Consider the following 135,782-nt stretch of genomic DNA (forward strand, 5'->3'; position numbering starts at 1 on the left):
ATGTTCAGTATGGCCGCTGCAATGAATGCGGATAAGAAGTGCAGACTCAGGGTCTTAGAATTGCCAGGGGAAGCGTTCTTTCTTTCTTTGCATTTATTCCCTCACACACCAAAGGCTGGATTTTCTCAGTGGTCTCAGTGAACTCTGTAACCTCTCCAATCACCATTTCCAAATATACATGAATTCCCTATTCCTGTGCCATTCTCGAGAGGTGTGTGAGCATAAAACACAGAAGCTATCTATTTCCGCACCGTGCTTCCACAGTTTGGATCCCCTCCAGACACCATTCTGAATATGATGATCGGATGCAGGGCGCTAAAAATGGTTCCTGCCGCCGCACAGAACCTTTAAAGATCCCTTAGTAGCTATCCGGAGACTGGAATTCAATTTCAGTTCTCCACCCTCTGGCCAGCTGTGGATTCCGAATGCTTACAGAAAACACCAGCAGCACGCACTTCACGGCAAATTCCATTTTTCTTCTGCAGTAGAAATGCAAGGCACAGTCACAACAGTCGTATTTTTGCTTAGCAATACAAAAGGCAATAATGGGCCTCGTCAAGGGGGAGCAGGTCCTTTTAAATTTTTATTTTATAGGTAGCTTTAACATAAGCTTTGGGTACATTCACCTACTGCAGCAAGCATAAAAACCTCTAAGCCTTCTAATTAAAATGCTTTATATTTTAGTCCATTATATGTCAAAGCATGACTTCTTAAATTCTTTTATTACAAGTAGTTTGTGCACATGAATGTCATATCACAATAGCAAAAAAAAAAGAGAAAGAAGGCATGTAAACTTGTACAAACTACATAAATACTATAGTACCTGCCTTGAAGCTATTCTTTCTTTAAGTCGGCATAGTCTCTAAACATCTTACACAGAAGATGTTGGTAGGTACCCTATGTGTGTGGAACACTATTTCTGTTTTTGACTGATCTGTCTTTCATTGGTCTTTGAAGGAGAGAAATAAAACATCAAAATTCAGTCCATAAGGAAGATAAAGTATACTGGCAGATTTGGGCAAACTACTAGCTATGCAATTACCTTGCACACTGAGTCCAGCAAGCCTAGCGGTGGTGTCCAGATAGCCCAAATGGAGGCTCTGGTCATGCTCATACTCCATGTTATTTGGAAGAGGTCCAGCCTGCTTGTCAATACTATCATTCTCTCTGCAAGACGGTTGCCCGTTTAGAAGTGAACACCTTTTCTCTTCTTGTTTAGAACACAAAGTTCTTTCTAAGGCCACTAGCTCGGACTGGAAACTCTAGGAGACTGTGAATTCAGCTCACCATCACTGACTTGACTCTTTACAAAGCAGCTGAATTGCACACCCACACAGAGCACATGGCCTCATGTACCTAGAGGACAAAAGACTCTTTACACCCCAGAAAAACGTCAATATTTCCATATTTTCAGTGTTCTTTTCAATAAATGTTTTTCCTCAGAAAGTTCATCTGGTTGTAAATCAAGTTTACTCCAGAGCCTGTACTGGCTTTTCCCAGATTCCTACAGTACATCGAGCTTCTGGCCAAGGATTCTTTGGGGAAAACAAAGTCCACTGCTAAAGCATTTTCAGACATCTTAAATGCAAGCAGAAACAGCTACCTAGTGTCTAGCAGCTCCACAAGGAGGCTGAAGTATGACTATTTATTATTTCTTTTGACCTACACCCTTCATCGTCTTTGAAAACATGAAGGTAATGGTGGCAAGATGGCGGCAGAGCCCAGAGCTGGAGGATGACTTGAGATGTTCACAGACAGCAAGCAGGAGTCCACTGTTTCTGTCTCCCTTTCCTGTGAACTTTCACTAAAGGCAGTATCTTATCTTCCTTGAAAACGAAAACTTTGTAACCCCAGCGTGGAGACCTCAGACAACACTGTCTGCACATGGGCTTTGTTAGACAGCCAAGCATCCTTAGCAGCTCTTTCCCCAGAGGAAGCGGGCAGAGACGTCCTTGGCTTAGGAGCCGTGGCCGACGCTGTCCTCCAGGTACTGGCTGCCGGTGTCGCTCCTGCTGTGGATGGTGGAGGGGATGCGGGAGGGGCGCCTCTCGGCGTTGCTGTCCTGCGGGGCGCAGCAGATCATCTTCCTCATGGTGCTGTACATGTCCTCGTCCTTGTACGAGTAGATGATGGGGTTCATGACCGAGTTGAGCAGCGCCAGCAGCAGGAACCAGCGTTTCACGTACTGCACGTTGCACTGCCTGCAGTTCAGGCCGTCCAGCAGCAGCAGCACCAGCCCTGGGGTCCAGCACACCACGAAGGCACCTGCCGGGAGAAGTCAGGAAGAAGTGAGGGCTGCTCAGACCTGGGGATGCTGTTTCAGGGTTTCTGTTCCAGCCCTCGGTGTTTCCTCACCCGCTGGGAGAAATGACAGCCTTCAGAAGAGGGTTAGCATTGGATGGCTGGGACCCCCTCTGACCATCCCTTGGGTTCCGCCTCGCTGTCATATGCTCACCCAGATTTATTTTTATATCTTTATTAACAAAAGCTAATCTTCAGAAAGTAATTATAAAGTGCTCTACGAATGTGAGCCCCAGAGGTTTTTCCAGAGCCCATCAGAAGGCTGCTGCAGCTGCTCATATTTGATAGAAGGGAAACTGAGGCTCCGCTCTTAGCGTCTGTGTGCAGGGATCCAGCACTCCTATTCCTACCCTTTCTGTTGTTCCGGACTTCAGATTTCCTAATCACTTTCTTGAAAACGGTAGGAATGACTAACACACCCCACACAGCTCCCCCACCCACCCCACCCACACCAAGTCACACTGTACAATGGGCTTTGTGAGGGGCAGCCACGGCTCCTAGGGCATTTTCTTTCGACTTTGATCAAGTCAAACGCTCCATCCATCACTCACACACACTGGGGCTTCCTAAGCCGTCTGTTCTCGGTGACATATTCGTAGGCTGTTTAATCGTTTGCCGTGATCTCCACCGCCTTTGTAAGAAACCATTCTCTCGTGGTACGATGGCTAGAAATGTGTTTCGTAGACCATGCTGGAACATGAGCACCATCTGTTAGTGCCTGGATCACCCTGACCTTCCCGCTCAGCTCAGTGATGTTGAAAGAAGTACAGTAGTCTACTGTTTAATTAGCATAACCTCAGGCAACAGACAACAGCTAACGTCTTATGCTTGTTATGAGCCAAACCTGGTGGGAGAAATGTTTTTCTTGATGAACTCATAGGGTCATGCTATGAGACAGGCTGCAGAGAGGTTATGTGTCTTGCCCATAATAAATTGCTCTTAGGAGACACCTGATTTCGAATGCATCCTCTCCTTCCACGGACGGCATCTTCACTGTGGTGTGACCCATCTCCTTATCATGGTATAGTTCTTTTCTCTGGGTGCCCTTATAATGCACTGCCTACAAGTCAATAAATATTCACATCAAGCTTACCATATGCTTGGGGCTGCGCCAGACAGTGCTAGGGAGCAGAAAGTTAATGTGGAAAACAGAATAGGCAAGTCAACCAACTACTAGTGACTTCGATGGGTTAGAACACTCTCCGGGCAGATTTCTCCTCGTTGTTCACATAAGTCTGGCCACACGTGAGTGTCAGAACTGATGAGAAATGGTCCCCAGTACTCCGTTAGAGCCTCTGAGCTGTGGCTTTGCTTCAACCCAAATTGGATGTGTAAGAGATAACAGAAGAGGTCAGCTCTCTGTTTTATAACGATACATTACCAAACCAATTTTTTCCCCATCACACAAAGTGTTTTTTTCTTATCTGACTAATGTGTGCAAAGAACTGGATGGGAGGTCAGAAAGAATAACTAGGTCCTCGGGCACTTATTGTACAACTCCTGGAGATCCACATCATGGCAGAGAGGCTGGGCTTCCTTGGCTGTAAACCAGGGACTTTAGGGTACATCTGGATCTCCAAAATCTTTTGGTGGGTGTGCAATCAGTTTAGTGGATTTTGACCATTTTTAAAAAATAGGAGTAAAATAGGATGGAATAACTCGCAGTTACACAAACCAAGGGAATTATGGTTTTACTGAAATTTTATATGTTACACGTGGGTGCAATGCTGATGGAGCAGTGTAGCTATGCTTTTAAAAGAGATATACTTTTTATTACTTTTAGTGAGGTGCATTTACGTAGGTATGTGCACTTGAGTGCAGGGGTCCAAAGGCCAGAGGCATCAGATCTTCTGGAGCTGGAGTCAGGTGACTGAGAACTGCCTGACGTGGGTGCCGGGAACTGAACTCGTGTCCTCTCAAGAGCAGCATGGACTCTTCATACTGAGCCATCTCTCTACCCCCCAGGGTGCTACTTCTCATTGCTGAGGTTGGTGGAATTTTTGAAAAGCACCAGTGTGAACCAGCTTTGAGGCCCTCTTTGGCTCCAGTGGTCTGGAGTTTCCACAGCAGCAAACCTCTCTTCCTGCTGGTGTTTCTGCAGCGGGCTGCAGGGTTGCCAAGGCACCAGAGCTGAACCAAGCTGGGCACCAAATGCAGAGACTCCTGGCTCTGATGCGGAGAGTCTTTTCTGTATGAGATCGCCTAATTGCAAAGAAACCCCAGTGGAAATGTTCCAAGGTTCTCGGGAAGAAAGGAAAAGCAGTGTCTGATTTAGACTTCGTTAAGCACACAGCAAAATTTGTAAACATGTAGCTTCCAGACCAATGAGAGGGGGTGATGGAACTGAAGGAGGGGGAAAGCTCTCAGTATGAAAACAGGGAGTTTTCTCTCTGTGTGTGTGTGTGTGTGTGTGTGTGTTTAAATCTTAAAAGCTTTATTCCCCACTCAGCACATTGATTTATATTGGTCAACAGGTGACTAAACACTACAAATAAACCTTTAAGTTGGTGTCTCTAACGTGGTAGTTCTCTCTCTCTCTCTCTCTCTCTCTCTCTCTCTCTCTATGTCTCTTTTTCAAATAGTGTATTCAATAATAATGTGACACTTTTTTTGTACCCCAATTAGATGTCAGAAGCTGCTTTAATAACTGTAGATGAGTTAACTACTTAAGTTTCAGTTAATTTCTTAGAAATAAGCACTAACACACTTTTCATCTTAGCCCTGAGGCCCAGTGCCAGCTGATATGCTCAGAGGCGTCCAGGTGGTAATGGCAAGGCCGGGATTTCAAGCCAGGGAACCTGTGCTAGGCTGGGTGCCTGACCCTTCTAAAGGAAAGGAAGTGGAAGGGTCGCTCCTGAACTTCTAAGGTTCCCACGTTCAGTCTGTCACATCTGACTGGGGAACAGCTTCCAAGTCCATTTCTGAGGTACATCAGGAAGGAAAGGGAGAAAAGAGACCAGAAGGCGAAGGGAGACGAGGCAGACAGCAGGAGAAGAGAAGCTGGCCACGCTGATCTTCTGTTGATGTGGTTTCTGACGAGAAACCAGGCACATCTTCTTTGAAGGAACAGCCTAACCTTGGAGGCTGAGAACCTAAGGAACAGGTGTTTCATGCTGAGGCCCACGTCCTAGGCAGGAACTGGAATAATGTAAGACTCCGCCCCCTGGAGGCCAGGTTCTCACAGGAATGTGTAACAGAATGCAGGTATGCTGATCTAACAGCCCATTTCCTAGAGGTTTCTACCATATGCCAGCTGTCAGGTATGAAACCACTCTCTCGAAATATTTTAAATGATTTGTCAAGAATTGCTTGAGCCCTGGGGACCCGTAATGTAGAAACCTCTTGAAGGATAAGGGAAATAGTGGATAGGTACAGGTAACTGTGTTAACCCTTAAAAATGGGAGGAAAGGGTTGAGATCCAGCCGGTAGAGTGCTTGTCTAGCATATATGACGCCCCGGGTCCTATCCACCGCCACCGAATACATCAAATGGCAGTGCACTCGGAGGGGTAGAAGATTAGAAGCTTAAGTTCATCCCTAGTTGCATAGCGACTTAAGGACAAAATGGGACGCACAAGACTCTGAGTCAAGTGAGGTGGGGTGGAGCGTGGGGAGAGGAAAGATATCCTGGGAGGTTCAGACCAGTTACTCCCTCCCAGTCGTCTGTAAACTCTAGAAGAAAAGAAAACCTTAAAGGAATGTGCTTTGTGTTTCTTTGACTCGATGCACCGCAATTATTGCTAGGAACTAACTACCAGGGTTGAAAGAAGCTCTGATAAGATCAAGTTTGCACCTAACAAAGGAATCACCATTAACCAACAGGCATGGGTCCATTGCAGCCTCACTGGGGATGGGGGACGGGGGGGGGGTGCATGGAATTAGGAGTGCTTTTCTTGGAGAAGAGCAGACAAGGGAAGACGTGGGTCAGTTGTCTTCTCCAGCCTGCGTGTTGGTCATACAAGAGACAGGCGCGGGCTTGACCCAAGCTGCTCCAGAAGGGCACGTAAAACAAATGGAGGCGTCCAAAGAGCTAAGATGTGGATGTGAGACCTGGAGTAGACCGAGGGATTTAAGAGAAGCCTGCTCTTCTGCAGGCCAAGTCCTGCTGGGACAAGGGTTTCCTTTGCATCCTTCTAAGACACATACAGAGGAGAGATTTTTAGGTTAAAATGGAAGGTATGCTGAGTTTCTGCTGAGCTTTATTTCGTGTAGGAAATCGCCAAATTCCATGTAATTATTAGATTCAACTCATTGTAAAATTCAGACAAATTTGACTTTCAGGACATATGCAAAGCCTTGGTTAAAAACTGATCAAGGTGATTTCTCTAAACTGGGGGTTCCCCAAGTTAGCTAGCCAGCTGAGTTACAAGGAAGTGCATGTGTGTATGTGTTCCTGTGTGCGTGTATGTGTGTATGTGCAGGTACACGCGTGTGAGTGCACATTCACATCTGTGCAGAGGTTAGAAGACAAACTTGGAGTCTATGTCTTACATGCTTTCCACTTTATTTTTGAGATAGCCACCCATCAAATGGTTCAGTCCTGCTGGCCAGAAAGTGGCAGAGCGGCGCCTGTCTCCATCCACCCTTCACGGAGATTACAATCATATATGGCTGCATTCAGGTTCTTTTTGATATAGGTTCTGATGCTCAAACTCAGGTTCTCATGCTAGCACAGAGTATACTTTACCCACTAAGCAATCTCTCCAGCCCAACAAGAGAATATTCTAATACTCTACCTTCTGATCCCCGTGGACCTAATATCAGCATCTCTGGGAGGATGTGGAAGTGTGAAGGATTCACTAATTGATTCCCTGGGTGAGTGTAAGATACAGCCCATTTTGTGAACTATCTCTGAACTGACCCAAAATGATCCAAACAATCTGACTCTGATAACAAAATTAGACTTCATAAATATATTAAAAAAATACAGAAAAGGGAAAAGACAGACATCCTTAAAATGAGAAAAAACCGTATCTCTAGTGTTTAATATATTCCCCCCAAATTTGAAAAAAATGTTCATGAACACGTGTATAAATCAATGTATAAACCCTAGCCTCAAAACTAGTCTGCAGGCAAGACACACATGTTCCTCCCTGAGTGCCATCAGCCTTCGGTTCTGTGTTGCCAGAAATGCCTCTCACACCCTAACCTGAGGTCTACTCTTCTTTCCAAACTTGGTTCAAAAGCTTCTTGCTCCACTGGACTGCTCCCATCTCTCACCAAAGGGATCCGTCCTTCCTTTTGGCCCTTCCAGCACCTTCTACTGCAATACTGGCATGTCTCTGGGCCCCTGCCTGCTTCATCCCATGTTATCATACCCCCAGAGCCCTTGGCCAGGCGGAACATTCAGAGATTTAGATGTACTTGCCACTTAAACCACACCCATATAAGATTGCTACCTTAGTCTCTCAGGTGAAACTTTGACGTTTAGAACAGCTGAGACTGAAGCCAGGGTTTAAGGCCCCTTTTCCCTATGCTGGCTCCTTAGCATTGTGTATTATTCTCAGTGATTTTTAATGCTAAGGTCTTGTCTCCCAGGCCTTTCATAAGTCCTGTAAGCAAACAAGCTTTATCTTTATCGTAGACATGTTTCTAGTCCTTAGTATGAACCCCTACATTCATCAACAAGGGAGATTAACTCAGATGACCCAGACTGGAGGCTCCCAAGAGCCGTGTGGGCCAGGCACTGTGCTAGCTAGCTGAGCCATCAACTGTCATTATGGACGGCGTACTACCCTACTTCTCAGAGCTTGGCAGGAGTGGAAACCAGGCCCAATGACCCCAGCAGCTTGCAGAGAAGAGCTCAGAGGAAGTAACATTCTGTTGAGCTGGGTACTGAGGGTCAAGAACGACTTTCAGAAGGGTCAGAAACAGCTCGAGGCACCTGGGGAATCCCAAACAGCCCAGGATGGTTTTAAAGCAAGTGAGTGATTAAGGAACTCAGATGGAGCCTGAGAACTGAAATCTAGGCAAGCTCGCGCACACTGCTCAGGAGTTTGGTTTGGCGTAGCTCAGACTCAAGATGCCTTCTCCAATGACTCCAGAGAAGTAAGCTCGGATGCTCGTGGACATCCACTCCAGGTGATGAAATAACTTGTCTTCCAAGCATCCGACATGGTATGAGTTATGAATCTTTTTGAGAGAATTAAGAAAACATTTCTTTGTATGGCCCATAAAGGAACTCCAATAAGGAAGACTAGGTCAAAGGTTTCTCAGATTTTAGCTGCTCAATGGATCATAAAATCAATTTACTATTTCACAGCTGGCATGGAGAAGAAGAAAAAAACACACTGAGCAAAAAGCGTCATCGTATATAAAGTGGAGTAAATGTGTATTTGTTTCATAAAACATGTGGCAGTCACATGCACGAGCATGTGTGTGCTGGGCTGGGGTTTGGAAGCTATGCTGTCTCTTACTGCAGATCCCAAGTGGAAGTGGAAATTAAACTTAAAACTCCACTCCTATGCATCAACGGTTTTCAAATCACTTTTTAAAAGTGGATGAAGATTTCTCTCAAAGGAACTTTCTCATCAGAAATTTTAGGCAGGTTTTTCTGACTAAGGAAAGCAGGGGAGAGAGGAGTTTTGGTTGAGCCCCATACAGCAAATCCACTTTTATTTTTCCCCATGAGTTTTTCTTCCCCATCATATACTGCTGTGGTTTGAATTCACCCCCCTCCATAGCTTCATGTTTTTGAACACTTTTCCCCCCTGCTGATGGAAGTGTCCTGCCAGGCTGGGGAAGCTCTGGGGGTGAGGCCTCATTTGGAGGAAGTGGGTCACTTGGGAGATGGATGCTTGGAGTATGATAGGTCTGCCTCCTTCCTCTCCCACCCCTGCTTCTTATCGGCCCCATGCTCTCAACAACGCGGGCTAAGCAACTTCTGTTGTCCTACCCTCCTTACTGTGATGGACTTGAGCCTTCTCTATGGACCCCTTCATGTTGCTTCTGCCTGGTAGTTGGTCATACACATGTCAAGTCCTTGGCAGTCTCACTGGCCACGTTCTGGAAACTACCACTATACAAGGTAGTTTGCTGATACTGTTGAATCTTACATCTATAAGTCTTAGATTTCAGAGCCAAGCTTTATCCAGACTCTCAGATGGACAGGAATAGGTGGAAAGGGAAGTCTGCTCCCATCTGCATCAGGATTGCCCCAGGAGCTCACTTACTGTTCCAGTTACCAACTGAGAATGAGGTGTGCGCTAGGCGTCTCCCTGTTTAACCCGTTCCCTTGGAAGTGCTCTTGCTTGGTTAACAATGAGAACCTGGCCTAGCCAAGGCCTCTGAAGACTGGCAGAAATCCACATGAAACACTGACCAGGATCTGAAAAGGCCGTGGTGTAAATGGGCAGAATTAGATTAATTTGAGGGCGAGAAAGGAGGGCAGAACTTGAAGGCATCACATACTTGGATCATATTGGCAGTGAGGACAGAGAAAGAGCGGAGAATAGCTCGAAGCATGTGTCTGTGCTTACCAAGCATAGGAGACAGAGGGGCCCTGTCTGGGAGGAGGAGGCAGTTGTCCCTCTATAGGACTGGACATAGACTACCTGCGGCTTTTCTACGGTAGAGAGCAGCTGGCAACAAGGCTATGAGTCTGAGAGCGATGGGTAGAGGTGCTGATTTGGGAGCCATCAGCTGTAGGCTGCAACTGAAGCCATATGCCCTTCGGTTAGTAAATATTTACTGAGTAAGTGCCCAGCATGCCAGATATTGTCTTCGTGATGATGTCATCTGAGAGAAGTCTAGTTCCCTTCATTTCCAAGTGACAGGTCAGTTGTAATAATCACACACGTTGTTTCTTTTTCAAAATTAAAAAAAATTATTTATTTGTTTATTTATTTATTATGTATACAGTGTTCTGCCTGTATATATACCTGCATGCCAGAAGAGGGCACCAAATCTCATTATAGAAGGTTGTGAGGCACCATGTGGTTGCTGGGAATTGGACTCAGGACCTCTGGAAGAACAGCTAGTGCTGTTAACCTCTGAGCCATCTCTCCAGCCCCACTATTATTTCTTTCTTCTTTCTTTCTTTCTTTCTTTCTTTCTTTCTTTCTTTCTTTTTCTCTTCTTCTTCTTCTTCTTCTTCTTCTTCTTCTTCTTCTTCTCCTCCTCCTCCTCCTCCTCCTCCTCCTCCTCCTCCTCCAACCCCTCCTCCTCCACCTCCTTCTCCTCCACCTCCTTCTCCTCCACCTCCTTCTCCTCCTCCTTCTTCTTTAGGTTTTTAGGTTTTTTGAGACAGGGTTTCTCTGTGTGGAACTAGCTCTGTAGACCACACTAGCCTTGAACTCACAGAGATCCGCCTGCCTCTGTCTCCCAAGTGTTGGGATTAAAGGCGTGCACCACCACCACCTCTTAATGGTGTTTTCTGTTCTTTTGGTAACTGTTTTAGAAACTCACTAGCAGTATAATTAGACTATAAATGAACTTTCTTCTCATAACCAAATAAACTAGTTTGAGTGCCATACTTGGAATAAAAAACATGAGCTGTCTTAGTTAGTTTTTAAAGTCTAGTGGATTGGGTATTAGAATATTCGAGTCTAGCACCGAGCTGACAATGTGGCGACAGCAGTTTAAGGTTATTGGAAGCATTCAATTAAAATATCTCACATGCACATTAAAGGTCATGACAGGGACGGTGATGCTCCAGAGGGCCAATATACCCTCAACCATGTGTTTAAGATGGTTTAGCACTTTTTTTAAATTTATTTATTTATTAAAGATTTCTGTCTCTTCCCCGCCACCGCCTCCCATTTCCCTCCCCCTCCCCCAATCAAGTCCCCCTCCCTCATCAGCCCAAAGAGCAATCAGGGTTCCCTGCCCTGTGGGAAGTCCAAGGAACCCCAATCCAGGTCTTGTAAGTTGAGCATCCAAACTGCCTAGGCTCCCCCAAAGCCAGTATGTGCAGTAGGATCAGAAACCCATTGCCATTGTTCTTGAGTTCTCAGTACTCCTCATTGTCCACTATGTCAGCTAGTCCGGTTTTATCCCAGGCTTTTTCAGACCCAGGCCAGCTGGCCTTGGTGAGTTCCCAGTAGAACATCCCCATTGTCTCAGTGTGTGGGTGCACCCCTCGCGGTCCTGAGTTCCTTGCTTGTGCTCTCTCTCCTTCTGCTCCTGATTTGGACCTTGAAATTTCTGTCCGGTGCTCCATTGTGGGTCTCTGTCTGGTTTAGCACTTGTGGGGGTGAGGTGACTCTCACAGTTAGCTTCAACTGTCAGCTTGACACAAACCTGGAGTCGTGTAGGAAGAGGGAACCTCAACTGAAGAACCGCCCAGATAAGAAAGGCCTATGTCTTTGTGACATTCTCTACATTGGTAACTAATGTAGAAGAGTCAAGGCCACTGTGGACAGTGTGATCTTGGGGCAGGTGTCCTGCGTTATATAAGAAGGTAGCTGAGGGAGCAAGTCATGGGAGCAAGCCAGTCAGCAGTGTCTCCTGTCTTTGCTTCAGTTCCTGCTCTTAGTGTCCCTTGCTGGTGGGCTACAAGCTGTAAGATGTGTATCCATATTTTTATCAAAAATTCACACATGCAACCAGAAAGAAACTTTGACACGAGAGTAGCTCACAAAACACCCATAGCGACAAAAGCAGCCACCCAGACTGGTCTCTGGCACATGGACTACTAATTTCATCAAACAGGAGGATATATTTTAAATCTGTTCACTCTGTCATTCTTTGTTTTTAGCCCAGGAGAAAGCCACAGAGCACAAGCAATAATACTAACCTAGGATCCGCAGGGCTGTCTGATTTACCAAAATAGAAAATTACAGCCCCACAGAAAAGTCAGGAGGTGGACAGAATTCTGGTGAAGCAGTCTTCGTGTTTGAAAAAAGTCAAAGAAAATCAAAGCAAAAATGCAAAAATAAATAGGTGTTTGGGGTTGAAGCTTTATAATATATATGTCATATATTAACATAATATTTAGGGGGAAATGTTCTTACAACATTAAATAATTTGTTCCATGATTTAAAAATAATGCTTCCAGATGTAGTTCGTATTCTAATTCATATTTATTTGCTCATGGGGTTTTAAAAGTTGCTTGTCTAAAAGGAGTGAAAATATATAGTTTAGTAAATCTAAACAGTTTGAAATAGACACTGCACAGTGAAACTGCCCATAAATATTCATCCAATGCTGTTGTTCCTGCTGTCAGAAAGCCTGACTCGAACAAATAGTTTTCAGACACTTGTTTAAAATTTGTAGCCAGCTTCAGAAAGTTGGAATTTTTCCTGCCAAGCAGCTCTAAAACACAGTCTGCAGCAAAGGCATGCCAGCTGCAGCCACAGCCCAGACCTAATTCTAGTCTTTAACTTGGGACAAGAGCTGGAAACCGTAAACCCAGCAAGCGGACGCTGCTCCTACCTCTAGATCCCACTTCAAGCAGCTTGCGTGTGGACCCTCACTGTGTTAGTCTTACCAACTGTTCTCTCAAGGATCTCCCTCTGAGGAAGGGAGGAAGGTCAGTGGCGAGCATGATCAGAGAGGGAGCTGTTTGGTATAATATAAATGCTGACAGACACCAATTAGTCACCCAAGGATCTAAAGCTCTTCCCACTGGTCCTCTACCCAGAATGCTATCTTTTCAACTGTAGACATGAAGCATTTTATGACATCTCTGAGCACAGAATGGGATCCTGGGGGAGATAGAAAAAGTCTATCTTTGCTGGTTTGACATTTGCAAATAGCATAGAAAGTTGGCCCAGGAAGGTACCACTGAGAGCCCGGTGGAAGCAACAGGAAGTAGTAGGTACTGGGGAAAGGATGGAAACCACACTTCCTTACAGAGGCTAGAAACTGGAGAAGTAAGCCTGTATCACAGAGGCACCAGCACTGGGGCTAATCAAGCATGATGTTACTTGCCTAGGAGGCCGGATATGTAGCAGAGTGTTACTAGCAGTTGTAGCAATCAAATGGAATTTGTTCTTGAGAAAAACACTGTTTCCATTCTCATGATAAGAAAACAAAAGCTTGAAATCCAACAGGCTCTGAGTTGAAATCCTGTCTATGACTAAGGGCAAATCAGCCAAGATTCCCCAGCCAATTAGCTAGAGAATGAGCAGATTATATGATGCAATGGGGGTTTCTTGAGAATTTAATATGATAATATGTGGAGAGTGTGTGACACAGAAAACACTTTGAACATGTTGGCTCTGACTGTCCAGATAAAACTGGTCCTTCTCCTGCTGTGCCGCTTAGATAACCTGTAAGACCTGACAGTGTGCTTTGCCTGCTATAACATGCTCACATGTACACACACACACACACACACACACACACACACACACACTCACCACTTTCTGCCACTATAACAGAGTGCCACACAGCAGGTAAATTATCAACAACAGAAGTTTAGTTAGTTTATATGCTAGGGAAACTAAACATAGTGCCTGTATCTGATGACCGCTTCATGCTATGTCATACATAACATGGCAGAGGAGCAAGTGAGCATCCATGAAACTGGGGCAAGAGAGTGTGATCTTGTCACAAACCTCCTGTTGACATAATTAACCCATTCCGGGGATATTGGCATTCGTTCTGCCCTCATGGTCCAACAACCTCTTAAATGTCCTACTTCATAATACTGCTATCATAATGACTAAATCTCAGCATGAATTTAGAGGAGATGGCCAACTGTTAGCGAGCATACACGCTCGAGTGTGCAGTTTCTCACATCCCACCCTGTTTCCTGCACTATCTGGGAGCCGTGTTAGGCCGACAACTCAGGAGAGATCATTTAATGAATTGATCCATTCACTTCAGCATAATATATTCATACTATGAATAAAGTTTTATGGTTTATTTTTATTTAAAAAGTAATAAATTATAGGCATGTGTCATATCCATATTAATATGGCTATTGACAGTTTATGTCACTGTTTGGCTAAATCATTTATTTGGTAAATCTTCACTGGTGTTATGTTATACATTTTATTTAATTTTATTTTTAAAAATATTATTAATTTGTTATTTGATAATTTCATAATCCATCAATGCACCTTGATCATATTCAACCCAAATCCAACCTCTCATTATGACCTATTTTTTAGACATTGATTTAGGTCAGGGTGCTTATTAGCTGAATTATAAAGTTCTTTGATTTTCAAGGGTTTTTTTATTTTAAATTTTAAAAAAAAGTTTTTTAAAATTATTCTATACAAACCTCAATCAGGAAAGAAAAAGAAGCCTGGAAACTTAAGATGCTCACAGAATGTTTTTGGCCTCAAGAGTAACTTACCTTCTAAGTGAAATTCCCTAAGAAATGTTTTTTTGGAAATAACACATCTTAGCTTGATAGATGAGGTAGTAGATACTCGTGGGGAGTCTATGAATTCATACCTATGGATTTAGTTATAGACATTGGGAAGTACTCAGTTATGTATATATTTTACATACATATTAGGATATATATATATATATATATATATATATATATATAAAATATTTGTATGCAAAATGTACATTAAGCTATTGAGGAGGAACATGCTAGCACAAGGCCCTCCTATTGTACAGCTCCAGAGGTCACCACTCTGATAAAACATTTCTGTGAGCATCATTTACTTGGGTAATGTGATACCCATATGATAAGTATACACAGGGCTGCACGCAGATACTCATCATGGGCATCACATCACCTAAACGTAGTCTTTCCAGGAATGCACTGTATTATTTCAGGAAATGCCATGAGCCAGTAAGAATATGGAACTTTTAGGACGTGGAGCTTTGCTAAAGGAACTACATCTTTGGGACAGACTTTGGGCATAAATAGCATCACTCAACTTCCTGGCCGCTCTCCCTGATTTTCCGAAGTAGTTGAAGAGTCGGTCTTTCATCTCTCTGCGCTGTCCATGTTCTGGCAGACCTCTCCTGCCATGGTGGATTCTCCCACTGAAACTGCAAGCCCAAATAAACTCTTTTCCCCTTAGTTGTCTTTGGTCATGGTGTTTCATTACAGCAACAAATTATTAGTTATAAGAGCTGCGAGGAAATGGTTAATCCAACGACGCACTAAAGAATGATGCAGGAATAAGCCACACTGAAAGACTTTAGGCAAACATTTTCTGTTTGCAGGCCATTTTCCACCACAGGCACAGCCATTGGTGGTGACAGACACTAAGGAGACAAGTCATTGCTACGTGGCCAGCGTAAGGAGTTAGGGCTAATGTGTATTTAAAGACTCACAAGAAAGATGGGAAAAAGAATTCATCGTCATCATCACTACTTAAAATCAAAACAAAGCAAAACCAACTCTCCTTCTTAGCTCAGCTCCAGAATTTGTCCTGAGTTCTAGACACTGGCTCTAAGACAGAGGAAAAGCATAGTCACCCTCTTCTCTATGACAAGTCACTTGGTCAAAGTAGGCTCGAGAGCCCCTGGACACACAGACACAGGCACAGGGTCATCTGCTAAATCTTAAATCACCAGCGTCCCCAATAACTCATCCTGCTGTTTCTGTGTTTTAATGTTTCTGTTGCTAAGAGTCCAAATGACAAACATTTATGGTTTTTATTTGGCAAGGGCAACATTCAAAGGACCATTCAAATTGTATTGAATACCTTCCTCTATTACTTTTGATCATATCTGAATTTCCCCAAAGCCAATTAGAATCAGTATTTACCAGAATTTGCTTCAAGGAAGTGTAATGCGACACCGTCTTTCCCTTTTAAAGATTTTTATTTAAAGTTTACTTTGCAATCAACACAGCAATGAGAGGAAGAGCAGCCGGTTCCATCCTAAGAATGCAGCTGCAGTGACTGGCTGGTGTTGGAACGGACTGTACCCTAGAGGCACAAATGTGGGCTCGTTATCTTAATCTCCTCGTCCCTCCCCTCCTCACAGGTTCTATTGCCTCTGTGGTCCTTACTTCTCATGCGCATTTAGCTATCAATTTTATTTATTCTCTCATTAAGAATTCTGATTATTTTCTATTTGGGAGAGCAATGTCAGTTAACTAGGTAACTTGCAAATTACAAAACAATTGCTTGGGCTGGAGGTCTAGCGTGTGATGGCAGAGTTGAGGTCTTGGGTCCATTTCTCAGCCCTTGCCCCGCCCCCTGCAATTCCATTATTCAGGTTCAGTCCTTGGAAAAACATTGCTGTCTGAGGACTTAGGTGTCATTTAATAAATATTTATCGAGCCCTTATTGAACCCTTATCAAACCCTTATAAGGAACCAACATTAGTGTTAATTGCTCAGGATTCAAGTAAACAAGAAAGACACAAGAGCATTTTCTCTCTCCCTCTCCCTTCCTCCTCCCCTCCCTCTCTTCCCAATCAGTTCTTTACTCAATACAGCTTTTCGCAGTTTAATCCCAAAGTCACCTCCATTGCAGAGGCCCCTCCTTTGTTCCAGAGAAAGCAGCGGCCACCCTGGTCAGTCCCTTCAATATTATTCTGACCAGGTTCCTTCTGTTGCTCTCTGCAATTATTTTTTATGGGTTGGCTGATTAACTGATTAATAGCCATTACTCAGCTTGGAAAGTAAACTTGAAAGTAGGGACTTTGCCTCTTTAACTCACCGACAGGCACCAGCTGTGCGGTGACGCTTGATTCCATGAGTCAGGAACGAGGTCAAGAGTCAAGGGATCTGACAAACATTCAAGGGCTCCCCATGTGAAGGGTGGGCCTTCCACTAACCAGGATCTTTATTCTCAGCTGCCAACCCGAATTCTAGCGACCACCTCAGCCTCCATGAAATGGGGAACATGTCTTCTGGGTAGCCATTCTACGGGAAAGAAGGGAGCCTTCAACTCTGGCCTCGAGGTTTGTATGAAATGCATTGGGTGCTAATGAGCAGCATGGATCCACAGGAACCTGGAAAAACACGGTGAGTTCGGCTCATGTTCAGGCTAAAGGGAATTAAGAAGATGACTCAGCGGGTAAAGAAGTTACTGTACAAACATGGGGACCCAAGCTCAATTCCCAAAAACTACTTTAAAGAGAGTGCATCCTGCAATCCCAGTGCCAGGGAGGCAGAGGAGGCAACTCCGGGACTGGCTGGCCGGTGGCTCTAGCCCACCTGATCAGTTCCAGACTGTTAGGAGTCCCAGTCTCAAAAAAGCAAGGTTTTAAACGGTGCCTTATGAACTGTGCCTGAGGTTGTTGTCTGGCCTTCACAGTCATGCACAGATGTATGCATACCTGCACACACACATGCGTACACACACGCATGTACACATACATACACACACGCACACACACACATGCACACATACATACACACACGCACACACACACACACGCACACATACATACGCGCGCACACACACACAAGACAAGGAGGGCCAAAGGGAAGAGCAAGGCTGAGCTTTGACCCCATTCCTCTTTCCCACGCATCCCTCTGAACTGCTGCTATCTGCTGAACCCCGTCCTGTTGTCTTTGCTTGCTTCGGTTTATTTTTGAGGCAGAGTCTCGTTCTGGAGCCAGAGCCGGACTGGAATTCACAGTGACCCTTATACCTTGGCATCGCGGCTGGGAGTCACCACTCCTGACTACCCTCCAAGTCCTTTACAGCTTTTTTTTTTTTTCAGGATTTTTCACCATAGCTTTTCCTATTCTGTCCCGGGTTGAGTCAAATGTTCCCCTTTCCCACATCTGTACATACTTATTGAGCTGAACACCAACGGATCTTCTCCCACGTGATTGACTAGATTGAGGCAGTGTCAAGAGTAGAAACATAGCCACAGGCACTGTGATACCTAACTTGGCACGGAGTTCCATAGAGACACCATTCCTACTAAAAACTGGGCTGGGCTAAGCTCCTATTCCTGTACTGGAAAGCAGAGCACAAGCTTCCATATGAAGAGCGCTGCACTTTACTGGACTGTCGAGCCTTTATGGCATCTAATGGAACATTCTAGTCTGTGTAGCCAACCACAGACCCTTCCTGACCTCGGAACAGACACAAGAAAGCAAGCTGTGTGCTTCCCCGTCTTGTCTCTTCCCACAACCGCCAACATGATTCCTGAGTCTCTACAAGTAAGTGTCAGGAGGTCAAGGTGATCTGAACAGGACCTGGCCTCCAAGGGTTTGTCTCTAGCTGGGAATAAAAATAACTGTTGCAAGGTAACAAAGGGCAAACATCAAGTGAACAGAATGGGCAGCAAGACCGGAACTCAGAGTGGTAATGGCGAAGGAAAATGGAGGGGAAGATAATACTTGGGGGCTTGTGAAGAGAACAAAAAGAATGAGATTGTTGGAAAGGAGGAATAGTCATAATTTGTTCCTGTGCTGTTGATCAAACTTATGCCATCGAAACACAGCAAACGCCTTCAATCAGGACAATGTATAGTATACTATACTATAGTATGTATAGTAATGACAAGCTGAGACAGGGGTCACAGCAAAAGGAATCTTGACACCTGTTATCTCAGGAACCTGATACACCAAGGCTCCCCCTCTCATGGTAAAGGGTTGTTATCATATGAAACATGAGAACCAGAGGCTCTTATTACAGCCCTGTTTCCCCACATTTGGGCAGTCAAACATGTTGGTTCTTTGCTTGTTTTTTGAGAGGAGGTCTTGTTATACTACCCAGACTGACCTTGAACTTCTGGTCTCTGGCCTTAAATGATGCTCATGTTTTGACCCCTGGAGCAAGCACCAGGACTGTACTGCACCCCCACATTCAGCTGTGAATAGAGAAAACACACTTATGCTATGCTACACCCTGATTAAGAAATTCTCCTTCTAAGGGTTACTTTTATTAGTAACTGACTTGCTAGCTTTTGATTGCTAGTAATAAATAAGATTAGCAAGATAGAACATACAAACAGCTGTAAAATTTTTGTAAGTTGTTAATTAAGGAAGCAAAACTTCCAAATCATGTAAGTACAGATTCAAAGGCAGATAGGCCCAGGTTTAAAGGAGTCTCTGATTGAGCCGGTGCTCACCAGGCTACTGGGGTGGCTCGTAAGCTAACGGTGCTTGTGGCCAAGTCCAACTACCTGAGCTTGATCCCAGGGATCCACATGATGGGAAAAGATCATTGACGCCCACAAGCTGACCTCTGACCTCCACACAAATCATACCAAGTGCTCTCCCCGAAATAAACAAGTAACTGTAATGCGTTAGAGGTTGCCCACCTTGGTCCGGAATACAGAAAACACATCCACTCTGTCTTTATAAAGGGGGTGTGGGGTGGGATCTCATTTACTCTGTGGAGTGAGGACATCTTGACCAGATTGTCCTCTTGCTCTGTAGGTGCCTTTCCCTCAGCAGCAGAGCACTACAATTTCCTCTTTAAACACACGCTTCTTTGATTGCTTAAACACCTGTGTTTACTATCGTGCACAATGACTAATTTATTTTACTGATACAGACATTTTTACTGGTTAGGCAAACGCCAGTAAGACTTGCCAAGCCTGCTTCCTCATTTGTGTAACAGAAGATAAATTCCTCTCTGGGGCTGGTGGACACATGGGGGAGGATGGAGAGAGAGAGAGACTTTCCCTTTGGCACGAGGTTTTGAGTCAAGCCTCTCTGGATGGTGATAAACTCTTTTTCTATTTCAGGAAAGATCTATTGTGGTGCGATAGGCTGAAACGGTTGATAGAGGGGTAAGGTAGCATCACACATCAATAGCTTGGCCTTTACAGACAGACCACTGGGTTCAAATCCCAGGTCCACTTGTGCCAACCATTATTTAATCTAGTAACCAGCCTGTGCATCAGCTAACATGGATGCCTACCTGCTTCACAGGTTGTAGGGGTAGACTTACTTCTTGTGTGAAGCCCAATTTATAAAGGCTCCTGGTCGGCTTTAAAGATGTCCAGAATGAAACATGTCTCAGGGAAAGACCGGAGAAATACTAAGAAACTAGAGCCATCTGGGTTACAGAAAGTAGCAATGAGAAATCACGGGTGTGTGTGTGTGTGTGTGTGTGTGTGTGAGAGAGAGAGAGAGAGAGAGAGAGAGAGAGAGAGAGAGAGGCCATTACCCGGCCTGAAGGATAGTGTCTTCTTAAAGATAAATTTAGCCACTTAAAGCTAGGTGAATGGAACAGAATCAGAGACCTATGAAGCAGAAGGACCCTGCTGAAACATATCAATTTGAAACCTTTTGTATTGACTCCAAAATACCGTAAGTATTTGGTTTTATTGTTGTTACTTCTGTCCTTTTTCATGTCTATTTTCTCAACTAGATCAGGTATATATCAAGAAGTGAGGCCATATAGAGAAAATTTACATTCATATCCCCAGGTTTTTTCTTTGCAGAGTGGGAACTGGATCAATATCTATTCATGAGTCAATGATCAAATTACTGAATAAATAAATGGGCTTGCTGATACTTGTAGACACTTGCCCAAGTGTAAGATGACATCCGAATACTAAGAGACCAGCAGTTTACAACCCGCAGAGAGAAGAGCCAGGCAGGAGCCCTTGGCAGTCTAGAGACGCAGAGAGCCATTCCTCCGACCTGGGGCATCAGTCTTTTTTCCTGAACAGCAGTTGCGTTATGAATCATCCTGTCTGCTCAGCAGTTCTAATTACTCCTGCCAGAACAAAGGTATTTCATGGGCCTTTTGCAAGAGTGTTTTGCTTTTGGCAGATGATGCGCTTTTAGGCAATTAAAGTGCTTAACGCTATGCCTGCATCTCAGATGAGATGGAGTCCTTGGTGCCCCTGAGAGAGAGCTCTGAGACACTAATGGTAAAGAGACAGGCGGTGGGAAGTCTGGAAGAGCTCGTGCAGATCGTTAGCTAGCTTTACTTTCCTTTGTATCACCTGTTATCTGGGCCACTGTAAAAATCAAATGGGATATGATTCCTACCGTTGCATATAAACTTATGTTCTTGTTTGGAAAAGAATGGAATTTGGATCTGGAATTAAATGATGCTGACTGCTCTTACAGAAGACCCGGTCACTACTCTCTGTAAGTCCAGTTCCAGGGCATCAGCATGGTCTTCTGCCCTCCATGGGCACCAGATACAAAAGTAGTGCACAGACATATGTGCAGACAAAACACCCGTGCACATAATAAACAAAATAATTTTAAATTATTTGGTTGGGGAATGTTTAGAACATGCATACATAATTCAGTTTTATGACATCTACTTGTAAAATATCCTCCTTGATATAATCAAGGCACATTATATGCACATGTGAAAATCTCATAATGATAGCCATTATTATGTGTAATTATCTGTATTAATAAAAACATTCAAAAATGCAAATACACATGCAAATAAACAGCTTCTTTGGTTGGCTGGACTACACCTACTGATACAATGAAGTTTGATCTGAAAAGCTAACTGGGAAAATGGAATTTTGGAAAATAAGGTCTTAGTTTGGATTTGGGGCAGAAAGAGTATTGGACCAACAGCCTGGGAACTAGCCAGGCCCTTGGGAGTAGGGGACAAGCAGAGGAATGTCAACAGCCCAGTGCCAACAGTCTTGTGACTGTGATTAACACCTCAAATGAACCCTAATAAAGCTGTCTTGGCTGGGACTGACACCTGGGTCCATGACGGATGACTTCACAGCTCAACCTCTTGCCCTGAACCGTCCACCACCTGTGTTCTCACGCTCCTGTACTCAGGTGGGGTGAAATGTCCTGAGCTATAGTAAACAACCTTCCCATCTGCCCAGATGTCCAGACATCTAGGTGTCATCCTTTATACAGCACTCCACTTTATATGAGAAAAATCACCAGGTACCAATGGTCCTGCATCCTTAATTTCTCCCTAGTCTATCTGTCTCTCTGAGGGTGGTTATATCAGACCCCATCAATTCTATATATTAACCTAGGAGTCTCTCAAATGACCTCCGGCCTCAGTGTTACCCACTTCAATGCATTCCCTTATATGGTCAGCCATTTTTAAATAATGCAAGTCTAACCAGCTATCTTGTAGCTTAAAAGTCCTCTGGATACAACCCAAAGTCCACCGCCAGAAGCGCAGGCAGGTTTCACGCCTCACCCAACTGACTAGCCAGCTTCCTCTCTGCTCTGAGTAAGTCCTCTTCAGGTGACTGCCTCCTGCCTTCCGTCTTCCACTTTGGGGACTTGGTCCCTGAGCATCCTTCTGCGTTCAATGTACTTCACAGAGTCCCAAGTCAGGGCCTCTGCCAACTGCACAACTCACAGCACTCAGGTTCATAAAAATGACCCTTTACACTGTGTGCCATTATTTAATGCTCACATGTATCCTTTATGGCCATTTTCCCCTTTTGTAGAATAAGGAAGCTGCCTCAGAAAAACCGAGAAAACATCATCTGGTCTAGAAAACTTGCAGATGCTCCCAAGATCCCATGCTGGTACAGAATTTATAGTGATTTACCTTCTCAATTGTCAGTACCATAGGCTAGGTCTCATAAAGGATGCTTAATAAAGATTTATGGATTCAATAAATAACAACAACCTCATGGTACACGTAGTTCAAATCTCAGCTCTTCCCATGACTGACCATGTGACCTTGAGCATGTGACCTTCTCTGCCTAGAGTGGGGATGACGACAACCCACACCTGAGAGAAGAACAAAATGAACAAATTGTAGAGTGCTTCAAAGGGTACCTGGCACCCAGTGAGGATCGCGAGTGTTTGCTTTGAGGCTAGCAGCATTTAACAGCAAAGAAGAATCCACGGGCACTTGTAGAATGGAATGCATGTCACTCACAGGGTTCTACAGGAAAGAGCAACAGCAGAGACGACACGGCAATCCCTAAACACATTCTGGACCTAGAACCAAATAGCGTCACTCCAAGACTGGCTTTACATCACTCTGGTAAGGATTCCTATCGAGCTGCACTCTAAAAGGGGCAGCCAGAAGTTCTGCTGAGCAAGCACACCGCTAGATTGCACGAAGGATGCATTCCTATACATTCCTACACACAAGGAGCAGCTCACACGAAAACTGAAAGAAGAGGTCTCCTTACACCTGTGAGAGTGCTCGGGATGGAAGACCTTCCCTCGACAAGCATTTTTTTCTGAACAGTTTACTAAGGATGGGAATAATTGCACCCTCAGTCAGGGGAGCGGGCTTAGCTGTGTATAATCTTCAGAGCAGGGGAGGTGTCTCATTAAAACAATAACGTGGCTAAAAGAAAAAAAAACACACAACCAAGGAGTTGGCAGTGTGGCAAGAGTTTGTGCAGTGGTTAAACATCGCGTCCCTGGCTGGGAGCAGCGTCTCTTGTGCAAAGGTTATTGGAAGAGAGACCCTGCTTCCAGAAAACACTGGATGGTTTCCACCTAGAACTTTAGTCAGAGCAGACTCTCTGCAGACCTTCATCCTCATAACTGTGACATATCTAAGTCATCACCAGAGTTTTTAGATGAACGGGGTCCAGGCCCTCAGTTATAAGCAACTATAATTCCTTTGTCAGTACTTGGTCTTAAAAATGGCAGCATTTTCATTTGGCTCCATATTTTTCTTCTCTAGATCATAGGCCATAACTGATTTCCTGAAGCCTCTTATCCCATTTTCGTGTACTATATTTTAAATGCCACTTAAAACACAAGCATGACCATAAAAATATTTATCTAAGAGATCTGCAAAGATAACCAGTAATTTCTTATGACACATAGTGTTTGATTTGCTCATTAACTTAATCAAAACATTTAAAATCAACAATAGCTCATTACAACAAAAATTATCATCTATAATGTCAACATTGATGGAAGCAAGAAGATAGTGAGGTCAGTCTGGCTGCCCAGGTAGGAAGGACCCTTCCAAACAGACAAAACAAAAAAGACACGAAAAAAAGGAAAGGAAAGAAAAAGAAATGAAGCAAAAGAAAAAATTTACAACAAAAAGACACAAAGGAAAGGAAAGGAAAGAAAACATTAACAACAAAAAGTCCCATCTGGGGTGTTTTTTCACTGAGGGGGAAATTTCCTTTAGAAAGGAAACCATAGATAATGGTTCCGAATGGAAGTCTACAAAATTTCACTGGCTCCTCTGCTAGTCTAGACACTTCCTGCTCTGCAGTTTCGAGCCACTTCATGTATTCAGTTTCACGTTCTAAGACTAAAAAGGACAGACACAAATCAAAGATTCCACTCTATAGCGGAGTTATAACCACTGTTCTGTGCATATTCCTCTCATAGTCTCTCTCTCTCTCTCTCTCTCTCTCTCTCTCTCTCTCTCACACACACACACACACACACACACACACACACACACACACACACAGCCCTCCTCAGTCAAGCATCCTCACATGGTTACACAGATGATGTCCATGGCAAACATGATTCCCCTGTTGATCAAAATTAGTTTCTTTCAAGTACCCGACCTTGACTATCTGGACCAACTAGAATCCCTTTCCTAGATCCCAGCTTCCAGACAGACAGAATAGTCATAGGTATCAAGGGATGGGGGTCAGAACTCTAGCTCCGGGTTGGATAAGCTGAGTTACTTAAAGGGAATATGTAAGAGGGGGGCATTGTGATACAAGCACCCAGCTGCAGGCTTCCATGTTTCACACAAACAGGACCAGGAAGACATGAATGAGCATCAGGAGAGAAGCTCAGATGAGAACCGGACAGGAAGAAGCCCCAGTATGCCCGGGGCTTCCCAGTCTTACCCCTGGCTGCCCTAGTACATGTCCACACCCTGGCATCATCTAAGACTGCTTCTCTCTTTTCACTTAAGTAAATGTGAGTCTGTCCCTGTTTCTGCAAGCAGGAGGACAGCTAGTGTGTACAATGGGACGCTGCATTTACACAGAGCTTCCAAAGCGGAAATCGGTCCTCTACCAGGTGCTACCCTTTAAGGGTCTCAAGCCAAAAACCAACCAACTAAACACACACCTTGATGCACTCACCAAAGCCCAAAAGTTCCCAGAAAGTGAGAAAGCCCTCACGTGGTACAGCGATGCCAGAGGCTCTGCCGATTCAAATGAACTCGCAAACGACATGCTGTTGACACTTTTCACTTCCTGGAGTAGAGCTCTGAAGACATGCTCTAAGTGAAACCCACTTAAGGAGATTCATTTTTCCTCTGATAAAAATGAGTGTTATTAGAGCAAATGACAAACCTCCCCAGCGCCTGCTCATCATGCTCCCGGAACTGTCCTCTTTAAAAAGGTCTCCTCTGGGAAAGTACTCGTGAGCAAGCAAATTCTCTTCCTCTACGCAGGTGGATGAGGGTAGAACTGGACAGTCTCTTTAGGAAGAGAAGATAATACTAATAGTCCTGTGTTTGAATTCCAGGCTTAAGATCACACTTGGCATGGATTTCAAAGTCTTCCAGGGTGCTGTTTTGTTCACAAGGAGGTTTTTCTTGTTTGAGCCTTCTTGCATAAGACTCTTGGAAGAGAGCAATAAAAAAGAAGATTTCCTTACATGTTGAGACACAGCAGAGTCTAATGTAGAGAGAAAAAAAAAAACCACCCAGTAAGCAACGCCTCAGTCTCCCTGAGCTTTCTCCCAGGCAGTTTCATTCTCTCTGTAAGACAGGGTAGAATAATGATGACATCCAAGTGCTATAGAGACATGACAGTCGATGACTTGGTCTTCACATGTAAAAGCCGAGGTGGGGGTGGCAGGGTTGAGACCCATGCATGTCGAGAGCTGCGAAAGCTCTGGTCCGGGGTGAACCCTGCACCCCCGTGTGGAAACTCCTCTTTTGCTTTCTCACCCCCTCCTCTTTACCCCACACAGCCCCTCAGGCTGACTTCAACCGGGGCCAGAATCTCTAGGCAGGGATGGGGCTGTCCTTAGACACAGCTAGCAAGCGGAAGTTTTTCTCTGGGTCCTCCTTCCAAGTGTGATGTACTATCTTGAGTAGCGTTCAAACACATCAATCCATGGGGTTTGTACAAGGCAAAGGGGCATGAGGAAGAAGCCTGATGCCACAGACATTTCTATAGTGGCGAGGCAATGAGCCTGTTTCATCCCTATTTAAATGTCACAATCCATAGTCTTTTGCTAGGGACAGACGTTGTACAAACTGTGGGACATTGCAGGATTCCCTGACAGGCGTAAACAGTAACAACCCTGCTCTTCCAACAGCCTTTTCTAGAGACTTGAACAGTTGGCAAGGTCCTTCCAAACACAACGGATGTTGCCCAATTTTTCTTTTCTGGCAAATCAAGTCAGGGTAACAGTAGAGCTATTTCTGGAACTTTCCCAACTGGCTCCCTTCTCAAGCTTCTGCACTTGCTGGTGCCAGCTCTGCCTGGACATTGCTCTCTATCCCAGGTAATCAGTAGACTCAGCCTTTGTGAGGTTAGGCTTCTATTCAAGCAGAGGAGAAGCCTTTCAGGGCCTCCTCCTCACCAGCCCTACCAACCCATCAACCCCATTCTGTGTTTTCTTTGTCTTCACAAAGCGTGAAGTTATGTTCTATTGTGTTCGTTTATGGATCACCCACGCTGGAATCCATGAAAGCGGGAACTGGTTCTCGGTTCTAAATAGGCAAGCAATAGCCATTCTCAGAAAATATCATCTGAATGAATGGATGGATGGGAAGGGACATTGAATCTCAGTTCCTTGAATAGTATGTGCCCTTTCAAATATCTTGTACCAAAGCAGAACTGTTACCTTCAAAGGTCTATGCATTATAACAGCCTGGCGTTGATGAAGAGTTATTATATTGTTTGTGAAAGTGCATTCGGACACAAGCCATTGGAGGGCAATTTAGAAGCATCTAACAAAATTTTAGAACATATATTTCTCAATCTACAAATTTTCAAATCATGTAGCTGATCAAAGCTAGCTTGAAAGTGTGCAGCATTAGAAGGAGGACCACTACCTCACTTTCATGATGAAAAATTAGAAAAAGCTCATGAACTATCAAAGACTCGGTGTAGAACGGAAATGTAATCTTGGAGCCATTGACAAGACTAGCTATATAGACATCTATAAGGACATAGGAGACCTCACCACCAGTATACACAGTCAAACAATGAAAGCAAGGTGGGAAAGAATTCTGAACAGTCTACATTGCCGTGACAGAATGTGATTCCTCTGTGGGTATCAGATACACAGGCGGTATTAAAATGCTGTGTCAGCATCTGCAGAGATTCCAAGGTCAGAGAGGTGGAAAAGACTTCTACTTTCTAACCCACAGTCTTTGTAAAATGAACATTTTTAGCAGCAAGCACACTGCAATCATAAGAACGAAACTTATAATGCTGTTAAAGTTTAAATCCCGGAGCCAAAGCAATTCAACATTTATGAAACTAAGGTCTGGGCTCATATATTTACGTTAACTACTTCTGTTGGTTCTATGGGTTTTATTTACAAATTTCTCAGAACTTGTCCCATCTATGGCTCACAGTTACGGAGTGGCTAAAACAAATTGATGGAAAACATTTTGAAATCACCAAATGACAAGAGACCATTGTGTGTTTTGTTTAAACTTCTTATTGGCATTGTCTTCCATTTACTCCCAAGAACACATTCTGTGTGGTACGTCTTTCACAGATGAGGAAAACGCTGTGAAAACTCAAACTCCTCCCTGGGACCCAGAACTTTCTACCTTGGTCCCATCTCCTCACTCCCACAGCTTGAACAGGAATGGTCTGCCTCAGGCTCACGCTTTTGAGCGCTTGGTCCCCAACTGGTGGCATTGTTTTGGAAGGTGTGGAAGTTCAGGAGCTGGAGCCCTCCAGAGGAAGTGGGTCAGGTGGGAGCAGACCCTGAGGTTTGATAGCTTTACCCCACTGCTGTTCTCTGTTATCTGAATTCAGAAACATTGTGGCCAGTGGCCTCAGGCTCCTGCCCTAGGCCGTTCACACCATGAGGGCCTGTATCCTTTCAAACTACAAATCAAAATAGATCCTTCCTTCACTGAGTTGCTTCTTATCCGGAGTCACAACATGGCAGGTTAACACTGCACACACACTATCCAGAGAGCAAATGAAAACACCTCCAAGGTACAAATCTGCCAACGACAAAAGGCATGAGGATGGCAGGGTCAGGGGAAGTAAAACACACCCTTTGAACTGTAAAATAACACAACCACAATGAAAATTCATGTCTCTCATGTTGCAGAGGCTGCTGGTCTATTCGTACCAAGAACTAAGATCATTCATTTAAATTAAATGCTGATGATATGCTAGTAGGCACTGAAATAGCACATTTTATTGAGAAAAAAAAAAGTGAGACTTAGAAAAAACGCAGGGGCATGGAGTTCACCCATCTGTAGAAAGGATGCTGGTAGCCCTGGGGAGAGTCTAAAGGTGTGCTTGCTACACAATGCCATGGCTGCATACTTAGAATGTATATAAACAGACACAGGAAAACACACTCTGCCAGTCTTACTTGCCACAGCCCTGAAGAGTTGCTCCTGCTAAGGCTTCACACCGGGGAGCTCATTTCTACGTGGCAGGGGGAGCTTCCGCTTGGGGAAGGCAGCTTCCTATATTCCAGTGTTACCCAGTGGATCAGTGGGGCGTAGGCAATGAGGACAATGATGGAGCTGAATGTAGTCAAAATACATTGTGTGTGTGTGTGTGTGTGTGTGTGTGTGTGTGTGTGTGAGAGAGAGAGAGAGAGAGAGAGAGAGAGAGAGAGAGAGAGAGAAATGTCATAATGGAACCTGTTACTATGTGTCACTAATAAATGCCAATTTAACAGAAATCCAAGAAAAATGTTTATAAATTGCTAAGAAGACTACCCAGAGTTTCCTAAGAATTAACAGAGGTATCTTAAAGCCGTTCCTGCTCTATATCAGGCCAGTAAAGACCCCCGCCACACTGTGCTAGTCAATGTCAGAAATGCCCAGCCTCCATTTCATCCACTCAGACATTCCAGTCCCCACCAACAGTCACAGCAGACTTAATGGCAGAACCTGACATCATTTTCTTTTTTAAATTTTTATTATGTTTCACTGGTAGCTCCTTTGCCCAATTCAAATATCATGGTGACCATTTAAAACTAGTAAATCCTGCCACCGGATTAATTTTGGAAGACCCTTCTCGCCTCTCATTTACAGGGAACCTCTCTGCTTTTCTTTATGACTTCCCACATTCCCTAAAATGTTTAGAGGCTGCTCTCCATGTTTCCTCAGGAGTGCAGTAATAGGGGCAGCACAGTCTGCAGGCCACTGGGCGACGTCAGTGAGGAGAGTCCCCTGGTGTTAATGGCTATAGTGATGGTGCTTCCTTCTTCAGACCACGCCATTAAATTGCTTTCAGCGCCCACGAAGGAGTTGTTTGTGCTATGTAGATGAGACTGGATACAAGCAAACTTAACAAAACCGTTCATTCCTCATAACTAAAAGAGCAAGACAATGACAAGACACTGTAAAGTTGTAAATGATATACAGACAGAAGAAATGAATTTTAAGATGGAAGCCGCTAGATCAAAATGGAGTCACTTTGGGGGCTTATTGTAGTTTACTCTCCTAGAGATCAGGGCTGAAGGGTATTTCCTGGGGTTTTACAAGATGGTATATCAGTATATCATGTTCTATATGAAGGTAGGGGATTTCACTTAGGGACACTATTTTTTTTAATTGGACTTCCTCTGTTTCTAAACCACTATTTTGTTGTTTTGTTTTTCCACCAGTCAAACTGAATTCTTCTGCCACTCCCCCCACACCACCTCTATCATCATCTCCTGGGGTGCCTGGTGTTTTCATGTCTTTTTCCCTGCTCACACAAATGCTGCACCTCTTGCCTGTGAGAATGCACCCCCTTCTCCCCCCGGGTGATGTGGGATGTCCATCTGTATATGTGTGGCTTTTATTGGTTAATGAATAAAGCTGTTTTGGTCGATAGCAAGGCAGACTATAGCCAGGTGGAAGAGATAGAGAGAGAGAGTAAGCGGATCCAAGGAGATGCTATGTGGCTGCTGAAGGAGACAGATGCCAGAACCTTACTGATAGGCCACAGCCTCATGGTGATACATAGACTACTAGAAATGGGTTAATTTATTTTATTATTTTTTTTGTTTGTTTTTTTCGAGACAGGGTTTCTTTGTGGTTTTGGAGCCTGTCCTGGAACCAGCTCTTGTAGACCAGGCTGGTCTCGAACTCACTGAGATCCGCCTGCCTCTGCCTCCCGAGTGCTGGGATTAAAGGCGTGCACCACCACCGCCCGGCTGAAATGGGTTAATTTAAAATGTAAGAATCAGTTAATAAGAAGCCTGGGCTAATAGGCGAAGCAGTGATGTAATTAATACAGTTTCTGTGTGATTGTTGGGGGCTGGGTGGCCAGGAAATGAACAAGCAGTCTCTCCTTACACCAAGATAAGAGTATCCAGAATGCCCCAGCTATTTCTCCAAAATCCATGTTGGGGCTAGATCATTGAATTAGAAACACACATACACACACACGTGTGTGTGTGTGTGTGTGTGTGTGTGTGTGTGCGCATGCGCGTGTGCAAGCATGTGCCGCATGCACAGGAGGGAACAGAGAATTTATGTACAAGCTGAAAATGCCTCTTGACACAAGGGCCATAGCACCTCCTTAGACCACGTGTCTATAGGAATTGTGTAGTTTGAAGAGCCCTCTAAACAGCTGTCCGGGAAACCGAATTCTGTTGCACAACATCTGTGTGAAGAGGGGTCACTGTGATTGACTTAAAATCTGGATGGGCAATAGCTAGGCAGAACTTCCAGGGAGAGGGAGGAAGAAGAGGAGAAATGAAGTAATAAGGGCGGCAGCGGGGCTGCGTCCCCAACACCCCGGCCGCCTGCCCAGCTAGCTTATGCCCCGAAATAATTACACGGACACTGTATTCTTTTAAACACTGCTTGGCCCATTCTCTTCTAGGCTAATTCTCACATATTAATTTAGCCCATCTCTAATCATCTGTGTGTAGCACCCCAAGGTGCGCTTACCGGGGAGATTCTAGCCTATGTCCATCCTGGGTCGGAGCTTCATCCCAGGAGCGGGGCATGGCGTCTCTCTCAGGCGTCTGCTCCTGAGAGGAAAGCTGTCGAGACTGAGCTCACTTCCTCTTCCTCCCAGCGTCTTGTTCTGCCTACTCCTCCCACCTATCCTCTAACCAATAAAATGGGCCAAGGCAGTTCCTTTATTAGCCAATGACCTTCCTCCATCAGAGAAATTTAGGTGTACAAACTATGCCAAGAAGATGCCAGGAGATGCTGAATAAGTCAGAAGTACAGAAATGGAGAAGAGGTTTTAAAAAGCCACATAGTAGAATATAGATTAATAGGAAAAGATTGATTTAAGTTATAAGAGCTAGTTAGGGGTAAACCTAAGCTAAAGGCCAAGCGTTCATAATTCATAAGAAGTCTTCCTGTCATCATTTGGGAGCTGGCTGTGGGACAGAAAAAGGCTCATTACAAATTTCCCCTCTATCTCTAGGTGTCTATGTGCCTGTCCTGAGAAAGAGAAGAGGGAAGTCTTCAGGAAACTCAGTCGAGCCCAGAGATGCTGATGAACCTATTGATGGTGAGGAATATGTCGTGCCACAGTGATCTTAGCATCTTACTTCATGAAAGGGTGCCACAGCCCACTGATTCATTCAAGACATCTAGCATGTTCAGTATGTCCTCAAGGGGCCACATAAGAATGAAGCCTCTCTTGTAGAACTCAAACGGCAGCCACCTCCCCCTCTTACTGTTACTACAGCATTGTCAGACCCCAGACTCTTAAGTCTCTGACTGACACTCATTCAATCATGTAAGACACTGGTAAGGTTTTCCTTAAAATTTATTTCTTTTCTTTTTTGAAATTATAAGATAAATTATATCACTTCTCCCTTTCCTTCCTCCAAACTTTCTGACTCAGTCAGAAAAGTGCTTTCTGTGCAAGCATGAGGACCTGGGTCCAGTCTCTGGAATCCACATGAAAAGCCAACGACAGTGGCATGCACTTGCGATCCGAGTGCTGGGCAGAAGGAGACAGAGGAGCCCTGGGGCTTGCTGGCCCATCAGCCTCGCCTCATCAGGGAATTCCTGGGAAAAGTCAGGAGCTGACTCAAAACAAACACAAATGAAAACAAAATCCCCCTCCCTCCCGAGATTGACACCTGGCCTCCATACACCTGTATACAACATGCACACACACGACCACACAAACACGAATGCACACATGTGCACCAAGGAAGGAAGGAAGGCAGGCAGATAGATACTAGTTTGCCATGTATGTCTGGAGTCACAGGGGGACATCCAAGAAGTCAAATCAATCCCAGGACTACAGCAAAACAAACAAACACAGCACAGGGACTCTGGAGCTCAGAGCGTTTGTGAGGACACCAGGCCCAACTGTAGGAAGCCCCAGGAACAAGGAGCTTGGGACATTTCCTGGGGAGGAAGGCACCAAACCTCCGAGAGTCAAGCTGTACACCAAGTCCTGAACTTTGGTCGCAGGCTCACCTGTGGGGTTCTTGGGGTGACCTCAGTCCTGAGGGGTGCTGTTCTGGACATGATAAGCATTCATCAGCCTTGTCTTGGGCCTATAAATAGGCAGGTTGAAAACATGACAGGGATGCTCTGTCCCTGACTCCTGGGTGAGTCCAGTTTGGAGATGCTAGGAATCTGGAAACACTGAGGGAGCCCCTGGGGCTCCCTAGCTGCCAAGATAACAGGCAGGAGTTCTCAGCAACACTGAGGCACTGTCCTGTTGTCGGTGTTCCGGCTTGATAAGGAAAAGATGATACAAGCGTGAGAGAAGAAAAGACTTCAAAATCAAGGAGATTAAACACCAACCAACATACACAGCGAGTCCTGATCCTGAGGGAGCGTTTAATGAGCTCTAAGTCTCCTGGCTCCTGGTAGGGTTAGCACTGTCTATCTAAGGTTAAGAGGTCAATCTTGTGACCAAGCCATTGTGAGCTGGTCACAGAGGGCTTTACATAAAGGGACCACATTTGCTTTAAAATGCTGCTGTAGCATCTTAAATATCTTCATTACTTTTATCTCGATTTGCTCTGCATAAGGGAACAATGGAGCATGAGGGAGATCTGGGGAAACAGGAAGAGAAAAGAAACAGCTCTGTGTTTTTTAGAGCCTTCACTGTACTGTTGCCATTTGAAGAGAGACTCCCACACTGTGGCCCTGATACAACCCCACTCCACATGACCAGCTGCCCTGAGGAGGAAATTGCATGAGACAGCATTCAGGGTCCTGGAGATCTTTCAACCTCTAGGCCCAACTCTCCCAAAGAAATCTCATGCCATGCCTTATGGTCAGTGAGAAAGGTCAGATCCTCGTCTAGATTAAGCAAGCTCTTCCTCAAAGACAGAGACAGATCTTACTGAGAAGCAAGCATTTCCCACAAGGGGCTGGATGTTATTGGTGGGAACCAAAAAGGAAGCAATCAGGTCACAGCATAGCATGACAGGTCTCTAGTGACACAAACCAGACTCCACATCATTGGGACTGAGGCTGAGGAAGCTGCTTCTGCAGAAGAGCCCGAAGAGGGGGGACCACCGGGTAGTCAGGCACACCCCAGGCAGAGTAGGTAGCCACTGCTGGTGCCCTCTGAGGGCTCACAGATTGGGTGGAGGGATGAAGTTTAAACGAAGTCTTCTTTGCCTTTTTGGCTTGTGACTTGGGCAGGTTTCCACCTTTTTCAGACTATGTCTTCATGCTGAAAAATGGAGACAGCATGGCTTTCCCTGCAGCTTTGCACAAGGGTTAGACAGAACAATGTGGTACTTGTTTAAATAAATTCTGGTTTTTTTTTTTTTTTTTGCATGGCGTTGGTATTAGAAATGAAACAATCAGGGCTGGGAAGGTGGCTCATTGGGTAACGTGTTTGCTGGACCTGAGTTCAGAGGCTGGGAAACCATGTAAAGCCACACACAGCTCCTGCAGTGAGATGGGGGCGTTGCGTGTCATTACATAACACACGGTCTGCGCAGGCAGCCACAGGAGAGGCACTCTGTACAGCATCACACCCACCTCAGGCCCAGCTCACGCTTTCACTCCTGCCTGGTCTCTGCGGCACACGGGACAACAGTATACCATCTAAGGATACAAGCCCTGTGCTCTGGCCGCAGCATGCCTTACAAGCAGGGCGTCATCACCAATTAAAACTTTATTCCATAAGCAGTCTGCCCTGCTCCCTCCCTTCCCACACGTATCCCTGCAATGGCTTCCTGGCCATAGGAAACCTGGCTCATATGCTACCTCCAAGGGAAGCCTTCAGGCCCCATCCAAATCCACAGGGCTCCCCTGCTTGGTTCTTTGGCTAATTTCCTTTAGTTACATTTTCTGGGTAGGCGTCTCGTTTCCTCAGATAAACCCACCGTTCAGGTTCCTGTGAGTCATACATGGGGCAGCCACACAGAACAGCTTTGACTTAACATGATTTCCACATGACACATTGCTGACTCATAAGCCTTGGTCATCTCCTGACAACCATAAAACACTAGAGCCAGGCACATGCGGCGTGTCTTTGGAGTAGAGGCCAGGTCGTAGCAGGCAGTAGAGAAAGGTTTAGGATTAGACCTAAAAAAGCGGAAATCTCTACTCATTGAGAAAACATGAAGAGTAAGATAGGCCCACGATTGTATAGTAAGCCCTCGGATTAGACCACAGTAGATGACCCCTATGCATTGCTGCCGCTCGGCACACTAGACAGGTAACCCGCTACGGGGTATGAGATCAGCACCTGCTAGAACAAGAAGGAACCAGGAAGTCCTGAGCTCAGCCACAGCACTAGCAATGATTTACAAGATAAATTTAGTCAGCACTTTCAAATGACAGTACTCCTTTAAGGCCATTTTTTCTGACACACTACAGGGCTCCCAGGGACGGGAAGCATGGAGGAGGGATTTCACTTGGGGTGTCTCCAACTAGGACATCTTATTTTGGACACCTCGTTGGTCCCTCAGTCTGTGATTCCAGAAATCATCCTTTTTCCTTGACTCCCATCCAATATACCTGCCTTGACTTCCTGTTGAAGACAGCAGTCTCCTGTTGAAATTTCCAGCAGGTACAATGCGGAGGTGAATTTGATAAAATTCTACCACGGGCCAGCACGCATGCATTATAACACTATAGCTGCTAAGTTAGATTGGGGGGTTAGCAGAAATCAAAGCCCCAGAGACGGCATTACAGGATTGTGCAACTCTGCACCCCCAGGAGGCTTGATGCAGGATCTTTCACTAGAACCCCCTCCTCAGAAGATCAAATATAAAAAGTGCTTCTGTCCTTCACTCTCAGAAAATAAACAATGATTATTCAATCCAGCTGAAGCCTCCTTGGGTTTTGAAAAACAAGATAAGCCAGAAGGAAATCCAGGGAAGGGAGTGAGAACAGGGATTTTCAATGCTGGCTTCATTTAATACAATAGTACTCATGGGAAGCTGTGGGAGGAAACCGGAATTGACCGGCTGTGATGGGCCTAGGAAGAAGGGTGCTGGTTTGGACAAATGAGAGTTGAGCTGACTGCAAAAAGAGGCACCTGGAACAGTGAGATGGGAAACAGCAGAAAGGAATGAGATGGCAAAGGCTAGGTGTGGAGAAGCAGAAGACTGACAAGGCTGTGGAGAGGTATCAAGGAGAGAGGACATGCAGTCCCCATGCATTCCCCAAGAAGAGGGAGTGGGTGATTCATTTGCATCGCCATCTTGATTATATTAAGAATCCCCAGTGGCATCAATGAGGCTCACCTTTGGGTCTGTGAGGGCATTTCTAAAGAGGATCAGTAGAGGGGAAAGGAGTTCCTGAAGGATAAGACCAATACTAAATCTGTTGGCACCAACCCATGACCCGGGGACCCTGACTGAATCAAAACAGAAAAAGGAGAAAGATGGTTGAGTGCCAGCATCTCCCTTTCTCTTTTCTAATCCTCTGAGATGTGAATGAGCAACTCTATTTACACTCCTGCCACCATGGTTTGTCACGCCATGGAACTGCCTGCTGTCCCACCATGGAGTCGTCCCACCTTGGAGCTACCTGCTACACATCTTCCCCACAATGATGTACTCTCTCCTCTCAAAGGTCAGAATAAATCCTTCCCCTTAATTACCTTTTGTCAGGTGTTTGGTCCACACTCATAAGAAAACGAATACAAGAGGGAGCAAGTCCAGCAACATAGTTGGGGCAGCAGCTAAGGGGCACCTGGATCTTGGCACTTATTCATTTTCAGCCTGCCTGAGGACAACAGTCTCCCTCAGCCCACAGAGTCCCATTGCATATCATGAAGCATACAGATCACTTGTTCTTAGAGACTTCAAGACTCAGTCTAAACACCCCTAAACTCTGTACTAAGCGTTGGTGCCTTAATGGCTCCACTCTGAACAGGTTTAGTCATGTGCCGTCTGATACGATTCCCTGCACACCGATAAGAGAGAAAAGGCCCTGAAAGGCAGTGATCTGCTCATTCCACAAGGCAATGCTGTAGCATGTTTCATTTGGGGTTTTATTCATGAATTTCACAATGAAATGAAGTATTAATGCAAACGTCCTCTGTCAGAGGTAGGAGTCATGGCAGAATCTGGTCTAGGGGACGAAAGTAATCACAGAAATCAATAAAGTAAGAGCAGAGATTTTCAGTTTGTGGTGACCACAGCAGAAGCTCCATCTCCAGAGACAGAGATGGTGCCACTTACCAGCTGCCAGGCACCCTCTGTAAAGGAGCCCAAGTCAGCTTCCTTGTCACTGCCTGTCCACACGGCGGAATCTCACAGACCACTAGCCTCTGTCTCTAGGGTGGCATTTCTAGGGCTAAGAGAGCATTCTGCTTGAATATGGGATGAAACCCTCCTGAGTTAAACTAAGGTCTAGGAAGCAGAGCTAACGTTTCCTTGGTCCTTACTATGTGTCCAGCATTAACCTAGAGGTGTGATAACCAGCATCTCTTTAACCTTTAAACCCTTGCCATATCAAAGGCGCTATCTCTGTCATACAGATCTGAACTCCAAGTTACAGAGAGATTAGGTAAACTGCCCAGGGCCACACAGCTTGAAAGACACAAAGCCAGGATTTACGTCTGATTTCCCCCCTACAGGCTCCTAAATCCTTCCTTACCATCTGCTCGGATAAGTTGGAAAACTATGGATCAGTTAGATCCCAGCAGGGGGTCAGAGCCATTCCTGTGACACTTGTTCCAAGTCTGGTTGGAGCTCTACACTGAGTTTTGAGAGTAAATGAATTAGTATCTTAAGAGCTTAGAGCACAGGGATCCCATTGGGGGAGGCCTCCCATTGGGGGAGACCATCAATCACTGCTTTTTTCTCTCCTTCCTGGGATGCAACCCTCCCTCACTAGGTTTGCCTTCAGCTCCTTCATCCTGTTGGAATTAACTGTGAAATGGCCTCCACAGGCTCAGATGTTTAAACATCTGTGCTTCAGTGGGTGGCACAAACTCAGGAGGTTTGGTGCTCTAGGGAAGTGGAGCCTTGCTTCAGGTAGTGGCTGTCTAGGGGTGGGGGCGCAGGCTTTGAGGCCTACAGCCTGCCTGCTGTCTTCGGTCTGTGCCCTTGCTCCTCAGAGCAAGCAGCCTGGCACTTCTGCCACCACAGCCCCACGCCCCTCCTGCCACCATGTCTCCCTCGCCATAGCAGACTGCACCCCACCCCAAACCACGAATCCTTCCTCATGCCACTCCTTCTCAGGTATGTGGTCGCACCCACAAGAAAACTGAGACTGCTCCCCTCTTGGCTGCTGCCCAGTTTGAGGTGCATCTTGGCCACAGCCACTGGAGGCCAAGCTGGATCTGAGCAAACCTGGTCGTTTCTTTGAGGTCCAGGTTTTCAAAAGCCACTCAACTTCCCCAAAGCTAGATTTCCCCATTTGTTCATTCTGTCAAAATCTAAACTAGTGTCTCCCCAGAAACAAAGAAGGGTCTAGCACCAATCTATGTAAGGTGGTTGGAAGAAAGAAGAAAATGTATAGCTCCATGTTGTAATTACCACAGGCCTTTGCAATTATTTATATAAATAATTTATATATATATACATATATATATATACATATATATTATATCAATGCTTGTTGGCAGAGAGAGACAAAGAGAGAAGAAGTGGGGGGAGAGAAAGTGAGAAAAACAATCTCTTTGATCTTAAGACCTTGGCTTTTGAAATATTCCTGACCATAACCCAAGGAATGGATGCATATAAGACTCCAGCACACGTAATACACACAAAATAAAGATTAGCACATGACAATTAAACCTGTTCAGTACAATAGGTGTGTGATGATGTTTCTTTTTATTGGACATTGGTTTTTTTTTTTTTTTAATGTATTGATTTGAGCTTTCACCACAGTATCTCCCTCTTCCTTTAGTGTCTGATAACCAATCATCTGTGGTCTGGAAATAAGAAAAAGAACACTACAGCAGAATCCGTAAACTTGGTTTGCACTCCGCTCTGCTTAGCGTGATGAGGTTTCACCCCTGCCACACACGGGACACAGATGTCCGGCAGACTCACACTGCGTACGTCTACCGTCCGTTAGTTACTTGGCAGGGAGCTTGAGGACCACCCCAGCTGTCCTGGTGTCACCGTAGCCCTAGCTGATTAATCCTTATATTGCTCAGCAATGACTCCAAAGGGCAAGGGTGCTTTCTCTGGAAATTTGGATATGACAAAAAGAAGCCATAAAAAAGGTTATTTTAAGGAAAAAAGGGAAAAAGAAAATCCTATATGTTGAAGTTGCTGAGTTTTGATTGGTTGCCGCTGTCAATCTAATTTACAAATTTGGTACTATTAAGTTTGGTATATACTGACTTGGAATACCCTCATGGGTAACTGGAAAGTACATTAATGGATTACAACCCACAGTTTAATCACTCCACAGAACAGGAAGCCTCGCAGAGGACTTTAAAATCATAGTTCACAAATCCCCTTCACCTTTGTTTTGTAAGACATTGCAAAATAGAAGAAATTCAGCTGGCTTCTGATCCCTGTGTCCACAGATCACATGATACATTGTCGGACAATAAACATGGTTTTGTGCGTACATTCAGTGACAGCAGCAGATTAGGTTTATTGAGAAGTAGGATTTCAAAATTGCATCTTAGGCAGGGTGTGGTGCTCTTTGGAAGGAGAGATCATATGTCTCCCATGTCTCTTTAGTGAGTACCCACAAGCGACTTCCGCCACAGACATGTCCTTTGCCACAGGGCCGCTGAGATGTGAACAGGATGCTGCATGCCTCTCCAATCATGAGGCTTCAGAGCTCCCAGCACCATCACCCTCGAAAGCGGTCTACCCTCAGTCCTGCTCCGTGTGCTTTTCATGGCCAACTGAGGGGACAGCCGACTTTTCTGGCTCAGCGTGGAACTCTTTCTATGATAGGAAAGCAAGCATCTGTGGTGCGGGCCTTCCTTGTGTGCTAGGTTTTGGGTGTTTCTAGCATCACTTAAAAAATTATTTTTTTTAGATCTATTTACTTATTTTTATGTGCATTGAATGTTTCGCCTGCATGCATTTATGAGCACTATGCTGGCACCTGGTGACTTTGGCATTCAGAAGAGGGCATCTGATCCCTGAACTGGAGTTGTGGACGGTTGTGAGCCACCATGTGGGTAATGGGAATCAAGCCTTGGTCCTCTGTAAGAACAAGGGTGCTCAACCATTCAGCCAACTCTTCAGCATCCTCAGCACCCTCGACCATCACTTTTGATTGTGCTGTTTCTCACCCCTAGGACGTCTTCTTCCACCCACACGAATTCTTCCTTCCCTTCTAGACTATATCCCAGGTTTTCTAAGACCCTCCTCCTCCGAGTTTTCCTCCCTGGAAGTGAGACAAAGTTCACTGAATTCGTTCAGCCACTTGCCTCCTTGAAACTGTTTATGAATATTTATGGACTTTCTAACATTTCTAAGAAACTTTGGAGCTTAATCCCACATAGTTAATATTCCCTCTTTAAGAAGGTTGAGCAATTTTTTTATTGCAATACCCAAATCACATAGCTACTTGTCTGATCTTCTGAGAACCAGTGGTTGCAATGACAGCAGGCCCCAGAAGTGCTGATTCTCCTAATAGTCCACCATTTGAGAGATATTTGTTTTGGACAACGGAATTCGTACATGAGGAGAGTAACTGGATGCTTCCTCTCTAAGATACTGGGAGATGCTCTTATGGGGAAAAGAATCTGCATTTTGACACAGTTAATCTACAGAAGTCTGTGTTGGCTACTGCCCTACAGGGGTCTCATTCATTTATTGTTCCAGCACGCGCGCGCGCGCGCGCACACACACACACACACACACACACACACACACACACACACACACACGTTGCTTTCCCTTTTCTTTGGCTACTTAGATATTGGAAAAAAATTTAAAGACAATCTATTCAATACCGGATGGGGAGATTTTACTTCCCCAAAAGATGAACCAGTATGCTTCAGATCACTCTACAGAAAACTTTCAAAACACGTGGGGTCAAACCCCAAATCTCTGTCACTACAGACATTGGAAGGCAAACATCTTAAAACATCACCTTCACCACCTACCTCTTCAGTTTCATTTCCCCTTCTCAGACTTCCTGTCTTCCACCAAATCCCTCTGTCTCACCGCCAGAGAATTTCCCCAGATCCTCAGCACCAAAATCTCTCCTGGTCCCTAACCAGTTCCCCAGTGCTGCTGCCTCTGAATCCCACGACTTCTCTTATCTTTCTGGGCGATTTCACTGATTATTCTGGTTTTTCTCTTAGCCCACACCACACCTGTCAAAACCACACACACCTTTATTTTAAACTCTCCCGTAATTGTAGCAAACGCATGCAGGAGAATGAAGCTTGTGATGGTAACTAATGCAAAGACTTGCTTTTTTCCACCTGGGGGAACAGGATCCCTTTCTACCTCTTGCTGTGTGCTACAGAGGATGTGCTGAGGGAGAAGGTATTGGTTCCTGCCGATGAGTAATTCCTTAAGACACATGGCCAAGCAGATAATTATCGCTACAAACTGAGCAGGAGGAGCAGCCCAGCTCATTGGGCACCTTCAGTCTTTACTGGAAGGATCAAGAACCCATATAGGTCCAGGGGGAGATAACCATGGATGCAGGCTTGTCCTTGTAGCCTGCTAAGGGGACAGTGAGGTGGTCAAGGAGAAGGCTGGATACACACACACACACGTCGGGCTTGGGAGTTTGTTTTGTGGGTAAATGCTTGCCTTGCACGATTGAAGACTTGAGTTTGAGCCACAGAATTTATGTTAAAAGTAGGACATGGTGAAATACATTTATAACCCTAGTGCTCATGAGACAGAAATAACTGGATTCCTAAGGCTTGTTGGTCAGTCACTTAACCTAACTGGTGAGCACCAGGCCAGTGAAAGATTTGTCACACAAAACAAAATCAGCATTATTTGTCATAGCCAGAACCTGGAAACAACCTAAATGCCCCTTGATTGAAGAATGGATAGAGAAAATGTGGTACATTTATACAATGGAGTATTATACAGTACAAATTTTACAGACAAATGAATGGATCTAGATAACATTATATTGAGTAAGGTAGCCCAGATCCAGAAAGACAAATACAATATATACTTACTCATAAGTGACTTTTAGACATAAAGCAAAGAAAAGCCAGCCTACAATTCACAACCCCAGAGAACCTAGGCAATAATGAGGACCCTAAGAGAAACACACATGGATCTAATTTACATGGGAAGTAGAAAAAGACAAGATCTCCTGAGTAAATTGGAAGTGTGGGGATCATGGGAGAGGGTAGAAAGGGGGTGTGGAGGAAGGGAGGAGAGTGGAGAAAAATATATAGCTCAATAGGAACAATAAAAATAAATAGATAAATAAATAAATATCTAAAAAAAAACCAGAAAGCATCTAAGGAATATCACCTGAGGTTAGTCTCTGACTACACACACACACACACACACACACACACACACACACACACACAAAATCTCTTTTTCTCTCTAAACAAATCAAAACTAATTATCATAGACCCTGACAGCAAGTATGTACATTCTCAAGACTTGGTTTGCTACCAACAAATAAATGATCTAGGGCACATTGCTCAAACCCTATACTTGGTTTCTCTACCTGGTCATGGAAGGATAATTGAAGCATCAGATAATCCTCATTTAAAAAAAAAAGCTAGAGCAATATTTGGTGTATATTGGGCACTATACAAATTTTATTTTTTTATGTTTTAGTTTTTTGAGACAGGGTTTCTCTGTAGCTTTGCAGCCTGTCCTGGAACTAGCTCTTGTAGACCAGACTGGCCTCGAACTCACAGAGGTCGGCCTGCCTCTGCCTCCTGAGTTCTGTAATTAAAGACGTGCGCCACCACCTGGCTATAAACATTTGTTAAATAGGCTCTTGGTTTGAACCATCTTGCTTGGTGTCTGCTGACCCCCAAGTCCTAGAGACAAGGTGGTGGTGTGGCTTCCATACACACCACATACACTGTTTCCCAACACAGATGTTCCAAAATCTGAAATAATTTTCATTTACAGTGTAAAGCACAGGGAGTTTGAAACCCTTCTGTTCCTACGTGTTTTGGATTAAGGAACCTCCATCCCTTTCCTTGGCTGTCTTCTCTTGCCCTCCAGGCTGCCTGCATTGCTCAGGTCCTTTCTGGGACCCCTCCTGGCCATTCCTTGCGGAGGTGCCTCCCCTAATCCTCTTCTCCACCACATCACGTCCACTCTCATGGTGGAGTGGTCAGGTGGCTTTAGGACCATTTCTTCCTGTAGAGGTTCTCAACTGTCTACAAGACCAGAACAAAAGCTCTAATCCCTGATTCCGGCATTGTCCTGTGAGCGCAGGACCTCTGCTCTACTGATATCTGCAAGGATCTTAAACTGAGCTTGTCCGACTCCGCCCTCCTGACGCTCCCCACAGCACCTCCTCTTTGGTCTTCCTTGTCTCCACCACCCTCTCCCTGCTCCTGTCATCAACATCAACACAAATTTTATCATTTCCTCTTACACGGCTCGGTTTCAAGAAAGGGCATCACTCTCTGCTCAGGCTGGGACTGAACTCAATGTTATCCTCCTGCCTCAGTCACCCAACTGGTAGGTTTCTAGTTCCAAGCCTGGAAAGTCGCCTCAACTCTATCTTTAAGGCGCATTGAGGATTCGGCCATCACTTCCAACTGTACTCTGGCTCCTGTGGATGCTCCCAAATCCCAGAACGCCCACTTACACCGCTTCCACCTCTGCTCTCATCCCACACCAGCATCCTCAGGCAGCAGTGGGGCAGAAGCATCAGTATCTGGCCCAGACCCTTCCAGTCGCTTGTCACCTCACTCAGAAACACCAACATCCTTACAATTGCATAGCCCTCCATAACCTGAGTGGGCCGCCTCGTCTGCTGGCTATCTGACCTCATGTCCTCCCACCGCCCCTCTTCATTGTCTGGTGACATGTTACAGATATCCAAGCTGTCCCTTCCTTACCTTCACAACTCTGCTCCAAAGCACATGCCTTTTAAAACTACAAGTTATACCTGCGTGCCATCTATTCTGCTTCCTTGCAACATTTTTTTAGTGAAAGCATGGTCTTCTAGGTCCTGCTGGTGCTGTTTGCCCTATCAGAACACGCACTTTCTCACTGTATTTAAGCTCTGTGAGTGGGAATTTACATCTTAACTCTGCTGCCTTCTGGTTACACAGGGAGTACCTTGCACACAGGGGGCACTCAGCAGCCGTTTGCGGCTTGAATGGGAGGGAACACTGGCTCATTTGGCTCCTCTTACCTAAGACAGTCATCACCGTCTTCATGAGCTTCATGGGAGCCCTTCGGCGGCTCATGGAGCCACTCATGTGTGGAGACAACACGTTGGTTTTCCTCTTGACGTACATGTAAATGCGCACATATACCACCACCATGATGAAGAAGGCCAGGAGGTTTGACACGGCCCAGAAAATGAGGTAACTCCTGCTGTAAATGGGGGCCAGAGAAGAGCAGGCAGAGATGTTGCAGAGGCAATTCCAGCCCAAGGTGGGGACCGCCCCCATGAAGATGGCAATGGCCCACACCAGCAGGATGAGCAGGGTCACCCTCTTTTTGGTTAAGTTGCTGTGTACCCGCATCCTCATGATTGACATGTGCCTTTCCACCGCTATCACCAGCAGATTGGCCAGAGAGGCGGTCAGGCTGGCGTCCAGGAGCCCCTGGCGGAGAAACCAGCGGTTGACAGTCAGGGTTTTCGACACTGGGCCCGTGTTGAACATCAGGAACACATAGGCGATGCCCGCGAAGAAGTCCGCAGCAGCTAAGTTAGCCAGCAGGTAGTAGAAGGGAAAGTGGAACTTCCTGTTCGTGATCACGGCTGCAATGACCAGGGAGTTAGAGAAAAATATGAAGAGGCAGAAAAATGTCCCGACACACAGGACGATGAGAAGCCTTGTCCCTGTCCACTCGTCCACAGTGTCCGTGTTGCTCCTGTTGTAGAAGAACTCCATCCGTTTGTCATAGTGACACTCATTCATGGTGGAGAGGAGCTGCACATCCTAGAAGGGACGAAAAGAAGACAAGCATCACTCTCGGTGAAACCTCCTGCTAAGCCACCAGCTGACACCATGGCACCCCTCCTCCTCCGGGTGCCCCTGTATCAGTCCAGTCACTCCTGGCCTCCCACCACAGGGCACTGCTTGCATGCAAATTACTTCCCAGGATCAGCCGAAAGTTCAGGGAGGGAGTGCCTTTTGTTGTCTTTTATTCCCACCCGCATCCAGAGGCTCTGCCTGCTCACAACAGGTGAGCTGTTCATGGCTGGCTCATAAGGGAATGGGCGAGGGCGTCAATACGTCAAATGTGCCATCATACAGTTTCCACTCTACTAGCGACAACAGCAACACAGCACGAATCATCAATGAATGTTTCCTGCTGGTAGTGTCCAGGCCATTTCTTATTTATGAGTTCTGTTCAGTAATCAAAAGCAGGCTTATAGTGCCAGGCATACTCTTGCCAAGGTAGTAGTATTGAATTACTTGGTCAGGGCCAGATGCTTTCTCCAAGAGATCAATTTCCACACCTCCAACTCCTCCAGTCTTGATCGAACAGCGTCATTTAGTTCCGGGCTACAGTTACCATCACTTATTAAGCATATGGTGTAGGGAGGAAGACTTTGGTCTGAACACTCCCCCTCCTCCTCTCGTTCACTTCCTCCTCCTAGTCACCCATTCTGATGGCACCTATGTAATTATGTGTGCTGGGTTTTCCATCCCAACCCCTTCAAGTCACTCTCCCAGGAGACTCTCCAACCCACAGGTGATCGAGGATAAGGCCTTTACAGGCCATTGGCCTCCAGTGTCTGTGTGCAGAAATTCAGCCCAATGCTAAGTGAAGGCAAGTCCTCAGGATTTGTGTGAAAGGGGACTCCATACTGTGGCACCAGGCTTGCGGGGATGACACTGGTCCCTCTCAATATAAGACTGAGAATAAAACTCGAAAAGCAGTGGAGTTGAAGCCAAGATTCTAACTTCTGGCTGGAAGGGCTGTCCGATTCCTCATAAGAAAACAAGGCTGGGATTTCTTTTCATTGGAGCACAGGCTAATAGACGTAAGAGTCCAGCTGCCCACCTTTCGGGAAGAAGTCTGTGTTACAGGGAAAGATAGAGAAGGAATCCCAAGCTTTAATACTTCCTGTGGACGCTGAATCTGATACCACACCAGAGTAGAGCGATTTTAAGTAGTATAAAGCACTTATTCTTACTTATCTTAGTCTGCTTCTCAATTTATATTTCAATTGTAGAAAGATATCTTAAAGTGAATTAAATATTGTTCTGTCATTGTTGAGATAGAATGTTCATTTGATGTACTGAAACCAATCTTATAATTTTAACAGCTTTTTAACATCCTGTTATATGTCCTACTTTTAACTAGTTCCTAGATTTGGACACTGAGGTTCTTTACAGGGTTTGACTTTTATAAGCATTAATCTTTATATACACAGCCAGCTATAGGAATAATTCGTGGTTTTCAGAATAAGGCAGAGGATACCAATGTGTCAGGTTTCTGATGGATCCTGTCAAACTCCTTGAAAGTGACTGTATGTCTAAGTCTACCATCGCCACAGGAAGGCTTAATAGAAAATATTAATTAGTGGAATTCACTTCAATACCCAAGGAGAAAATTAAGTGTTCAACGATGCTAAAATTATGTAAAGATTCGAGACAACCATGGTCTGCTTGCGTCATTCCAAACCAGTCTGGACCCTCACTGTGGAGGCAGTATTACTCTGCCTCACCACCAGACCTCCACCCCGGGAAAGATCATCTTGGGTTCTCCTTAGTCACTCCACCATGTGAGGAGACCACAGCGGAGCTCCATGTTTAAAGCAGGGATTCAGCCTTCCCCAGACGCTGAATCTGATGGGGCCTCAATCTCGGGTCTTGGACTTGCCAGCTCCAGAACTACAAGAGATAAACCCTGTGAATACACATGTAGTTCAAGTTCCTTTGGCCATAGCCACAGGAATTGGCCCAAATGCCATATGAGAAGTTTTAATGATACAATTAAACTGTTTCCTTTCACTAATTAAGAACGATTTGCATATTTTGTTTGGCTAATATACTCTAGATAGCTAAGAAAGACATTTTTCTAATTGAAATGTAATATTACTCCTGAGTGATTTATTAGAAATATTATGTAGAATGTTAGAGTTCAGATGTTTTTGAAGTTTGTTTCTTATTCTTTAAAGAGATGTTAAGATTTTTAGTTTGGGTTGTTACATTTGGTCGACTCTGAGGTTCTGTGAGGCCTTCATGATTGGTACTGCAAAATCTTAAAATTCTACTTTCCTTCCATAAAAACTAAGTTGTATATTCCTGTTTTTTTTTTTGAAAAATCATTATGAGAGCAGAAGTTGTTTTGTCTTGAAAATGCTGAGCTGTCAAGGGAAAACTATGATTAGCAGAACTTATATCATGTAGTCCTCTTTGCCCTTGCACAAGATTCTACAACTGTGAGAAACAGAACGAGAGGAACACAGTTCCTTCTGGGAATTAGTTTAAAGCAAGCAAACAAACAACAACAATAAAACACGAGATGGACTATTAAGCAGTAAGTGCAAATCATGCCATGAAGTTGTGCAGCCCTGGCTGTCCTGGAACTCACGCTGTAGACCAGGCTGACCTCAGACTCAGATCTGCCTGCCTCTGCCTCCCAAGTGCTATGATTAAGGTGTGCCCCACCACTGCCCAGAATTTAAAGACAACACAGGTTCACAAATTCTGTCTCCATTCTGCTTTCCATTGTACATCCATCGCTCTGAAAAATCAGCTTAAGGCTCAAAGGTAAAGCCTGGGAGACCTGCGTATGCTCAGCTGACCCTCGCCAGCTCAGCTCACTTGAGGGTTTTCCATGGAGGACAAAGATTAGGTGATTTTTTTCTTTTATTTTATTGTTTTTATTGAGCTATATATTTTTCTCTCTTTTCTCCCTTCCTCTCCTCTCCCCTTCTGCCCTCTCCCATGGTCCCCATGCTCCCAATTTCCTCAGGAGATCTTGTCTTTTTTTCTACTTCCCATGTAGATTACATCCATGTATGTCTCTCTTGGGGTCCTTTTTGTTGTCTTAGTTTTCTGAGATTGTGAATTGTATGTTGGTTTTCTTTGTTTTATGTCTAAAAGCCACTACTTATAAGTGAGTACATAAGATATTTGACTTTCTACATCTGGGTTACCTTGCTCAATGTGATGTTTGCCTAAAAACTTTATCATCCCCCTAAGACTTTCCATACTGACAGCTGATGCAGCTGGACGCAACCTTCATTAATTTGCCCATGAGACTTCCTGCCACCTCACCCTGTCTTCTGAATTTGCTGCCAAGCATACTGATGGTTCCCAGGGTAGACCGACCATATGTTATTGTACTTTCTAAGCTGGAAATCACCAAAAATCCTAGCCAGTTTTATAACTAACGACAAAGGCTGCATTTCTTGATCTCTCTCAGCCCTTACCACATAATTCTCTGATTTCAAAAAAAATTATTAAGTCATTTCACACCTAGCCTAAAGTGTTCTCTGCAAGATACCACTGACCTTAGTTTAACTTGCCATCACTTTGTTTCTGCACTTACACAGATACCCTGTAGCCCAGTCAATGCCTGGCTTCTCTTCCATGTTGATGCAGAAACCCTGGCCTCCAGCGGAGCAGGGACCTGTCTCTCATCCTCATCCCGAGAGTGGTGGATCTGGTAAATGAACGAGTGATCTTTGGTGATCTTTGTCCTCTGCCATGCCCCACTCCCCTCAAATGAAAAGTCCGGAGTTAAGCAGCTTTGCTGGCTTACACAACAGACACTGGGTTTCATCACTTATTAACCTCATGTCCTCAGAGAGTTAATATCTCCTCTCTAGTCTGATTTAATTACTAATATTAAGTGTGCACCCCGGGCCAAGTGCCTGACTAAGCATTTTACATGGATCGCTTCATTTCATCTTCCCAACCATGATGCGCAGCCATTTTGCAGAAGAGGAAACGCAAGTGCCTGCGACTATCACAAGGCAGAGAGGCAGTTGACTCAATGCGCGGGGCTGTACCACAGACCCAGGCTACACTGTGCTTCCTTAGGCAAAGGCAACACCAGGCAGACCTGTGGATTCTCGTTATATGCTTGGTGATAGCCACATTACTAGAAAAGAATTGATTTCATCAAATCACATTCAAAGATTGTCCCCAGAGAATAAAACACAGATGGACACTCTAAACAGCCTTCTTTTGAAATGGCCTGAGGTGGGGTAAAAAGGATCTTTTCTTTTCCTGAAAATACATGTTCGGTTTTTACAGCACATGGGGCGCAATGCAGTCACACTGACGATGCTGGCTGCCTCTTGTTTCTGCCACATCTCAGCTGATGTTTGTTTTTCTACTGAAGGTTTTAGTGGGTTTAGCAGTTCTGACCCAGACACGGGAGACACTAAACTTTGGAGGGATGACCGCAACTTCGAACTCCAGTAATGTCAGACTTCAGAAAATGGTGGTTTGGAAATTCTATATGTGGAATCCAAATGAAAACTTCAGGAGCGAGGCTCTCATTTAGATCCTCCCCAGCCTGCTTCTCTGAAGAGAGAAAGACAATCAGGCAACTTGGAATGTGGAAACAATTATGAAAATGAAGCCATCAGAAAACCACTCACACAGCTTTTATTTCGAGCAATGTCTTTGGAGACAAGTTGTTGCCCGGCTGTGCAGTAACGTGCCCCCTTCCAGAAGGAAACGGTGCAGAGAAGAGAGGTGAGGTGGTGCTGTCTGTGTTTTCTCTTCCTATGGTACACAAACAGAACAATTCCCTGCCAGATAGAATCTTACTAGGTGGGAGCTGAGTCGCAGTTAAGTTGCTGACCTAGGAAGGCCTGCATAGGTCAGCATGTTTGGTCACTAAATTCAATAATTCATGTTAATGGCAAATCGGGACAGCAAGAACGATTTAAACACAGCTATACTTCCTAAAATTCTCTTTAGCCAGTGCCATCTAAGCCTCCGCACCTCCTATCCCATCTCTACAACCACCTCTTCCCCTACACACTCCCAGGGGTTATTCCTCTACCCCATTCCTGTGCAGACATCTCTTCATCATGCCCCTCTTCCTCATGGCTCTCTAAGGGGAAACAGCCAAAGTGCTTCACTCAGACCACTAAGCCGGCGCTGTGGTTAGCAGCCTTTCTCCCAATCTGACCATCTAGTTCAGGGTCTGGGTGCTCTCTCCAGCGAGAAGGCGCATTTAGGAAGGCACACATTTCACGGTGCTATGACACACCCCTGGGCCCTGGAAGAACGCCAAACACATGGCCTCCGTAGACGCTTATTAAATACAGACCCGAGTGAAGAACCCGAAGACACCCGTGCCTCATGGCTCTAACCTAACCACGCTGACCCTTCCCACTTTTGTCCCCTGTATCTGTGCTCTCTAATTTGAGTTTCACAACTCATTCATTTCCCTGGCGTAACTTGGCACCACATCCTGCTGGCAGAGGTGTGGGGATAGTGTCTGCTGCCCTTGACTGGGGTTTTGTCAGAGCAGACAGTCCGGGTGGTCTGAGGGGCAATCCCACCACAGAGGCGCCCTGTGAGGGCAGACCTCAGAAAGGAGGGTCCTCTTGGAACGTAACTTCAAAAGAGAAAGAGCCAGTGATCAAAGCTGGACCAATCCAAGTCACAACACAAAGTCAGGTGGAATTACAGTCCAACATACTCCATGCATACTCGGTCGGGGCTAGGTCCTGAATAAAATAGTCAGTTGTAACAAAGAGAAGGATCTCCCCAGCAGACAAATTCCTAAGAAATCACACAGAGAGTCCCCTGTTAGGAAGGGAAGCTCGACTTCCAGTCGTTGAGGTGCTACCTGGTAACCTCCTTTCAAAGGCTTCCGGTCCAAATGCAGACACGGACATGGAGAAAGTCGTGACTTTTCAGCTGATATTACTTCAATCAGATGATCAAATTCAATGTCAGCAGGCTGAAGCCCTGTTGATTGTCTAACTCCTGAAACCATGTGTTAGAAATAACAGTTTACTCTGTGATCTCCTGAAGCAACCCCACATTTTGCTAACCATGTTAAAAACACACACACACAACAACAGCAACAACAACAACAATAATTTAAAAAAAAATCAGCGGAAAAATCCCAACCAGAGAAAACACTGTACCAAAGTCACGGGTAAGAAGCTTAGCTACTGGATAGAATGTACATCCTAAGGGTTGAGGAGAGCTGGCAGAAACAAGCATTTCAGTAGTAACAATATATCCGTGTCAGTTCACTAACTATAACAAGTGGACTGCGAGGATTTAGGATTTAACAAGGGCAGCTAGTGTGTAGCGGGACATGAACAAGGAAGTTTACTGTGCGCTCCACTTTTCTGCAAATCTAAAGTTGTGCTATACTTAAGCATCTTGTAAATTAGAAACGAGGGGTAGGTTACCAACCCCATTGTATTTACAGTAACTTCAAAATAAACTGAAAGCATCTGCTTTACCCTCGCCAGCGCAAAATAAACAGGGAAGAAGCGATTTGCTACAGGTTCCACATAGCTGATCTTGTTGGGAATGGGACAGTTGATGCCAGGGATAATCAGAGATAGAGCTGGTGTGTGTTTACTTCCGGGATGCTGGCCTCGCTATAGACATTCCATCTTTTCTCTCCAGAAAGCTGAACCCTCACCTCTGTTATTAAGAATGAATCTTCAACTGGGATGCCTAGAATGATTCTGAAGCAAAGCCCGTGTCCCTCACCAGCAGTTACCCACCCCCACCGTCTTCTGCACAGGCAGTAAGGTTCCCAGGAAGGGGCCACGCAGAGGACCAGCAAATGCTCACTTGGTGTGACTGGGAAAATCCCCAATAAAATGAGAAACTGGAGCTAAGGGGAATGACTCAGTAGAGAACTTGCAAACATAGAGCTTAATTCCCAGAACTCATGTATTAATAAAAATGTCAGGTGTAGTGGTCCGTGCTTGTAATCCCAGTGCTGGAGGAGGAGCCAAAGGTCCCTGGTACTCACTGGCTACCCAGCCTGGCTTCATGGGTTAGCGCCAGGCTAACAAAAGACCGTGTCTCCCCAAAGAGGTAGAGAACGTTCCTAAGGATGATGCTGGAATTTATCCTGTGGTCTTCGCATGTGTTCCCCAACTCCTGCCCTCCCCCAGAAATTGACCTTGCCACATCACCACTAACTGGGAGATGGTGGCATTCAGGACAAACTGCGTGCCCAGCTTAGCAGAATAAACATTTAGGCTATGTGACAGAGTAGATTGCAGAGAGAGCCTTTGAGGCAAGGAAGGCAGCATGAGACATGCAGCCAGGTCACCTCCCGCCATCGCTCCCTGGGGAGTGGGTGGACTTCCAGCGTGTGGTCTATACCACAGCTTCTACCCTCAGACTTGTTTAATAAACAGCTGTAATCAAAGTATTGTTTCCCGGATGTTCCTGATGGCTGGGGACTGTCTTAAGCCCCTTGATTAAACAGGAAGGCAGCAGTGGAAACACAGGAGAAAGAGAATAACACACAGATTTTATGTGATCAACAGATTCCCTGACTTCGTTTATGCAGATGTAAAGTAAATCTTTAATTGTGTTTACTTCGTTATAGAACTGTAATCCAGGCCCAATTCATCAAGGTCGCAGAGGGAGATATGTTTTGACCTTTGACCCTCATTAAACATGCTAATCAGATGTTTAAAATTAGTGTCGTTTATGTGTAACTCCTATGGTAATCCTTAAATCACCATGCGATCACATTTCAGTAGCTTCACTGTTCAAGGAACGAGAATACAAAAATGAAAAGTGTAGATAGTCATATGAAAGAAAATACATTTATTGACCAAAATTTTGTCTATAAAAGATTTCTGAAAAGTTTCACGGTGTTGCCTTAAACACTTAAACACTTGAGAGGACAATTATATTTCTTCATCGTGTAAAATCTGCAACAGGAAAGTTTGTGGTCCAAACTTTTTTGTTGTTGTCTATCTGTGTATCATGTGCCCTCCTGTGGCCTGTCTCTAGTCCCCAGAAGGGCTGTCTAGAGTCCCTTACTCCACAGGGCTTGTCCTAAACCATTTCCCACAGTACCCAGCGTAAGGTCCCTGGTGGTTGGCCGTGATTCCCCCTTATGTCTGCAGCACTTGTCACCTGAGTTCAACCTCAGTCTCTGCACAGGAAGGAACATGCCAGACCCATGCCCTGCAGTGGGGAACGTTTTTGACTGATCCTTCAGAGATTCCAGAGATGGGCCAGGAAGTGAACTCATCCCTGATGGGGAAGCCCCTGTCCCACATCCTGCTTGCCTCTTGTCCCCAAGTCGTGCTGGTCTGGCAATAAGGCACTGTCTGGACAGTAGGAGATAGGAGGGAGGAGGCCATGTTGATTTCTTGATACCCTCTTTCCAGGTTGATGTGGGGGTACTGGTTCGGCTACTACCAGTAGCCCTCTCATGGGAGAGCCTTGTCTTCTCCTTCCTCTTGGCTGGTGCCTGGGTTGGGAGTGTTAACTACCCCCTTGCTGTTTCTGAGTCAGAAGTCTCCTATCACTTCTTGTGAATTCCTATGACTCAATTCCCTGCCAATTGCTCCTTTGAATGTTATTACCACTTTGCTGTGCACACACACACACACACACACACACACACACACGGAGGCCAATGGGCAACCTCAAGAGTCATCCTCAGAAACACCATCTACTTCCCTTAAGGGAAGCTCTCTTATTGGTCTGGAGCTTACCAATAAAGCTGGGAAGGCGGACAATGAGTCCCAAGGGTCCCTGGCGTCTGCCTCCCTGGTGCTGAGCCAGCTCTGGGATCTCAAGGGCATGCCCCTATGTACAACACTTTCCTGTGGAGTCTTGAGGCAGAACACACATCCTCACACTTGCAAGGCGAGCTCCTTTGCTGAGTGCATCATCTCTGCAGCCCCAAGTGCTGATTCTCCTAACATGGCTTTTAGTTTCTAGATTCAGACCCCCTCTTATTCCCTTATGGTCTCCCTCACCGGGGCCCACACTGAACACAGAAACAAGAAAAATGTCCTGGGGCAGCCATGAATACAGCCATGGGCTAGCATCCATTAGAGAGGAAATACATACAGAAGTTAAGAATAAATACTTTAAAATGGTTACAGCAATTTGACATTGCCAACATAAAACTGCAGGAAGAGCGGAAGAGTCTCGGAAAGTACACCGGTCTTCAGCAGAAATGCTTTCTCTCCTTTACTCTTTTTAATTTATTTGGTGCCGGAACCCAGTGCCTTGGAAATGCCAGGCAAGTATGTTACTTCCTTTTGGCAAGCAGATTTGAAATGTTTCAAACGCAATGTCCCAGGGAATGGCACATAAACAAGAAGAAAGGCCGCCTTGAGTCCAAACGCACAGCGCACAGCGGTTCTGAATGGCCTTGAACAAGACAGAAAGATGAACCTCTGTTTTATTGAAATCACTGCACTTGAGACATCCTTGCCTGTGGCTCCAGATGAGGGTTAGAAAGAACCAGAGCTTGAGGGAGTACTGACTTCTTGTGGCTTTTAGTAACACACTGATAGAGGAAGACCATCTCAGGGAAGAAGTGTCTGCTTGTGAGCAAAAGCAGAAAGGAATAGAAACTGTCTAGAAACCGAGGGCCTCAGAGCATCAGAACAGCTTCTTCCCACCTCAAGGAGCCAGATTCTCATGAAGTACTCGTGGTCTATCCCCAAGGCCTCTTAGGTGCTCCAGCGGGATGAAAGTCAGGGTGCATCCTCCCACCCATGTCTGCATCTCAGAAAACCTCAAGGTTCATACTGATGGAAGGATGGGAGAGAAGGGGTAAGCACTAGAGTCAGAAAATAGGAATGCTTGAGAACTTGACCCGGAATGAAATTCTCATGTGGTAACTAGCATATGGAATCCACCAGAAACAAAAGGAACACAAGGAATTGCATGGGCAAGGTAGCCATGGCTTGACCTGAAAAGGCTCATATCTGTCCTTTGTCGTGGGCACCATGTTTCCCAACACTCACTGTAGAGGGCCTATCAGAGCATCACGGTTCCACTCTGGAAAGCTAGCTTCACAGTTTCACAGTTCACTGGGAGATCTTATAATTCCTGCTCAGTATGTACAGACCCGTCACTGCTACCTTTCCCTGAGCGTTTTGAGTTATAATTGAGTTTCTCTCATTTCTTCTTCTCCATGGTATGGCAGTTTATCAGCCAAAACATGAAAGGGAAAATAGCATTTTAGCGTATTAGAAACAAATTAGAAACGGGGTAGCCAGTGATACATCCTACATAACGCGTCAGGGTAGGATGGTGAAGGCCACCTACTGAATCTTCATCAGAGGTGGCATCCTCCCTCCAGAAATGGCTCTGTCCAACCAACACCTACTGGTAGGCCACTGTCCCTTCCTTCTTCTCTAAGTTTGACATCATATTTAAAACCATGCAGGTTATTAGCAGGACTGAATCAAATCACTGCTTACAAAATGCAGCACAAAAGTACACCCCCAAGAAGATCAGGGCTTGCAAACCTCCTGAAAGTTCAGTGCAATACAGAACTGCAATTCTGGGATTTTAATGATCTGTGATCTAACGCTTTGATTTAAGGAGGAATTATGAGAAAGTCATCCTGTAACTATGCTAAAATGGCCATAATCCAGGGAAGACATGGCCCTGCCCGAGTGCAGGCTTAGGGCCACAGAGTTGGGGCTCCACTCTTCCACGGCCCCAACACAGCAGGAAGAGAGGAACAAGGCACAAAGGATACGGGACTCACATCCAGGGTCTGAAGCCGGCTGATGAGACCTATGCTGACTTGTGATGAGAGGGCACCACACTTTGTGGGAGGAACTAAAACCTCTCCTCTGGATCAGAACACACTGTGCTGCCTCAGCACCTCTGTTCAGAACCCCAGAGCAATCAGACAAGACAAAGCCACGGAAGCATCGAGATCGGAAAGGAGGAAGTAAAACTGCCTTTGTTCACAGACGATATGCTCTTTTGTGTGGAGAACACTCCTGATTCAAAGAGTCTCAGCACGAATAAAATAATTCTGTCGGGCTGCAAAACAGAAGTCAAACACACAAAGCCAATTCTATGTCTGTGCACTCACAATGAGCAATCCACAATAGAAATTAAGAAAGCAACTACGTTTATAATATCATCAAAACAGAGCAAAACACTAACCAAGTCATAGGCTCAACCAAGGACACAAAAGACTCGTACACAGAAGACTACAGAACACTGATAACAAAAATTAAAGAAACCATTAAATTGGGGGGGGGAACCTCACATTCATACATCAGAGACTTAAAATTGCTAGAACATTCCAGACTACTCAAAGTGATCTACAGATCCAATGCAAGGAAAAAAACAAACAAACCTGGATCTCATGAAATTGTTAAATGTCTAAGAAATCTTTCTGATTTCAAACCATACTACAAAGCTACAATAACTAAAATGATATGGTACTGCCAAAATACAACTGTATAGACCAATGGACCAGAAAAGGGAGTCTAGAAATAAGCACATGTATAAACAGTTGATTTTGAGAGTGTGATGAGAATATAAAGTGGGAAAAGGTCATCTCTTTGACATAGGAACTATCCACATTGCCAATGAGTATGACCTGTGGAACTATTCAGCCTCTTATCAATTAGAAAATCACCCAGTTTCTTCGTGCCTTAATCAACCCATCTGAAAAATGGAGATGGTACGAAAACCTCCCTCCTAAGATTACTGGGAGAGTGGATGTGTTTAGAGCATTTCAAACACTGCTGCTTTGATTACTGCTGTCATCAGCGGGACCTGTGCAAGGCTACAGAACCTCTTGCTGCTCAGTTTCTTTGGTTACCAGAGGGAGACAAATGGAGCAGAGGCTGTGGGGACAAAGTGAAGCCACAGTATGCAAAGTCCTGGTTCCCTTCTAAGTCTAGAAAACTCAGAGAGTGGAGTGGTCATTAGGCTGGCTGTAGGGGTGAGGGGTGGGTCCAAGAGGGAGGGGAAAAAAAGGAATCAGCTTCCTGATGGGCCCGCCATTGGAGCAACCACTAAGCCCAGGTCTTCTCTCCTCTCCACTTCCTTCAGAGGCCAGTTAGTTGATACTTTTTCCCCACCACAGAGTTCTAGGTGGCTCCTAGAGAGGGAACTCTGTAACCAGCAGCCTGAAACTCTGAGGTTTAGCCTTTTGTCTGCAGACAAACTTACAGGGAGCCAATTTAGGATTTACTTTTGTTTTATGATGATGCCCCTTCCATAGAAAATATTTCAAACTCTGAATTTTGAATTTTTTTTTCCCCTAGACTATGTAGTGTGATGGCCTCTCCCAACACCAGGTAGTTCCCACGGCTTCCATTTATCTTTAAAATCTAGAGTACCGTGTGTCACGGTGAGATGGTACATGGTGGGTGGGGCATATCAAAGGCCTTTCAACCTGTGACACTTTCCAGGTACTTTTGCGTTATCGAGACACAGAAGCCAAGCGTTTGCTGACCCATTCTGTCACGGCATTGGAATATCAGAACATATTGCCCAGTTCTCAGTGACTTCCCATTTTTTCACATCTGGTCACATGGGGAGATGGCAGAGTGAACTGACTACAAGTGGGGTGCTAATTCACCCTGACCAGATCCCCACTTTCTGGCCCGAGGCTCTTTTCACTCTGCTAACCCTCAAAGTCTCTTCTTTTAGCCAATTTTCTGCTCAGATGAGAAAAGGAACACACAGACTTGATCTCTATAATCAGGATATTGCCTTCCATGGGCTTTTACTGATTTCCCTAAGAAATATGATCTGGCTGTGATTAAAAATACCAATGACATATAAATGCATCTCTCCTTCAAATTGTTGGCTAAGGTTGATTGGGATAAAAAGCTCCTGTGACAAAGCGGAAATGTCAAAATCAAATAGAACACATTGTAGAAAACAACAGTAATTAGCTTCCCTGCTTTCTAGCATACTCAGAAGAGAAGCAGCTCAGTCTGCATCTGTCCTGTCGAACAAATGATTAACTTTTCCGAGGCTGGAGACTTCCATTATCTGAGGAGGCCAAACCAAGGCAGACGTGAATGGGGACAGAACTGGGGACAACCTGGGGACAGATCTGTGGACAGCCGTTGGGAATGTAACTTTCTGGTTTCTTTAACTTTCTTCCTGGTTAGTCCTGGGATCTGCATTTGTAGATCTGTGTGTAGGTGGTGTGCAGATTCCACTGGACTCCAAGAGACCACCCACTCACCAATTCTCCCCCCTGCCCCGTTCAAGCTTCCCACTGTCCAGGATGAACAGGAAAGTGGGAGAGAGGGAGTGAGAAAGAAATCCAAAGTCATTCATAAGGCTATACAATTACCTTAGAAAGCTTGTGATACAGAGTGGCAGGGTCCAGCAAGGGATGGTTCATTCCTCCTCCCAGAGAAACGTGGAGGAATTTAGAGACATTGGCAGTGAAGGGGGATGCAGCATCACAATGCACACAGGCCATGGAGCGATGAACTGGATGGAAGAATCTGAAGCTGGTGCAGAGATTCAGAATTGTAGGAACAGGAAAGGGGACGAACAGAGCAAAAAGAAGAAATACTTGTGATAGCAGAAATTGATTCTCCAGTTTCCAGAGAAGCCTTGCACCCCATATACAGAGGGAAGAGAAAAGAATCTCCCTGGGTGCAGCATTAGAACTGTCATTTTATAGTGCAAGGTCTAACACTGAGAAGTGTGTGTGTGTGTGTGTGTGTGATGTGTGTGTGTTTACTTCCCACGGAGAAGTATGAAAACAACACGTGTCCCCTGGCAACCTTCACAGACACGGGTGACTCCTGCAGAAGTCATCAGTGCACGTCAGCTCTCACGGTGGAGGTTCAGTGAGGAACAGCCCATCATCATAGTACAGAATCCTTCCCCACAAACAAAACCAAACTCAAAAATAAAAATACGGCGATTTGCCGGGCGGTGGTGGCGCACGCCTTTAATCCCAGCACTCTGGAGGTAGAGGCAGGCGGATCTCTGGGAGTTCGAGGCCAGCCTGGTCTACAAGAGCTAGTTCCGGGACCGGAACCAAAGCTACAGAGAAACCCTGTCTCGAAAAACCAAAAAAAAAAAATATATATATATATATACGGTGATTTAAGGTGGGGCAGCCTGGCAGATACTAGAACGACAAGGTGATCAAGGTTTCTAGCCCAGAGACAGGATGGGATGTTTGCATGCACCCTTGCTGTGAGAAACTGAGAATGGAGTTTTATTCTGCAATATTTTGGCTGGTAGTCAAGACTTGAGTTTCAAAAGGAGGACACGGGATTGCCTTAAAGTTTCATTCATAAAATGTGATCACTGCTTCTGCTAAGACTGCATATTTTTCCTTGAGAAGTCTTTGGGCAAATCTGCATGCTTATTCAGGGCTGTTTGACCTCTGACCCAGCCCTGCCACTGGCCAAGCCATCCCTTTATAACTGTGCAAGTCAGCACATTGCTGAGTCAAAGTCAAGACTGGAAGACCCTCCCTCCCCCTCAGCCTAGTGTCCCAGGAATAACACAAACACACGATGAGCAACAGGGGACCTGATTAGCGATCTTAGGAGGGATGAGGCTGATGGCTGTCCTGGTGGGAAACAAAGCCTGTCACATCTGACGAAAGGAGCCCGGGGTTTATGAGAATAAGATGACATCAGGGGTCATGGGAAGAAGTGGAGTTGAAAGCTCAAAGCAAACGGGACAAGTTAGGGGGTAAGGGTTACACAGCTAAACCAGGAGGGGGTGGGGGAATAAGGGAATCGAGGCCTGGAGGACCAAGCTGAGGAGGTGGCTACAACCCAGGACCTTGGGACCTTTCGCTCAGGTGCAGCTACTCTTTTGGCTTCTGCTTAGGTGGTGAGTAACGGAGGTCTTTCAGACTGAAAGACACAAACTGCCAAGGGGTCATGTTGTCATGCTGCCACTTTGCAGAGTGAGCCTTAAAAACTCAGGTCATAGGACGCCGTAGCTCAGGGCGGATGGTGTAGGGTCCAGGGCCATGTCTAGCATGACTAACAGCTGCTGTCCCTGCTCTCTTCCTGGTTTTAAGAGGGTAGTTAGCTCTTGGGTTTTATACACTGAGAACTGAGGTGAGAGACGAGTTTTAACTTGAAAGCTTGGAACTTTGCTCTGTGCCTTGCATGCTGTTCAGTAATCTTGGTTCAGAGATTAACTTCCTATTCCTCAAAGAGCAGCTTCTTAAGCCCTGCTTACAATGTCCTCCCTGGAGTCTAGTATGACCTCAAAGAACAGGAGAGAGGCCTACAGAGAGAGGGCGATGATGTCCACTTGGTCCTCAAGACACCCACGTGGAAATCCTGACACTCCTTTAACCAGTGATGAGTGAATCTGTGCGGGATGGTGCACATCTGGATGCCCAGGATGTCCACATCTGGATGCCCTGCCTTTTCAGCTCCTACTGTTAGAACACCCCCCCCTCCAGCCCCGAGTACAATGCTCATAATAGAACTTCACAGGACCTATTGCTAACCCATGCAGGTAGGTGGGAAAGGAATTACAATCCCCACCATATAAATTATCAAGCTAACTAAACATGGCAAGGAACATATACAGGGCTGCAGATCCCAGAGATGGGGCTATGGTAAGAACCTAGACTCTCATACTCCGAATGCCTCTAGCCCATTACTTACAAAGCACACACTCTAGACCCGTGGTTCTCAAGCCTCCCTGTGACCCCTTAATACAGTTCAGTTCTCATGTTGCGGTGACCCCAACCATAAGATTATTTTCATTGCTACTTCATAATCATAATTTTGACACTTTTATGAACCATAATGTAAATATCTATATTTTCTGGTGGTCTTAGGCAACCCTTGTGAAGGGGTCATTCGACCCCCAGGTTGAGAACCACTGCTTTAAGCGATTATGGAGACAATCCCCTGTCTTCACCACCTCCTCTCACACCCATGACAGAACCAAACATTTTCACCTACACATAAAATCCAGGATGAGGATGACTCATCATCAGGACCAGAGAGGAAAAGGACCACAAATCATGAGGACCAGAGAGGAGAAGGCCCACACATCTTCAGGACCAGAGAGGAGAAGGCCCACACAGCATCAGGACCAGAGACGAGAAGGCCCACACAGCATCAGGACCAGAGACGAGAAGGCCCACACATCTTCAGGACCAGAGACGAGAAGGCCCACACAGCATCAGGACCAGAGACGAGAAGGCCCACACAGCATCAGGACCAGAGACGAGAAGGATCCCTGCCTTTAAAGATTGCTAGACAGATAGCGGCGAGGCCTGTTGTGGATGTGACAAGTTACCCACAGGTACTGATTTTGGGGGTTGCTGTGCGGAGGCCTAGCTGGAGGAAGAATGTGTCTGAGGGAGGGCCCTTGAGGTTAATAGGCATGTTTCCTGTTCCCTCTCTGTGCCCTGATTCTGGCAGATGTGAACAAGCAGCCCCTGCTCCCGATCTTACCACCATATCCGGCTGTGCCTTCAAATCCTGAAACAATGTAACTCTTTCCTCCGTTAAGTAGCTTTGTGTCAAGACTTGGTCACAGCAGTTAAAACAGAAACCAGCCCAAGGTCCATGTCCAGGACTGGGGCAGCAGGAGAGTAGTGTGCCCTAAGTCACCTGCGGTTGGAATCTCTGTACACTCTCCCTGGGACAATGGACCGCTGTGGCCAGGTTTACATCAATGTCAAGACTTATGTTTAGCAGAGGAAGGCCAAGCACCATTTTGGTACTTCCTGTATTCCAGGGACCCTCCTGTCTTCTCTTTTAATCTTGGGAGTTGAATGTAATCTTCAGTTTTACAGATGAGCAAATTAAGGCCCAGGGAAGTAAAACAATGTGCCCACGGTCACAAAGCAGGCTAGAACAAAGGCTGGGCTGACTGGGAAGTCTGGTCCTCCCTTTATGCCACATTAATAATGCCCTGAGCCTGGCCTGGGCATTTAGAAGCTTACAATCAGTCTTAACCACTTTGTTGGGTATAATCACAAGCCAGAAAGCATTTGAACTAATGGCTAAGGAGAGTGGCCAATGGGTCATTTGAGTTAAGAGCAATCCATACTTGAGTTATAGTGATTTCCCTTTGCCCCAGCCCAAAGAAATAAGAGACTGGCTTAAGTTAAGTCATAGTAGGCTGCTAGTCCTCAGGAGGAAGCTGGGAAGCTTAGGGAAGAAGGAGCCCACCCTTAGGTGTGAATACTCAACTTTCAGAGAATTAGCTTTATTTGCTACCTGGCTCTTGTACTATGTGTGCATACCTTCTGTGCTGTGTGTTTTAAGAGAGACAGAGAGAAAGAGAGAGAGAGAAGAGAGAGAAGAGAGAGAAGAGAGAGAGAGAGAGAGAACACTGTAGCATCTCAAGTTCAGATGAAGCTACATTAAAAAAATCATTTCATATTTTAATGTTTTCATTCATGAGAACATGTACAAATAGGTTCTATTAAACAACTTATAAAACAGCCAGACCCAAATAGACCTGACCTGATATAAAGACTTGCAATTGTTGAATGCATTTGGTAAAAATTTAGAAGAGTATTATTTGTCACCAGATCAAAGAAAGCATCAAGGTTTGGAATGCCAAAGAAGAAAAAAAGAAATATCAATAGGAAAAAGTTTTCCTAAACAATCTGTTTCACTGATTATATGGTAGTACGCAGGACTGTCCCCATGGTCACAGGGTCTCCCTGCATAAGACCCACCTAACTGGCCGCATTTGCTGGCTGGATGTATTAGAAAGGCCCCATTTGCTTAAGCAAGCAGTGTTAACTGAGCCAAGCCTGATCTGACTGCATCATTCCTGGGGGGGGGGGGGGGGCAGGGAGAGGAGCTCTAGTCCCTGGTTCCCTCGCTCACTGAAACCATCCCACTGGTTCGAACCCAAACCTCTGTGAGCAGGATCGACAACTATTGGTAGAGAGTAATCCCAAGAACTCTCTCTAGCAGTTCAGGTGCTCTGCATTAAGGGGAGGCTGGGAGGTACCTAACGTTCACCTGCTTGCAAAGGCGAGTTTGGCTAGGGCCGACGTTTACTTTATTCTCAGTCTTAGAAACTGCAAGGAGGAAGCCTGAAAAGTTGAGTCTTTGACTGCTGATTGACATTCGGAGACTGAGGTTTAGGCAGGGCAAAACCGATTCAGTGACAGGAGCAAATTATGAGGGGGGCATTTTGGAAAAATCATTCCATTTACAAACTGACCTCTAAGTGCTTTGGAGGGCCGTTTCCACGACCATGTTAATAAGACTCAACTGTTTGCAATATTCACTCAGTCCTCAAATCACAAGCCTGAGGACATTCTAAGCGATTTCTGATAGCAGCAACTTGCGCAGAGAAGGCAATGAAGAAACTGCTACAAAAACAAAGCACTTTTGTCCCCCGTGGTGAGGGGGATCCCGGAGTCCTTTGGCTCATCCCTCACAACTGATCAGAGCTGGTCAGAGCAACTTTTCCAAACCTTCAGAAGATACCCCTCGGCTTTTACCAACAGTGAGAGCACCACACCAGTGAAACTGCAAGGTGGAAATGTCACCTCCCAGGACTCCCGGGGAGAACTCGTTTCCCATCACCAGACTCTACGGAGTTTGGAAAGAAGCGCCCCTGCACAGCGCAGCGTGATGGAGCTGGGAGTCCCTGCACCCTGCCCACCAGCCCAGCAGCCAAGGCCGATGCAACCGGGCTTTTGCATCAGCAATGATTTTTGCTCTTGGCGGGCAAGGGCAAGGTACGCCACACATAGGGGAGGAAAGTTCCGTCCCGGGAGTTTGGAGAGGACAAGAAACCAGAGAAGCCCGAAAAAGTCCCTGCCGGGAACTCCCATCCCTCTCCGCGCACCGCACTCACCGCTCTCGCTCGCCCGCGCCGCCGAGCCCGGGAGCCGAGTGTTCGGCGGCTGCCGCATGCCCTCTGGGGACCTCGGAGCGACGGGGCGACCGGGCTCCGGCCAGTCAGCGGCGGAGGACGCAGGGCAGGCGGAGATGAGCGCCTGCTCTCCAGCGTCCGCAGCGACGCTCCTGGAGTCCCGGGCAACTTTGCCAGTCCAGGGGGTGGAGGTGGCGGGGCGGCCAGGTCCCGCCCGACTCGGTGCCTCTGCAAGTTCCCACGGGAGAGCGCCCCCCGCCGGCCAGGCTCGGATCTACGCCGCAGAGAGCTCGGGCGGCCCCGGGAGGCATCTGCAGAAGCTTGGCTAGGGACCTAGCGCCCATGGGCGCGGCCCGCTTGGAGAAGCCGTCTAAGGCTTCCTAAAGGGCCAGTAGCAACTAGGAGCCCTCCAAAGAGAGCCTTACCTCAGAGCGATCCCGGAACTGAAACGCTCTCTCATCTCTGAGTAAAGATACCTACCTGTTTGAGGTGGCTGCTGGGAAGCATAACATAAGGCCACCACCCGTGGGAGGCAGGCTCTCTGCCAGGATCAGACCTGATACCCTAAAGCCTGAACCCCAAAGTCACCCTAGAGTGCAGTCAATGCCAGAGGCGAAGAACATTTGCCTTTGTGTTACAACAGGAAACAATGCCTATCTGAGCTTCTCGTGGGAGTCTTTATGGCCTCCTGCAGTGAATAGCACTGGATAAGCTGTTTCAAAACCGACCCACCTTTGGCAAAGACTTTGCAAAGGAAAGCAGAGTCTAAAGGCTTAGCTCTCTCTGCGCTGGAAAACAAAGTCTGGGCCACAGCTTGCTAGAAGTTGGGTCTTCCTGGTAACCTTTCAAGAAAATACCGTGGGGTGAAAAGTCCTTCCTACTCAGCCTCAAATGCTCGGGAAATGTCTAGAGTGTGGTGGGTTCGGGTTTTGCCATTGCTTCAGTCACGCACATTCAGTGGGGCCCTTCTGTGCCCATTGATGCCTCAGCTGGGAAAGTGCACAAGACAGTCTGCGTTTGATCCTCAGCCCCTATGTAAAGAGCCATCTGTGCTGCGTCCACCTCCAAGCCCCATGCTGGAAAGATGAAGACAGGAGGACTGGATCCACCCCTGGGGCTTGCTGGCTAGCCAACCTGGCCTGCTGGTGAGCTCCCGGTTCAGTGGGAGACCCTGCCTCCAAACACAAGGCGGAGAGCAATTGAGGAAGACACTGAAGGTCAAGCTCTGGCCTCTACACCCACATACACACACGCGCACGCTCACACACAAAATGAATGAATGAATGAATGAATGAATGAAACCACCTTCTAGGAGACAGCCTGTCAGAATCTCTGTGACCATGAGGGGGAATGGGACTGACAGGTGGCCACAAGATAGTCTTACTTTTCCAGCGGTCCTGTCTTCTCTTCCCAGCTCCTGTGTCACATGGCTCAAAATCTTTCGTATTTCCAGCTCCTGGGTATCCAACTCCCTTCTTCCAACAGACATATACACACAAATCTTTTTTTTTAAAAAAAAAAAACATATTTTTGATCTCTGAAGACAGTGTTTTAATAACATTTTATTCACCCATTGCATCTCACCTCTTAAACAGTGAGAGTCTCATGGGCCTCGGTCACAGGAGTATGGCTAGATTTTTATCAGCATGTGCGATCTATTATTATTTCATCTGTAATTCAGCAAAGCACTACAGTATCTTGCATGTGATAGAGGGACACTCATTACTAGATCAGAAGGAAGCTTGCACACAGAGCATAAGAATCAAGTAGGAAGAGTAAGCAGGGCCACTCACACACCAAGACACCCAAGGGCAAAGTGAAAGCCTCAAACAGCAACGCTCAGGGGTCCTTTACTTCGGAAATGTCACAGATAGCAAGCTGGTAAGCTAAGATGAAGTAAGAGTAACTCCATTCGCAGCCTCCCTCTGCATGGAAAATCCAAGCCACAATCCACCTAGAGAACCTAGATCCTGTGGAGTCAGGTGTGGCTAGTGTTAGCAAGGAATCCTTCAGATGAGAGCAAACAAAAAGGCGTGTTGACCAGTATCAAAGGAGAATGCCATTCTAGCTGGCCCCAATTTCTAACAAACGGGGTCAGGTGTGAGGTGAAGGCACAGGGAGACATAGCCAGACAAGAGCAGTGGTCATGACCTAGTCAGGGATAGGACAGAATGGAAAGACAAAGCAAAGATGGTGCACCCTCCCCAACAACAAAACCAAACAAAATCCACTGGCCCTTAGGTTCAAGGATTGGCCACTAGAACCTGAGGCCCTTGTTGGATTAGGAATGTATCACTTCTTTTCCAAATGTTTTTACTAGTGAAAAACAAAATAAAATTAGTACCACTTAGCAAAAACAAATTAAAACTAATACCACAAATGGCAAGCCCTGTGATGGCTGCTGCTTGGAAAGTCATTCAAAACCTTTTAAACAAACACTCACTAAGCTTCCTTGTGTGCTTAAATCCTGGGAAAGCAAAGAGTTATAGCATTGCTTCATAGAGGAAAGGGGGGGGTTGGACTGCAGCCTTGAAGGAGCTGTGCCCCCTCCATCCCACGCATCTTCATGCTGTAATGTAAGTGTTACATGATAAGTTAATTGTTAACGGTTAATAAACAACAATAGCAACCCTTTGCCATGGGGAGAGGCAGATGGGATCCGGGGATAACTTTCCTGCCTGGTTTATGGAAAGAGGCCTGTGTTCCTCCATCCACTCTTGGACCTGCAATCGTACAGGCAAGAAGTCACACGCCCTTCACTCCGGGAACAATCTGAACTGAGGCTGTGTCGAAATTCCCTGCCCTGAACTAATTAGCAAAGAGTCTGCCTCCAGCCGCAGGCAGACTGTGAGAAAGCGGAATAAAGGGAAAGATGTAAGTGGTACCTGGAAGCGTGGTTAGTAGAAGGTTCTGATGTCGTGATGTACGCAGAGCAGGTGGCCCCCTTCAGAATGTCTCAGGAACATGTTAACAAGCTTAAGGAAAATCACAGGGGTGACCATAAATTCCATAAACCCAAAAGTCAAAACAAACACATGCCTGTTTATTTTGAGAAAACAACATTCCATATGAAGTTGAACTGTATTTACATATGGAGTAAAAACTTCATCCATGGTTATCTGAACATCACTTGATATATATTGTTCCCAAAAGTGACCAAGATGAACAATAAGTAATGGGGAGAAATTTTTGCTATCAGATATGAAAATACATTTAAAGTGATCCTACACGGGATGGCCTAGTACCAGTTTGCCCAGGACAATCCAGGTCCAAGCACAATTCATTTGCAAAAGTATATATTTGTTTGCTAAATTACATGATCATATTAATTGATTGTTAAAAACAATATGATGCAGGATCAAGAAGAGGAGACAAAGCCTTGGACCAGAATAGCTGTCCCATGGGAACTCATCAGAGAGGCTTCTATGTGCAGGAGCTGGCATAGAGCACAGAGACGTGAAGAGACTAGGAAAGTGCTGTATTCTCAACCCTCAATGAGATTTCCCGCCAAGGGTCAGAGATCATTGCAGGAGATGGGGAACACAGGCAGAGAGAGGCAGAATTCATGGATGACTGCAAGGAAACAGCATCTTCTGGATACAGCAGAACAGTTGCTTGTGTGAACTCGCAGCAGTTGAGACCGTAGGCATAAGACCTGTGCAAGCTCCAGCCTGACCGAATCGCAGCACACAGAGGAGAGGTGGGCATGAAGCTCCGCCCCTTGCTGAGGACATAGGAGCTTTGGTAGGTGATGGGAGGGAGAGGGAGACAGCTGACTTGAAGACTGTGGCCCATGGCAGTCATCCATGCCCAGTGTAAGGCCACACATCCGAGAACATACGGGGGGTACAAGATAGATTTGATGGGTATAAAAAGAACAGCAAAAATAGAGGACACTAAGCTGGGTGGGTGGGAAGGGAGAGTGGAAGGAGTCTGGGGAGGGGTTACTATGCTCATAATATACTGATATACTATACAAGATTCTCACATTAATAATTTTGAAAAAAACAATAGCTAGTCTAGTTACAGATCCTGTTGAAAATAAAGGTATTTGTATTTGAAGAAGCTGCCTCCTTGAATCAATGAAAGTAAGACCATCCTGATGTTGATACAAGTCATTGATGGTGTAGATCTTTACCATGGGAAGATTCACATACATAAAGAATGAGTCCTGCAGGGCCCAGAGATGTGTGGCAGCTGGGAGCACTTGCTGCTCTTCCAGAGGCCTGGAGTTGGGCTCCCAGCACTAATGTAAAATGGTTTACACCCACCTGTAACTCCGACTCCAGATGATCCAATTCCCTCTTCCTACCTGGGCACCTGCGTGCAAATGACATAAATGCATGCAGACACATACACATAAGTAAAAATAAATACAAGTCTTCACAAAATAATTGGTCCAAACAGCCACAAAATAATTAGAAAATATTAATACTTATTTTAAGTTTAGAGAGACCTTCTTAAAAATAACCAAGTCAAACAACACAGGAAATAGTCATTGATTTTGTTGCACACCAAGAGATATATATGCATGTGACAAAATAATTCTATTTTTGTCGATAGAACTATTCCTAGTGCTATTCTGATATACTTGTTGACAGGAGCCTAGCATAACCATCACCAGAGAGTCCATCCAGCAACTGATAAGAGCAGATGCAGAGACCCACAGCCAAACTTTAGGCGGAGCTCAGGGAATCCTGTGGAAGAGAGGAGAGACAGTGATGTTAGAGTCAACTAGCCTGAGCTTAGCGGGGCTCATAGGGGCTCACAGAAACTGAACCGACAACCAGGGAGCCTGCATGGGTCTGACCTAGGCACTCTGCATGTGTGTTATTTGTAGCTTGGTCTTCTTGTGGGACTCCTAACAGTGGGAGCAGGGGCTGTCTCTGACTCCTTTGCTGCTTTTGGGACCCTTTTCCTCTCACAGGGTTGCCTCATCCAGCCTCACTAGGAGGGGAGGTGCTTACTCTCACTGCAACTTTATATGCCACATTTGGTTAATACCCATGGGGAGGCTGCCCTCTTCTGGAGTGATATCCAGGAGGAGTGCGTGGGCCAGGGTGGGCGGTGGGGAGGGGCGAGGAAGGGGAAACTGTGGTCAGGATGTAATGTCATATATGAGAGAAAAATAAAATTTAAAAAATTCAATTTTTTTTAAAAAAAAAACCAACAGACTAAAGAGTAGGAGAGAAAATTACCTGCAGCGGACGGAGGCTGGAAGAGCAACACCTTTTCCGTAGAATCTATGGAGCCGCACGGAGAGAACTCCTAAAGTCTTGTTAGTTTATTGTTAAATGTGCGAGCACGTGTGTGTATGTCTGGGTGTGTGAGTGTGTCTGTTCTGTGCGTGTGTGTGTGCACACAAGGGTGCCTGTGGAACCTAGAAGGGTCTGAGTCTCCCGGAGCTGTGATCTGCTTGATGTGGGTGCTGAGAACCATACTGGGGTCCTTTATCAGAGCAGCGCTTTTTACTGAGGAGCCGTTTCTCAGACCCCAACAATTTTTTAAAAAGATTTCATTTGTATTAGTGCTTATGAGTGAGTGAGTGTGTTCCATGTGTGTTCCATGTGTGTTCCATATGTGTTCCATGTGTGCATGTGCCCTTGGAAGGTACCTGATTCCTGGAACTGGAATGACAGGCGTTTGACAGTCTAGAGCCTGTTCTGGGAATCGAACTTGGGTCTTCTGGGAGAGCAGTAAATGTTCTTAATCTTGAGCCATCTCTCCAGCTCCAAGAACTTCTAACCATTAAAAATTTAATGTAAAAACCAAGTTAGTCAAGTATGCCAACAACTGGAAGAAAAGTGGTCAACATATATGAAAATATATTATAACAGGTCTACCTGCAAAAGAAGTAAAAACTAAAATGAGACACTATTTACCAGCTTCCAAACTGGCAAACTGCCTTTAGTTAGCAGACGCATTAATATGGGCTTGATTATAGCATGTTCATACAGTCTTTCTACAGCCCCTGTTCGCATACCTCCCTTCCCCATCTCCCTACACGCCTCCCATCGACCTCCTCTCTTTCCTGGTTGTCCCCATTCTGTTTTCATGTCATGGGGTTAGTTTCATGACTTCTACCCCATGCATACATAAATACTAAAATCTAGGATCTACACGTGAGAGATGAGTCTGTGGTATTTGTCTTTCTAAGTATGAGAGACATTGCTTAGCATAGTAGTTTCCAGTTCCATCCCGTTTCAGGCAAGTGTCAGGCTTTTGTTTTTCTTTACAGCTGAATAAACTTCCATCACATTGTTATATCTACCGTATTTCTTTGTGCGTTGACTGCTGATGGATGTCTAGGCAGGCTCCTTTTCCTAGCCACAGTGAAGACTGCAGAGATTGATCGTGGTGGTTCCCCACAAGGACCAGAATCTAAAAGGAGACCATAACTTAGGCCTTGCTGGCGGGAGAACAAATTAGTTTGATGATTCTGTTGGGCATTCTGCAGGACATTACATGCACTCTCTGAGGGACATGTTTTAGTGAGGTGTCCCTTATGGTCAGTGCTAACTAAGCAGCAATGTGGCCCTGTGGTCACTGCCACAGAGTGAGGGTTTTAAGGATGGAAGTCAGGGACTGGAAGGAAATCCTGGGGCAGAGAAATTGCTTTTTTCTTGTTCTTAAGGCTGCATCACGGTGCCAGTCAATCAACAGACATGCAGAACTGTATGCTCACTCAGAAAAACAGAGAACCTTAGGTGTGAATACTTTAGCCAAGGCTCTAACTTCTCCTTTACAGATACACAAAAGTATAACAGAAAATAATTGTTTTGTGCTTAAGTAAGTCCAGAAACACAATAATCACAAAGGGAAGATTAGAAGTGGTAACAAAGCATGGTTTCTCTGGCCTCTTTTTACATCTATGCATGTATAAAATAACAGTGGTACACTGTTATAACATATGAGGTCACATAGGAGGAAACTGGGACATAATCAAGAAATCCCAACCAAGTTCACACTGTTTGACTGTGTATTTTAACATTTGGGTGTTAACCCACAGACACCTCCACTACAGACTCATGAAGACCTCAACATGTATGTAAGCATTTCAGGATGACAGACATAATTAATATGCTATAACCTACACAAATACCAAATGAAAGCTGCAGTAAGAAGCTCTTCAAATGTATTTCCATTCAACAACAGAATAGCCTGGTATACAGGCATGAAAATCATGCTTCCTAGAACAGATAATGAATCTATTTATCACTTTATGTGATTTTTTAAAATAAAAGGCAGAATACAGAACTATATAATTAATTTTATTTGCTTTTATCATGTGATTTTGGATGAATAAATACTGTAAATCAATGCCCCTTTTGTGTGAACTGATATAATTCAGAGATAGGATTGTGTGTGTGTGTTACTTCTTAAATATTTGAATAGACAGACAGACAAACAGACAGAAAGAAAGAAGGATAGATAGATAGACAGATAGATAAATAGACAGATAAACTGATAGATAGATGTTATATAGATCTTTCATGAGAAGTGTACACGAATCTGCAGCTGTCTCCACCCTCATGACACCCTTATGGGATTGAGCCCATTTACAAGCCCTTATGGAAAGAAAGGAGCTCATGAGATCCCTGGGACTCGCAAGCCTGGATGAAACCTGCCTGAGACTCTCCTCTCCTAAGCTTTGTTTAAATAATATAAGAAGTGAATGAGTGGCTTGGGAGGGGATTTTCTATGGTTCAGGTGCCTATCGGTTGCGCAGGGGACTTTCCATTGAAGCTGCCCTTAGTCATATTGGTTCCTATAGTAAACCCAATAAACTCATTGGTTCTCCAAGCTGGAACCTGTTCTGAGACCTATCCTGATTTCTCTGGATCAATATAGATAAATTTTTCTTTGCATCTCCCAAGACAATCCATGCAGGAATAGAGAACTCAAAATAATTGCTGCTTTTCAAATATACAAGGTTGTAAAGAAAACTCAGGTGTGTAGGAAGTGTCAGGGTGGATCCCAATACTTGGATTAAATAATGTATAAGAACAGAAACAGTCTGATGAGACAGTGACGGCTCGTGGCCTTTTAAACTCCTCATGAAACCAGCCCCTGAGCTGCACTTCCTGCCTTACCCATCTGCTACTTCCCTCGGATGCCCCTTGAGGACTGGTGTAGTCCACCTGTGTTTAACAAGAGCCTTGTCACGCGATCCCCAAAGGAAAGACCCTTTATAGATTAGTCAGTCTTGGTGACTGCGGACAAGAGAGCACAGCCCGTCCCTACCAAAGGAAGCACACTTCGGAAATTCTCTAGGACAACGGCCCCCCATGCAGGCTTTATCTTGGCAGCCACTTCCCTGCTTCCCAGCGGTGAAGAGCTCACTCTGTCCTCTCCTTTGATTGGCTGTCTTTGGCTTCCCTAGGACTCTTCAGTCCCACCAAGCCCTGGGAACACAGGAAATACAATAGCAACAAACGAACAACAAATCATCATCATCAGAAAAAAAAAGCAAAAAGAACAAACACATCCTATCCACAGCAGCTAAGTTAGAGAGAGATTGCCCCAACTCCAGCAGGAAAAAAAAAATCCTAAATAAAACCAGGTCTATGGTTTGCAAAAATCAAGTTCTCTGGAGCCGCAAAGGCCAGGGCTTTAATCTAGGACAGGGACGAAATGAGGAGCAAGCCATTTCTCCTGAGCCCAAGACAGCTTCCTTCACCATGGAAGAGAATTTGATGTGAGAAAGGAACACGAAAAAGAATCCTAAGACCTGTGGCCACATGACCACTAACACCTCGCCGCCAATTATCTAAGAGACCAACAACCCTCCTTAAGTTTAGGACACCGGAGTCATAGGGTGGATTGTGTGTTAGCAGATTCTCTGTGCTGTCCTAGGTAAACCAAACTTCTTCACCGATTGCTGTCAGGCTTTCCCCATCTGACTTTCTGTGGCCAAAGGGTGGAGAGGGGGGTGAGTTTTACTAACCTACACAGAACTCCTTTTATTCTCTTTACCTTAGCCCTGCAGCCGCCTGTCTTTTATCTGAAGAAGCCATGGAACCAAGGGCCTTCAAACTGACTTCCTCAGCTACCGAGATTTGGGAAGCCTTAGTTGTCCATCACAGCACAGTCTACTGGGTCCTGATTTAGACAGAGAGTGAGAAGTGTGGCCTGCCTTCCCGTTGCAGCTTCAGCAGGACACACTGTGAGTGTCTGTCTCACGGCATAGCACTATGCAAACTGGAAACACGGCAGACGAGCCCAGGGAAGACCAACCCACTGCCTGGGGTTTCTGTGGGTCCCAGGAGTGGCAGAAAGGAGCACGGAAGACAGCTATCCACTGCCAATAAAGACCTGGATAATGACAGCAGATGCATTGGGGACGGGGATTAGAACCCAAAGATTAGGAGGAGGGATTGATCCTCAGAAGAATGAAGGGAACATGCCACTCATAACCCATCGGCTGCTTACCAGCGTCTAACACTGCAACGTCACTTCAGAAGTTGAATGCCACAGCATGGGGAATATGGGATGAACTGCTAACCTGAGAGCGACAAACCATGCCAGGGGCAGAAATAAGGGATGCAAGGGAGATTCCAGGTCCAGGGCAGCAAAACCAGCGATGCATTTGCATGCCTAAGTGTTCAGTCTAAGAAGTGTATGTGGCATACTAAAAAATCTTTAAGAAAGAATGATATAGCTAATGACTACAAGTTGCTAAGGGTTCACTCAAAAGTAAAGCCATGTCCGGACAACAGCCACATATACCTTATATAATGAGCTGTCTTCTCCCAAACCGCATGCTCCAGCTATGACTAGATATTTGCCTTGCCCGGGGCAGTCAACAAGAACCTGCTACTAGCAACACTTTCAGCTGTGCAAATATTTATTCTGGTAAACCTAAAAGAGAAAAGGGAAATACTTGTAAATAACCCCTGCTAGAGTTTTCTGCCTCCTATGCACTCAATGTTTCCCCTTGTTTTGCAACAGAAAGTGGTAACACGATCCCGACATTCTTGTCTCTGGGATTGACTTATTTTTTTAAAGGTTAGATCTGATGGATCTTGGCCAAATTAATATTTAATGTTCTTGTGTAATTTGAATAATAACACTGCAGATTGTCATGAATACACTATAAAAACAATCTGAGCTGCTGCTCTCTGGTCCATTTAAAATGCAGAGTTGATTCGTCTGAAATGGCAGTCAACAGTTAGGCAGTTTGTGCTGTTCTCTTTAATGTACAAAATGTTGAAATTAAGTAGGATTCTGTGATATTGAAAATAAAACATTGTAACAATGGTATCACATACTTTTAAGCTTTGTTTTGGTATTATTAATAGTTTGCTTGCCACCACCACCAAGAAAAAAGTCACTATGAATTACCTTGCTTTAACAGAAGCTTTTCTAGGAGGTTCAAATCTTAGTTTCATTTTAATTACTTAAATGTGGCTTAGTTTGATTATGTTGTGTTGTGATCAGATCAGAATTAATGGGAATAAATCATAATGAGGGGGGAAAGATTTTTAAAAAAAGTAAGAAACATAAAAATATGAGTATTTGAGAATAAACAAATAACAAAATTGAAAACCAGAAAATAAAAATTAAAAACTACTAGATGACTGTATCATAGAAATATTACTTAAAGCAGCTATGATTCCTAAGCCTCACAGCAACCTTCAAAAGTCGCAGAGTCACCAAGCATGGTGGTACGCGCTCTAATCCAAGCACGTGGGAGGCAGAGACAGGCAAATCTCTGAGTTTAAGGCTAACTGAGCTACAGAGCAAGTTCCAAGACAGCTAGAGCTACATAGAGAAACCCTGTCTTGAAAAACAAGAGCAAACAAAAAACACTAATGTAGTGTTTTTTACAGTATTTACTAATTAAACTTCAGTTTTACTCAGTCTCCACAACTATAAATAGTGTCAACTTTCAAGTGCAATGATAATTGACAGGTCTGATGTGCAATAATAATTTTAAGTGACCTTGTTATCAGAGAAACACTGTGTTATTTAATGAAAACAAAAGGACCAACTCCTCAAATTACAGACTTTCAAAATACATGAGATAAAAATTCACTAAAGGAATAAATAAAATACCTGTAACTATCATTGGAGATTCTGGCATTTCTTAGTAACTGATAGTAAAAGCAGGCAAAAGTCAGCTTATAGAGTGCTTGATTTAGCCTAATTGGCATTCACGAAACAGTATCAACTACAAAATACACACAGATGAAGCAGTCACCAAAACACACATACATGCAACAGCCATCAAAACATACCACATTTTGAATCACAAAATGACTTTCAATACACCTAAGGGTTAAAATTATTCTCTGGCCAAATTTGCAGTAAGGTAAAGTGAAAACAAAATCTAGAAAATCCCCAGATATTTGCAAATTAAGTTCATGCATATAACATCCCATGAGCCAACAAAGATATCAGCAGAGAGTTTAGCAAATATTGTGAACCAAACATATAAAAAAATTGGTGGGACACTGTCTTGAAGAGAAGCAGGAAGGAGCCAGTGTCCAGTATGTGATCCCATCTCCTGTTCACAAAGCAGATTCTTACTTAGTGTGCCTGGGCTGTGGGGACAAGAATCTGCACTCCACTAGGCTGTCAGACATCTGTGTGCTACAGTGTGCTGAAATATGATCTGTACTCTCCTCGTCTCTGGGTGGACATAAGACCAGCTGGTGCCTAAGAGACAGCAGAACACAGTGGCAGGGAGACTCCAACAGCAAGTGCAGGATGCTGTCTTGGGGAAGTCCAGAGGTTAGTGTTTCTGTGAAGATCTGTCAGCCTGAAGCAGGTTTGAAGGAGGCTTTGCTGCAGGGTCCTTCTTGGTCCTTCTTAGGGCAAAGTGGTTCATGAGGGCACTGCATGAGGCCTAGACTGACTAGGAAGGGGTGAGCAACCCTCTACCAATGTGATCCTCTGAGGTAACTTCAGGTAGCTTGATCCCGGGGAGACTTGGGTAAATGATGAGAAGCCCAGAAAAGTCTCGTGAGAGAAAAACACAGCAACGGACTATTTGGAATCAAAGATCCAAAGTCAGTCAAGATGGCACCACAGTGTTGAAACATGGAGCGGCAGGACTGCGTCCCCAGCACCCAGCCACCCACATGGCTAGCTCTAGATTATACCCCGAAATAACTACACGGAAACTGTATTCTTTTAAACACCGCTTGGCCCATTATATCTAGCCTTTTCTCAGCTAACTCTCACACCTGGACTAGCCCATTTCTTATAATCTGTGTAGCCCACGAGCTGGCTTACCAGGAATGATCTTAACCTGCGTCTGCCTGGAGTGGGAGAATCATGGTGACTCCCTGACTCAGCTTCTTTCTCCCAGCATTCTGTTCTGTTTACTCCACCCACCTATGTTTTAACCTATGAGGGCCAAGCGGTTTCTTTATTGCTTAACCAATGAAATCAACAGATTGATATATGATACTCCCACATCACCACAGATAGCATCATACCTTTCTTTTAGTCTAACCTCCTCCAGATGTGTGCAAACCATGGTCTCCGGCCACACGCACCCCAGGATAGTCGTAAATGTGACTAACACAAAATGGTAGATAAACTCACCGAAAACATCATAAAATCTTTGCAATTATTTTTTTGTACCTCAATTGCGTGGTCCTTAATTAAGCATGAACTGTGTAGATAATAATGTTGTATCACGATGTCTAAGGAGTGGATACAGCCTCAGATAAGAAAAAGAAGCCCCGGATGTCCTGATGCCTCTCTGACACTTTAGACTCCCAGCTGGGAAAACTCAAGCATTGGAAAGAGAGAAATGACAATGTCAAGTGAAGCTCGGGGATGTTATGATCGTAATAAACAGCACATTGCAGTTCTAAAAGGAGATATTTTCCGACAACTAACCACAAGATGCCTGGTTACCTAATGATGATTAGAATATGTGTAAAGCCTGTCAGGTTTTCCTGAAAAGGGCAGTGGATTTTCAGTGGGCAAGTTGAGGTTTAATTTGCCTTCTGTTCACCCTGAGTTCATCTTCGTTAAGAAACTGACATTTCAAGAAGATGCTTCTAAAAGACACGAGGTCATTCTAAAAGAAATAAAAGTGAAAACTTGACTTGTCAAACTCCAAAGTAAAACACTTGAGTTTTAAAAACAGTTGGAGAGAGACTTAAGGAACCAAAAGGCACATCTGGGGAATTCATTCTGCTGCAGTGAAAGAAAGGGGCAGGATTGTGAAAAGGAGATCACGACAGACGAACATGAGTGTGAAAAATTTCAGCTTGTTTGTAGTCAGACACAGAAAGCAAGACTAGATACAAAGGCAAAGGGAGACACCTTCAAAACAGAATGACTAGATGTTTTACCAAATTGGGCCAAACATGAATTTCCAGACTCAAGAAGTTGAGCTCATTCAAGCAAAGGCGCTGACTGTACACCTCCATATTCACAAATTGAAGTTTTTAAGATGAACAGACAGCATCACTAATTAATGAGAAAATACAGATGAGTTGACCTGATCACAGACTTCTCAGCAGCAACAGAGGCCAGGAGAAAATAAAACAGCATTCCCGAAGCATGAAGACAAATGCTAAGGAAGCCATAATTCAATTTCCATCCAAAAAGTATTGCAAACTGGGAGTTACTTTTCTTTTTAGTGAAGACTAAGCCTCAATTTAAAAAAAAAAAAAGTAAAGGAAGGAAGGAAATGAACCCCAAAAGAAGAAGTGGTCTGTGGAGAGAGTTTTCCTTGTGGTAAGTGGCGAGCCCATGGGTAAGTATGAATCCACCCTCTCTGCAGCCAGCAAGAAGCAAACGTTACAAGAAAAGAACTAAAATATCAAATAAAAATATTAAACAGAAAAGACAGGTAATGGAGAGTAAGAATGAGGGTGAACTGGAACTGCTGGGCTAAGATCTTCTGCAGCTGACCAGCCTTTATGCAGGGGGAGGAGCTACCTCAGCCTATTGGGCCAGGCTTTGTGCAAGCCCAGGGAGGCCTGCCCTGTCTGAATGGAGATGGGGAAGGAGTAAGTGGGGAGGGGGTGGGTGAAAGTGGGAGGGAGAGGAAATTGTGGTTGGTATGTAAAATAAATGAAAAACATGCTAAAAAAAATTTATTACATTTAGAGTTTTATAAGTCAAGGAAAAAAATAACCAGATTGGGTAAGTACTAAGAGAAATGACAGTTAGGGGAATACAAAAACAAACAAACCAAAAATATCATTGATCCAGTAAAGGGAAAGGCAAGAGAGGGGACCAAGGGGGAAAAAAAAAAAGCATGATTTACAGAAAATGCAAATGAAAGTTACAGAAGTGAGTCAAAACATATCCGCAGCCACAATACATGTGAGCGAGACAACCTGTCATGGTGAGATTAGCATGGTGGGACTGGCACGATGTCTCCATGGTACCAGTGCCTGCAGCTCAGCCTGACAACATGAGCTGCAGCCTCAGGACCAGGAAGGTGGAAAAAGAGAGCCACTCCCAGCTGTCCTCTGACCTCCGCACACCCCAGGGCACACTCGCTCCCCAAATACACACACAGAGAGATAGATGATAGATAGGTGATAGATTGATAGATGATAGATAGATGAATGATTGATAGATATAGATAGATGATTGATAAATAGATAGATGATATATAGATATAGATAGATGATAGATAGATGATAGATAGATAGATAGATAGATAAATGATTGATAGATATAGATAGATGATTGATAAATAGATGATATATAGATATAGATAGATGATAGATAGATAGATAAATAGATAGATAGATAGATAGATGATAGGTAGATAGATGATAGGTAGATAGGTGATAGGTAATAGGTAGGTAAATAGATAGATGATAGAAGATAGATAGATAGATAGATGATAGGTAGATAGGTGATAGGTAATAAGTAGGTAAATAGATAGATGATAGATAGATAGATACAAAGATAGATACATAGATAGATAGATAGCATGAGAACCAACAAATCCAGCTACACATTACTTCTTTGAGACATATTCAAATTATAAGAAAATTAATATTATGCAAACACTAAAGAAAGTTCATGTGTAGTTGGAACCTCCAGCTTACTCTCGCTTGATCCAGAAAGCCCCATTCCTGGCTTTCTCTCTCCCTAAATTCCACCCCCTCAGAGAATCTCCAACAAAAGGGAGGCACCAAAAAGTTCAGCATTCTTGGTGGTTCGGCCCCTCCTCCCCTGAAGCTGTCAGCAGCCCAGGTGCCTGCCTAAAGTGCTCAGCTCTTGATCCTACTTGGGCACAAAGCCCCCGGCCTATGAGCTATATAATCTCCCTGCTTTGGTTCTGGCATATGACTTCTCTCTGGGACAAGAAACCTGAGGTCCCGGGTGTAACACTGGGTAGTGGAATGGCAAAAACAAAATGCTGCGGGTTCCTGGAGTGGCAGCAATGGGCAGCAGGCCATGAAAGGCAGCAGGTCCCAGGCAGGGAGCCACACAGTGGGTGAGAGCAGCGGGTCAGCTGGTCTCATGGTCAGCAGCGGTAGGTGAGAGACAGAGATGGATAGGCACGCCACGCAGAGAAAGTGGTATTTATTTAGTATGTTATGGAGGGGAAAGGGAAAGCGGGAGGGGAGAAGGAGGAAGAGCAGAGAGAGGCAGAGAGAGAAAAAGAGAAACAGAGAAAGAGAGAGGAGAGGGGGGGATGAGAGGAGAGGAGAAACTGCCTCTTCAGGAGAGAGACAGAAAGGAAGGAGTTCAGGCTGGAAGCAGAAGGAAGATCTACTTGCCTTGGCAGACAGGGGAGTGGGAGTAGGCGGTGCTTACATTTCCATCTCTCTTTTATAATAAAAAGGCAGGAGGTTATGCACAACAGGTTAAAGGAATTAGCACTGCAGATTCTCAAGACTGCTTCCTGCTTATTTGTGGGCATTTTCTTGGGGAGGGATCATGAAAAAGCTGGGTGCTGGTCACATTCTGGGGTAGCTGATCTCTTTGCTCCTGTCTGGTGTTTTTGGTATGGAAAGGTCTGGTGTCTCTTACACTTGCATTTTGCTAAAATTTGTTTGGTGAGGTTGTCCTTTTAAACTGACAAAACCTCTCAGCTGTCAAACTGCATCAGAGATCTTTGAGAAGGAAAAAAAAATTTACTTGAGTTATTGACTAAAAAATGGCAGAGAACTTACTTGGTTGGCACTCCTCAGGGTCCTCCATGGTTGCTGAGGGTTCTATTTGCCTTTTGCTGTTTAGCACAGGACCTGCCAGGCTCCAGAATATCCTGTGGACTAAGAAATCTGTAGGAAGAAAAGCTTACCTTGACCTGAGCAGCTAGGCTGTTGATTCCGGTGATTCTGTCCACTGTCTGGAGATCTTCAGTTTGGATGAAAAGCAGTTTTTCCCAGTGGTCAGCACCTGGCAGTTCAAATAAACTGCGTTTGGATGTAGTTTTGTGCTCATTTGTCTTCTGTCTTCTTTGGAGGAAATAGAGTGCTGCTGCTAGGAGCCAACCTGTCTCCTTTTGTTATGAAAAGTCTTTTAATAATTAAATATTTAAATGCCATACTCCCCAGATCTCTGAGCAGTGGAGGGCTGTTTATCAGGTACAACTACAGTATAGAATCTGCCTGGAGAGCTGGGTTCAAGCTTGACTGTACTGGCTCTCAACTTAACAGGTAAGATTTACACTCGTAAAAAGACTGAAAGAAGAAAAAATCTGCTTGCAGTAGAAGGGTAACGGCAGAGCTGACAGTAGCAGGGAACAGTTTAATATGTTTTAAATCAGGGTGGTCTCAGGGTCTGAGGCTCGTGCTGGCTTCCATCTTTTACAACTCACATTCACATCGAGTTACTTTCTTCCCTCTTTCTGGTGTGGATGAGGAGTTTCCCCACGTATGGGATAGGGGTGATGACCCACGATCTCACAGTATAACCGCGAGGAGGAAGCTAAATGATGGACGTGAAAGCCCCCAGCCTTTTAGTGCGGTGTGGCTGTAAGATATTATTTACACTGTGTCGTGCTCCTACGATGGATTGGTGATATTAAAAAAAAAAACAACAACCACTATTTCTTGAGTGCTTCTGTGAAGTCCAAGCTATCCGTTATCATGTGACTTCTCTAACTTTTTTGGGGGGGAGGGTTTCGAGACAGGATTTTGTAAATGGATATTGCTCGTTCATTTCCCGGATGCCCAGACCCAAATAATCACCTAGAAAATATATTAATTGCTATACTGTTTAGTCAATGGTTCAGACTTCTTATTAACTAACTCTTACATATTAAATTAACCAATTTCTATTAGTCTGTATATCACCATAAGGCTATGGCTTATCTAGTAAGGTTCTGTTCTGGCATCTTTCTCCTTCAGTAGCTACATGGCATCTCTTTGATACCACCTACTCTCTGTATATAACTCTTTCAGCTTGGCTATATTCTGTCCTTCCATAGAGCAAAGCAGTTTTATTCATTAACCAATAAAAGGAACACATGTACAGTAGGATATTCCACATCAGGGTTTCTCTGTAACTTTGGAGCCTGTCATGAAACTAGCTCTAGTAGACCAGGCTGGCCTCGAACACACAGAGATCTGCTTGCCTCTACCTCCTGAGTGCTGGGATTAAAGGTGTGCACCACTACCACCCTGCTAACTTCTCTAAGTTTTAAGAGCAGAACTGTTGTCATTTGTGTAGTTATTCAAATGTAAAGCAAGCAGTGGCCAAGTGAAATGCCCTCACCTCTCCCCTTTCTATCGCTGGATGTGCACACATGCACCTATCCAAAGAGGAAGGAAAATAGTCTGGGTGCATGGGCTGGTGATAGGGCACTGCACAGAAGTGTGGAAAGATCATGAGCTCTGTTAAAATACATTTTAATGAGCTGGACTGCGGTGGTGCACACCTTTAATCCCAACACTTGGGAGACAGAGGCAGGAGGATCTCTGGGAGTTCAAGGCCAGCATGGTCTACAAGAGATAGTTCCAGGACAGGCTCCAAAGCTACAAAGAAACCCTATCTCGAAAAAACCAAACCAAACAAACAAACAAAAAATGTCATAATGCTTGCTCTCCTGGCTCACAATCAGTGGCAAGAACAGTAGGCTATGTTTAGCTCTTACGGGTGGAGCAATAATCTTTTTCACTCTCAACTCTTTGGTGACTCATTGTTCATGCCAGAACATCTCCCTAGAGAATATAATCTTTTTCAAGTTTCCTATTAGCATGTATCAATCATCCATAATGATGACTTTGGGTATGACATTTTCATATGTGTATATAATATATTTAGGTCTTAGTCACTCCACATACACACCATTCTCTCCTCTCTCCTCCCCAACTCCCACCAACCCACTTCCTCTGTCCAGTTAGCTCCCCTTCAACTTCCCCACCAGCCCCTCTCCCAGTTTTGTGTTTGTGTGAATCAAGGTTCCTTACAGAAATAGGGGCAACTTACCACTGGCTACACCACTGAAGAAATGCCTCCTTCTCCCCTGGAAACTAGCAGGTGCCATGAATCTTCAGAGAGACTTGTGTCAGCGGCAATGTGTTTTTTTTTGTTGTTGTTGTTGTTTTTTTTTTTTTTTTTTTTTTTTTTTTTTTTTTTTTTTTGGAGAGAGCTGGCTTTTGACCCACAAGTCAGAACGACCACACTGATTGACTTTGAAGGACTGGGACGGAGGTAATGGCTTGTCTGTCTGCATACCATTTAAACTACATTGGAAGATAGACCTTAGGCTAATAAGGATGCCGTAGGCAACTGAGATCGCCTTCTCAAACTGCTTCTCACCATTCTTGCTCAAGTCTTATTTCAGTTCGCCCTACGACATGTCATGTATTGTGTTCAAAGCTTACCTCACACACTTCTGGACATCCTATTGGCCGAGAACACTGTGGCTCTCAGGATGGGCTGCTTGGGTCTCACCTGGCTCTAGCAGCGACCTTGTGTGATCCGGCACCTGTTACTGAGCCTCTCTGTCTTCTCCATTTTATTGTCTGCTTCCTACAGATAAAGATTCCAAGACTTAAAACAACCTCCCGGCTTGTCTAAACCACCAAGCAGCTGAGCGTTAGACTGGGAGCTTCTGAGGCCCTTTTGACTCCCCCGCAAAGGTAAGAAATGACCTTCTGATATCCATCAGCCCCTAAGTGTCTGGTGTTGTTTGAAAACACAAGTCCTCCTTCTCGTAAAGCAAGTTTGTCATGTTTCTGCCATCCAGTTACCGGGAACCATTTCCTCAGAAAGGCAGACAGCAGAAAGGGAAGGAAGGAAGTGGTTTGGGTATGAGAACCCTCAGACTTGTAATGCAGAAAATAAATGTGGTTCTTGTGTCTCAGTCAAGTGTGGACATGTGGACAGAGTATCGTGCATAAGGCCTAAAGGCTGAGGCCTCTTTAGGCCTAAAGAAAAAAGTAACAGAGAGGCAAACATGTCCCCGCCCCCATGCCCCAGCATCCCTTAGCATGAGACCCTGTCTCCTTATACCCATCTTTTCCAAAGTCCCATGGAACCATTCGTGCAAGAAGATGAAGATCAACAGAGCAATCAACAGAGATCCACCCAGCCCTTCCTCTGTGCATCCATTACTCTGACGCCTCACAATTTCTTCCAGGAACTTGACCTTCAAAGGAAGAGATAGGAGGCAGTCATCAGCTTCATCAGCTTCAGCTGGCATAGTGTGTAGGGGAAAGGGAAGGAGGGACTGGGGCTAAGGGAAGGGGCGAAGGGGGTGTGGTTGATATACCCAGTGTCCCTCCATTGGAGAATACTGATTTTCCTTTTCCTGGCACGTATCAACCGCAAATGGCTTCTTGGTTAGTGCTGGGGTCCCGTGCCCATGTCCCCTTCTTGGTCAGTGCTGGGGTCCCGTGCCCACGTCCCCTTCTTGGTCAGTGCTGGGGTCCCATGCCCACGTCCCCTTCTTGGTCAGTGCTGGGGTCCCGTGCCCACTTCCCCTTCTTGGTTAGTGCTGGGGTCCCGTGCCCACGTCCCTTCTTGTGTTGGGCTTTTGTCTGGTTTGAACCTGGACTGCAGCTGTGCACGTTGCTACAGTCCCTGTGAGCTCATGTATGTATCAATCCTGGTGTGTCTGGAAGATGCTGTTTCCTTGGAGTCTTTTACCAGCCTGGCTCTTAAGCCTCAGCTCCTCCCCTCACTTTCCCCAGACACACTCCAGGAGCCCCAGGGAGTCATCTTCTGGAGCAGCCCCTCCCTGGCAGTCACACCCAGTTATAAGTCTTTGTGCTTCCACTCCCAAATCTCCACGTGGTCATACGAGTGGAGATACTCATAGGGAGAGTAAGGAGGGAGGCACAAAAAAGTATGACAGGTAGGGAGGGGGACAAGGAGAAGACTTCAGAGAGTGCGTGGCCAATGGTAATGTTCAGATTTAGGAAATCAGGCTATGCTGTCAGTGACATCTACCCCTCGTCACCCTTGGAGACACAAGATGCCTGCAGGCCAGGGCGAGAGACAACCAGAGTCTTGGAGAACTGCTTTTCTTCCAACCTAAGAAGGGAACTAGCCACTTGCTAGAAATATGTGCCTCCCACCTGTCCTGACACATCTGTTCCTCAGTAGCAGAAAGGAGTTAGAAAAGGAGACCATCCCTTCCTGGGAGCAACCCAAGGGCAGGAAGCTTCCAGAACATGGCAGCAGAAAAGACTTTTGAGAAAGAAAAACATGTGCGCAGGTAGATTCAAAATATATATGAACCCTGTGTGTTCCTTTGCAGGCAATTCTCAAGCCAATTTTTTTTTTTGTTACCGTGTTTAATAAGTCTCTCTGTGTGTGTGTGTGTGTGTGTAGAGATGTTATAACTGACTTCCCTGCCTATCTCATTGCACCCCAGTCCATCAGATCACTTGGCTCTTGGGTCTATAGTCCTCTCAGGGTACACACAGATCCTCTCGGGGTTCACACAGATTTATGTCCTTGCCTGGTCTCTTCTTTACTCTCATCTTGTATGATTTCCCCTATGGCGTGATCTCCAAAGTGTACATTTTCTAACCGACAAAGTTCTCTCTCAGAGGTCCAAGCCTTTCTCTTTCTGTTCCCTTAAAAGCATGCACCCCCTATATCTCAGTTCTTGGGTTGCCTCCTCCACTCCACCTCATTTCACACATCAGGGAGGCACAGGAACGGCCTTCCCATTGTCCTAAGGGAGGCACGGGAATGGTCTCCCTGCTGCCGTCCTACGGCACCTTGGCTAGACCTTGTGCCAAGTCAACTTACTGAAGACAGCGATCTGGCCATCCATTCCTTGCAGCCTCATACATGGCACAGTCCTAAACTTCAACACGTAAATGCTGAGTTCATAATTCTTAATAGCATCATCACTTTCCTTCCCACGCCATGTAATTAGCTGGTGTTTTCCAAAATTAATAGCACTTATCCCTCCCGTTTCGTGCCACTTAGGAAACGCCCATGTTGGTTACCTAAGTCTACCTGTAAGTCCCACAGTGGGAGAAGATTAAGTATTGATAGCAGCCCTCTGATGCCCTCCCTACAGGCAAACCGAGAGCTTGGACCGAATGCACTGCCCTGTCTTCATGGATAGCACAGGCGTGACACATATAGGTCAGGCTCCAGAGGTGTCATGAATGCCCTTCCCTGTGACTTTTGGTGTGTTGTGCTCACGGGGAGGATATAAATCCACATTGTCAGAGCAAACATTCCTCTTGGGGGACATTGGCTCAACCTGGAAGAGAGAGTTATGGCCCCAGCCCACAGGCAACAGGGATGAGTAATTTAATGCCGCTAGGCAATTAGTGCTGCTGGGGGTTGGGGGAGGCTTTCATTTAAAATTCTCTTTAAACCATATGCATCATGGCTCAGGGGATAATTTATGTATCATTAGAAAGTAGGAAACATATATCACACTAATAAATTGTCTCCCCCGTTCACCGCAGCCAACAGCTCCCCAGGGTCGTTGTGAAGTCAGGCTTCTGCTATCCTTATTATGCACAGTTGTGACAGGCCCGTGTTCTCGTTTCCTCCCTAGCTCCGTGACAGAGACTGATGGCGCCGTAACACTGGCCATGTTTTGTTTTTTTCTTTTTCCAGCTGTTTGGGGCAGCATTTGCTGCACGGGGCCCCATGCAGAGTGGTCATGAGATGGATTCTTCCCTAACAGCTTAAGAGTCTGTTTGGAGATTCAGTTTAGCTCTTCCAGGGCTGACATCCGCTTTTCTCTAAGATGCGGCCTGTTCAGTCATGCCACAAACCCTTCACACCAAAGGTGGCCACAGGGGTACTGGAGAGAAAGCTTGAAGGCTTTGTGTTTGGCTCCCAAAAGGCTTCCTTCACTCAACAAGCTTTAAGGGCATATGTCATGTGGTAGAAGGCGCACTGGTTGGAGTTCAGAAGTCGAACAATCCTTGATTTCCTGCCACGGGGATAACATGCAGAACCTGGGGAAGATGCTCTCTCTGAAAAAGAACTGGGCCAGGGCCCAGGAAGCCATCAGTCTTCACCTGCCTGGACAGCACAGGCCCTGAGTTCAGTCTCCACTGCGAACAGATTAAAAAATCGCCTGCCGTCACACCTTCTGTGAGATGGTGTACCAAGACCTCTTTGTTATGATTTTTAGGTTTCTGTGGGTTTTTTTTTTTTTGGTGGTAACAGTGTTTTGGTTGTTCTGGTTTGTTTTTTGTTTATCTGTCTTCTGGTTTTTGGAAAATGTTCATGGTTTCCAGAACTATGTACATCTTCAGTATGTAGCAGAGGACCTTGGATCTCCGAGTCTCCTGCTTCCACCTCCCAGAAGGCAGGGATGACAATGGGTTTGGTTTATTTGGTGCCGAGGATCAAAACCAAAACCTCCCCCCCCCAGGCTGGCTAAGTGCTCTAACTGAGCTCCCCTCATCCGCCTCCACCAGGGAGACATAAGAAGACACGAGGGAAACGGTATAACACTTGTCAGTGAAAAAGGTCAACCCAAAAGGTGATAGACTGTGGGAGTTCAACTAGATTGCACACTGAAAGAGGAAGCAGAGAGATCATGTCGAGATTGGTCTGCAGTACTAAGACCAGGGGAAGAAGGAGGGAGAAAGGACCAAGCAGGGGAGGTGGTGTTTAGAGCAGGGAAAGTACCCTGCATGAATACCCAACCGGGGGCGCTATCACACATTCACCCACCCTGCATGAACATCCAACAGGGGGCGCTATCACACATTCACCCACCTTGCATGAACGTCCAGCAGGGGTACTATCACACATTCTCATGAACCCACACAGTATACACCTTGAGTGAAGTACAATGCAACAATAGACTGTGGGTGATGATGCGCTCACCCATGCGGTTTCACAGATGGGGTTGACAGCCAATGTACCATTCTATTCTGGGACCTGGATGCATGGAGAGGCTGGGCACCTGTGGGAGCAGAGAGGCTATGAGAACATTCTTCACTTTCAGTTTTGCTGTGAACTCAAAACTTCCTTTAAAAATGAAGTCTATTAGCCGGGCGGTGGTGGCGCACGCCTTTAATCCCAGCACTCAGGAGGCAGAGGCAGGCGGATCTCTGTGAGTTCGAGACCAGCCTGGTCTACAGAGCTAGTTCCAGGACAGGCTCCAAAGCTACAGAGAAACCCTGTCTCGAAAAAAAAAACAAAAAAACAAAAACAAAAAAATGAAGTCTATTGTTTAAGAAACACAGTTCCAACCCCCGCTCACTTATTTCGACTATATATTTAAATTAAAAGGTTCACTTGTCATGATACATACCTGTCATCCTGGCACTCAAGAAGCTGAGGCAGGGGGATTTCTTTGAGTTCAAGTTCATGCAGGATTATGTAATCAGTTCGAGGCCAGCCTACATTACACAGTAAGATCCTGCCTCAAAAACAAAACCGTGATGAATACAAATACAGACCTAGCTTTCTTTTGTTCTTTCTTTCTTTCTTTCTTTCTTTCTTTCTTTCTTTTTTGACAGGGTTTCTCTGCATCTTTGGAGCCTGTCCTGGAACTAGCTCTTGTAGACCACACTGCCCTCAAATTCACAGAGATCCACCTGCCTCTGCCTCCCAAGTGCTGGGATTAAAGGCGTGTACCACCACCACCCGGCTTCTAATCCTTTCTTAAAAGCATGCTTCTAAGAAAAGGGGGAAAGTAATTGTTTAAAGCATGCTCTAAGGGCTGGAGGGAGAACTCAGCAGTTAGGAGCCTGTACTGTTCTTGCAGGGGACCCTAGTTTGGTTCCCAGCACCTTTGGTGGGAACCCCACAAATGGTTGCAACTCCAGCTCCAGGGATCCCACATTAGCTTCTGTGAGCACTTATATACAGAGATGTACAAAACAAAACAGCTAAACATGTTTTAAAAATTAAATCCAAATTTAAGTTTTAAAGCATGCTTTAATCATTGGGTTGAGTCATATCAAGAATAGCTATACCCTTGCAGAGCCCACCAACAGATGAACACAAGGGACCCCTTGTCCAAAGTACACTAAGCATTTCAGTGGTGACGACAGTAAACCAAGTGGAGGGTCCTTTGAGGATGCACAGGTCATGCCATCACCAAGCTGACCCAGACATCATCCGTGTCAAGACCCTGGGAATCTCAAGTGCCACAGAAAATCTCCCCAGTTCCCAGGCTATGGGGCACCTTTCCTTCAGTACAGAGAATTCTGTGCTTGGGATAGTCAGTAGGTCCTCGTCACCCTGTCAGGTAAGAGGGGGTTTGCTGAAGGAGCTGCGGGCCTCTTTCCACAGCCCTGCTCCCGGCCGTATGCCCCAAAATAACAACACACAAACTGTATTCATATAAACACTGTTTGGCCCATTTCTATTAATGTGTGTAGCACAACGAGGTGCGCTTACCAGGAAGATTCTAGCCTATGTCCATCCTGGGTCAGAGCTTCCTTGCATCTGCCCCAGAGAGGAGAGGAAATGGCGTCTACCTCACTTCTCTTCTTCCCAGCATTCTGTTCTGTTTACTCCACCCACCTAAAGGCTGGCCTATCAAATGGGCCAAGGGAGTTTCTTTATTAGCCAATGACCTTCTTCCATAAGGGGTTCACATATGCTCTGAACCGTGAGAGGCTCTGCATGTTTGGTAGAGAACGTGAAGCTGGAATGTTCAAACTTGACATCAGGCAGAGAGCCTGACTAAATTTGCCAAGGTCACGTGAAGAGGGTGGAAGCAATTAACAGTGAAGTCTGTTTGTCCAATGTCACTGCAGTAAAGGGTTGCATGAGTGAGGGACCTACAGCTCCCTGTAGTGTCAGGAGAGGACGCTGGCTAGCACCATAAGGCAGTTCCTGGACATACCTTGCTAATAATGACTTTGGACGTCTGGTCCTCAGTGCCAGAGCCAGGCTATTTTTAGGTGAAGGCATTTGGGATTGCTGTTTGCCCTTGATAAGAAGCTGTGCTATTGACTTCATGTGCTCAAGGCTCCAAGTCTGGATTTCCAGTGAGTCAAGGCTTCGCAGGATTCTGAGTAGAATGTGGCAGAGGGCTTTTCATGGTTTCTAGCCCAGAATATTAGTGACTCGCACCTTCTGGTGTGACTGAGAGAGCATTTGCTGAAAGGATGAGCAGAGGGCAAGGCCCACCCTGAATGTGAGCAGCACCATCGTTCTGGACTGATGTTGGAACAGGGAGAGAGGAAGCATTTCTCCCTTCTCTGCTTCGTCATGGAGCTAAATGTGAACAAGCAGCCTCATGCTCCTGCCGCTATAGCCAGGAGTGGTTCCCTCGGGCATGCCTTGTCGTCTCTTCCATGGTGGGCTGGCTTGCCTTCGATTGTGAGTCAGAACAAACCATTCCACTACTTTCTATTTGTCACACAGTGAAAATAGCAACAGAGAGCTTCAGATAGGTACCCCTCACCTCCTGCACATCTGCATGGGTAAAGATGCCTGGACTCCTGCACATCTGCATGGGTAAGGATGCCTCGACTCCTGCACATCTGCATGGGTAGGAGCCCCTCAACTCCTGCACATCTGCATGGGTAGGAGCCCCTCACCTCCTGCATATCTGCATGGGTAGGAGCCCCTCACCGCCTGCATATCTGCATGGGTAGGAGCCTCTCACCTCCTGCACATCTGCATGGATAGGGGCCCCTCACCTCATGTACATCTGCATGCGTAGGAGCCCTTCACCTCCTGCACATCTGCATGGGTAGGAGCCCTTCACCTCCTGTACATCTGCATGGGTAGGAGCCCCTCACCTCCTGCACATCTGCCTGGACATCTGGACAGCTGGGTACCCAGCGACAGGACATTTAGGCTGCTTCATCCTGACCACCCCACAACCACTTGTGAGCTTCTAGAGTTGAAGCAACCATTCTCTCCAGGACAGACCTAGAGTTGGATTTTTGTGTCCCTAAAGTCCTACCCAAAACAAAGTCCACCAAGGGTATACAGCAACCACATAGAGAATGAAGGTCTTCCTGGCTGGCCATGAATAGATACACACATTTGTAGGCCAAGCAAGATGAGCATTTCAATGACTTGCTACTATAGCAACCAAAAGACATGTCCCCTTTTTTTGAACTTTAACTTGACTCTTTCACAATCTCCATTTTTACACCTGCGGAAATGGAGACGCATTTTGCCCTGTCCAAAGAAACTCAGGAGAAGATCTCTGACAAACTAGTTTACAGAAGCGAATGCTTTGTCTGCACCATTGCATGAATGAGTAGAATCTACTTCTAAATAGAGCAGAGGCTAGAACAGAAAGAGGCTCAGGGTCCACACTAGTGCTGGATTTGCAGGCACTATGAGACCCAAAGGCCAGTCTCAGTCACTGAGATTTGTCCCCATCCTCTCAAGGCAGAAAGTGGCTTGTCCAGAACCCCAAAGCAGCAGGTTGCATGGAACTGTGACTCAAGGGGTCCCATGCCAAGCTTGTTTCTGTCATTCCAAGTTAGCAGCTTAAGATTCTGCATGCAGCTTTGGGTGTCACTGTTCGCCAAGGAAGCAATTTCTACAATGGGTAGAGAATTGAGAATGCAATTAAAAGGAAGAAAGAATATATCTCCTGTCGCAGCCAAGTCCCCACGTGGAGGTCTAAGAGAAGAAATGGTTTGTCCCAGATTTTCCTATTAGCAGTTACCATACCACATTGTTCAATGACATCCGAAAGATAACAAGGCAATTGTTTAAAATGATTAAGAGAAAAAACAATGTTTCCATGGTAACCTTGAAAAAATTTTTTTTTTCTTTCTGAAAGTATTTGAGTCAACTGGAACAAAAAGAAATGAAAGGAAACATGAAAGCCAATTTAAAAAATAGCTAAAAATGGGCAAGACCATCATTAATTTTCTGTTCAAACGACAGTCACAGCTGCAGCCTGGAAATCTAGTCTGTTCAGAACCAACTAGCAACGGTTTAATCAGACACCTGATCTGGAACCAGGCAATGAATTCTAGAACCTCAGTCTGATGGTCATCAGTTTCAAAACCAAACCCTATGATCTTGGCATTTTCTGTAAAAGGAAAAATAAATTAAAATGACATTTTAACTAAGCAGTCCATATGTAGACATTAGTCTTTTTCTTTGAAAAATTTTAAAGATTTGTTTGTATTAGGAGTGCAAGTGTTTTGCTTGCATTGTGCATCTGCCCCATTCTGCAGGCATGAGAAGCAGGCATGGAACCCCATGGAAGCGGAATTATGGAGGCTATGAGCCACCATGTGGGTGCTGGGAACTGAACTCGGGTTGTCCCCCAAGAACAGCAATGACAGCCCTGGAACGAATCATTTACTTTCTTACAAATTTTAATGTTATTGACTGTATGATTTTCTTTGCCCAGATTTGATGTAAGCCAATGGAGAAAGATCAGGGGTAAGGAGCAGAAGGTGAACCAGACAACAGGGTCTTGGGGTACAGACAATGCCAGAGCAGGAGCAGCTCTGAGAAGCTGGTTCAAATCTCACTCCACACCAGAACTCATAGTCCCTGAGATACCTCAGCTATGCCATAAACCTGTGTTTGAGGTGATCTTAACCTCTTGCAATTAGCCCAGATCTTTATTGAGCAGCTTCTGTGGACCAAGCCGCATAGCTCTTCAAAAACGAGAGATCTCTCATGGAGACAAGGTAGTTAAAAGGAGTGTGATACGAAACTCACACTTGGTAGCTGTTGAGAGACATTGCGTTTTAACACACAGTAATTATGCAATACAGCATTGGGAAAATAAATTTATTTGAGGAAACACACATCATATTTCCTTGCTTGACATAGGTAAATTCCCACCACAGTGGGGATGACTCATGAAACCAGGGGCCACTTCAGGTTTAGCACCACTCAGCTGTGTGTGCAGGCCAGGGAAAGCTCAGCTGAGGAGATACCCATATGGTCTGCTCCGTCCTGCCGACTGGGCTGAAAGACCCAGCGTGGCATGCTGCAGAATCAAGTTCATAATACAAATAGCCATCTTTCGGTTAGTGCCTGAGTGCGAGACTTTTCACGACTTGCCAGTCCTCAGCTTCAAGCCTTAATTTGGGATAGAAACCAAATATATTTCTGTGCTGACCATGAATTAACAAATGTCTTCAAATCCAAGGGTTACATTTTTAAAACAAACCCTTTTCTGGCAACAAGCATATACTTTTACCTAGTTTTAATATTGCTTACACACTCTGAAATGCTAATATTTTCAGCCCAACTTTATGATGTCACAAACGAGCAGACTATTGATGAATTCCATTATCACACTTCAATTAACTCCCAGGAAGGGCCTATCCTCTGCCCTCCATGTTTGTAAAAGGTAACTTTGGAATGTCACTTCTGGTCAGAAGCTGGCAGACACTCCTCCTTCTGGATCCACAATTCAGTAAGACAATCTTTTAGTGAACTTCTGCTCCCTCTGGGGTCTCTCTGCACCTCCACAGGAGAAAGAGGTTTGGACTTGATTGGCATTAGAAGGGTTTTAGTCAATGAGAATCAAGTGGTCATCACTTCCTCTCCTGTAACAGAAAAGGAGATGAAAAATAAGGAGAGCAATAACTTAAGAATTTTTGTTTGGGTAGCTTTGTTTTGTTGCTGCTGCTGCTATTCTAGACAGGGTCTCATGTAGCTCAAGCTGGCCTCAAACACTGTAGCTGAGAATGACCTTGAATTTTTGATCCTTCTGCCCCCTTCCAGAACACATGCATTGCCATGCCTGACATTCACATTTTTGAAACTTTATTATTTATATAGTAGTGGTGGGGATCAAACTGACGGTCTTACCCCGTCTAGGCAAGTGTTCTACCGTCGAGCTATATCCCCACTCAAGACTTTCCAAAATCTTGACAAAAATACTGGGACACTCTATATTCTAGACACACAGCTTACATGTGCAAACTGTGAAACAGGAAGAAAACTGAAGAAGGGAAATGTTCGCACTCTGGGGCTTGGAGAGACACTTCTGGAAACAACCTGTGAGCAGCCACCATCTCTCAGGACTGTGGTTTCACAGAGCCTTATCGGTGCCTATGAAGGCCAGGCTCTCCTTCATGGTGGAGAACATTCGACAGCTCATGTCTGCTCAACCAAGTCTTTCTCTCCAAAGAGCCACAGCACGCAAGGCCCAGGAAGAGGACTCTGGGGCTGCTAGGCTCACACTGACAAAACTGCAGATTTCAAGTGGTTCAGGAGGGTGTGGGATGTATTAATCTGTGTTTCAGGGGTATTTCTACCGATGTTTTGCTGAGAAGGGAAGACCACCCTGAATGTGTGTAGCCCTATTCCATGGGCTGGGGCCTTGGGGTGAACGAAAATGGGAGAAAGAGGTCAAGGGAGCACCAGGGTTCATCTCTTTCTGCCTCTCAGCTGTGTGTGCAACGTGGCCAGCTGCCACGTGCTCTGGTTGCCAAGCTTTATTTGTTCAAGCCCTGAGCTGAAGCAAACCCTTCTTTCCTTCAGGTGTTTCTCATCAGGCATTTTGCTATAGCAACAAGGAAAGTCACTACTGCAATAGCTGCACAATAGGAAAACAGATCCAGGGACCTGCCTTCTCCTTCTCATTTCTTAGGAGGCAGCTGCCAACTAAGAAAATTAATTCTCCTTTATCCTGGAGTCTATGGCAGCAATCTGATGCTCCGAGAAGATGAAATCAATTTAGCAAATATCTCAGAAGATCTCATCCTATGTTACCAGACATCTTTGGATGTGGTCCGTTACCCCATTGCAAGCCTTGGACATGGTCCGTTACCCCATTGCAAGCCTCAAGATGTAGAGTGAATTCATTCACAAACACACACACCATGTTTAAGGGCTTAATCTGTCATGGTTTCCCCTCTTCCTTTAGGAATTTGGATTATAAAATTCTCCTCAAAAACATGGGTAAGGCATACCTTAAAAATGTCTATTCCCAACCCAGGTGAAACACAGATGTATGCCCTTAAGAAAACCATCTGACCTCCATTCTGGTTCCCACACAACTGGGTGGCACACTCTGGTCACCATTCTTTGGTGTGGGCGGTCCTTCTGTCTGTGTGTTGCTTTTATTGGTTAATGAGTAAAGAACTGCTTTGAGCCTATGGCAAGGGCAGAAGAAAACTAGGCAGGAAAAGCTAGGTTGTATGCTGGGAGAAAGAGGGCAGAGTCAGGGGGACAACATGGAGCCACCGCCAGAGATAGACGTGCTAAAACTTTGCTGGTAGGTCACGACCTCATCGTGATGCACAGATTAATGGAAATGGGTTAAATTAAGATGTAAAAGTTAGCCAACAAGAAGCTAGAGCTAATGGGCTAAGCAATGTTTTAATTAAAATAGTTTATGTGTGGTTATTTTGGGTCTAAGCTAGCCGGGCAGCCAGGAGCCAACAAGCAACTTTCCTACAATATTTCTTGCAAAGTCCAAACAGCCAGCAAAGCCCAGCTGAGCATGGAAGAGCAACTGATGCAGGGTTTTAACCAAGAGCGCTGTGATGATTTGAAAGAGCATGGTCCCCATAGGCTCATACATCTGAACACGTAATCCCCAGTTGGTGGAGCTATTTGGAAAGGACTAGGGGGTGTGGCCTTGTAGAGATGTTTCACCTGGAGTGGGTTTTGAGGCTCCAGAAACCCATGCCATTCCCAGTCCGCTCTTTCTGCCTTGTGTTTGCGAATCAGGATGTAAGTTCTCATGTGCTGCTCCAGTGCCTACCACCAGGCTCCCCACCACGATGGCCACAGCTTCAACCTCTGACCCTGCACACCCCAGAAAACTCTTTTTTTCTCTAGGTTGCCTTGGCTATGATGTTTTGTTGCAGCAGTAGAAACTAGTAAATAGTAACTAGGAGAGACACCAGAAGTTTCCTTCCCAGCAGGTCCCCATCTGTCTAAGGAACCAATGATGGGTTCCACATCCTGAGAAGGGGGAGAATGCATCTAACATGCCTGGAAGTTCACCTCCAAAATAAAAGTCCTCTTCCTTTGGTCCCTTAAGAGTCCGGCCTCTTGACTCATGCCACAGTTTATCTCCTCGTGAGGCTCTCATAAGGTTCCTAAGAATTTTAATCAAGTCCTGGAGCTTTCTACAAAAAAGCTTATTGTGTAGAACATTGTTTTACAAGAAACAATTTATTTCTCAAACAGATTTGTACAGGGGAGGAAAGAAAACAAACACCAACTATTTCCCACCACACGCTGACCTCAGAGTGCAGCGTTAACTTTGGGATGGCTTTCTCCCAGCTATAGACTCAATACTGACCTCCTCAGACAGCAGACACAGGAGAGCAAGGCCGGTGGTTCTTTCTGGTACCCATCTTTGCCACTGTGTTCCTTCAGGAATTTCTGCAGATCCGTTTCAGGAAACCCATTTTGCTGGTATTTCTTTTGAAAAGCACACAATGCTGTTACCTGCTTTCTAGAGTGTGAGAAATTGTTCCCCTTGTCAACAGCACAACCAACCTCTGAGAAATGAAACTCCCCCAGTGCGAGTTCGGATCCAAGAAGGATTATGAGCCACGATGACTCAGTCTGTCAGTTCTAGAACATCTGAGCCAGAGAGGCCCTGGGAACTGAGAACAATGGGAAGGAAAGCTCCAGAAAACCAGCCAGGGGAAAAGGGAGAAGATGTGTGTTGAAAAGAGGAACTCAAGAAATAGTCAAAACTAGAAAGTTAGCGTGTTAGTAGTGAGACCAGCAGATAGATTTCACTCTCCACCCTGCCCACCTAGAATCAGACAGGGTCATAACCTGCCTTCTCTGCGTGCATGAAGTTGGCCACAAAATGGGATGGGGGTAGATTTTTCTCAACAGTAAGGTCATCCAGCTCAACACTGATACTTACCCCCACACAAAGACACTACCATACCAAAGATCTGAATTTTCATGGCAAGAGCCTGCAACTCTGTCCCAACACACCCTGCCACAGGGGCCAAGTACCACGTACACTGTGACTCTAATCCCACATGAGGATCACTGACCAGCTTCCTTCTGAGTTAGTATGGGAAGGGCTGAGCAGAGGGCAGCACCTTGCATGGCTGAGGCATTGGTTCTTAAGTAGCTTTCCCAGCACAACCATCTGCTGCGGAGATTCCAGTTCCCAAGACAGTGATCTTCCTTGAAGCTCTAACCCAACCACCCAGGCCCCATCTGAAAGGATGTGGGACGCACCAGGGCTCGGGAAAACTGGAACCTTCCCTTTCTTTACCTTAATGAAGGGTGCACTACAAGTGTTCTTATCCATGGGTGTGAGGTATGTCACTATCCACCCAGTTGTCAGGGTGACAATCACCTACCATCCCTGGAAGTTACCCTGAAACCTGAGTTCCAGGTAGCCATGCAGGCAGGGGCATCCGCTAGGGTCAAGTTAATCACACTCAGTTTTTCTTCCTCTCTCTTTTTTCCCAGCATGCCTCTAAACCAAATCACCTTGTTCAGGGTAACAAGTAAAATGTTTCATGTACTGTGCTGGCCAGCTTTATGCCAACCTGACACAAACTCAAGTCATCTGAAAAGAGGGGATCTCAATTGAGAAAATGCCTCTATAAGATTCGGTTGTAGGGCATTTTCTTAATGAATGATTGATGAAGGAGGGCCGAGCCATTGCTGGTGGCGCCATCCCTGGGCTTGTAGTCCCGGATTCTAGATGAAAGTTGACTGAATAAGCCATGATGAGCAAGCCAGTAAGCAGCATCCCCCAGCCCCTGGACTCTGCATCAGCTCCTGTGTTCAGGCTCCTGTCCTGACTTCCTTCAATGATGGAATAAGATATTAAAGTGTAAGTCAAATAAAATAAACCATTTCTTCCCCAAGTTACTTTTGGTCATGGGATTTCATCACAGCAATAGAAACCCTAAGACAAGTGCATATTTATAGTTAGTCATCAAAAATATCTATTTTATAACTTTGAAAAACTTGAATAAAATTGTGTTTCAATAAGATTACAGCCTATCTCATGACCCAACCCATACAACGTTTGCGGTGATTCTGGCAGCAAACGCTGGCCGTGGCTTACCTTGATGGTGTGGTACGAATCGGTGATGAGCGCGATGAAAAGGCTGAGGACCAGGTAAATGAAGAGGCTGATGAAGGAGTACAGGTAAAGGCGACTGAACAGCCACACCAGGGTGCTCTTCTGCTGGATCTGAGCGAAGGTAGCAAACATGTCGTCTCCATTGACCAGAGAAAACAGGCATTCGGACACTATGTTCAAGTTTTCGAACTGCAGGGGCAAACACAAAGGAACTCCTGAGTCTCCGCATGGCAGGGCAGGACGCAGGGAGCTGCAGCTGGCTTGTTTTCTTCTGTTTAGTCGTCAGTAGAGCTGTGGTGCGTATCTTACAGCAGCTACACATGGAAGTAGTGAAGACAACACGAGATCCAAAGGTTTTCCTAAGTGGCCATACCATAGCCTTCCCAACCACATAAGAAACACTCTTCTAGGAACTTTCACCCCCCAGAGTGGACATACCACAGCTGAGATAGACTACAAGGTCAGTGGTGCTCTGAACTAGTTCTCAGCGAGAGGACGAAGGGGTTGTGTCCAGTGTCTATGTGGAACTGTGGTGCTGAGACATAGCAATGGCTGAGCAGAGACACAGGTGCTGAGCCGCACAGGGTCTCGGTGAGACAGGCATACATCAGACTCAAGCTATCTCACAAGCAGACTCGAGGGAAGGCCATCCGAGACATTGGAGTGATGTGATTTGGTGCACACATCTTTCAAAACTAAAGGCATGATGTGGGAGAGCTCCTAGGAGAGGGGCAGAACAAGGGCAGGTGCCAATCAAAAGTGGCACTAGGAGTCCAAGTGAAGCAGCGAGTCCCAGCCAGAAAGAAAGACTCTGGAGAAAGGGTGTCTGCAGGAAAGGTCAGGGCCAGAATCATACGATGGTGAATATTGATCCTGGACTTGATGGGATCCAGAGTCCCCTGGGAGACGCATCTCCCGCAGGTCTCTGAGGAGTTTCCAGACTAGTTAAACTTAGGTGGGAAGATCCGTCCTATATACAGGAGGCAATATATATTATAATAGTTTATAATAATTATAATCAATATAATAATTCATATTATATATTCCCAGGACTTAATAAAAGGAGACAGTGAGCTGAGCACCAGTGTTCATCTCTCCCTGCTTCCTGACTGCAAACGCAACATGACCAGCCACCACGACTTCTTCCTTACCATGGTGACATGTGCCACCACCACCACGACCTCCCTACCGTGATGAGATGTGCCCTCAGATTGGAAGCCAAAGCAAACCCCTCCTTTTGTTTCTTTTGTTAGCTATTTTGTCTCAGCAGCAAGAATCTCCTGTAATAGTTAGATAGAATGTTTCAGCTCACTTGTGATTATTTTGAATAAGCAAATATCTGGGCAAGGCCAAAAGCCTTGGAATTTTCAGGATTTTGTCCGTGGCCTCAGCAGAGTGCAATGGTTTTTCAATGCCTTGTGCTTCTTATTTGTAAAATGGGGACAATGCAAAACAATGATTTATGCATCATAGTTTAAGAAAAATAATGTTCCCTGGAGACGGGAAATGTAAAATCCACATTAGAGAAGTCCTTAATAATTCAAGATGAGGTTTGGAAGATCATCGGCGCTCTTTAAGTCTCTGTGCCCAGACGTCTTCAGGGAGCGTGGTGCCAAAGTCCATTAGTGCTGGAGACGGACATCGATCTGACACTTCTTGTTCCTGAGCTGAATCACTGCCATCAGATGTGTAGCGGGAAGACAGGAAGCTCGGAAATCTGGAGCTTTGATTCCCAGTCAATTGCACCAAGGAGGACTTTCATGACACCTTCCCTTTAGAACTTCTTTCTTGTCTCTTTTAAGTGATGAATGGCTTTCACACTCCAGGTTGCTGGGCTTCTCAAACTACTAATGAAACTACCATGATGCTCGGCTGTTCTAGGGTTCGGGTAGCCCTGAAGGGCCTCTGACTCAAGGACTCATGGTATAACCTGGACATTCTAGCAGATCAGTTGAGGGGGCAGTGCTGCTGGGGGCAGTAAAATTTTCCAACTTCAAATTTAAAGTGGCAGCAAAATGAGGCAGGAAAACACCAAATTCCAGAATCAGGCTTCCGTTTGTTCACCCACTGACCTGTGCAAACCCAGCCCCTCACTCTCCCCGTCCATCAGCCTGGCTGGAGGTGGGAGTGAGGGGCATCACTGACCAGTCAGCGCTGCTAGAGATGGCTTCGTTTCACTCTGTGAGGGAGACAAACGGAACTGGCACAAGTGAAAAGCACACCCAAACTGTAGTCGCCCACCACATGTGGCTGTTTAGCACGTCGAACTGAGGTGTTTGGGGGTGTCGCACCCTTGACAGAGAGAGGGCTTGCCAATATCGGCATCCACGGATTTGAACCATAGACCTGCATAAACAGAGCATAGTGATGCGTGCCTCTAAGCCAAGGCCTCAGGAGGTAGAGAAAGGAAGATGTTTAAGGTCAGCCCCTGCTATATGGCAAGTTTGAGGCTAGCCTGGCCTACATGAGAATCTATCTCCAAAAATAAAGAAACAATAGCTAAGATGAGACATGTAGGAGGCTCCAAAATCAGACTTCAAGGAGGACAAAAGGCAAAAGCTTGAAGCCCCGAGGTGTCTTTGCTTATGGACCAAAACGAGGATTTGGGCTGTGCTAAGCTTAACAAGACACACAGTTAAAATCAGCTCTGTCCTGCTCTTCTTGATTTTTCATGAGGATTTTAGAATATTTTGAAGTGTGCACAACAGCTGCATTTGTGGCTCATGCTTTGTAGTCTTTGGCCAGTGCTGGCCCAGAACACCCCAGCTCCACCCCCATCCTTTGGATGACAAAGATGAACATATGGATGCACTTAGGCTCACCAGCAAGTGACCAGGTCTTCAGCAGGTGATCTGGACACACACCAAAGGAACACAGCTGAGGAAGGGTCCCCAAGTACCACCTGCCTCTCAGGTCAAACTGGATGTCCTTTTACAATGGTACGCATCAGACAATACCAAGAAAAGCACCGTAGGTTATTATTGGTCCTAACAGGATTACTGAGACTGAGAAGGCCAGAGTTGATGCTACATTTGCTGTCTGAAAATGGTTCGGTATATTAAGGTTTCTATTCTCCATAAGGAATGCTGTCATCTCACAGGGAGAGAAGATGACGAGATGATGTACTGTAACGTGGACCTCAAAATGTCCCCCCAAAGGCCCCTGTGATAAAGGTTTGATCTCCAGACTGTGGTACCATTGGGTACCCTTAAGAGGTAGCACCCATTGGGGACATGCCTTGAAGGGCAGACTGGAAACCCAGCCCTTCCTGTTTCCTCTTCCCTTTCTGGGTACCATGTTGCAAACAGGCTGCCTCCTCTATCATGCCCTGCCACGATGCGCTGCCTGGTCCCAGGCTTTAGGGCACCAGGACCAAGTGACCCTGGACTATGAGATAAAATAAACCCCTTTTTCCTTAAAAGTTTATTTTGTTGGGCATTTTATCACAGAGGCAGAAGGCTACCAGGAGAGCAAGGGAGATAAAGAACTTAGAGGGCCTAACAAAAAGAAAAAAAAATGCAGCTTTCAGTAAACTTCAGACAGTATTAACTGAGAACCTTCCAGAATAGTGGTGAGGGATGGAAGAGCAGCACGGAACGCATGACAAAGAACAGAGGACCACTTGTCCAACTGTCTTGGGGCCAATGGATTGATGAAACCCAGGTTAGGCTCAGTATTTATTCCACACGGTGCAACAGTGCCCTCTAGTGACGGAGAGGTGGAGACGCTCCAGGAGCAGGAGGCAAGCATGAGATATTCTCTGGCCTTGATCAGATGGCGGGCTCTCCATGTCAGAGTTATGTATCAAAGAACAAGTTTTACCAACGAATCACCTTCAAAGAAGTGACACCAAACAGAAAAATCAATAGGATCATCAAGATCCGCAGTTAAGCTGCAGGTTGTCACTTTGTTCATCAGACTGCTTTGTCTTGTAAGAAAAATCGAGACTCTTTTTGGACACATTAAATATGATAGAGAGGGAACCCTGGGTTCCAAACTGGGGTTTGATTGATGTGGAGGAGGGCTTGAGCTGTGTGTATCACTCAGCCTGTGAACAGCGAACCAACCACAGAGCTTGACTGTCAAGGTCAGAACTTAGGGTTGAGCTATTTAGATGACTTTGGAGGGAATCCTTTGTGCTTCCTGCCTCATTGGTCCTTGCTGGGTGCCTGAGGAGTGTAGGGTTAAGACAGCCCCTTTAGGGGGCGGGGTTTGCCTCGGGCGAATGCCTACAGATAAATGGGCGTGCAGGAGGCGGCTCTGGCCCTTTCCTTCCTACCTCCTGTGCCATGCGGGAGTTTATCATTAAAGTGTAAATATTCTTTAGTATCTGCATTGCATTTATTTACGCCGATACAGAGGAGAGTGGTGCACATGAAGGGACTGTATGTGACGTGAGAGAGACCCTGGGCATACAACACCCACCCCGTGGACAACAGGGGGTAGCTGTCATCTTTTCTGTTGTCTCAGCAGCCAGGAGGCTGGGGAAGAAACGCTGTAAGATGCACTGACTCTTTTTATCGTTTGGCTTGAACACAGCCTCGCTGGTTCCTCCTCATGACGTTCTATCAATCATCACACCATTTCAAGACAGAGTCTCCCGCTTTTAAGGTTAGCCCCGAATTCGCTATGTGGTCCAAGCTGGTTTTGAACTCACAGCCTCCTCCTTTCTCAAAGCATTTGGGATTGTACCATGTCTGACAGTAAGCCTGACCATAGGCCTGACCATGATCCTGACCGTGAGCCTGACTGACTGTAAGCCTGATTATAAGCCTGACCATAGGTCCAAATGTGAGCCCGACCATGAGCCTGACTACCCTGGACTTACGATGCTACCTGAAGGGAAATAACAGAGACTCTGATTCTGATCTTCAATAAGACGAAAACCTGAAGTTTGATCAAAACCACCCTCACAAATGTGAGCCCATTTCAAGAGAAAGGAAGTGCTCGCCCGTGGTAGAGCCATTACTCCTCTCTGTTCCGTCAATATGGACATAACACTTATACTTCACACTAGAGCGATTTTGTCATAATCTTACTTTTCTTACGTTTTGCTAACAGTGATCTCATGTGCAAACACTTTCCAGTGCTGAACAACTGGTCGAATGTGTCAGGTCCTCCGCCAGGCTCAGGCTACCATGAGAGGTGTATTTTCCCATCTCCTGTAGCTCTTGTTTCAAAATCCTAAAGGTGCCTCAATATCCTGAAAAGGAGACAGCAGAGAAACAGAAAAGCAAAAGTTCTCCAGGTATTGACGTCAGGGTGCTTGCTGGAGAAGAGTGGAGGGGGTGAGGGCTGGAGGCGCAAGGTGAAGGGCCCCAAATGCCCTCGATCCAGAAAGAATTAGCGCTGCTCACCTTCTCGTGGTACGGTCCCAAGACAATCCAGCCGCAGAACGTGTAGCCCAGGTAGATCATACCAGCACAAGCGCAGAAACGAAGGACTTTGGGCAGTGAGGCCTGCATGGTTAGAATGAGCACCTGAAAAACAATGGCAGAAGCAGATGGGTTGAGGATGGAAGTGAGCAGGTAGGACCCAGAGGAGGAGGAAGGAGTGTCAAGCACGGTGGCACTTCTGGAAGCTTACATTGTATGTCTGAAAATAGCCCAGGTATCTGATGACACCAACCCAGACCAAGAGCGTTGACGTCCCGAGCAAAATACTGCACAGATCATAATTTGTGAGGTTCTAGGGAAGGAAAGGAAAACACAGGTGAGTGAAATGGCCCAGTTTCCTTGCTTGTTTACCTCCCTTTAATGGGTGAACTGACTGCCTCCTACGCACATCTGTCACCCCAGCCCTGGGAAGACTGAGGCTGCACAATCGTGAGTTCCCAAGGCTAGCTTGAACTGCGTGGTAAGTTCTAGGCCCCCAGAACTACAGAGTGAGACCTTGTCTCCAAACAAAAACAATGAAGATGATGATGATGAAGAAGAAGAAAAGAAGGGGAGGGGAAGGATTAAGAGGAGGGGGAAAGAAGCAGAGGAAAGCTTCAAATGTTCGGTTTTTATTTCTTTTAGTACTTTGTGAACTGATTTATTTTCCAAATAACATTTTGAAACAGAACTTGCATTTACCACTCTGACCTAGGCATGAAAGAGCATGGTGTTCGCCAAATATCAAACAACACAGCCCAGTATACTCCAGTGTGGTTAACTGACATAGTTCCTACTTTCAAGAGGTTCTAGGCTGCATTAACATGACAGACAGCTAACACAATTCCAACAATAGTATGCTAAATTCAACAGGAGACACACTGGCTATTTTTCACAGAGGCCACTCAATGGACTAGCCTCACAACACAAACTGGAGAGATATCTACAGACTCAGGGACAGATGCTGAACATCCCCAAAGCTGAGATCTGGTATACGGAAAGGCAGTGGTAGAGCTAGGATGGGAACCAGAGCCCAGAGAGGGGGACCTTGGAGGCCATGACGATGGGAGATCCCTTCATCCTAAGTAGATTTTGGGGGGGCAGAAGGGATTGTCACAGCAAGGTGGGTATTTCTAGGAAGTTTTCCCAGCCACTGTACAGACGGATCTGTGGGATATAAGGCTAAAGACAGAAACACCAGCAAGAAGGTGGCTAAGGTAGTCCAGCCCAGAGAGGAAGTCAGCCTGAGAGAAGCCGAGGTAGCTGGAATAAAGACAGGAAGTGCGGTAGCCATGAGGAGGACAGCTTTGTAAGACTGACAAAGAACAGAGGAGAGAACAATTGACCAAAGGAAGCAGAATCCAACTATGAGAACAGACAATGAACTAACAGAAAGAACCAGTTAGACTTCGTGACACCCAAGTACTCCTCCTCCCTCCCTGGGCTATTGGGAACGCAGCATCTCTCTCTCTCTCTCTCTCTCTCTCTCTCTCTCTCTCTCTCTCTCTCTCACACACACACACACACACACACACACACACACACTGGGTACCATTTGTAAGCTGAGACTACATGTTCATTTCTTGGCCACCCAGACCCAAATAATCACACAAAAACTATATTAACTAAAACACTGTTTTACTGATGCCCAGGCATATTTCTAGCTAGCTCTTATATCTTAAATTAACCCATTTTTATTAATTTGCGTATCACCACAAGGCTGTGGTTTACTGGTAAGGTTTTGGTGTCTTTCTTCTTTGGTAGCGACATGGTATCTTTCACTCCACCTTCTTTCTACCTCTGTCTCTGTTTGGATACACCACCTAACTGTGTTCTGTCCTGCCATAGGCCAAAGCAACTCCTTTATTAATCAATGGTAATAAAACATTGTCATAGCATACAGAGGGGAATCCCACTTCTCTCTCTCTCTCTCTCTCTCTCTCTCTCTCTCTCTCTCTCTCTCACACACACACACACACACACACACACGTGCACACATACACACACACTTGCCACTGGCTCTTCAGATATGTTCAGGAGAGGTAACTGGTCTGTGTGCCAGTTACTTCCTTTGCAAGTGACACAAGTAAATAGACAGATAAACTAATAAATAACCAATACAAAGGAAGCCCTCAATCTTCCCAAACTTCAATTCCTGTTCTAAAGACAAGATTATACATGCCTGGAGGAAGGCCATAGAGGTCACCTTCCACGGTGCACTCTCCTTCTAAGGAAGAGTGAGAGGCAGCCTTATGTCATAGGTGACATAAAAAACAGGAGGGTTGCAGAGTGGTGGTGGTGCACACCTCTAATCCCAGCATTCGAGAGGCAGAGACAGGTGGATCTGTGAGTTCAAGGTCAGCCTGGTCTATAGAGCAAGTTTCATGACAGGCTCCAAAGCTACAGAGAAACCCTGTCTCAAAAAAACAAACAAAAGATTCCCCCCAAAACAAACAGACAAAAAAAAACACATAAAACAAACAAACAAAAACATGAGACTCACACTAGTCTCTAGAGGGATTCTGTATCTCACAATGCCAAGATAATATAAGATTCTAGATGGCATGTCACTTACCTTGGCTTTGATCTCCATCTTTAATATGGATCCGATGATTGTCATGAGGTCGCTGAGAGTGACCAGGATGTACCATCCATTGATGAACTCCCACTGGTCAGCATCACACGCACGTCGCTTGTGCTTCTCCAGGAAGAAGTTCAGAAACCTCTACCGCAAACATGGAAAAAGCATTTCTTACCAATCACACTGCCCTCTGGAGGCAGAAGGCAAGAACAAACAGTTCCAAGATGGCAGATCTACCTCACGGGGAGACACAACGCCGCGCGCTAAGTCACATTGTCTACTCCAGTGTAAGCAAGCATTTAAACACCTGATAAACTAACCCAAGCACTAAGTTAGCCCAACAGTGCTAACCTAGTGTGTTCCCAACACTGCATAGCATGCCCTCCTTCAAGCCGGTGGATGGGAAACCCTCAAACTAAGATTCTCTTGGGGTCCAGGTGTGAGCACTGTGTCCCCAATGCTGTACCTGCACTTGGCAGAAAGGACGTCAGCATTGGAGTCAGGATATCTAGAGGGTTGGAGAGCAGACATGAAGCAGATATTTACAGAGTGCAAGTCAAGAGGCTGGAGAGATGTCTCAACACCTACGGGCACTGGCTGCTCCCCCAGAGGACCTGGCTTGAGTTCCCAGTACCCTCACAGGAACTCACAACTGTCTGCCCCTCCAGTTCCAGGGGATCTGATGCCTCTCCTGGCCTCTGCAGGCACAGGACACACAAAGCACACAGACATACATGTGTGCAAAACCCTCATGCACATAAAATGATAAATCTCAAAAAAAAAATATCTAAAAACCAACATGGCAGTCGAGATCAAAGAAAATAGAACGTGGGCTATTTCCTGCTCTGAAGATGGTATGCCAATGTTTCTCGGCTTTCCCGGACCCCAGTGGGCACCTACAACACGGAGAGCTGAAGGGCACACTCCCGAGAATACACACCGGAGCAGGTAAACGGTACAATAAACTACCTAGGGAATCAAATCCAAGTAGCCCATGCTTCATCTCCACCCATCCTCCGTGCCTCCTTGTCAGGGAACTCTGACCTGAAGACAGAAGATGGAGCCCACACATGCTCTTAAGAGCATCCCTGACATTAAAATTTTATTCTGGAAGCTTCTAAATGCTTGAGAGCTTACCACAAATACCTGTACTTGTTAGCTCGATTTCCAGCAGAATAATTATCGGACCTCCTGAAATAATTTAAACCTTTTCCTTTTTTAAAAAATTTTGCTGTGTGTATATGTGCATCTATGTTCACATGTATATATGCTCACATGCACATGTATGTATGTGAATGCCAGGTGTCTTCTTCATCCATTCTCTGCCTTATTATTTTTTTTAAATAATATCTCTCACTGAACCTGCAGCTCACTGATCCCATCAGGCTGACCGGCCATTGAGCCACGGGAGCCTCCTGTTTCCACCACCCCAGAGCTGGAATTACAGTCATACACAGTCCTGTCTGGCTTTGTTATGTGTGTGCTGGGAATCAGTCTCAGATCCTGAGGTTTGCATGACAAGCCCTTCACCAACTGGCCTGTCACATTCATCCCCAGGGCCTCTTCTTCCTGTATGAATCGAGAAAGGGCAGCCTAGCCCAGTGCTGGCAGATCCTGCAGACCAGGCATACCAGGCAGACCCAGCAGACCCCGCAGAGACTTGGACAAACGCAGGCTGCAGGCTGAGTGGAGGGAGAAAGGGAAGAGCCACGCTTACCTTTCTCAGCCTCAGAGCAAGGACAATGGATCTGGTGCACAGGATAAGGGATGCCAGGCAGACCATAATGACAAACACGTCAAACACCAGGACATACTGAGTGCTTCTCTGAACTGCAGAACAAGGCAGAATGCAAATGTTAAGCACACCTTGCACAAATTGTGGAGAGTGATCCATTTAGGCCCCACTCAAGAGTGGCTAAAGTGCCGGGATGGCCTAATTTGCTTCCCGCGAAAAGACAGACAGCGAGTTTGCTTTATACAGTGAGAAGCCGCAGCCCTGCTCATCAGCTCCACCGTGCACCGTCCCACCACGGCACTGATCTGAAAGGCTTTGCCTGCTTTCCAACACCAAGAAAACAACTCGTGGGAAGACAGTAGTGATCTGGGGTCTGCTTTGGAATGCACAGGGCAAGAGGCTGTCAGAGAGAGCAGTCTGTAAGCTTAGCTGCTCCCAGACGTCACGGTGGCACATTCTAGCTGCTGCTCCCCTCTTCCACATGGCAACTATACTGACTTCTCTATCCCGCCTGGGGACCTTCACAAGCATAAGCCTAGAACGGGCACACCTGCCCTTGGCCAGAACAGCACTGACACACACCTGCTCTGATTTATTTGGGGAAGGGGTCAAGTTTCAGATGTTTCTTCTTATTGATTGTGTTGCAATGTATTCTGACCTCCCACTCCCATCTCTTAGCTTCCTCCATCCCTATCAACACCTGGTCCCCTTCCCAGATTCATAGCTGTTGATCTGGTTTGGGACAATGAATTCGACCATGATCTGGGGCTTGATGGGGTCCTAAGTGGGAACCCAGCTGAAGCAGCAGGTTTCTCCTCTGTGAGTGTCTGCCTGCTGACGTGTTCCCATGCAATCCCCCTGAGGGCCTCTGCCACTACAGCTGCTATGAGCCTGTAGCTGGGATGTGTTTGAGGTGGCTGTGACTTCTGGAGATGCTGGCATTTCTCAGCATCCCTCCCATTGCCTCCCCAGTACTTCCTGGTTGTGGGTCGAGCTGTGAGCTCTCAGCTGACTACTCCATGTCTGCCTGCCACGATAGACTCTTAGCCCTCAGAGCCACAGGCTCAAACGACTCTCCCTTCTCTAAGTCACCTTCTAGAAAGTCACCAAGTCACCTTGGTCATGGTGTTCACACAGCAATAGAAAAGTAGCTAAGACAAATACAGTTGTTGAATATGAACTAGTAGAAATTCTCCTGCCTCAGCCTCCCAAGTGTTGGCAGCATCCAGCAGCCACTAATTTCTTACCCCCACTGAAACTATTTTGTCGAAATATCTTGTGGAAGCAGCTTGGAAACTGGCCTTGGAAAACCCTGGTTCAGAATAAGCCTGAACCCCACACCCTACTCATCCCATGCTCCCAAACCTGTGATGTGTACAGACACCCTACCTCTGTCTGCCTGAGGGACACTGGCTCAGGGATATCCAAATGCATTAACTCCCGCCCAGCAGTAAGTACTATCACTCCCCCCATGGCCTGGAGACCCGCTCACCACTTCTTCCCAAGCCTCATGGGGCTCGTTATAAACTCAAACTGGAGGAGACGAGAAGCACATTTTTAGGGGAAATGGTTATCAGGTAGCAGATGAGGTCCGCCTGTGAAAGGGGCCATTGCCTGAACTTTGAGGAGATGTGGGTAAACGTGGTTGATAACAAGGGAAGCAAGCAGCCCAGATGCTGAGTGAGCGGGAAGGAGCAGCAGAACACTTGGGAAATAGCAGCCAGAGCCCGCCAGATGTCGCCTCTGCCCTTGTCGCTCAGGTAGGGCTTCTCAACCCACCACACAGCTTCAGATGAAAGAGAGGGCATAAACCATCTCCCAAACTGGTTTCTAAACCCCAGCTTTTTAATGATTTCCCAATCCCTTCACTTTATCTTAAATGCGTCTTTTCTTGGTGACGAGGTCAAGTTTCCTAAGACATAGCTGTAGGAATAGCACATTTTAGCTGTTTTTTCCACTCAGCTGTGTGGCCTGCATTTCTCCACATTGACCACCAGGGGGAGCTAGAGCTCCTCCCTTTTGTGCACAGGTTGGGGGGAGGGGGGAAGCCCCAGTTATCAAGAAGGAGTCATGGTCTGCGGATGCCTGGGAAACTGTGAAGCATTTTGATCCTCGTGGTGATTATTGAAAACCACATTTTAAATATGACCAAGGTGACTTCTTTTCCCAGGACACAGCTGCAGCTTTCGCTTGGTGGTGGTCTGTGGTGAGGAAACCATTTTATCCAAACCTGAAACTGTGTGTTTCCTTCAGGAACAACTGAAACCAGGGCTAGAAAAGGAAGAGAAGACTTCAAAATCATCAGTCGTTGTACAACTGAGAAGTAATGGTCCACTGTTAGGGTAGAGACCATGTGTCTCGTGTTTCATGTTTCTGGTTGTCTGGTCAAAGGGGAACTCATTTTTAAAAAGTTTGCCGACTCTCAATGCTGACCTTTCAGAGACATCACCCTGACCACTGAACAACCCAAATGGGATCCACAGAGCCTAGGCTTTCCTCCTCCCTACATATTTTGGAACAGGAACCCCTGTGTAACCTGGCTGGCCTTGAACTTGAAATTTCCCCGCCTTTTCCTCCACGGTGCTGAGTTTGCAGGTACGTGACACCACACCTAGCTCATCAGGGCCACTTTGGGCACATGGACCATGAAGTGACTGAGGATCTGTCCCCATGTTTATTCAGGCTGCTCTCTGCGCTCTGGGTCTTGACTCTTCTTTGCTGTCCAAGGCTTGTGTCAAAACATGCCTTCTCCAAAGATCATTTTATGATTCCCACTTGGCCCTGGTCAAAGTTGTCATTTACCTCCTTCCTCAGACCGCTCATATGTCCGCACTCGTCCCTAACCACAACACACTAGAGATCTGGTCATGTCCCCCTCCCTCACTATGGCTTTTCCTCCTCCATTAGAGCCCAGCAACTCTGATGATTTCCCCTCTCAGCACTGAGTGCCAATGCCCTCAGCAAACAGTCATTGCTGCTGCTTTGTAGAGAATTCTAAGGCAGAGAGGCCAAGACATAGGTCTAAGCCCCCAGACACAGAGAACAGAATCAGAATGGTGAGCGCAGGCCATCTGGCTGCAGAGACTGATCCCCCAAGCCACTGACTCATGCTAAGTCTTCCAGAGAAGCAATAAACACTTGCTGACTTGGACAGACGTCTCGAGACTAGTGTTTGAGCTTTGTTTTTATGGGACTTTCTTTCCACCGCCATCCACAACAATCATACGAGCCCCAAGCCACCCTGTAACTCACAAAGGGCAGGTCGCATAACACACTTACTAGATCCAGATATATTCATGGCTTTACATTCTTCTATGTTGGCCTCGCTGTTAAAATAGATCCTTATTTTTCCGCTGTGGGCTGTGTTGTCGAAGGTAATCTAGAGGCAGAAATGGAGAGGTTATAGTCCAACGGGAGGTGGGAACTTTCCGGTCAACCACTCAGGAAAGTCAGCAGCCCCAGGATGGAACCCTGATACAGAGATCATAGCAATGGAAATGTCCCCAGTGCATGGGTTCTGCTCTAGCAGCTGTCGCTGTGAAGGCCTTAGGCAGCCCGAGGATATTTCAGCTAACAATTCGCACTCCATCACTGAGTCACGTCAGAGGAAAGCTGCTCACAGCCTTCATTCAGCCTGCTTTCTTATACAGCCCAGGACCACCTGCCCAGAGACGGTGCTGCCCACAGTGGGAGGGGCTTTCCTACATCAATCAGCCGTCAAGAAAAAACTCTCCCCTGAGGTCCTCTTGTGGACACTCCCTCAGGTCACCATGGACTGTGTCAAGCTGACAGCTGAAGCCAACTAGGAGAATTCCTTCACAATTTTCTTTTAGTGGTAAGAACTGCAGGGTAAAGGGTTTCTGTAGGTGCCAGGGATTTGAACTCACATCCTCACGGGAGTCACCTTCCCAGTCCAGGAAAACGGTTTTAGGGAGTTGGAAAGGCCTGGCTCCATCTTTACATGAAACAGTCTCTAGATGAGACCAGTGCAGCAGACTTCAGGTTTATCTTCTTCTACAGAAGCCATAGGGAACAAACCAGACGGAGGTCACCGTAAGACAAAAGACACTTGCCGTGTTCCGAAAGCTGTAGCAGTCTGGTACCTCTCGGGAGTGAATTGCCTGTAGGTCAATTCCTCTGAGGGCAAAGGAGATATCAACTTGCACCAGCCTGAATAAGTAAGAAGCATATCCGTCAGTGTAACGATGCTAATGTCCACCCCTGGCCTCCTCTCCTGGGGACTGAGACCTCATGTTGTGTTTACCGGTAAAAATCCAGCCTGAAGAAAGCAGTCTGTGTCCAGCCCTCAGGTTCCTTGTCCAGCACTTGGAGATCTAGGTGAATGCAGTCTAGAGCAAAGACAGACCGGGAATGGTCACTTCCGGCAAGAACGTGATGCTTAGGTGCATACGGCAGCCTTGTTAGGAGAAGAGGGACCCTCTGAACATCTCAAAACATCTGCCAGAAAATATCAAACCATTACAACATGGAGCACAGTAACCCTTCAGTGGAGAAGCTGGCAGGGGCCACTTTTAGCCAGGGACCGTGATAACATTGGCAGTCTCAGGAAGAAGCAGGCTTCAGATGCCCTCTGCTACAATACCCTGGGAAGGACCCAACACCCGTGTGACATTCCTTCCCCAGATGCATAACCTCGACCAGTTGTGAGGAAAGAGAAGATGTTCTTTTCTTTGGAACATAGTAATCAGAAAAGCATGGGTGGCAAGTACCACCAATTCTACATTCTTAAAGCACACACTGTGTGCTCACCTACTCTTCTACATTCTTAAAGCACACACTGTGTGCTCACCTACATTCTTAACAGAGCAGCTCCAAGTGACTGCATGGTGAGCTGGGACGTTTTTTGTCAAGCAGTCTCCTAAGGGAAGGAATGATAATCACCAACCTCAAGTCGCCTTTGAAGACCACTGCATATTTTATAAACGATAGAGCGGTATAGCAGTGCAAACCCTTGGTTCCAGCCCTTGGGAAGTGGAGGCAGAGGATACATGGTTAAGAGCACATACTGCAGAATTTTAAGATGTTCGAAGAGACAGACCAAAACAGCGCTCCCTTCCCATCACCAGGAACGTGTGGTTTCCTGAGCCAAAGCCTTGGGCGGCAACTGTGGAAACCGACAGCCCGGGCCAGAGAGAGCCTGCTCCTCTGAGTTCCACTGAGTTGCCAGCACACAGAAGCCATTTTGCTCATCACAGAAAATGACAAAGTCACATGACAAGACGGTCACTGCTGTTACCTGTCTCAATGTCACTGTCAATATTCAGGGTCTCGTTAGGAGAAATCATGGCGCCTGTCTTGTAGTGCTGCTTACAGAATTTCAAGCCAGTTCCGTTGTCTTCATTCTCTCCATAACCAAGAGTTGCCAGGGAAATGTTCTTTAGATGACGATACTGTTTTTATAAAAACACAGTTAAATAAACACATGAGTTCTTAAAAACCACAAGTCCTACCATATGGAATACAACTGTAGCTACTTCTATTGCTTATACAATGCCTTTGGGGGGACCCCTGTCCAGTTCAACACTGCATACGGTTATTTTCTTCAGTTGAACAGGGACACACTGCCTCATCGAACGCCACACCAAAGCAACACCCTGAGGGATACTCGCAACCTCCTCCCAGCCGAAACCAAGATCTTACTCGTCTCTCAGACTGTGTCTCACACTGAGGTTCCTAGGCTCTACCCTGTGAGCCCTACTGGCCTCCAGGCAGTTGCCAGAGCTTGACAAGACACACTGTAGTGTTTAAAAGTAGGACATTTAGAACACTCGCCTGCTTCATAGCAAAGAAGATGCTCTCATAGGCATCCTCTTGAGTGTATACGCTGCAGCTATAATCATCTTCATCAACTCCGGAAAATCCTTTCAAGAACAGATGCTTAAAAGCAAGAGTGTTATCTTCTTTGAAAGCCACCACCAGCTGGTTGCCTAAGCCAAAGCGAACAAGCTGCAAAAGAAAACACAGGAATGTGGTTTTTGCCATTTACCAGGGAAAGAAAATGGCTGCTGCTGATTGTTATCAATTCTTATCAATTCTCATCGCTAAGCATCTGAGGAAAAATATCCATTCCTTGATTTACACATTAAGAGCAACACTGTTAAAAAAAAAAAAAAAAAAAAAAAAAAAAACAAGCCTGAAAGAGAATCGCCCATTGCATTGGATCAACAGGACTTAGCATCCCAGAGAACGATGCTGGGACATGCCAGGACCTTGAGCTGAAGAAACAGCCCTAAGGTTTCTCCCACCCTGTCTGTCCTGAGACTTTCTCTGGGGTTCCTTAGCCTGACAGAAGTGCCTCAGACAGACAGGACTGTCACGTGCTTCTCTGTCTCAGCAAGCAGGGAAGAAGAAATGACAGTTGACACCACACCCAGTACTTTGCTCCTGGATATTTTCTGTCCTCTAGGGTGTCTTCCCCCTTAAAAATCACTTGCTGGTGGGGATAGTGACCATTCCTGCAATACCAACATGCAGGGAGCAAAGGAAGAAGGATTGCCGTGAGTTCAAGGCCAGTTAGGTTATATAATGAGACCCTGCCTCAACATCCCCCTCCCCAAATCATCTATTTGCTGACATAAAGTCAAATACTCAAAGACTCTCTTCATCAAGAGCTACAGCTTTCCCCTTAGACTCCATCAATAGGAAAAACAGCTATCGCCACAGGTTCATAAGAAGCCAGGAAGCTGCACATGTTATGCCCATGCACACGCTACCACACAGGCATGATCCCTCTTCACACACATTGTGCATATGTGCACATGCCTGCAGAGCAAGCCTTCATCCCTGCACTCTGTCACATAGAGCACGCTCTCATTCAAAACTACACACACACACACACACACACAGACATATTACACATATATCACAGGCTTGATCCCCCTCTCATGCATACACACACGCACACACACACAAACACGTGCACATGCCTGCAGTGCACACCTTCATCCCTGCACTCTGTCACATAGAGCACGCTCTCATTCAAAACTACACACACACACACACACACAGACATATTACACATATATCACAGGCTTGATCCCCCTCTCATGCATACACACACGCACACACACACAAACACGTGCACATGCCTGCAGTGCACACCTTCACCCCTGCACTCTGTCACATAGAGCACACTCTCATTCAAAACTACACACACACAGAGGCTTGACCCCCCCCCATGCATACACATACACACATCACACAGGCTTGATCCCCCTCTCGTGCATACACACACACACACACACGTGTACACATGCATGCCTGCAGTGCACGTCTTTTCCCCTGTACTCTGTCCCACATAGCGTGCTCTCAATCAAGGCTCCACACACAAACACATTGACACACAGGCGGCTGTGGTAAAGGAAACCTCAGCAAGCTTCTCTCTCACACACCTTCCCCACTTCCCCAAGCAGTCTTACAAACCAAGACTGCAATGTTTCCTCGCAGTGACGATTCCACTGAATCATCATGGAACCTTGAGCTGTGTCTCGTGTGTGAAATCAGGAAAGTGGACTGGGTGACCCCAACTGTCATATCTGGTGTTCCTCAGCATGTTATATACACACAACGATGTATAAATCATGAGACTGACAAAATCGGCATAAGGACTTCCCAGTGGCTTACAGTTTTAACTTTTGTATTTTGTCTGGTTGGGTTTTTAGTATGTCTTGGTGAATCCAGTCAGTGCTGAATATGAGAATGTGCGTTGATTTTTAAAGACTGGATAGTTAACAGCAAGAGTCCCCGTGTTTTCATCAACTGCCATAGCCCCCCTCCATCACTGACAGGTGCATTTACAGTACCCCGTCCACCACTACAACCAGCCCTTGTTATCACCATGCTACTGCCTCAGCCCACACTTTACACTGATGTTAACCGCATTAGCCTTCATGAAATGGCCCCCAGCCTCATAGCTAGAATGGAAGTCGAGCTTGGCTCCAAAGCTCTTTATTACACTGCATAAACAAAGCCTTTCCACTGAAAACTTTAAAAGGTCTCTGGGACACTTCTCATAGGAGCGGATTTAGTGCTAGACTTTTCAGAATTATAGAAGCAACCATTGCTTGAGCATGTCTACAGATGATACGCTTTAATAACTTAATGTCATCACACCAAATTCCTCAAATACCAATGATTAAACAATCATCAGAAACACAGCTATTCTAAGAAAACCATCAGAGAAGATACCCCAAGCCTATTCCAACCTGTTCTGAAAATCAAGCAACCTAAAAGCCAAATTCTCCAGCTAAATGATGATTTTCAATACTGACATCCCTTGCAAGGGATGTCAGCAAGGGTTGGGTTGTTTTCTAAAAGCTAAAACTATAAACTAGGGAAGCAACACACAGGAGTGTTTGAAGATTTGAAAGAGGCCAGCTATCTCCGGACAGCCTGAGCAGTAGCCCCTTGGATAAAACTCTTTAATCATCATGTATAGAATGGTTCTTCCCCAAGCTGGAGTGGAGCGAGAGAGAGGTTGTCCAAGGTGCTGAGTAATGACTCATCACAGAGTACCAAGCATTGTGATTTAAAAAAAAAAATGTATAATGACTTCATGTAATTCACCAATTAAACTAGACTCCATGAGGAGGAGGCTTTGTTTGTTTGTTTGTTTACATAGCACTATTGAGTCAGAAGGGGAATGGGTAACAGTTGGACGGTGACCCACCTGTCACCATCAAACAGAGTCACCTGATGAATGTAGCACCATTGCACACATCTATCACCTGATGTCCGGCCATATAGTCAGGCACGACATCTGGAAAGTGTCTAAGGGTCTGAATGCTGTTCTTCCTGATACTAGGACCTGCTTATCCTCTCAGTCACTTTGCCACGCACTTACAGCAAAGGCTGCCACCTGACTCTAGACACGGGGCTGTGAGACCCTCCCTTCCCACCCTCGTAGTGAAGTCGAAGGCACACAAAGTGTCTGAGGAAGGAACTGACAAACTGATCGCAAATGGGGCACATGATTTGTTGTTATTGACAGCCACGGCCTTATTTAAACTTAAAGCCATCAACATGGTTCTGAGATGAAGAGACTGTGACCCTGTGATGCTTGCCTGGGGCCACTTCTATCTGGGAGGAAGAACAGGTATTTTTCCCAATTCTCTAACTAAATGCCAACATTTGCCATGAATAAGATATAGCACACACACATACACACACACACACACACACATACACACACACACACAGACACACACACTGAAATACTCATTCAATGTCTGGCAAAGCTGGAATAAAAGTCCTCATTATAAAATCAGCGTAGGAGAAAGCATACTATGCCCAGTAAAAGCAAGATGGCACTCTAACTGTTGTACAGGATAGAAAGACTGGAACTCAGGAAAGAAGACAGACACCTCCCCTGAGATCATAAGTCATCGCCGAACACAGAGCTAGCTTCTTTTTTTCTTTCTAAAATGTTTCCTACTCTGAAAACCTGAGTCTCTGTGCTCTTCAGACTTACTGGATTAGGAAGAGACAGGGAATGAGGAAGCAGGAAAGGTGGGATGATGTAAGGAGAAGTGACCAAGCCATCCACAACTAGATAGATAGATAGGTAGATAGATAGATAGATAGATAGATAGATAGATAGATAGATAGATAGATAGAATGAGGCCACACAGGAATAGGACTGAGGCAGGAGTAGGTTGTAACTTATAGGATTATATTAGTAGAGAAACAGAAATCCACACAAAGAGCAAATTACCAGTTCCCAGAATCTGTTTATTATTAAAAGTTAAATTAAGTGATGAAGATAGCAAAGCAGAGTGAGGGACATTACACAATGGGGGAGCGAGTCTTCAAATCACACCTGCAGAGTGAAGAGGAAGAACCACTCTGGGCAGAGAGGTACAAACGTAACTGAGAAACATCAGGTTGGCCTGGCTAGCGTCTGGACAGGAGGCAGTAGATGAAACCTCCCTGGACAGAGGGTGAGGAAGATGCTGGGAATCCATGAATTCTGGACTATAAACTCATAGTTGTCTTCTGGGAAAAGAAGCACTCTTCAGAACTTCCTGAGCAGTGGTTTGTGAATTGCTTGCCTCGTGAGTCTGATGGTCTTGGTTCAATCCCCAGAACCTGTGTAAAATGCTGGGCATAGGAGGATGTGTGTGTGGAATCCCTGTGATAGCAAAATGGGAGAAACGAGGGAATTCCCCTAGCTTGATGGCTACCCTAACAATCCTGCTACCCTAACAATCCTGCTGAAGCTCCAGGCCTAGAAGAGACCCTGTCTCAGGACCCCCGAGGAATGACACTCAAGATGACCTCTGATGTCCGTGTGCACTCACCCACAGTAGAATTCCTGAGCAGGAGGGGAATGAAGTGAACACTTTCCTAAGAAAGAGCAGTAGGATTGGACTGCAGTTAGAGTTACGAGCACTGGCTGCTCTTCCAGAGGACCCAGGCTCAGGTTCATCCCACAAGCAACCACATGGTAGCAATCAACTTCTGCAACTCCAGTCCCAGGGAATCTGACACCTTCTCCTAGACCCCGGAGGCACTGCACACATGTGGCATCCAGACGAATCACTCAAACATATAAAATAACAAAATAAAAGTAAGATGATAACAGCATTTGAAGAGACATGGACTTGTTCAAGATGAACTTTGAAGCAGTCTGGCCCACTGGCCTGTCTTCCTACCTTCAAACCTAGAAGACAAAGCCTGTATCCAGCACAAGGTACCAAAAGAGAACAAGATGGTTTTGGAGACTGGCTGGGCTCAAACCCCAGCTCTGCATGACACCAAATTATTTAACCCTTTTGTCCCAGTTTCTTCGTCCATGAAAAGGGGATTCTAACCGAGCTCAATTCACAGGGTTGCAGAAAGGATAAACTGAGTAACCATGCCTAAGACCCTCCTTGCGGTTGCCGTGGCAACCATTAACCTGTGAGTTAGCAGCAGCAGAATAGGTAACTACAGTGTGCCTCAACTCAGTGCCCTGCAAATGAGATGTTCTTCTGTGTTTGAAATCGGAGATAAGTGTGGATGGAAAGATGGCTCAGTGGCTAAAAGCACTGGCTGCTTTGGCAGAGGACCAGAGTTTGGTTCACAGCACCCACACTGGGCAGCTCACAACCAGGTTTAATTCCCACTCTGGGAGATCTGACGCCCTCTCTGGTCTATCCAGGTATTGCACTCATATGTGTATACTCACAAACGTGTAAATAAAAATTAAAACAAATCTAAATCAGAGATAAGAAACTACGCTGGGGGAATGCTGAGAAGGGGAAAAGCATAAGCAGGTAACATTTTGAAGAGGAATGTTAATGTGATTCAATAGTAACCAGACCAAAAAAAACTAAGTTAAGATGGCAATGATTTTTTTATGCCTACGGCAGTTACAATTTTAACAACAGTACTAGATTAAAACATCAAAGTTTAAGCAAGATAGAAAACTGGTAAATAATCAACTAATAATCTTTGCCTTTTAAGAAACAATGAAGAAGACTCTAATTTATAGGTCACCAAAACTAAACTTGAAAACCAAGAGTGGAAATGGGCAAGCGATGCATGCTATTAACCACACCCCTGCATCCTGGGCGTGCAGGGTCTTACGTCTTCTGAAGCGACTGCTTGCCTTTCTCTCTTTTAATTACTTTTATGTTGTTTTATTATATTAATGCATTTGAATGTTTTGCCTGTACACCACATGTATACCTCATGTCTACAGAATCCAGAAGATGGCATCAGATACTCTAGGTCTGGAGTTATCAGTATGAGCCACGGTGTGTGCTGGGAACTGAGCTCAGGTCTCCGGATGGCAGTGTTCCTAGCCTCAGAGCCTGTGTGACTTGCTTTTCTGAATGAACTGGGACAGAAATCATCCAACCTGAAGACTCCTGAACAAACTCAGAGTCAAGTTGCAGCTGTAACCACAGCCGAGGCCCTCTCATTTCCACATGGAAGCATTCCTTACATTTTTAATGTTGTATTTCAGAAAAATCATCCTTTTGGATTGATGGTCCCAATAGATTACGTATATTAGAGCTAAAGACTCCAAATCAGTACTGTTTTTTTTTTTCAGACATGTATGTTCAACTGTAGTCACCTCAGGAGAAGTCACCCACAGATGAGGTCAAAGCCACAGCTCAACAGCTGGATGACAGCGCTGACGGCCGTTCCAGTTCTGGTGATAACCGATCTGCAGGATGACCTTAGATCAAGGTCCAATGCAACGCTCAGACATTCTTGATAGTGCCTGTAGTTAGCACTTACACGGGGGCACAACGCTTCTGATTAAGGAAACAGCATTTTCTATGTCTGAAGACTTTCAAAAACATATTAAATACTGTAAGATGGATTCTTGAGAACTCCTTGGCAGCCTGTGGACCTCGCATGGATTGGGGTGAGAAGATTAAGAAACCCCCTCTACATGGATCTTCTTTTATCTGTTTTTTACAGCTCCGGTGGAGATGTGGCCTCATGAACTCTTACTGAAACCAGGTCTTTTGAACTGAACTTCGGCCTGCTCTCTGCCTTCTGCCCGCCGAGGAGACTTAATTTCAGTCTCATGAACTTCAGCGTGAGTCTTGCAGATAAACAAGCAAGGACAGAACAGGTGGAGATGGTTGGATCTTGGGGAAGGGAGGAGTCATTGTGTGAGTTACCTGTGTGGTTACCATGACTATCTTCAGAATCTGCAAGCCCAGCTTCCATGGGATCTGACGTCTGGCTCTGTATTTCTCACAGGGGCTCATGAAGTAGAACTTCAGGTCCTCCCTCAGACGCTCTTCCTTCACCTCAGAATCAAGAGATGCCATCGCGCTTCTGCCACAGAAGACAGTTTTTAAACACCCAGGAACAGCCTGTTTCTCCCAGTCTCCTGGCCTACACTTCCTGGTCACAGATGTCACCTGTTCCCAGACACAGAACTCTCAGACCGGTGACCTCTTGTCTCGGGAAATCCAAAGGGGCCTCCACTCCTTTGTAACCTGCCTTTGTAGGTAACAACCCATCTCACTCAAAATGCCTGTTGTCAGAATCAAAAGCTTTGCCTGGCATTTCCTGCGTCTTACTGTACAGTATCTCCTGTTGTAAAGAGTGTGGGTGGACGGGTTGGGAGAAGAGTGTGAAAATGTAAGTTTCTGTGTGTGAGAGTGTGCTATTCCAAAAACAACAAAAGGGAAATCAATCATGACACTTTGGGTTTGAAATGACTGGCATTTTATATAAATCGACAGAATTAAATCGTTAAGGATTTAGAAAATCTTCGTCCTATAACTCTGAGAAGAATTATGTCCCCCATTTATGGATAAATACCAATGATTACAAGATTCCAGAAGAGAGAGTGGCGAGGAATGGGTATGATAGTAATACATTATATACATGAACAAAATTGTCTAAGAATAAATATTTAATGCCAGAATATAAACCGCTTGAGAGAGGTAGGATAGCAGCTCTCTGCTTTCGCCCAGCTATATTCTTGTCAACTTGGCTCGTCAACTCCAAACTGATGGCTGGACATGTGATCATCAAGGCCAGAGACAACCAATGAGAGGTGGCCGTGGAACCATGACCATAGCTGATGAGACACATGTTTCGTAGCTAAGTCTTCAAGGTGAGGAGTACAAAATATGCTGGGCACATAGAAATTATTAACACTAAAAACATGAATTTTACTAAGAGATAATGTAGTATAGAACATGTACAATAGAAAATTAATCTAAATTTTATATATAGCATAATAGAACAATGCAAAAGGTATATTTAGCAGTAGAATGTCATCAGCATAATCATGACTGAACTGTTGTGATATAGTTCTCCTGTTGGGACAGAGTTGACACAGATCAGAGGTCATAGAGTAAACAGGTGGGCTGTGCTGTGAGCTTGGCCTTCCTATTTAAATAATACCCTATACAACTATGATCTGGGCTGTCTACCTGGACTAAAACTTTAAAAGAAGCTGAAAGACATGATAGGGTGGGTATGAACTTCACGGTGGGCGTGAGCACTCAGAAGACAACTGCACCGAGCCAGTTCTCTCCTTCCACCTCTGTGTGGGGCTGAACTCCGGTCTCCAGCTCCCACAGCAATTACCTTTACCTACGGAGCCATCTTGCTCACCCTGGTTTTCTGTTTCTAAATTGATTTTTTTTTTGTTGTTGTTGTTTTCGTTTTTCAAGACAGGGTTTCTCTGTAGCTTTGGAGCTTGTCCTAGAACTAGCTCTTGCAGACCAAGCTGGTCTCAAATTCATAGAAATCTGCCTGCCTCTGCCTCCCGAGTGCTGGGATTAAAGGCATGTGCCACCACCACCTGACTATGATGTCATTTCTAAGATTGGTACACTAGGTTAGCTAGAACCGTCCTACCAGAAATTTTAAAAGGAGATAAGAAATGAAGGAAGAAGAAGGAAGATAGGAAGGGAGGGATAGAGAAAGGAAGGGAGGGAGGGAGAGGGGGGAGAGGGGGAAAGGGGGGAAGGTTAAAAGAAAAGTGAAGGGAGAGAAGATGAGAGGGAGAGGGAGGTAGCTGGGGTCTCTGCTGCTGTGAAGAAACTCCATGACCATGACGTGAGCTGGGGAAGAAAGGGTTTATTCAGCTTATCCTTCCACATTGCCCTTAACCACTGAAGGAAGTCAGGACAGGAACTCAAACAGGGCAGGAACCTGGAGACAGGAGTTGGTGCAGGGGCCATGGAGGGGTGCTGCTTACTGGCTTGTTTTCCTGGCTTGCTCAGCTGCTTTCTTTTTCCAGGTTCACCAGTCTAGGGATGGCACTACCCACAAAGATCTGGGCCCGTCCCCACAGATCACTAAGGAGAAAATTTCCTGCAGCTCGGTCTAATGGAGGTACGTCCTCAACTGAGTCTCCTTCCTCTCTGATGACTCTAGCTTGTGTCAAGTTGACAGAAAACCAGCCAGGACAGAGAAAGACATGGAGAAAATAGTTCCTACTGAAGAAGGTCCATGCTGCTCCGTAAAGACTGGAGGGTCTAACAGTAGGCAGCTCCCGGGCTATCTCACCTGTGTCTACAGCTGTTGCCAAATGCCACTCACACACTCTGGGACTGTGTGTGTGTGTGTGTGTGTGTGTGTGTGTGTGTGTGTTACCCTGAGCCGGCAGCAGATTCTCCTCTCTTGCAGATATGTACCCCAAAGCCCTTCCCTCTCAGGAAGAAGGCTGAGAAAGCACTCCTAAGGCTACCCCGCAGACCAGACTCACTCCAGGTCCTATTTCCTAAGAAAGGGGAAATGAAAACACAGCCACATCCCCAGACATACTAGCCATAAACCAGAGCAGTGGGACTTAAACCTAGATGACTGTGGTACTTCAGAGTGCTGGGTTGCTTGAGTCTGGAGGTTCTGAACTGGAGCTTCCCTCTGTGTCCTGAGATACACAGTGGATGAGCCTCCAGGGACTGGGACAATCTAATGTGTAACTTATAAGATATGGTCAGTGCCTGAATAAACCAGAACCAGACTGATGGCAATTGAGTAACGAAAGCGCTTAGAATGCAGCAGAAACCGAGCATGCACCACTGCGTGCCTTAGGACTGGAAAGCTGAGAAAAGAGCCTTGCTGAAACTGGAGGGATGGCTCAGTGGTTAACAGCACTGACTGCTCTTCCAGAGGGCCTGGGTTCAATTCCCAGCATCCATAGGGTGGCTAACGGCTGTCTGTTTTCAGCCTTAGGGGATCCAATGTCCTCCTCTAGCCTCTGCAGCTACTGCACACATATGCAGGTAAAACACCTATACACATGAAAATAAAGTTAAAAGAAAAAGAAAGTAGCCTTGATACCATACAGCATGGGTAAAATATCTAGAAGATAAACTTTAATTAAAAACTACTTTTTAATAATGAGAAACCAGCTACTAAATGAGTCTCATTTCAAAAGATAAAGTTGGACAAGGTGGCTTATGTCTATGATTGTAACACTCCACAAACTGAGACATGAGGGTTTTACGGACTTCTAGGCCAACCTGAGCTACACAGTGAGTTCCAGGCCAGCCTGAACTACATAGTGAGTTCCAGGCCAGCCTGAGCTACAAACTATCTCAAGAAAGACTTTACATATATGTTTGCCTTGAGCGTGCTATTGGAAGCTCCTTAGCCTAACTGACTGAATAATCACTCTGTGGGCTAGGTGCTGGGACAGGACGTGGGATGAGTAGGTTCCGTGAAGGTCACATGCTCAAGCTCCAGCAGGTGAGACTTGGGAACACATTATTGTGAGGGTTGCACCACAGGGTACCCGTGATTCCAGACACAAAGTTCTGACTATGAGGTGAAGGGCTCAGAGAGCAAGGAGAATGCCATTGTGGTCATAATTCACAGGTGTCAATGCTACAGGAGCACTTGACTGGGAAGGTGGAGGGACCTAGCATTGTCTTCCCTGAGCTTGAGAACAGCGTCCTCACAAGCCCAGAGAAGACGACTGGGGGCTGTTGAGGGTGTGCGGGTGACAACTTTAAAGTCAACCACAGTCACTTTAGTCTAAAGGATGTGTGCTCGCATTCCATGATACACTTTTCATTGAATAAACACAAAGAGGTGTGTACTAGATCCTTAGAACCCTGACATATGGAGAACCCTATACACACACACACACACACACGAGAGAGAGAGAGAGAGAGAGAGAGAGAGAGAGAGAGAGAGAAAGACTATACACTATGTAAGAAATTCTGAACCTAAGAGACAAGAGCTTGTTTTTGCATGAACCATAGTAAAGATTCAAGGCAGTTGGTGGAGTGAGTATCTGGAGGGTCAGCTTCTGCTAGAGACATTGCTGCGCCTTCTAGAGCTCACGCACTGGAAGATGTGAGTGGGGAAATCACAATAAGTTGTGTCAGAAGCTATACTTGATGTATGTCCTGGGGCAGAGGAGTATGCAGTGTAGCCCTACAGCTTCAAGAGCATCCAGTAATGTGTGCTCCTCACTAGCCACTCAGTGTTGAAGAAATGGTAGGTGATGCTACCGCAACCCCGAGATCCTTTAGTAAGAAGGCCCCAGAGCTGGGGAGATGGCATAGTGGGTAATGCGCTTGCCTTGTAAGCAGAACTGAGTCCGATTTCCTAGAGCCTGCATGGAAAGTGCCAATCATGATGATGAATGCTGTACTCTCATTTCCAGGGGAGCAGAGACCAGAGGCATCCCCAAGACATTTACACACCACATGCACACACACGAATACACATATATGCTCACACACACTCACAGAATCAAACATGCACACACACTCACATGCACGCACACACACTCCAGACTCACATGTGCACACACACTAACAGACACACATGCGCACACACACTCACTCACACAATGCACACACACTCACAGACTCATACATGCACACACACACACACACACACACACACTCAGAAGCCTCAGGCAAAGCCAGAAAATGATAGCAAAAGCAACAAAGTTTTGAAATACCAAGACAGTAAGAGGTAGCAGAGAACGCAAGTGAAACTTGTCAGGACTTATCTAAACTACTATGTCTTTCCAGCCCTGTTCCTTAACCCACTAGGAGTCACAGTGTTCCTAGTACTGGGAAGGATTGAACGTGCTTAACTCTCCTTCAAAGCACCCTCCACCCCCGGAGCCGCTCAACCTGCAAACCATAGGAAAGAATGAGTGGCTGGAGCAGGAGGCAGAAACAGAACAAACGCTAGGTGACATAATGGATGCTCGAGATGAATCTGACTTAGATTTTAAAACATCTAAACTTTGGAGAAAAGTAAATGGTATTTGGGTCCAAAAATTCTAGCATCTCCAAGGAAAAGTTTAAATGTGTGAGTTATTGAGACTTCCCTGAACATACTATCTTGCTCTTCTCTTCTCAGTTTGTAGTTTTGCCTGGCCGCCTAGTAGGTAAAGGTATGTATTGTAAAGGTACAGGCTTCACTATAGCAACGATAGAGGGGTGTAAAGCAAAGAAAGTGACAGAAAAACTAAAAAGAAAAAGAAGAGCGAGCAATATGTCAGGATAAACTCATCCATTCGCTTGACAGACAAGTTCCCAGCACTCCCTGGTGGGGAATACCAGCTAGGAGACAGGCGCCAGGGGCCTGAAACTGCAGTCACCCCTTCATAAGCACAAACAAGGTCAGAAGGCTGGAGGAATGCCGCAACTCTCGCCAGCGACGGTAACAATCACCAACAGGTTCAGAAAAAAGGCGAAACTTTCCCAAGAGCGGAGGAAAGAATGGCTCTAACATGGCTTGAGGCACGGGAATCTGTGCAGATCCAATGACGCCAGCCCATTAACCGCAGTAACCACACACTGCTACGGCGAGAAACCGATCAAGACAATTACAGCACTTACTCATTATCAGTTTAATTAAGCCAATGCATGATCCTCACTGTGTGTACACATGTGTGTATCTCTGTGTGTGTGCACACATATGTATGCACACATGGAAGCCCGAGGTTGACGTCAGGTGTCTCCCTCACTATGATGACGGAGGCGAAAGCACCTCTCACTGAAGCCGGACCTCACAGATTAGACTAGACTAGCTGGCCAGAGAATCCTAAGATCTTCCTGTGTCTGTCTCCCCAACACTAGGATCATAGGCAAGAGCCACCACACCTGGCTTTTGGAGTTTCTAAGAATTGAGCTCCGGTCTTCATGTTTATGTAGTATCCATACAGCATTATCCATCAGCATTAAAATCAGATATGAAACAGAAAAGAAACTTGGCCAGACAGTGGGTTGAGCAAACGCTTGAGGATGCAGATGGGCTGGTCAGGTGGTGAGTGGGAAGAAAAGGGAAGCAGGCCACGGCTGCACTGGCTCCTTAGAAAGCCTACCCTGCCGTGAGTAACCGGGACCAAGTGATGGTTGGGCTGAGGGTTACCATAAGACTGAGGGCAATTCTAGCTTTACTGAACCAAGTGCGTGGAAGCCTGATGTGTTGAAAAGCTATTTCCAACGATGCTTAGCTGTATCGAGATCATAACCCTCAATTTCATTGTGGGACTGAGACAAAGGCTCTTGACCTTTGCTTCTGAAAATGCATGCACCAGGTGCATGATGACCTCCTGCTGGCAGAGATGGGACCGTCCATGCTGCTATTGTTTTGAATTACTTGGGTGACCCTTACTCTGCCTGCCAAGTGACAGGATGAGTCTAATGACTGACTTAGAAGTGGCCTGTTGCTATCTCCTCATGCTGCCAAGGAGGCAAGTTAGGCACTTGGAGCTCAAGACTGGTCGCAATACAAAAATCTTGTTTTTTTACTGAGATGTCTGTTTTTCCTTCTTGACACTCGAGTTTGCATTTCTGAAGGTCTCATTCTCAGTGCTCCGGGCTCCTACTACAGCCCCTCCCTCAGCATCTTCTCTCTTACTTGATCCCAGACGTGGCTTCCTAGTGCACCACATCAAGCTAGAGGGCAGTGCTAGAGACCGGCTTAATTACCTTTAAATTGATTTCAGCTCGTTTCCTGAATCCGGCATTTCCAGCTGAAATCACCTCTGGGACTTTCTGCTCCTCTCAGAATGAGCGCTGAGCCTCCTACCACTTCCGGGCATTGCTTACAAGATTACAGTTCCCTTCTTGCCCTGCTCACTCTGCTTCCTCACTGTGCCCCGTCCAGTCACTTCTGGCTCTGGAACATTCCCCCGACCTGGGGGTCTGCACCTGGTGTTTCCCCAGCTCTTTTGCATTTCTGGATCCTTCCTGTCCTTGGAGTTTCTCAGCTCGGGGTGGGGGGGGGTATGGTTTTACAGAGGCCTTTGGGGGTTTTCCTTGCAGGACTGTGCACCGGACCTTGGACCTTAAACGCGACAAGCACGGACTCAGCCACAGACTGGACTCCTTACCCCCGGCTACTTTTTACTTTGACTCCGGGTCTCACTAAGTTGTCCACTCTAGACTTAAACTCACCCTGTTACCTAAGCAGGTCTTGAACTAGAGATCCTCCTGCCTCAGCCTCCCAAACAGCTGGGTTTACAGTCAGCTAGAGAGGCCCAGATACTCATGTCACCTCTCTGTTCCTTATCGTAACCTTTACTTTCCTCCGATTCAATATCATAACTGGTTTTCCTTGTAAGAGCTTCCTTAAGCCCTGCTCCACTGTATCTGGAGCATACGGCAGACTCCCTAACACAGTAGGTATTCAGTGAATATGGCTTGGAAGAAGCTAAATGAATCAATGAATGAGGCCACGATTCTGGCTACATAAGTTTTTCCTCAGTCAGTGCCCTTTAAAACCAAACCATAGCAACAGTAATAAAACTATGTAACAATAGAAAATTGAAAAATGACCAACTGAATGAAATATTAAAGTCATACTTAGCCAAGATGATTAGAAGGTTCTAAGGTGGTCTAGGTGACCAATTTGCTGATAGAATTGTTGCCTTGTTTTATTCTTTTACTTGCTACTCCTGGTTTGTTTGGGGTTTGTTTTGTTTTGATTTGATTTTTTTTTTTTATAGAATCAACTTGATAAGTTACCACCATGATGTTCTGATGATCTGCTCTTTGGGCCAGAGTCCTTCCAGAAACAGAATAAAAAAAAAAAAAAAAAAAAACACCAACAAAAAGAACCAAGAGATGCAGAGATGCTTGTATAAAAAATAAAATCAGTGGATACATCAGATATAGAATATAGACAAATAATTTAATGTGTCTCTCTAAGTACAGCAAACCTCAGAAGGCATGGAAGCCAGTGGTAGACAACACAGTCAGAAGAGTGAAAAGACAGTGGGCTGGACAGATGGCTCTGAGGAGAAAGTGCTCCCTGAGCAAGTGGGGGTTCAGTGTTCAGACCCCAGAAGCAGGCAAAAGCCAGGCAGGTGTGCGTGCCCTCTGTAATCCCAGCGCACTGGAAGCAGAATTGGGGGCCCCTAGGTTAACTAGATAAGCTGACTAATTGGACTGCCCCAGCTTTAATGAGAGACTCTGCCTCCATAAACAAAAAGGATAGCGTGACTGAGGAAGACACTGATGTCAGCTGCAGGCCGACACACCCATGCGCATCCACACACATGCAAACGTGCAGTCACACACACGAGCAGAGCCAAAAGGCAGACTCGGAGGAGGTCTGCATGATACTGAAGCATCCAGAAGCTTACTGCTGTTAGTAGTTAATAGGTGCTGGGTTACTAATAGCCCAAACTATTAATAAGAAAAAGACAGCCCAGTACAGCTACAGGCAAAGGGTCTGGAGAGCAGCAACAGGTTGCTATAACAATCAGGTCGACACAAATCCAGCTTAACTCTTACGTATCAAATCCAGGGGAAACTCTGTTCGGAAAAATGGGAGTACTAACAGCCACTCTGTTCTTTATCTATGAGTGTTTGTATGATCAAGGAACCAATGCTTTATGTACTTTTCTGCAAATTTCATAATTGCTATCTATTAAAATATCTATAAAATATTCACTGAATCCAGACTTGAGATTGTGAGCCGGGGAAAATGCCTATGTTACATTGTTACATTTTGATTATAAAATAAACACAGTATAATCTCATTATTTTTTAAATGTTAGTGTGTGTGTCCAAAGTTGGCTCCCCATATTTCACCCTTTTAAAACATCTAGAACTAGCAAACAAAAATGAAAAAGCATTGCCTACCCACAAGACCTCTGTGAAATGTTTCCCAGGGAATTTTAATTTTCCTCATGGTTTCTCTCTCTTCTTCAATGTTGGTAATTAACATGAGAATTATTTAGTTACTCTCACAAGGTAAATAACCTAAGGTCAAATAGGGTGTCTAATGTGTATCAGGGAACCAGGTAATCCCTGCCCTCTTCTCAAGTGTGCTGAGTGGGAGGAGCAAGGGGAAGAAAGGGTGAATGTGGAGTCCCTCAGTGGTGGCCCTGAGGGCCCCAGGACAAGAGTCAGACGGCCAGTCCCCAGTCCCACAGACGGAGACTTTGGCCCACTCCTGACAACTCAGCCTGAATTTTTCACTCCATTTCCTATTATGAACTAATTATGAATTCTTAGTCTTCTAAGAGAAGTTAACCGTTGCCCAAGTCAAGGAGGCTATTGAAAATATCTCTGGAAAGATAAGCCACGTGGTGACTCGGATCCCAGGAAGAGCCCTGGAAGAAGATCGAAGGGACTTTCCGTTGCCCACGAGTGCTCTCAACAGAAGACGGACACCCAGAATTTTCAGGGTTTCCCTGAAGACAGCTGGGCCACCAAGTTACTATGAAACCATCCCTGCCGTCTTCCTCAATGCCCCAGACTTCCAGGAATGCAGAAGTAAAGCCACACATGCTCAAAATGCTTATCCTTAACAGGCCGCACTCTTTCTGCAAACATAATGAAGAATCCTGGGGCCACAGCAGGAGGGAGTCAATCTCCTCTTCCAGAAGAATGGGCTCTGAGGGCTGAGGACAAAGGCAGCGACGATGGCAAGCCCTCCCTAACCTTTTCTTTCCTAAAGTTTTCAACAAGTATAGGGCTCCAATGTCCTGCTTACCCAGTCTGCCGGTCTCTCGGTGGGCTACACCTCTTGGAAATGTGCCAAGGGTAATAGGATTTTCTTTATAAAGTCCACCATTTAAACCATGTGTCTTCAAAAATTAGGATACTGAAGACGATGTTCCAGAATCGCTGGCCTCAAGAGTTACTAATGACTATCCCGCAGAAATTTTTAACTGAAATCATGAAGACATATTTCAAAGAAAGAAAGAGGGATAAAAAAGACAATTTTTGAAAGAGAAGAGATGAAATCAGCCATCTGAGAGGAAAGGAAGTTGGACACCTGTGCCTACAAAGCAGTCTCGCCTCATCAAGGAGAAAGAGTTCAGAACCAGGGAGCCTGGGACCAGGCTCAAAACAGAACAGGGGTTCTGCTGTAGACAGGTCAAGATAAGACATCGGAGGGGAAGTCCAAGTGGCGGCAGAAGCAAGTGAACACAGATGGGCTGCTTCATACTGAGTAGAACACTGTATTCTGCTTGTTTAAGTGTCTGGGGCTGGGGCAGTGGTTCCTAGGTTAAAAGTGCTCATTGCTTTTCTAGGGGACCAGAGTATGGATCCTGTATTCCCTTCAGAGAGTTCACAATCACCTGTTACTCCAGCTCCAAGGGATAAGCAACCCCTCTCTGGTCCCCATGGGCACTTACATGCACAGCATACACACAGACACACACAGACACACACAAACACACAAATGAAAATAAATGTTAAAAGTAGCTACTTCTGGGAATGAAGTTACTTTTCTCTGTGGTGGACACACGGGCCCTCTGAAGAGTCATTTCTCTCCTCAGAAGTGACATTCAGAACTTCAACTCTAAAGGCCCAGCTGAAGAAGGCTCGCTTTAGTGCTTAGGGCCAAATTGGTTTTCTTTGGCAACTGTTTTTACTCACAAATGTTAACCACAAGAAGACACCTGGTTGTCAGCTTTTTTTTTTCCCACTAAGTTTTAAAAACAGTCTGAATTTAGGTTTCATGTCACTGACAGGGGAGCCAGGAGCAGGGAGACTGGCTTCTAACTGCGCATCCCTGACTCTCAGCTCCAGAGTGTCTTCCAAGTCTTCCCTTTGTTAGCAGACTTCGGTGTTGGGATATGTATATATATATACACATATCTCCTTGATAGAGGAGAATGGGAAAGCCTTGATCCTGGAGGAAAAGCACACAAAAGGTGCTTTTCTTTTTAAACAGATCCTGGCTGCAAGACCTAGTTCAGGAAGGTTGGATGAGAAAGGTGTGCCGGGCGAAAGTTCAGGCGGGCAGGTGTTTAACATCTCTTGGGATTGAAAGAGAAAGACAAGCGAAAATCTTAGCAGAATTCAGACTCTACCAGGAAAGCCTATCCAACTGTCTTGGTTACGTGCTGTTGGCTTAGAATGTCGTGGATGCTGTGAGCGGCGCCTGACTTGGCAGAGCTCACAGCCCACTTAGAGAGAGCTGCATTCTTCGTCCCTTGTACACACAATGCCCGAGTTTGCACCCTGATACCCACAGGCGATTTTTCCACCTCTTGTACCACCCCACTTCCGTTCTCAGTTTACAGCAACCATCTTGTCTCCCCACCCGTATTGGACAGCCAGACACCTGCCTGTGGTGTATATTCACATCTGCAAGCCTTCAAAAACGGTTTCCACGAACATTTAGTCTGTGTCCTTCAGCAATGTACATAGCTTCTGAGGACACAGAATATGTCAAAAACCATTCAAGCCCTGAATGCAATGTGTTGGGGAAAACAACATCGAACAAAAATAAAACCGAAGGCTATGCTTCACACCCAACATGAGCACAGACATTCTCCAGGCCAGACAGAGGCGTGAGCCCATAAATCCACAGGCATTTGGTCCTTGGTTTCAAGGACAGTGCATTTAGGGAGAAGACAGAGAAGTGGGTACACTTCTACTCATGTGACATATTAAAAATAAACTCCTTGCTGGGTGGTGGTGGTGCACGTCTTTAATCCCAGCACTCAGGAGGCAGAGGCAGGTGGATCTCTGTGAGTTCAAGGCCAGCCTCGTCTACAAGAACTAGTTCCGGGACAGGCTCCAAAGCTACAGAGAAACCTTGTCTCAAATAAAATAAAATAAACTCCTTTACTTTCAGAGAGGAGTTTACAGATTGTATGACACTGGCCATTTTGATGTGACATTCACAACTTGTTACAGTTGTCAAAGCTGCACCATTTTTTCAGGGATGCATATGTATTTGTGTACAAGCACCCGTGTGCACACGTGCTGTGCATGTGGGGACAACCTAGTGAGCCATCTTCAGGAACAAGGAGGCTGGCTGGCCAGTGAACTTTGGAGGTCCTCCTGTCGCCTGCCCTTCCAGCGTTAGGATTACAGGCGCCAAGTACTTTTACCTGGGTGTTGAGGCTCCAACCCTGTCCTTGAGAACCCACCAATGTTGTTTTATAATTCAAAATTGGTCTCTCAAAGGTCTGGGAAATCTATGCCACCCTTGCAGAAAGTTCTCCACTCAGGCGATCATCCCAGACTAAATAGACTCCCTTCTGATTCGGTTTTCCTTGCTGACCTGGAGAGCACCCTGCTGGGAAGGCAGGAGCCGCTCCTGGCTGCCTTAGAAAACTTTAACATCCCACCACTATTTGCTTAAGAGCAGCAAGCAGGAGCCAAAGGCCACTTTGTCCTCACCTCAACTGAGCTGCTGTAGAAGTTTAAGCACATAGGAGGGGCCACTTGGCAGAGCCATCTGGCTTGACTGAACGATTTTTCATAGCGCTGAGGAAACCAGGGTTGACCACACCGTAACCCTCCCACCTAAGAAAAGGCCTGTTTGTTCCGGAATGTAAAACCTGGCCTTATTTAACTAAGTGCAAGCAGTTAGCGTGGGCCTGCCCAAGGTAGTAAGAACAGTCCGGTAAAGCCAACCAGGATCCTTCAGCCAACCAGGATCTTTCAGAATACTGTCTCCAGAAAAAGCCTCACCAGGACTTTAACCTGAAAACATCTGATCTCTCTCCGGGTCCTTTACCTGGGGAAATGGTCAGGTTGCAGGACCAACCCTTTCCCCACCTTCGGAACTTTCCAGGGCTCTGGGGAACAAGAAGGAGTTGGAAAGCGGACCCACTGCGCACCCATCTCCCGACCCTCGGGATAGCATCCCCCAGTTGGAAGTCTGGAGGTATCCAAAACCTCTTACCCTCGCAGCCAGCGCTCTCATTGCAGCCCCGGGGCCGCGCGGATGCGTGAGCCCTGGTCCCTACGCGTGGCCCTGTTCTCCCGCCAAGCCCCCGCGTCCCCACCGGCTGCCGCTGCCTTCCTCCAGAGCTGGGCGACCCGGGAGCTGCTCTGCCAGTGTCGCGAAGAGCTTTAACTAAGCGACCGCGAGCCGGAGGCAGGAGGCAGAACGGGGAGCAGGTGTGGGCGCAGGGACACCGCAGCTGGGGCAGTCCCGGAAGGAGATGACGCTGGAACCCAGGAGGTCACAAGACGTGGCGCCCCGGGGGAGTACAGACCTGTGGTGGGTGTCCCAGTCCGGGTCCAGGGCGCGGTTCCAAGCAGGCAGGTCCAGCGTCTCCTCGCCTCCAGGCATGGCGCGAGCGCCACCGACGTGCGAAGCCTCCATCCCCCACGATCCCCACAGTTCTGACACCCGGCTCCGCCTGTGGGTGTCTGCGGGAGGCAGGCGGAGGAGGCGCCCTTTATAAAGGGAAGTCGCCCAGGGAGCCTGCTGAGAGGCCTCCCGTTGTCCACCCCGCCCCGGTCGCCCCGCCCGCCCTCCGCCACCCCGCTGCCCTCATCCATTCCCTGACCTCTCCAAGATAGTGTCTGACCCCTTTCACATTTGCTGCATTTCTTTTGAGCGCGCTATGTGGCCCGGACTCGCCTCAAACTCAGACCGATCCTCCTACCTCGGCCTCCTAAGTACTGGGATTACAAACACGTGCCACCCACGCCTGGCTTCTCCGTTTCTTTGGCCAGTTCTATTCTGCCGTGTTAAGTGCCCATACTGTGTTCTACGGGATGAATACATTGCAGTTCCTCCGCCTAGGAGTCAACAAGTTCGTGGGGACGGGTTTCTTCATTACAGAGTCTTTATTCTGATAATTTCCTGACAGGCAGTGGAATGACAGAGGTGTTGGACAAGCACGTGGAAAACAAGACACGAGGTGGACCTTCTTCAGCCAGAGTCTGCACGACCCCTGCAAAGCCAGAGCAGCAGACCCCAGCGGTACCCTGCCCTTCCCCCTTGCTGTCTGAAACCTGGAGCTTTGAGATGACGACTCTCCTCCATTCGTGAACCACACTACAGTGCTCCACCTGAAGCTGGCAGGACGTTTTGGACAGAACAAGCCCAGAACTTCAACAGGAGCCCGCTCCGTTTCCAGGCTATGCGCATCAGTACGTGTTCAGAAGGTCCCCAGGGTTAGCCAGGGCAAAGGGCAGTTTGCAGAGGATTCTGTAGAAACAGTTGTACAGAAAGACGGGTGTCGAAGCATTATTGACCCTTTCTGCAGGGGCAGGGTTGTTGTTGTTGTTGTTGTTGGGTTTTTTTTTTTTTGGTTTGTTTTTGTTTTTAATTTTGAGATGGCCTCATGTAACTAACCCGAGCTAGCCTCCAACTTGCTACAAAGCTAAAGAAGACCTTGAACTTGTTCCTCCTGCATCCACCTCACATTTGAAGCTGGCGTTAAGGCTTATTCCAGCCTCATTCTGCCCCCCCCACCCCCGAATCTACCCTCTGTTAAAAGTCACTTCCCAAGGACGATCAGGTCAAAATATCACACACACACACACACACACACACACACACACACACACACACACACACACAGCTTTTCTTCTTCCGGAATTCCTCTTAGCAGGAATGCCCACTGGGTACAGCGAGCCTGGAGAGTCTGCCTGAGAAGTCACAGTGCCCACCATACCGCCATGTTCAGGATGCTGTGCCCTACCCGCAGCAGAAATGACAAGATGGAGCCAGCAAGAGAGTTGAGGAAGTAAAGGTGCTGGATAGCCGGTCCTGAGGCTGACTCCAGGACCACATGGTGGATGGACAGAGACAGTAACCTGTAGGGGGAGGGGGAAGGTCAGAGAAGTTTTTACTTCTCCAGAGTCACCCACAGAGCAACCAGCAGGTCCAGTCTTTCTACTTAGGTCTTTGATTCCCTAAAACGTTTGCTCTTGCTCCATCCAAGCACTGGCAGGCACATCATTAAAACAGTTGCTGGTGATCAGTAGCTTTCCTCATCCGGATGAGTTTCTCCAAACAGATTCCCATCCCACCTACGACAATCTAGAAACTGTTTCGCAGGTGGAGAAAACATGCATTTTCCTAAATAGTTATAAAAGATACATTTATCTAGACATGTCTTCCCAGCCATTTCCAGGAGACAGGACCTCACACCTGACTTCCTAGCATCTAGTTCTTGCTACCCTCTCTTCCAAGGTCTTCCCTGAGCAGTTGGTTCAGGAGTATCCAATGCAAAACAGTCAGCCCTGAAATCATATGTGCAAACGCCATGCTTATATCAACCAGACACAGGGAGAGATACAATAATCAAAATGAGGTCATCCATTTCAGAAGGAGTGAGGTGTGATATGGGAGGGGTCAGAGGAGAAGCAAAAAAAGACAGAAGTGATGCTATAAGGTGTTCTGATCTGTTGAACCATCTCTCCCATCCTGCAAATTCCCACAGAGCGCTGCAAAGGAGGAGTTTTCCAAAGGAGGGTACTGGGTCTCAGTCCTCATTGAAGCATGACTCCAGCCTGCCTCACTGGGAACAAGCAGTGCTCTGCACCCTCAACTGGAAGACTCTACCCATGCAGACAGCGCACCTGCTGCCCTTAAAGTAGCAAGGGCCCCAAAGCAACTTAACCTAGACATAGGAAGGAGCTGTGGAAGAGGAGAAAGACAGGAAACAGAATCAGATGGCTGGAGTGGATGGCTACCAGGTACACTGAGAGACATGAATTACCATTTCCAGGCAGCCAGGGGAGCCACTCTCCATGGTTAGTTTACCAAGATCTCTTATTTACAGTGAAGAGCCTAGCTCGCCTCTCGTTGGGCAGCCACGGGTATTGCGTTGTGCTGTGCCAGTCATTCCAATCTCAGGTTTCTGCTCTGCATACCACACCTCCAAGTTTGTATCATAACTCAGTTCTGTCGTGACCAGATATCTTTGTTCAACCCTGCACTATGTATCAGATGACATTGCAGGTTTACCAATCACAGTCATGAGTTTCTCCAGTGGGTTTCCTTCTCAGAACAGTTTTATAAAGTCACAGATGGAAGGAATTCTTTTAAAGTCCTCTAGGAAGTGTCAGCCAGGGTAATGGTAGACCTGAAACAATTTTATAAAACAGTAATCCAAAGCAATATCCACTGGGAAGTCAATATGCGGACGGAGCACAATAAAACAATAGGGAAATTGCCTTCTGTTTATGTGGTTTCACATCCTTCTGATTTTCGTTGATGGGCAAGTAAGTAGGCTTTGAACTTTCTAGACATTAGTCTTTTGCTGGTTTGAAACACTGTAAATATATTATTTTGTCTTTAATCTCTGAACTAGGTCCTCCTTGGCCTAGGTCTCTCCGTTTGACCTTGGAAAATCAGCACGATATCTATCTATATGACCCAAGCGTCTCTGATGTCAGTATCTATCCTTATGATATGAGCATTTATGATGTTGGGAAGGAAGTCTACTCAAGAGCCACAGGTATTCTGCTTTCTCTGTAGGAGCTCGATTTTATCTGCCATATCAAATTCTCTGTGCTTCAACTTCACCTATGGTGGGAGGTAAGGACGGCTCAGCTGACTGCAAGAAACAATCAGCTCAGCAAAAACAGCCTGCACCCTGGGTTTGGTGACCTTTCTGGCAGGGGACAGACGCTGCTCTGAGCTCTGTGGTTGGTGCTGCCTCTGTGGCAATTGATGTGTGATATAGACATTGGTACAGACAAGAGACAGGGAAACAAACAAGAGATGGGTCTGTTTCTCCAGTCGTGGAAATATTAAGCTTTTACAAATAGATTTTGTTTATTAGAGC

At 45.8% G+C, this 135,782-nt stretch overlaps 2 protein-coding genes across 3 annotated transcripts; both read right to left on the reverse strand.

Moving 5' to 3' along the window:
* Positions 1-559: 559 nt before the first annotated feature.
* Positions 560-63,487, reverse strand: Lpar3 (lysophosphatidic acid receptor 3). The gene is made up of 3 exons (XM_041655353.1): positions 63,336-63,487; positions 43,796-44,552; positions 560-2,265 (listed from the first exon to the last, which is right to left on the reverse strand). Exons 2-3 carry the CDS (start codon positions 44,529-44,531, stop codon positions 1,958-1,960), a joined length of 1,044 nt encoding a protein of 347 aa, XP_041511287.1. The 5' UTR covers positions 44,532-44,552; positions 63,336-63,487; the 3' UTR covers positions 560-1,957.
* Positions 63,488-91,412: 27,925 nt separating this feature from the next.
* Mcoln2 (mucolipin TRP cation channel 2) lies at positions 91,413-132,366 on the reverse strand. 2 transcript variants are annotated; one of them, XM_041652495.1, is made up of 14 exons: positions 132,249-132,366; positions 119,002-119,161; positions 112,154-112,327; positions 111,618-111,771; positions 110,625-110,709; positions 110,434-110,530; positions 109,640-109,739; positions 106,343-106,455; positions 104,620-104,769; positions 102,256-102,357; positions 102,027-102,149; positions 96,652-96,858; positions 94,900-95,021; positions 91,413-92,185 (listed from the first exon to the last, which is right to left on the reverse strand). In XM_041652495.1, exons 1-14 carry the CDS (start codon positions 132,356-132,358, stop codon positions 92,149-92,151), a joined length of 1,734 nt encoding a protein of 577 aa, XP_041508429.1. In that variant the 5' UTR covers positions 132,359-132,366; the 3' UTR covers positions 91,413-92,148. The 2 variants fall into 2 exon arrangements, with proteins under 2 accessions (XP_041508429.1, XP_041508437.1); XM_041652503.1 differs by lacking the exon at positions 132,249-132,366 and adding an exon at positions 131,933-132,141.
* Between the last annotated feature and the right edge of the window lie 3,416 nt (positions 132,367-135,782).

The sequence above is a fragment of the Microtus oregoni genome, unplaced genomic scaffold (genome assembly GCF_018167655.1).
Source record: "Microtus oregoni isolate MIOR12 unplaced genomic scaffold, Mior012 000000F_ref0000247, whole genome shotgun sequence".
NCBI lineage: Eukaryota > Metazoa > Chordata > Mammalia > Rodentia > Cricetidae > Microtus > Microtus oregoni.

Coding starts and splice junctions, on each gene's coding strand:
- Lpar3 (XM_041655353.1), bottom strand. CDS start 44,531: ATGAATGAGTGTCACTATGACAAACGGATGGAGTTCTTCTACAACAGG. Junction 2,266..43,795: donor GACGGTGATGACTGTCTTAG/GTAAGAGGAGCC, acceptor TTCTCCCGGCAG/GTGCCTTCGTGGTGTGCTGG.
- Mcoln2 (XM_041652495.1), bottom strand. CDS start 132,358: ATGGAGGCTTCGCACGTCGGTGGCGCTCGCGCCATGCCTGGAGGCGAG. Junction 111,772..112,153: donor TCTTCTTTGCTATGAAGCAG/GCGAGTGTTCTA, acceptor TTATAAAAACAG/TATCGTCATCTAAAGAACAT. Junction 109,740..110,433: donor GCTACAGCTTTCGGAACACG/GCAAGTGTCTTT, acceptor TTCTGCCTCTAG/ATTACCTTCGACAACACAGC.